The 144,179-nt window shown below is 38.6% G+C and overlaps 1 protein-coding gene across 1 annotated transcript; it reads right to left on the bottom strand.

Annotated features, from left to right (window-relative positions):
• Positions 1–44,501: 44,501 nt before the first annotated feature.
• On the bottom strand, positions 44,502–137,436 carry pnp4b (purine nucleoside phosphorylase 4b). The gene is made up of 6 exons (XM_028817776.2): positions 137,256–137,436; positions 125,660–125,832; positions 106,244–106,347; positions 64,603–64,778; positions 61,809–61,999; positions 44,502–51,382 (listed from the first exon to the last, which is right to left on the bottom strand). Exons 1-6 carry the CDS (start codon positions 137,279–137,281, stop codon positions 51,141–51,143), a joined length of 912 nt encoding a protein of 303 aa, XP_028673609.1. The 5' UTR covers positions 137,282–137,436; the 3' UTR covers positions 44,502–51,140.
• Positions 137,437–144,179: the final 6,743 nt, after the last annotated feature.

The raw sequence follows: 144,179 nt of genomic DNA, 5'->3' as shown, positions 1-144,179 counted from the left end.
GAAACTTTACTGGTGACAATAATAGCAATAACAGTTATGTCTGGTCCAAAACAGAGAATGATCAACAGCTAGCTCTAAAAGTTGAAGACATTTTTGAATGATCCCAACAGTATAATGACATGGTGGAACGGCTGACTCAAAATACCTTGGCTGGCTGCAATACTTGCAGGTCTGATGCCTGGAAAAGGCATAGACTAGGCCATGTCAGCATTGTACTCCACTCACAACAAGTTTCTCGATCTCATTTCCTCCAATCAATGGTTCAAAGCACAGTAAATCAAAAACTGTAAAAGCGAAAGGTTCAAATATTGTTAACAAAGGTGATTATATATATATATATATATATATATATATATATATATATATATATATATATATATATATATATATATATATATATATATATATATATATATATATTGTGATGGACGGCTAGCAGCTCAACCCAGTCGACACATCTAGGACGCTAGATAGCGACTTCCCTGCAGCTTAGAAGTGCCCCGGATTCCCGCAGGGCACCATGGGAGATGGAATTCGGCTTCACAGCTCTGCTGGGTACCATGGGTGCCGCCGTGTGACGCTGCAGGGAGGCGCAGGGATTTTTGTTTCCCATATAGCCTGGAAATACTCGCAAGTCACAGGGACAGAAGAACAGAAGTACTTCCAGGCTGAAGAAAATACAAGTCTCCATATGACCTGGAAGTGCTGATGAATCAAATGGATGGAAGGACAGGAGCACTTCCGGGTCAAAGACTATATAAAGGACAGGTGGAGACCCAGCAAGAAAGCTGGAGTTGGGAGGGAGAATAACAGACCTGCTGGGAGGAGAGGAGGAAATTTATTGTATTGATTTGTGGTGTATTTGGTGGATGTTGTGCTTTGGAGGCACTTTATTTAAGAAGAATATTAAAATCTGCTTAGTGCTTTTAAACTTGTGTCCGGAGCATCTGTCTGTTGGGTTTCACGGGGGAACAGCGCCCTCTATCATCCACAATATATATATATATATATCGCGCTTCGCCTTTAGCGGCTTCACTCCATCGCGGATTTTTATGTAAGCATATTTAAATATATATCGCGGATTTGTCGCTGCTTCGCGGGTGTGTGCAGCTGCTTTGTGAAGCGACATGCTGCACGGAGGTTCGCATACTTAAAAGCTCAAAGGGCACGTATTGATTTTTTTTTATCTGTCCTCTCTTTCTCTCTCTCTCTCTCTCTCTCTCTCCTGCTCCTGACAGAGGGGGTGTGAGCTGCCGCCTTCAACAGCTTTGTACCGGCGGTGCTTCGCATACTTAAAAGCCAAAAAGCCCTATTGATTTTTTTTTTGTCTCTCTCTCTGCTCTCTCTCTCTCCTTTGAAAAGGAAGATATGTGTGCATTCTTTTAATTGTGAGACAGAACTGTCATCTCTGGCTTGTCATGGAGCACAGTTTAAACTTTTGAAAAAGAGACAAATGTTTGTTTGCAGTGTTTGAATAACACTCCTGTCTCTCTACAACCTCCTGTTTTCTGCGCAAATCTGTGACCCAAGCATGACAATATAAAAATAATCATATAAACATATGGTTTCTACTTTGTATAGTGTGGCAGGCGGCCACGGCCATTACCTGGCATGAAGCACCAGCTGGATGGAAGAAGTGGGGGAAAGGGCATCTGCAAGGCACTACCTCCCCCAGGACATTAGAGGGCAGTCCTTCTGGGCGGCATTGGCACCATGGATTCCGTCCCGCAGGGCACAATAGAAGTTGGAGTTTGGCACAGCCCTATTGGTTTCCTTGGGGGCCACCAGGGAGAGCTGCAGAGCCCTGTTTTGGGCTTTCACCACACCTGGGAGTGATTCCAGGTTTGTTTAATGAACCACCTGGAACACTCCCAGGGCCAACATAAAAGGAGCCACCTCACTCCATTCAGAGAGCGAGGGTCATGAGGAGGTGGACAAAGCTTGGCGGGAGAGGAGTGGAGGCAGAAAAGAAGAAACAAAAAGCTATTGGGCTAGACTAGTGGTCCCCAACCTTTTTGACAGCAAGGACCACTTTATTAGATGCAAATTTTTCCACGGACTGGTGGGGCGGGGGTTCAGTTTTATACACAATTTACATAACATTTCTATTATTATTAAAGTTATTAAGCAGTTCGCATACATTTGCAACCCAAGATTTTTCTTCTTTTTTTGCATATAACAAAGACATACGCTTTGCATTTGCCATTCCTACAGATTGCACATCACAAACATTAACACTGTTATCGTTTTTTTCGTGTCTGCCGTTTCTATAGGACGGTGACAATGAGTTAAATTCCAATGGATGTTTTTCAAATGTTGACAAGCAATAAGCAAAAGGTATCACTGAAAACCACAGACAACAAAAACAACGACAAAAAAAAAACATTTCAAGGAAAGTTCGAAGAAAGAGATTTTTTTACAATGTTTCTGTTTGGGGATCGTTGTGCAAACGTGCACATCTGAGCTGTGACCACAGATCTAACTGCTCTGTGGATGATTCGTTCAAGCATTTCAAGGTCACTTCGTTGTAATGAAAGCATCTGCTGAATGTACTTCGTAGTAATGCAATTTCTATAGACTCATGTCATATGGGGAAACTGTCAGGACCGTAACAATACTTTGTTGTAATACTCTCTCACCTCGGTCTCTCTCCTCTCTCTGCGCCGCTGCAAAGCCCCGCCCGCCAAGCGTTCTGATAAGTCTGAGTGAGTCTCCGTTGCCGGCAGTTCTCTCGCGGCCCGGCTGTCAGACGGCTGCAGCCCGGTAGTGGGCCATGGACCGGGGGTTGGGGACCCCTGGGCTAGACTATGTGATTGGGTGTTTTATGTACTGTGCTGTGGTGAGCAGAGAAAGAATGCTTCCTCACATGAATAAAACGTGCTGTGTGGCAACTTCGTGTCTCTGCCTGTCTGCGTCAGATTAGGGCGCTGTACACGCCCCAGTGCTTCACAATAGAAATAACCTGGAAATCTTTTACAGAAAACAGGAAGTTCCACCTCAAAGGATCATCAGCTATCAATCATTGGTCTTCCCCCATTCTATTTCAATGGGTGGTTGCTTTTACACAATAAACAATTCACAATTACGTAAAAGGACGGCAAAAAAAAAGAAACAATTGAACAACCAAACAAATAACAAAAATCATGTAGCATCACCACAATGATACAGTGTTAAGACTGGCTGTTGTTTCCTTAAACCATGTAGTGATGCAGAACATTGGAATGTAAGATGTATTTAAGACATTTTCAACTAGTAAGGTCTGTTGTGTACACTTTTGAAAGCTAAGCTTAATGAATGTTATAATATGGATTAATGCAACAATGCATTTTAGTTGTTTTTTTTAAATACACTTCCCCTTTGGTTTGAGTTTCTTTCCCCATAACTTACACTGGTGAGTAGACATGTCGAAACGCTCACTGGCTTAAAATGAGTGAATGTTCCTGCTTTACTCACTACTGTTCCACAGTGAATAGATTAGATTAGATTAGATAAACTTTAGTAATCCCATGGAGAAATTCAGATGCAATATAATATTTATTTAATATTATAATTAATGAAGATTTGTGGAAACCTCATCAATATATAATTAATGTGCTTCAGGACAGACCACAGCACTTTTCAACCCATGAATGATTTAATATGATTCTGTGTTTATATAAACACAGGAAACCCTGTTGTGTGACTTAATGGCGGGGTCTCTGTCCAAATGAATTGCTCCGCCAAATCCAACAAGAGCCAGTTTATCATCTAAATTACTGTTGGTCAGCTGAGTTAAAGCATGTGATACAGTTCAATTCAATTTAGTTTATTCTTGTATTGTCTCACACTGTTCCAGTGTGGTGCTGAGGTGTTACCTGTTGCACGACTGCAATCAGGTCTCAATCCGGTTGGTTCATCGTGTGGTAGTCGTAGCAATGCACTGTAATCAGCGCATACAACTGATCAGTAAACTGGTCATTTTCAGGACTTTCCACATGCACCAAAGCAAAGATCTTCAAGCCATTGTCTCTCTTCTGCATGCTGACCTTATGGACAGGTGCTGATATAGTCTTTTAAAATGACATTCATCAGAGAGGAGCTAGGGATGTCTCAACCACGGCCCTAACACGATTTAAAAAAGTGAAAGAGCTTTGAAGAGAATAACCAGAAGGTAGGAGAAGCAGAAAGAAAACACAATCCATGAGGCTAGCAATGTGACCGGAAGAGACGGAAAGGCCACACACTTATAGCTGCTGAAATTTGCCAGTTTTGTTTTAATTGATTTGACACAACTTTTTAATTTGCTTCTCTCCTTTTGGCATATTAAGAATGTTAAATCTGTAAAGACTGAATAAAAGTGCATTTGCTGCTGCCCTTGCTTGCCTTATTGCTATATCTTGTCATCTGGGGCAGAGAGAAAGAGACGTCCTCCTCTAATAGGAGGAGTGTAGCACAGTAGCAGTCAGTCCTGGGTGAAGACCCAGCTTGTAAGTGGATTTCAACTGTGGGCTGTGTCTCCTTCCAGACCAAGTGCAAGGATAAGAGAACGAGAGTTGAGGTGGAGAACATATGTGTGGTCTATGTAACAAAGAATCTGGCTTTGGGTATAAAAGTGTTTAATTTCTTCAGATAGGGTCACCCCAAAACCATCCCATGACAAAAAAGTGGTTATCGCCAAAAACAATAAAATAAAACAGATGTATTTTTTAAGGTTCCAAAAATTTTTTTTATGTTTAGGTTGCCATTTTAATTTAAAACTGAAGTTTTAATAATAGCAGCATAGAATCATGTTGATGTTTCCTGGGTAGAAGAAATAGCTCCTAAAATGAAGAGTCATTACTTTATAGGGTGATAGAGAAGACATTAATTTCAGAAAGAGCTACAGACTGTCGGAGTAATGCATAACGCCACTGCCCTCTGAGACTGTTGTCACTGCTGTTATTAAAAAATAACAATGATGTATATATTTGATTAAGTTTGGACTGACAAATGAAAAACTCTCTAAGATCTCTAAGTTTGTACAAGACTCAAGGACAGCTTTGTATAGAAGCCATATAATGTAACTACCAAAAAGATAACAAGGATAATAAATAAGGAGTCTGACTATAGGGGAGCAGAGTCTACATGCTGAATAAAATTGTTAAATAGTTCAGTCAAATCGTAGCAGCATGGGGATGAATGACTAATGTTACTGCCTTTCAGTCTCGCTTACCTGAGTGTGGACCTTGTACATTATACATGTTTATGTGTTTTTTTTCTACAGATTTCAGATGTGTATGTTACAGTAGGATAATTCATGACACTAAACTGATCCCGAGTGATGGGGCCAACTAGTATGCCATGTGATGGACTGGATTTCTAACAATGGGTTGTCCCTGCATTGTATTCCTGTGCTGCCAGTCTGGATCCCTGGGGCCCAGGACTGGAACAACTGGTCAGGAAAACTGGGTCACAACACTCATAAATTTAATTATTAATGTTATATAATACACACAATTTCCAGTAAAAGCAAAAGGCTTTAAAAATGTTTAAAAAACATGTAATGCTAAAAAGATAGGACTATGAAGCACAACTTTGTACTATTTCTACTTAATATTAAAGTGAATTTATTTATTTTCTATCTATTTAGCAACCCAGATCCTTTACATTGTGTATCTCATACAGCCACCATAAACAAACTTGTACAATTTTTGTTAGTGTTTACTTTATTAAGTCAGGACTGTTCACAGGTTTGCACATTCAGCAGTTATTAATGAGTTTAGCATGAAAAATCAAAAAATGTTAGAAATCACACAATGCACACACAAACAAATATCATTACCATCTGAATTACAGCTGACTTTTTGTCTTCTAATAAAATTGACACATATTATACCTGAAAGTCTGCAGAATGACTAGGGATCATTACATGAGATTTTGGACATATTTCTTTCCCTGCTTTTGTTAGATAGTGCTGTAAACTGTGTTTTGAGGTTTTGCAGGTGAAGAAGATAGACATTTCAAGGCAAGTTACGTAGGTATTTCAAGTAAGAAGCAGTAGCGTTATGTTGTGTATTGCTTAGCATATACAAATAAGTTACTTTACTCTGTATAGGTATCAATAATAGCCCTTTAAACCTATAAATGTATTAGTTTTATTTAGTCTCTTTTCCATTTCTAATCTCTTTGGACAGTCTTCTTGGCAATATATGACTTAATAAAATGAAATTTTTAGAAATATTATTGTTCATGTGTTTGTATTTCTGTTCAACTGACCGCAAGCTATCATCCATATTGCAATGTTTGGCTGACCGTGTTAATCAAGATTTGGAAAAGTGTTTGCAGTGTAATTTTTCATGTTTTCAGGACAACTGGTGTGAGCTGTTGCCATAGGCAGAATTCTGTTTTAATGCTTTGTATAATTCATCCATTAAGTTGTTCCCTTTTGAATGCTTTACTGGTCTTAAGCCTTCAAAATTTCAGTTTTGTTTTCAATGTTCTAGTAGTAAGTAACCTGAATTATCATTTGAGAATTATTTGATCTAATATTTGCTCCAATACTGAGTTTTGGGGAAGTTAAAAAAGATTTTCCAATGGAAACTGTATAGCTACAGTAAATCATTATTGTGTTGGACAAAAGGTGTGGTTATCAACTAAGAATCCTCACTTCAAGTTCCCTTCCAAAAATCGTATCTTTGTACATATCTTGAACCCACATATTATAGTAGTGGTGGGATGGTAGGGTGATTTCATGCTATGGTATTTTTTTAAGCAATATTTAGCCTGCATTCTTGTTATGAATTAAATGTTCCTTTGTTTTGTGTCCATACTGAATCAGCAACCCTTCTTTTATGATATCTTTAATGATTTAAAAAACAGTGCTCTAAATTATGGAATCGCCTTTACATGATCATTGCTTTGAAACCATTTTATGGTGTTTTGTCTTTTGAACTCAACAGCTTTTATTGAATTGTTTATATTCCTATTTTGAATCTCTTCTTGAACATTGTATGTCAGTCAATTTAGTGTATGACAGTTGATACAGGCTAAACTTTGCCTCCATCAGCTGTGCCTTTAGTGTTCCATTTTATTTATAACTTTCAGGATAGATTTCCTCAGAATTACTGAACCCCCAGTAGAAACTATCATAAATATCTTTTAATTTTTAGCATGTAGAATCAGGATACCTAGTGATGTTAGTAAACCAGTAGAGCATTGAACATCAAGTAAATGAACAATGATTTAATTTGGGATCTGAAAGAGCAACCTCAATATTGTTTTTTTGGGTTGGATGAGGATGTAACACTTTCAATGAAACTGTTTTATGTTTTGTATGAATTAGACAAGAAGGAATTCACATTTGTTCATGATGAAGTGGAACAGGAAGGATGCAGAACTCATAACATTAAAATGAAAAACAATGCTTACTTTAACCCTTTAACCGCCAACTCCCTAAATATTCCCCACGCCAGGCGAAATCTGAACAATTTTCGTTTTTTTACTTTTTTACATTTTTTTTACATTTTTTACATTTATTCAAGCAGTATTGACCACTAAATGTTGTGCAAGTTGCCAGTGTATACACGAAATCTATAAATGTAACCTGAATTCTCAGCTAAGCAAAACATCTTGATACCAAACCGTGCCCTTTTCAATGGTAGATACTGTCGAAACTGTAAGCGGCCCTTCCACGACAATAAACTTTCATCAACTGCAACTGACGGTCCTGGCATGTAGGGCAACTGAAATGCTTCAAATAAATGATCAATCAAAGGACGTAGCTTGAACAAGTGGTCGCGGTTTGGATCTTTCTTATCTGGATCGTTTCTGTTGTCATTCAAATGAAAGAATTTCAGCAGCAAAGAGAATCGGTTACGTGTCATGACAGCTGCAAAAATAGGTGTTGCATACATAGGATCTGTAGACCAGTACATCTCAATATCTGGTTTTCTGATTATTCCCATCAACATCAAAATCCCAATGAATTTTTTCATTTCGTTTTCATCAGTGTCAAACCAAGCACGAACACGGGAATGTGGAGGTAAATTGGGATTTTTCTCAATAAACTGTGCTGCATACAGATTTGTCTGATGAACAAAATGTCTGATCAAATCAGGTGACACAAACAGCTCATAAAACTGCTCAGCAGTGTAATTGTTTACATCAACAATAAAGCCACACGTTCCCTCAAACGAATGCAGAAAAGGTAGTTCACCACGGGCAGCAGCCCAGCTGAGATGCTGGGGATACACCCACTCAGCACCGTCATCCGATGCGTCTTCATTCACAGTATCATGCAGCGCACGTTGCTGCTCATCACTGTCGCTAAAATCTTCTTCAGAACTGCTACAATCATGATCAGAACTGTCCAAAATCGCCTGCAAAGCCTCACTTGAAGTCAGTTTACGTTTCGCCATATTCACAGCTGTTACATGTGAATCACGTCACATGACCGGCCAAAACAACCACAGACTTGTCAAAATACAACGTAGTAATAATACCCACGCCAAACCGTCAGTTATACTACTTGCCAGGCATTCATATAACCACAGGCAAATGTGCCGGATAATTCCGGCAGTATGGCGTTAGCAATAAAACAACGGTGCCGGATATATCCGGCAGAGGGCGGTTAAGGGGTTAATTGCAGCAACTCAAGGTAAGAAGAAAATCGATAACTTCCAAAATTGCATGATTAAGTTTACATTATTAGGGAGTGTTTTATCATGAAAGTTAATAATAGAAATGCCTAAATTATGTTCAAAAGCTTACTAACACCTCAGAGTACCTACCTCAAGAGTCCCCAACAAAGGCTGCTTACCCCCTGAAGCACTTAACTTCTGAATGCCCTGTCTAACTCTGAAAGGAATTGAAACCTCTTAACACTTGACATCTAAATACCTTAACAAGGGATGTTTCCCCTGCAAGGGCTTAATACCAAAACCTCTGAATACCGTGATGAGGGTTGGCTGCCTTCTCCTGCCTGGGTCACAGAACATGGCCTGCTTCCAGTTTAGTACCCCTGAAAGGATTTACCTGAATGGGCACAGCCAATTATATTACTGAAACCTAATAAGCAGGATACCTCTAAATACCTTAAAGCCAGATGTCTCTCCTTGCAAGAGCTAAACCTGAACAGGATGCCTCCTCATTGTATTACAGAACTAAAAATCTCTTATGACCCGGCTCAGGATCTTACAGAACCCAGATAAATATCTCAGTCCCTCATCCTATAGAACCACAACCTCTCAGTTATTGCTAGTGTCAAAGTAAACACAAAGTACTTTCAATTAGATAATATCAAAATTTATTGACCTTTAAACCTATGTTTATTTGTGGGGAAACCAGAAATATTGAACACTATAGGTTAAAATAGAATATAAAATGCAACCTGAATGATTTAAACCAAAGTCTGCATTGCAAGCTTTGCACCAGATAGTGTGCTGGCTTCTTTGTTGATATTGTAGTCTTTATCCTATTAATACAGCTAAGGAGTTTCTTGAAAGTGCAAAACATTGTTCCGTTTTTTTCCCTCTTAAGCCAGCTGATCCTTGTAGCCATTGGGATACTATTAAAGGTTTCTAGCCTGACAATGATATTAAAAAGTGCTTCCAAATCCTTTCCAATATAGAGTGCCCTGGTGGCTGATTATACAAGAATAGGCAATATTTGCATCAGGTAAAATCGGACAGATGACCATTTCTAAAGCTCTTGTTATTTGTCAGTGAAGCTACTGTTAGCTGAATACAATAACATGTTAACTAGACTAAACACTTATCTCATATCTTCTTACAAACAAAGACAACTGTGGTTAATTTGCTTGAACTTAAAGTTTATACAATTTACTAGTTATAACACTATATTAGTATTTGCTTTTACATGTGCATATATCACAATATCCTTAAGGTATATTTACATACATCTTAATATCCAATTCTTCCTGAAAAACTCATTATTAATTCCTATGAAGTCATTGTCATGCTCACTGACCAAATCTACTGCCTAAAAATGACACTTGCGTGTTGAACCCATTTAAATGCACATAATACAACATAATGTTAGTTTTCTTTACCATTGAGTCACGTTTACACAATCTATTCATTTAAAATCTGCATTTTATCTAAATAATCCTATATCATTCACACAATAAAAGGAGATAAGTGAATATCAAATAAACTAGCTTGTAATGAAAACATTTCTGGCCTTTCTTTGTTTAAATGGAGGAAAGCCAATTTGGATCACTTAATGCTTTCGTCTGAGATGCCCACACTAGATTATAGGAGATTCAGAATGTACCAAAGATCAATGACAGCATTTCCTAAAAATAAAACAAGGTCATAAGCAAAGAGTGAATAACATTTGAGGTATTCAGAACCACAACTATCATAATAACACCCACTACCAGAAGCTGAAATTAAAAAAAAAGATATTATAGAGTTCAGACCTGAAAGGCTCCTCTTCGAATTTTAGAAGGGGAAGAAAATGTTATTTGTTACAATAATCACAGATGAAGTAGAGTGTAGTATCTTGATTGTATTTTCTAAAAATTGTGAAGGCTATAAGATAAAATGCCTTCTACAAGGATATGATGTGTGGAACAGACGTAGTGACTTTATTTATAGCAAACGTTTACAGGGGTACTAGCATGTGAATATGGGTATGACAAGCCACATCTTGGGCTTAATGTTTTTTTTTGGTACAGTTTACATGCAGTATATTAGCTGTTTATTGCCTTAACAGTTTTAATAATACTTAATAGGTGCACTTACTTTTCTTTGCAGATGTAAGCAAAAGCTTCTCCATAGTGGTATGCAGACACTTTGACAGTGGTTGGTCCTGCAACATGCATTTTGCCGGAGGCCTACAACAAATGTATGCCGCTGGACTTGAGACTGTCAGCCCAATGGTAGTCTGAAGTTATGGAGCAGGGAATGTGTAGATTGCCGGCAAAAACATGTAAAGAAAAGGGCCCATGTAAGAGGGCGACTTCATGTACACGTGTACGAGGAAAATTTTTAGTAATTTAGTAGTTCCTATTGGGAGACAGGATATAGTGAAACTTGTGTTATTATGTACAGGATGATTAGAAGACTTCTTTTTTTTTAAACATTTTATTGAATTTATTAAAATCAAATAATATTCCATACAAGCAAGTCAAATTTTACGAAACTAGGTTTGAATCAAATCAACCCCTAACTATAAGAAAGAGAGTAAGGCTAACACAGTAAAATTTTAATAGTAGGAAAATTAAATAAATAAATAGAATTAAAAAAAGGGAAGAGAGTCCGCTTCCTCAATTTAAATGCTTGTTATAAAATGTTATTGATTAGATCCTGACAAATTTTAAAAAAGTTTTGCACAGATCCTCTAAGTGAGAATTTCATTTTTTCCAATTTCAAATAATATATAACATCAGTTACCCACTGACTTAAAAGAGGTGAGTTAGGATTCTTCCAGTTGAGCAAGATAAGTCTACATGCCAATAGTGTAGTAAAGGTGATTACAGTTTCTTTGTCCTTCTCCACTTTAAGCCCATCTGGAAGAACACCAAACACTGCTGTTAGTGGATTAGGAGGGATTGTGACACCAAGGCTGTCTGAAAGGCATTTAAAGATTTTGGATTAAAATGATTTTAATTTGGTGCACACCCAAAACATGTGGCCCAGTGAGGCTAGAACCTGATTGCAATGTTCGCAGGTTGCATTTTGCCCTGGAAACATTTTGGACAATTTTAAATAAGACAGATGGACTCGATAGATAATTTTAAGTTGAATAATTTTATGCTTTGTAAATATTGAGTTCGAGTGAATTCTGTGCATTGCTACCTTCCACTCCTTTTCTGAAATGCTGAGTCAGTCAGTCATCTTCCAACCTGCTATATCCTAACACAAGGTCACGGGTGAGATCCTTTTCTCACTGTACTCTGGAATCTTTGAAAGGGAAGGACTTCAAAATGCTGTCTGAGTTCTCAAGACTGATCAATAAATTTTTTCCGGAATAGAGGTAGGTGGGAGGTGAGGAAAATTGGGCAGGTTCTGTTTAACAAAGCTTCTAATTTGGAGGTAGTGAAAGAAATGTGTTGCTGGAAAGTTAAATTTGGAGTGTAATTGTTCATAGGTTGCAAAGACCTGGGTTGGGTTGTCTATGTGCAGATCTCTAAGTGTTTTAATCGCGAATGTTTTCCAGACATTAAAAACTATAATACATTTGTGAGGGTGGGTAAAAGTGGTTATCATGCAGAGGTGCCACAGATATAAGCTTCTCTGTCTTGAAGTACTTCCTACATTGGTTCCATATTCTGAATGAATGATGCACAATTGGGTTGTTAGTATATTGGTGATAACTTGTATCTGTTGGGGTACATAGCAAGGAATATAAAGAAGTGCTGCAGGATTTTATTTCTACTGCGGACCAAGCCTGTGTATATTCATCTATTTGTGTCTGTGTCCAGGTTTTTATAGGTTGTACTGTATGTTTGCTGCCCAGTAATAAAATTGAAAGTTAGGTAGAGCCATGCCGCCTTCTGTCTTAGGTCTTTGGATACGTAGATGTTTTGAATTCCAAATAAATGAGGTTATGATTGAATCTAACTTCTTAAAAAATGATTTATTGATGTATATTGGAATGCTTTGAAATAGAAAAATAAGCTTAGGAAGGATATTCATTTTGACAATGTTAATTCTTTCAGCTAAAGTGAGATGGAGGGTAAACCAGCTCTGCAAGTCTTGTTTAATTGTTTCCATGCATACAGCAAACATTTGTTGATAAAGAGCTTATGTTTACTTATGATGTTTACCCCTAGGTATTTAAACTGATCTGTGATGATAAAAGGGAAGGTGTCCAGTCTAATATTGTGTGCTGGAGAGTTCACTGGAAAGAGCACACTTTTATTCAGATTAATTCTGAGACCTGAAATCTTTTGAAATTCTGTTAGTGCTGTTAGGCAAATTATTTTATGGGTATGGTATATATAGTACCATGTCATCTGCATATAGTGAAATTGTCTGTTCAAGTCACTTACAGAAGCTAGAGATTGGAAGACTTCTGAAGCATCCACAGAGATTGGTTGGTGAGTCCCCTTCAGAGTATAAGAAGGTTTCACAGATACTAGGGGTCATTCATAACTATAATGCAATTAGTGAGTAGTAAGGGTAATGAAAGATCTGTTGGAGATGACCTCCAATTAATAGAAAGAAGTGGAGTAACAAATGCTGTGTGCTTGGTCTTGTTCTAAAAATGGGATTTTTGAGTTTTCTGTTTTTGATTTATTTGGTGGAAAAAAACCTGGATGAAATTCTTTGAAGGAAGATAACCTTTTGTTTTTGTGCTTTTGTTCTTGATTGTTTTTCTGCAGAGGTCCTGAAAGTGCAGATTTTTTTTTTCTCCACCTGTTTGCATTTAATTATTTTTGGCATGTCACTGCTGAAGTGACTGATTACTGAATTGCATGACACTTATTTTTGATTTTGCATTATATTGTAATAAAGGACAGTTTTGTTTGCATCTTATGAAGTGTCTTTGTGTTTAACTCACTTCCTTTTACTTTCTGTTCAGTTTACAAACTACTAGATGTCCAGAGTTCAAGGTCAAGCTGGTATTCAGAAAACATGGGGCTCACCATGTATCTTTACAAAGCCCTAAATGAAAATACTGAAGGATAGTGAGGACCTTCTATCAAAGCTGTAGGAGTTAACCCATTCATTAAAATGCAGTGTCATTGGGATTCTCTAACTTATTGGGGAGGACAACCTGTATGGGGTCCATATACTTACATTGATGGTTCATTGAGAACTCCAGAAGTTAATTTCTTTGTGTGCTCAGGGTGTAGCTTCTGGTTATGCTCTTTCTTGACCTTACAACCATGGAACTTGGAATCATAGGCACTCATAGGCAAAGACTGTCTGTCAAGAGGGATAAAGGCCAGGGTGTGTGTGGCAGATGAACACTGGATGAGTGTTGTATATACCTGAATGTGAATTAGCCACATATCTACCACGTATCCATGTACATAGTACAAAGAGCTGACTGTGTGCATAGGGATGTTCTGAACGGCATTAGGTTTTAGTTATTTCTAACTTTGTGTTATACTTACAGTTCAGGCAGTTGTGTTGACCTTCACCTAATAAATTTGCTTTGTGTTTTGTGATATTTTGACTTCCCAGGTTTATTTGTGATGGAGCTGACATGTAAGCAGCCCTGCAGTCCACATATTCAAATGTAGTTAACCTTCCTCTTATGTTAGCTTTCTGTTACTATCTCTTATGTTAACGGGTCGGTTTTGACCCGTGTCTTTAATCAGTCATATTAACCTCAAAACAATTATTTATCATCCAATTTTTTTACTTACCTCTTGGTTACTTTGTTACGCTTCCTTGTCCATTAAAAGAATGTTTTTAATATTTTTGCTGTGACCTCATGAGTTTTTACTTTAACAGCATACCTCTCGTTTTCAATTTTAAAAAATGATTAATGAACCTCAAGAGAATTATTTAAATAAATAAAAGGTTGTTATGTTACCTGACTATTACTGAGGGGTATTAGAACACATCTCTTAAATAAATTTGTTATATATATTTTTTATTATAATATTAATTACTATAGTAACATCTATGGTGTTACGGGTCAAATTTGACCCATATATATTTATTTCAAAGAAAAAGGCAAAAAAGTATTTTCAAAAATAACTTTAATATAAATGGAAAGCTAAACAAGTAAATCTCAAAATGTGGATTTGCAAGGTCAAACAAACAACGAACAATCAAGCAAATCAAACCAATAGAAATGAGGCACTAGTTCCAAAAAACGTCTTTGTGTGCAAGAACATGCATGTGCATTTAGATGCGTGTGTGGCAAAAAGTGACACTTACTGTGTTCTTTGCAAATATATTTTCTGCAGTAGAAGCAGAGTACGTTTGTCTTTCTGTCTTTATTGGTAGGGCAGACCTGACACCTCTTTCTTTTAGAATCAGGTGGCCTCAGTGGGGTTGTGGCTGTGGCTGTGTAGGTTGATGTTGAGGCAGAGCTGGCCGAAGAGGATGCTGGCACTGATGCTCTTTGTGTTGCTGATGGTGTGGAAGGAGTGCTACGTGAGCTCTGCAGCTGTCTGACGAAGGCTGCAGCGGCTGGGTCCCGGGGCACCCGTTCCCTTCGCTCAATGTGTGCCTTGACAAGGGAACTTCCTAACTCCTCAAGAAACATTCTCCGCTTGTTTTTTCTGGTTGAGTTCCACCCTAGGTGAATGTGGGTCCACAACACAAATGCATTGTATGCAGACACATCCAGAATGTTATAAAACACAACCATTGGCCATCTCCTGGTCATTCTCTGGCAAGTGTAGGTGGCAGTCAGCTTGTCCAGGTTGTCCACTCCACCTTTGTTTTTATTATAGTCCAAGATAATTATGGGCTTTTTGTCACTTGCTGATGACACAGCTGCGTCTTTGTGAAAAGTGGACATAAGTATCACACTCCGGTGTTTTTTTGGACAATATGAAACAACCGTGGTGGTGTCTGTAAAAGCAAATTTTGAAGAAAGTGGAACCCTGTCCTTCACCTGCAAAATTTCGGCAGGCAGCTCAGGTTTATTTTTTTTTACTGTGCCCACCATGGTAAGTTTCCACCTGAGAAGTTCTTGTCCAAGGTCATAGCTGATAAAGAAATTGTCACATGTGATATTGTGACCCCGCAGTCCAGTAGTCATATCGAGGACTACACGTTTTCCTTGATTTTTCTCAGTAATGCCACTTGCATGTTTGCCTGTGTAAATCTGCAGATTCCATGCATAGCTGGTTTTTGCATCACAGGCTGCCCAAATTTTTATGCCGTATTTCCCTGGCTTACTAGGCATGTACTGCTGGAAAGGGCATTTTCCACGGAAAGGGACAAAACGTTCATCTACTGTTACCTCTGGCCCTGAGTTGAACATCAGTGGAAGGAGCTGCACCCACCTTTCCCAGACATCCCTGATGGGAGCAAGCTTGTCAGATTTTTTCTCTAGTTTCTCTGTTGTCAAATCTAAGAACTCTTGATATCATTCGAAATGACTGAAGTGACATTGTTGCCCGGAAAATATTTCTGCCTGTCGACGCATCCCAGAGACTATCAGTGGCCTCATTGCTGGATTTGTAAACACCAGCAAGAAGAAGAACACCAATATAAGCATCCAGGTATTCCTCATCAATGTCATTCCACATGTTGCCATGAACCTTTTTTCCTTCAAGGTTTGTCATAGCAATCATGACTTTCTTTAGTGACAATGGCATAAACAGATCAAAACATGTCTTGATGTCACTTACTCTCGTCACAGCAAACCTTGTGATTCCAGGGGTCATTTTGATGACATTTGCAGCAGCTGCCCTGCCATGTAAGTCAGGAGGTACTGAGCTCCAACAGATGTTACCACTTTTGGATTTGAACGTTTCAGCAGGAGTGAGTGCAGCTTCAGCATCGGTGACCTCCTCATCAGACTCATCAGATGTGTCTGTGCCTTCTGGTAGATACTCTACAATGTCTTCCTCCTTGGAAACCTGCTCATCTGTATCACTATGCTGCTCTGTGTCCTCTGCCTCATTTTCAGAAAAGATATGATCCAGAGCTTGGCTTACTGTAAATCTTCTTCTTATTTTTGACTGCTGCAAACAGGAGATGTGTACTCTGCAAGTCACCAACGCTAAACTATCCATCCATCCATCCATCCATTTTCCAACCCGCTGAATCCGAACACAGGGGCACGGGGGTCTGCTGGAGCCAATCCCAGCCAATACAGGGCACAAGGCAGGAACCAATCCCGGGCAGGGTGCCAACCCACCGCGGGACACACACAAACACACCCACACACCAAGCACACACTAGGGCCAATTTAGAATCACCAATCCACCTAACCTGCATGTCTTTGGACTGTGGGAGGAAACCGGAGCACCCGGAGGAAACCCACGCAGACACGGGGAGAACATGCAAACTCCACTCAGGGAAGACCCGGGAAGCGAACCCAGGTCCCCAGGTCTCCCAACTGCGAGGCAGCAGCGCTACCCACTGCGCCACCGTGCCGCCACTCTAAACTAAATTTGTCTTATGCAAGCCTTACATGTCTGAACAGGTCTGTCTTTGTTTGTTTGTTTTGTTTGTTCAGGTAAGGAGACACACAGGCAAAGAGAGAAGCCCCTCAAAGTGTGTTTATGATTTTTGTTTTGACCCTAACTATTGTTTTATAACCTTAAATTATAACTGGGTCAAAACTGACCCTACCAACACAAAGGTAATAATTTTCACCAGAGCATTTTATAATTTAGTTCAATTGGTTTTTTTTGTTTTATTTTAATTAAATACAGATTCCTGACAAAGTCAAAAAGCCTTGATGCAATAAACAAAATTAGGTAGTAGTTTTATGCATTTAAAAAGTAAAACGGGTTGGTGCTGACCCTAACACAAGAGGAAGGTTTTAATCAAAGGCCTTCTCTGATGCCAGTTATAGCTGAGCAGGACTAGTGCTGCTGATTTAGGATGATGTTAAAGCAGGGAAGTACCCAACTTAACAACTCAGAAGCATGTCTGTACAGTTTGTTCAACTTCTTTTTTTGACATGGCTTTTAAATGGGGCATTCAGGAGTGTATATGCAAGTATGTAATCTCTGCATGACAATGTTTTGTGGCATCAGGGGCTGCATCAATAATATATAGAAGTCTACCCAACTTGTTTGATGTTTGACAAGCAGACATGAATGCAGTCTGATCTGGATTGATTAATTTATGAATGATATTATATAATCTAAAGGCAAGAGTTTTGGCAAGTTACTTTATGTTGTATCAATATTAAAGTGATTAGTGGCAAGTTAATATTAACGTTAAGGAGCTGGTTAGTGATGGAGGACAGAATCAAAAGGCAGAGGCTCAGACATTTGATTAAAGAATATTACAAAGAATGGTACTCTGTCCTGCCCTTGGACTTTGCCTTTTTTAACACGTAATAAGCCATCTTTAGTTTCCTTTGTGGTTATTCAATTTGTCTAGCAAAGATTTTATGTCTTTTCAGGGAAGCAATGGAATGTTTTGGTGAGCAATTTTTTGGGGGTTATTCATTTTCATTTTCTTTTTATATCTAAAAGAAGTGTAACATATAGTGTGGCCTGCAGGGGGTGCTCCTGACGCCCAAACCCGACACAGACTGACTCAGGACACAAGTGCCACACACACACACTTTTGTTTTATCTTTTTGCCGTGGGAAACGCCTTCCCCCATTTCCCACCCAAACAGTGCAGTTTAAGCACAGCAAACACAGCACCAAACACTTTCTTTTCTTTCTGTTTCCTTATCTTTCCTTCTCCATTCACCTCCACCTCTCCTGGCAAGTTTCATCATCTAACACCCAACTCTGGCTCTTTGAGTAGTGGCAGCTGGCTCCTTTTATAAGGCACCTGGAAGTGCTCCAGGTGTCCAACAGCCTTCTTCTGGCAGCACTTCCAGGTGTGGTGGAAGTACTGGCACACAGGGCTCAACAGTTCCTGTAGCGCCCCCTGGCGGTGCCCACGAAACCCAGCAGGCCTGCTTCCAAGGAGTTTGAGGCACTGCTGCAACCCAGGAGGCATTACCTAGCACTCCAGGGGAAGTAATGCCCTGAATAAGCTCTCTCCCCCGGTGCTCCCACTGTCAAGGCATCCTGACTCGGTAAGGGCTCCGGCCATCAATCATCGATATAGAGAACTGTTAGTTAATTGATTATTTTAGTCAAAGAGGGGACATACCCTAATTGTCTGCTTTCAGTATGTTCAATAAAGAATGAGCCTAATTTTTCATATTCTAAGCAAACCCTGCCTTGGCAACACTGCATTGATGGTATCGATACTTGTAAATTAATATGAAGTGAAATATAATGCTTAAACATTGAATGTAGGTTGATTCAATTGTGTACATGTTTGCTTAGTTAAAAGAAGTTGCCCCGCTGTTGTGGAACACAACAACATATGGATGTTAGTGTTAAGGACTAGTCCACTTTAGCTGTGTTTTGTATAATTATATGGTCACATTACATAACAGCAAGCAAAAAGTAGGAGTAAAGATATGACAGAGAGGATTTTTTTGGTTTGGCTGTGCATGTACACTTTCATGGAGAAGACGGGGGACAATACTGCACTACAATTTCAAATGTACTTCCAACCAAATTGAACAGTGCTTCATTCCTCCTGTGGGACAGTTTACCACCTGAGGTGCAATGTGAGTACAAAACAGCAAAAGAAAGACTGAAAGAGGCTTTTGGACAAAAGCAGTTTCTTTTTTATTTTCAAACAGGTTTTGATAGAAGACTGCATTCAGTAAATGAGAACCAGAGGATATGTGCTACTGAAATATCCAGATTAGTGGTGGGGCATTTCGTGTATTGCAAAGCAGCATTGAATGGAGAAAAAAATTCAGATATTTTCATTTGGGTCTGCATGCTTTGTTGAAAATTAAGTGTCTCAAAATGGGTGCCTCTAATACAGAAGAAGCATTTGTTATTGCAGAATCACTGTGAGCAAGCCAGAGTGACCTGGAACGTGGGCAACCATCCTAGAGATCAATACTGATGGCAAGTTCCAGGATTGGGCAGTCAGGTGAATTCTACTGACATATTTTCTGGGGTAAACAGCACTATTGAAAGACTTACTTTGAAAGTCAGTCAGAGCTGGGTGAGTTGAAACATGACAGGTACACCAATGATATAGAAACCAATGCTGGTGCAAAAGGAAGAAGAGTCCAACATAATCTTCCTTCTGATATTGCCTTACAAAAAAGATGTCAGTGTATCTGTAAGGATAGGGGCTACTATTTTATAGATGTCCAATACAAGGACATTCGTGTCTGAGGACGCTATCCAGACCATCAAATGGAAAGGGAAATGAACAGAGAATCCTTTCCAGTGGGAAGGGGGGTCAGCTCTTCAGGCCTGAGCATTCATGCTTATCTCACTTAGGATTTTGATCTTTTGGGCAATTAATTCCCAAAACAATCTAACCCTGTGAACACAAGATCACAGTGACAGAGCGTTAGGTTTATATAACCAGCGGGACAAAGCCCATTTCCAAGTTTGAGGAAAAATGAGTTGGGATAGTACTAAGGATCGTGTAAAGGCCTGAACACCAGGGTCACCAGTGGAGAAAGTAATGGACACATGTGTGGTTGTGGACTTTCAGGCAACACCAACAGCTTATGTTAGGTCTAGGTAAATCCAAGAACTAGATAAATTGTTTGCAAAGGCATCAAGAAAATTTTAATAATAATAATAATTCTTTACATTTATATAGTGTTTTCTCACTACTCAAAGTACTTTTAATGAGTGGGGAGCCACTTCAACCACCACTAATACGTAGCATCCACCTGGATGATGTGCTGGCAGCCAGTATGCTCACCACACATGAGCTGTTAGGTGGTGAAATGGTGAGAAAGATAGTCAGTTTGAGACAGGGGATGATTAGGGGGCCAGAATGACTAGGCCATGGAGGGCAATTTAGCCTGTACATCGGGATACACCCTACCTTTATGAAGGATGCCCAAGGATCTTTTATGACCACAGAGAATCAGGACCTCGGTTTTACATCTCTTCCAAAGGGCAGCACCATGTTTACAGTTCAATGTCCTCATCACTGCACTGGGACATTGGGATCCACATTCAGACCACAGGGTAAGTGCCCCCTGCTGGCCTCACCAATACCTCTTCCAGCAGCAACCCAAACTTTTCCTTGTTGGTCTCCCATCCAAGTACTAGCAGGCTCGATCATACTTAGCTTCAGGTGGATGACCTCTTCTGAAGTGCATGTGATATCGCTCAGTCCAGGATCAGAGAAACCTGTTTGATTTAAGCAACATATAAATTGTGGGTTTAAAAAATTTTGGGGTTTGGAAGTTTGTATTCTCACAATTGTGGTGCATTTTGATAAGCATGCATTGAAGCAATGTGGTCAAGTCACTGGAGCTGGAAGATGAATTGAACAGGAGTAACTGCCAGCTGGAAAATTGTTGTGTCATTACCAAAGTATATTAGTTCCATCCATCCATCCATCCATTTTCCAACCCGCTGAATCCGAACACAGGGTCACGGGGGTCTGCTGGAGCCAATCCCAGCCAACACAGGGCACAAGGCAGGAACCAATCCCGGGCAGGGTGCCAACCCACCGCAGAAGTATATTAGTTGCTCATACAAAATCATAACTTCTTTTTCTTTAAACTTTAACCTTTGTCGTTGTTTATTTTGGTTTATGAACATGGTTGGTGGATATCAGAAACCTCCCTATTGCATGTGGCAAATCACAGTATGGTTTTGGTTAGCCAGTAATTTGCTCATGCTAGCAAGCTGTGTTCATTGTGTGGCTATGTGGCTGCTTCATCACTTTTGTTTGGAATGTGGTTTATAGCAATTGACCGAAAAAAGCCCACAGGTTCTAGAGAGTACATCATACCAGGGCTAAAATAAATTCAGTGAAAAAAAGTATGTTTATGTTGGTTAGTCTGGAATAGAGTACAAATCCTTTTCTAAGCCTCTAGAGGTTCTTTGAGCCACAATCCAGATAATATAGTCAATATGGAGAAAGTCTGGAAAAACGGTCAATCAATTTTCTCCAGGATCAAGGCATCAAATCTTTCATGAAGCTCCAAAAAAAAAACAACTCTACACTGGATTCATGACTCTACCATCAATAACATTGGCTTTAGGATCCAGGCTGAGTAACTGCCGAGTAAGGCAATCACTTCTTTCACGAATGACATTCAGGAGTTTCATAATTTAGAGTTAAAGTTTTCTATGTGTATCTTTGCAATGACACTTTTTATCTGAGAGCTAGCTGAAGATCGGAGGGCTTCCTTCCATACTCCTGGGGAAAGTGTACAGGTCACTGGCTGGTTTTTCAAACCAGGACTCCTCAGCTGTGTATCAGCAGTGCAAACCTTTGTAATGCCGCACTGCCTAGAATTAAATCAGGATTTTAAAATATGAGCCCATCACTCCAGTTCTTAATTGCCTGTGTTGGTTTTCACAATAATCTTTTTAACTTGCAAAGCTGTCAATAGTTTAGCTGCTTTTATGTTTGTGAACCGCTACATGTTTATTCATCAGTCAACAGTCACATGTACAATGGTTTGATAAATAAAAGTAACATATGGGTAGAGTGTCTAAATTGCAAGAATGTGCATTCCTCAGTAATTACATAGGTGATCATTGGAAATATAGAAGTAGTTCCCTCCCCCAAAAGTTGATTTTTCTCTGTTTAATCTGTAAGATCAATCTAATATTCAAATTAGGTTCACCTTTTCTTTTAAGTTCATGACCAGGTTACACCTCTGTCTCTCCTTTCTGTCATCCTATTGGATGCTCCACTTTGTCATGAATCCTACATTTAACGATTAATTTAGAGCAGCAATTTGAAAGGCATTTTAATCTCTTTAACATGAATTAAATGTAGAGGCAGCACCTTGTGATTCAGCTGTGAACAGCTTTATTCTTGTTGGATAAATTATGAAGGGAGGGAGAAGGGAGGTGATTATGATGGGGTGCAATGCATTTTCACCAGTCACTGCTCCTGCAACACTTCTGTACATTAATCATCTACAGCTAGTTTATTTGCTGCCACCCCTGATTTATTGGAGCCATTAAAAGTGTCTATATTGAAATCCACCACTAAGACTGAGTGGTTGTTTCTTTGTTTGAAGTTTAAGACATTAAATTGAAGGCATGGTGGTGCAGTGGATCCAGTGTCCTTTGTTTTAATCACATACTGGTTACTATGTGTGTGTAGTCTGCCTAATCTCACTGTGTTCACCATGATTCTTCAATGGGTGCTTTTATTCCCCTCCACAATCCCAAAGACATGTGTACTAGGTTAATTGACAATTCTGTATCAATGTGAGTGTGGGTGTGCTACACTCACAGGGTTAGATCCTGCCTTGTAGCCTATACTGCCAGGAAAGGCTGAAAATCCTCATGAATCTGGACTGGATTAAGCAGATTTAGGAATGTTACATTCAATTTCAAATTGACTGCCATATGTACATATGACAATGAGGTTCTTACATGCACACACAAGTGACAGCCTTAGTGTTTGTATCACAAACCTACATTGAATCGTCATGATTTTCAAGGAGTCTACAAAGCGCTTTCATTAGTGTCATTTTGTGGCTCAAGGTGCTAGAAAATCATGACGTCATTCATTCTCGAATAGGATCTCCTACTTTCACTGGGAGTTGATGTAGCGCACTTTAGTGCAGTTCCTAGATTTAAGTCTGAGATGCTTGATAAATACGGACACAGAAAATTGATTAACAAACTGGATTCACTTACATTTTCTGTTTAAAGCTTTAAAAAAACATCCTTACAAAACATACATAGTGTATATTTGGGGTTTGTAAACATTTGTATAAGAAAACCGTAATACAGTATAATGAATCTACTGTCACTGACAATATAAATTCCTTCCTAACAGTCTGTGTAGTAAATAGATACCTCTTGTGTTCCCAATTTCATGTTTTAGAATTCCAAAATGTATTCCAAATTTAACAGTCTCTGTATGCCAGAAAGCTTTAACAGAAGCATCAATAGACAGGCAGCAAGATCAGGAAGTAAACATAAATATAGGGGTTGCCAAGCCCTAAATCTAATTATGTTCACTGATAAAATTACTTCAACATGCTATAATGAAATAGAAATGATGGAAATAAAGGATGTTTTCCTAAATGCAGGCCATTAAGCCAAACAGCTCACAAACAAAATGCAAAATCTCTACTACTGTGGTGGCCCACAAACCAACACACTTACAGATTGGGCAGGGCCAGCAGCTACCAGTGGTCAGTGCGGTGGCCTGGCAGGCATAAGCGATAGCAAATGAGATAGGGTCAGCTATGTGAGTGATAGTATCATTTCCAGTGGAATCCTATCTCTTTCATAAAATGTGAAATTTTATTATCAGGAGGTCAGTCAACCCCGTAGGAAGATTTTACCTGTGATTAAAAGGTGGTCTGGTGGATGCAAATTTAGACACCATGTCAATGAAAAAAGTTTATATATATCAATAGTAAATCAAAATAAGACTAAATTAAAAATCAAAGTAAAACTAAAGTGTTATATACAGTATGTTACAAAAAATTTAAAAACTACCAAAACATACCCAGACATAATGTATATTTCTGCTGTAACAAAAAAGGATGAATGAGTCAAAGTAAAAAAAAATTCACAACACAAAGGTACAAACTAAATTATTTGAAAAAAATGTTCTAATTTGTCATACGTTGGTAATACTGTAACTTGTTTCATAATTTTTACATTTATGCCAAATCTGTTCTGAACAAAAGTGAGTTTACTGTATTAAATTTGAACCCCAGATGTTTTGAGTTGGGCTATTCTTCTAAGTCCATATAAATGGCTTACAGATGTGTGTTATATGCAAACAGGGGTTTATTATTTTGTTGTACATGCAGTGATGCAAGTAACTTAGTTTGTACCTTTAGTTACTCTAAATATGCAAATGCAATTAAGACATTGTGACCAGTTGGGGGCACTAGTGAGCCCCCAAACCCCATACACAAACAACCCAACACAACTCCTGGTTCAAATAAATGATTCTTTAATCCACACAGCTCAAAATAACAATTAATCCAGCCAATACACAAACATTATGTGCCTGCTTTGTTTTATTCTTTCTGTCTCTCTCCTTCTCCTTCTCCTCCAATAAGCTTTGCCTCCCGACTCTGACTGCCTGAGCTATGACAGCAGGCACCTTTAAATGTGGACCCAGGAGCATATCCTTGTGACATGACTTGGCCAGTTGAAAGTACTTCTGGGTTATAAGCACCCTCAATTGTCCCTCAGGGCTGCACTTCTGAACTCCAAATCCCTGCAGCCCTGCAGGTGTCCAAACTGGGACAATGTATGAGGGACACTGCCACCTAGTATAATGCCGGTTCCAGTAGCCTTTGGGGATCCCAGGATGGGAATCATAAGGTGTCCCGGCCAGGCATTGCCCCCATTTATTTCCATCCTTCCGTTATTTCGTCTTAGCTGGGTAAGGAATTCACCTCCATCCTGGGCGGACTGCCCATCCATCCTCTGAGGTTAGGGTTATGGATATCTACAATATCCATAGAGAAACATCGGTGTGTTTCACCAGTACTCCATTGTTCATCTTTTGTCAAAACCAGAATGTTCAGGACATAGTGGCTAATACCTAAAATATCAAGTTCTACAATGAATCAACAATCCAAAGGCACATTTAAAAAAACAGGACATTTTCTACATGTGCAGTGTAACTGCTGTAGTGTGGTCCAAACAGGTAATATGGTGAACACTTGGCAATATTAACTCCTAAACACAAGTCTCAGTGCAACACAAAAGGCATTGTATATTTTTTGTTCTGTCCACTATTTTACATAAGGAAGACTTTTCACAAAGTCAAACACAGATATCTGAATATAAATTGAACATACATGCCCATAACATGAAACACACAACACCATGGCACTTTATGGCAATAAATGATAAATTATCCAATACATTCTATTTTAGAAGTTGTCTATCCACACTGTAGAGGGAGAGTTTTTAGCACTTCATTTGCAATGCAACATCATCTGCATAAATGTAATGAATTCCATTAACGGAAAGAAAAAGAAGGCATGTTATTATTAACTTGGAAGCTAATTGAGATAAGATGACTATAAAGTGCTATAAAAAAATAAAAAAGGACTCTGACTGCACATCCGAAACGTTTCATACTATGTTACGGAAAGTCTATAGCATGAATACACAACTCACAGGCTTCATTTGATGCTTACCACAAATTAAGTATTTAATGCACATAGAAGGCAGTCAACCCCATGTCAATGACTTTAATATTTCAAAGATGATTTTGGTTTTGAAAGGTTAACTGTAAGGTTCTAAACCACTGGGTTAGCTCTAATACGATTTAAAAGGCTAATTAAAACCGCAGTCTAAATTGAAAGCTGGGGGTCAGTAAATTTCTGAAAAAGTCACGAAAGAAATACCACAAAGAAGAAATCTATCTCAAGTCAAAGCAACGCACTGAGCTTTAGGCTGAGGGTTGATGAAAGCTGTAGGTCACTCTAGAGAAGAGTGTCACCAACAATAAGGCTGGCAAGAAAGTCAGGGCGGATATACTAGAAAGTCTTTGTTAAGTCCATTGGAGCACTTTTCCTCATAGAACAAGGGACCATTCTACTTTTGAATTGGACATTTCAACAGGTTGTCGTGCCACAGTTCTTCTGCTTTTACTTCAAAGGCATTATTTGGCAGGCACTTTTATACAAAGCAGCTTGCAAATTTAAGATACTGTGCAATTGTTTGCTTATATTTTTGTTTCATTCAATCACTGGTGGGTTAAGTGACTTGATTTGGGTGATACAACAAGTTAGAAATGGGACAACCTTGGAGTTTAAGGACCAGTGCCTTAGTTACTACAATATGCTGCATCACTTCTATAGTGATGTATTGTTTTTGATATTCACAAGAATTGCTTCATCTTTTCACCTTTCACATTGAGTAGCACCATGGCAAAGTGTTTAATAGTATAAAGAATGAAAATACTGTTTTAGGAGCATTCGACATTTGAACCTGTGCTATGATGGCATCATCCCTTAAGATAACAGTGATGCAGAAGATTTTTCCACCCAGCTAGTTAGGTCCAGTCCACAGCAGAACTACTGTACATGCACAATGGCCACGGTTCAAAAACCCAATTTCGAACACTGTATATCATGCTCAAACTAAGATGCAAAATAATGTTGGAAATCAAATTTAAATCTGGAGATACAGCCTTTGCTTTTGATATCCAGTATGTCCAGAGAGATTTTCGATGTTAAGTGCCTGGCGGAAGCACGAGCGTAGCAGCGAGCGGAAGCACCGAGCAGAAGCACCGAGCAGAAGCACAGAGCAGCGGCGTCTCCCACAGGCACGTAACCCTTCGCAAACACCCGAGCAAGTTCATCGGAAGTAAAGCCGGCAGCTGACTAGAAGAAATAACCGGCAGTGAGAAACTTGAAGCCGACGGTCTCTGAAGCAGAAAGCACTTAAATAAACTACAGAAAACGGAGAAGATGACATCACCACTAAACGTAAGTTCCATCTGCGCTCTGCCCGTTGAGGGCTCGTTTATATGTTGTGTGTCCTGCAGCATGTACAGTTCAGGTTTTCCGGCCGACATTGTAGACAGCTTCACCTGCCAAAAGTGTTTAGTTAATTTAGAGTTGGTCGGGAAAATACGCGAATTGGAGGACCGCGTTAGGAATCTGATAGCGATTAGGCAAACCGAAAATTGGATCGACTCGGTTTGTTTAGACAATTCGGCTACTTCTGATTCGGCTTCAGTCTCTCCTGGCCCCACTGTAGTCAGTGCACGGCCAAAGTCAGCAGCACCAATTCAGCCACAGGGCGAGTGGGTAACAGTAAGACGGGGGTCTAAGAATCCAAAATGTAGTCCCCCGGCACCCAGGTCACCAATTCGGACCCAGAACAGATTCTCAGCACTCCGCAGCGCGCCTGTGGAAACTGAGAATAAGAAAGTGCTCATAATTGGCGATTCCATAGTGCGGAATGTTAGAATTCCAAACTATGTTAAACCAGCAGTTCATGTTAAGTGCCTCGCAGGGGCCAAGATTTCTGGCATAGAGGCCGCATTGGACCGTGTCGCCGACGATGAAGTATCTACCTTATTGCTGCATGTCGGCACTAATGATATTTATTCACAGCAATCTGAGGTATTAAAGAGGAACTTCATCTCTCTTTGCATCAAAGCTAAAAGAAAATGTCGGAATTTAGTTGTATCTGGCCCCTTACCAAGATTATATAGAGGGGATGTGATTTATAGCAGATTGCATTCCCTTCACTGCTGGCTAGAAACCTGGTGTGCAAACAAAAGCATAGCGTTTGTGAACAATTGGGATGATTTTTGGGAAAGGCCTGGATTTTTCAGAAGAGATGGTCTTCATCCTAACTGGAGGGGATCTTATGTATTATCCCAAAATATGGCAGCAAAACTGCCTGGTTGACTGATTAGAGCACCATCCAGGCCGCAGTCATGTGATCTTAAATCACAGGCTGTTGTTTATCCCACCTGTTACTTTCCTGAAGCTGTTACCCATAATCCTTGTCTTGGGGCATCCAGTAAATTTAGTCTTGATACAAACCTTAAATTAATTGATAACCAAAAAATAAGGTGTATAATTAGACCAAGGGATAAAACCAGACCCTCCACCAGGGGCATCTGTAATAGAAATTTACTACAAATTAAAACAAAAAGTATATCACCAATTCAGAAAGAAGCATACAGTTTTAAATGCTGCTTATTGAACATTCGCTCTCTTGGCACTAAAGCTGTTTTGGTAAATGATATTATATTAAGTACAAAATCTGATCTGTGTCTTCTCACTGAAACCTGGCTTAGTAAATGTGACACTGTACCCCTAGCTGAGGCGTCACCAGATGGATACTCGTTCCTTCATAAGTCTAGAGATTCAGGTCGAGGAGGGGGCCTTGGAATAATTCATTGTAACAAAATGCAAATCACTTCTAAAAATTTAGGCAACTTTACATCCTTTGAAGCATTCATTTTAAATATTAAAACAGATTCCAACACAATTATAGTGCTAGTCTATAGACCACCAGGGCCATATTCATTGTTCATGTCTGAATTTAGCAACCTTTTATCTGACTTGGCTATAAATTATGATCACGTAGTACTGATGGGAGATTTTAATGTACACATTGATGTGGAAACTGACACTTTTAGCAAATGTTTTACTTATTTGTTAAATTCAGTAGGATTTTGTCAGAATGTCAGAGGTCCAACTCATAATCATAACCACACATTAGATTTAATTATAACTTACAAAGTTGAAATTCAAAATTTAATTATTACTCCATTAAATGAAGTTATTTCTGATCACTACTTAATTACATTTGATTTGGTCCTGCCCTTGCGAACACACTCCCAGATTAAAACAAAGACAGTGCGGCATCTAGATTGTAATTCTGCTTCAAAATTTATAGATACTTTGAGTAAGTCGAGTGTAATTGTGGAAAACCATTTAGATCAGTTAACATCAAATGTAAACACAGAAAACAATTTAGATGAGCTAACATCACATTATAATGTGACCTTGAGAGATGCTCTGGACACAGTGGCTCCCCTTAAAACAAAAGTGATCAAAGCACATAGAAACTCTCCCTGGTTTAATGAAAACACTCGAGCTCTTAAATTAGAGTGTCGAAAACTGGAACGCAGATGGAGAACAACAAAGCTACAGGTCTTTCAAATTGCATGGACAGAGAGTGTTAATAAATATAAAAAAGCCCTCTTTAAAGCTCGGTCAGAATATTATTCTACATTAATAGATAGCAATAATAAAAATCCTCGGGCACTGTTTAGAACAGTGGCTAAATTAACAAATGGAAATTCAGATCAACAGTGCAAAATACCAACAGACATTAGCAGTACAGACTTTATTAACTTCTTCAATGAGAAAATTAAAAATATAAGATCCCAGATCTCTGCATCACAGTACAAACCAAATACTAGCTTAGCAGACCCTGTCTCACATTGCACTCAGCACTTTAGTAATTTTAATCCTGTAACTGAGCAGGAAGTCTTAAGTTTAATTTCTAAAATGAAGCCCACTACTTGTTCCCTAGATCCAGTGCCAACAAAACTAGTAAAAAGTGCAATGGATGTTCTTGCAGCGCCTATCCTAAACATTATCAATAGTTCATTATTGCATGGCACAGTACCAGATGCACTAAAAGTGTCAGTCATTAAACCATTACTTAAAAAGTCAGACCTTGACCCACACATACTTAATAATTATAGGCCTATTTCAAATTTACCGTTTCTCTCTAAAATACTAGAAAAAGTAGTCGCCAGTCAGCTTCAGACACACCTTATGCATTACAATTTATTTGAGAATTTCCAGTCTGGTTTTCGCACTGGTCATAGTACAGAAACGGCACTAACACGGGTTGTAAATGACATTCTGATATCCTCTGATGAAGGAAACTCATCTGTAATTATGTTGTTGGACTTAAGTGCAGCATTTGACACCATCGACCATTCTATTTTACTACACAGGCTAGAAAATGATGTTGGGCTTACAGGCACCGTGCTCGCTTGGTTTAGTTCTTACTTATCAAATCGATTCCAATATGTACAGAAATGTGCTGACAGTACTCCATCATTATACACAGAAGTTCAATATGGTGTCCCGCAGGGCTCAGTACTGGGACCTTTACTGTTTTCACTGTACATGCTTCCACTGGGATCTATCATTAGGAAACATAATGTTAATTTTCACTCGTATGCAGATGACACCCAGTTATACCTTTCATTTAAATCAAATGAAGTTTCTCCAATGTGGTCTTTAATTAGTTGTGTTAGTGAATTAAAGGAGTGGATGAATAAGAACTACTTGTCTTTAAATACAGATAAAACAGAGATGTTAATTGTTGGAGGGAATGATGCTGATCACAATAATATTTTGTCATCATTTAACTCAATGGGAATCCCAGTCAATTTTACTGAATCAGCCCGCAATCTAGGAGTTATCTTTGACTCTAGCATGTCATTTAAAGCGCATATTACAAAGTTGTCCAAAACATGTTTCTTCCATCTTAAAAATGTTAGGAAATTAAGGCGCTTTTTAAATAAACAGGATTCTGAGAAACTAATTAATGCATTTATCTCTAGTAGGATTGACTACTGCAATGCGGTGTTCACTGGATGTTCAAACTGTTCTTTATACAGCCTCCAGTTAATCCAAAATGCGGCTGCGAGAATTATTACAAGAACAAGAAAATACGAACACATAACTCCAGTTCTTAAATCCTTACACTGGCTCCCGGTTAAGTTCAGGGCAGATTTCAAAATCCTTCTTTTAACATATAAATCATTAAATGGTCGAGGTCCGGCTTACTTGTCTGAACTTATCATGACTTACAAACCAGAGCGCACATTAAGATCTCAAGATGCCGGTCTGCTTATGATTCCAAGGATTAATAAAATAACAGTGGGGGGTCGAGCTTTTAGTTACAGGGCCCCTAAACTGTGGAATGGTCTGCCTGCTACTATAAGAGATGCCCCTTCGGTCTCAGCTTTTAAATCCTGGCTGAAGACTCACTACTTCAGTTTAGCATATCCTGACTAGAGCTGCTGATTAACTGTACAGACTGCATCTCTGTTGTTAGTCATTAGCACTTAAACATAAGTAACATGACAGTTATAATTGTATACTAACCCTCACTTATTCTGTTTTTCTTCTCGGTACTCAAATGTGGCACTTGGTGCCACGGCCCACCTGCCAAGTTGTTTTGCCTGCCTAAGGAAAAGTCATCCCAGATGGAGGATCGCAGGAATCGTGGGAAAGAGGGGTCCTTTCATCGGATTGGCTAGCCCAGCACTGTTTCAGCCGTGGAATGGCCAAACGGGGGAGGCAGCTTGAAGGATAAGGTCTCCAGGACTCTATACAAATCCAAATCTTATTATGGGATATATCATCTACTGTTAAATTCTACTCTGTACTTCTAAAATTTATATATATTTTTTTTTTTTATTTCTTACTATATTGAGAAATTGTTCTGTGTACTGTACTGTATTGTATTGACCCCCTTCTTTTGACACCCACTGCACGCCCAATCTACCTGGAAAGGGGTCTCTCTCTGAACTGCCTTTCCCAAGGTTTCTTCCATTTTTCCCTACTAGGTTTTTTTGGGAGTTTTTCCTTGTCTTCTTAGAGAGTCAAGGCTGGGGGGCTGTCAAGAGGCAGGGCCTGTTAAAGCCCATTGCGGCACTTCCTGTGTGATTTTGGGCTATACAAAAATAAACTGTATTGTATTGTATTGTTGACCCAGGTTCAGCATGTGATAGGCAGCAGCCAGTTACTCACCCCAGTGTACCCTCATAACTCAGCTGTCAGCACCAGGCTCAAGACATGACCCAATCCTTGGTGGCATTCCATTCCATTGCCACAATCTGAAATAGGCAGCACAGATTTGTTTCTTGCTCCCACCAGACATCAAATTATGAAAGCCACCAAATGAAGGATGCTTCGAGCCTGCACTTATTTGAAATTCTCTGATCGATGTTGATTATATCACTAAGGATCATGAAAGTCGACCACTCTGATCATCTTTCAATGCTGAAATGCTTGCTGTATTTTACGCAGAGTCAGGATTCGGAATTCACATATATTAATGGTGCATGTGTGGTAGGCAAAACTTGGTAGATAATAACTTTTTAATGCTTCTGAATGTCAAATGTGTTTTAATGAATTAATAGACTGTTGGAGAACATTCATTTGCTAATTGAGCAAAAGCCTAAATTAATAGTGTCATTATACTGCAGGCTGCTGTTTGTTTCCCAGTCAAGAACACAACATTAATCCAGTTCATTAGGTGAACAATTTAACGTTAAGGCAATTTACCTTGAATAGAAAATGTCAAATTGAATGTAGCTTGGTAAATCTGTATAAAGCATGGCATCAAATATTCTGCATTGATTACTTTTTATTTAATCAAATATCCCAGTCATCAGCTGAGAACATCTCTTAACCATATATGTATACAATATACACACATAGTAAAGAGCACAAAATTAAAATTCAGAAGAGTCGTTGTGTTACAAGGCACTTTATGAAACTTCATAAATTTATCAGTACATAAATGGAACAATAGTTTTACAAATCTTGACATGTAGCAGCTGCGGTGGGCTGGTGCCCTGCCCGGGGTTTGTTTCCTGCCTTGTGCCATGTGTTGGCTGGGATTGGCTTCAGCAGACCCCTGTGACTCTGTAGTTAGGATATAGCGGATTGGATAATGGATGGATGGATGGACATGTAGTAGTTGTCTTGGGGTGGAACCTCGCTAAACCAATCCAACATGATCTCACCTCGAGAAGTGGGTTCTGGTCACTTTGACACAAGCCTATAAAGCCAGAGAGGGACAAAAGCTCAGTGAAGTCTATAAACCCATCCCCACATGACATAGTAGGGGATATTATTGTAGGAATGGGAATTTCTGCAGCTGAAGCCACTGGTATAGCTGGACATCTCAGATAGGGGATTTTACAGGTTCAAGCAATGCCAAAACTAATTTATGCAAAATGGATTTGAAGGAGATACACTTTACCAGTCCCATGAAATTTTGATGTCTGCAGATCCCAAAATTGTTCAAAGAACCTCCGTCTTTCTAAAGGGAAATGGATCCCATACTCACATACAAGAATACAAAATCTTCCATTTTTTAAACAATATTAACAGGAAAACCCAAACAAAGAAAACACTAAGATGGTGATCCTACCAGCTATTATGAGAATAATGCAGCAGGGCTTCCTGGTATCATTTCAAACAGGACAGTGTTCAATCACAAATAATTACTGTCACCATGATCTCTCCTAAGGGCGGCACGGTGGCGCAGTGGGTGGCGCTGCTGCCTCGCAGTTGGGAGATCTGGGGACCCGGGTTCGCTTCCCGGGCCCTCCCTGCGTGGAGTTTGCATGTTCTCCCCGTGTCTGCGTGGGTTTCCTCCGGGCACTCCGGTTTCCTCCCACAGTCCAAAGACATGCTGGTTAGGTGGATTGGCGATTCTAAATTGGCCCTAGTGTGTGCTTGGTGTGTGGGTGTGTTTGTGTGTGTCCTGCGGTGGGTTGGCACCCTGCCCAGGATTGGTTCCTGCCTTGTGCCCTGTGTTGGCTGGGATTGGCTCCAGCAGACCCCCGTGACCCTGTGTTTGGATTCAGCGGGTTGGAAAATGGATGGATGGATGATCTCTCCTGTTTCCTGTATGATGGATCACATTCTAGAATGCCAACTAAAGTCTGCTTCCATGCCCACTGCAGAGGATTGCCTACTTGAAGAAACAGTTGCAGAATGCCTGTTAGAATGTGGTACAAGACACCGCTCAACATCTTTACACACACAGTCCCTTTTATAACCAAAAATGGGGTTTTGCTGAACTCTAACAAACCTCACACTGTACTGTTTTGTGATTTAAATCTCATTGAGTCATAAATCAGCCATGTTGTATGGTGGGTTTATCAAGAACATTAGACTGCAGCTTTCAAGTGCTTTTTATTTGCAGATGTAATCTTGGTTGAAGCTCAGATCAGGTAAGTAGTGTCCACTGAAAGCTATGGCATTGGATTTAAGAAAATGAAGATTATCCATTCATTTAATTTCAGTTCAGTTCATTATCATTAAATACACTTTTAGCTACCTTCTCAGCAGCTTTTACAATTATTACAAATGCAGTATGGAAAAAGACATGCAAATATAAACACAAAATATAATGTTGAACCATAAACAGAGGAACAGCATGGACTATACTATATAAATTTATAAATATTTATACATACTGTTCATATACAAGGTGGCTTTAAATCAAAAAATCCCAACTGTCCTATGTCAGCTGGATTCTTAAAATGATTATTTCATTGGCAATTTTATTCAGATAGAGGATGCTTGAAGAAAGGTACATCATATGTGACAGCACATTCGCTCCAAAACAAATACAATGCCACCACACAAGCTGGGAAGAAAAACAAAAAGGAGAAGGCTTGGTAACGGCAAATTAAAAGCAGTGACAAAATCTTGATCTTAAATTGTTCATTTTTTTCATTAAAAAAAAACAGAGAGAACAGTACAATCACTGGATCTTTAATAGCTATGTCTGAATTAACTATTATGAATTAATTCATGCACAGTAAATACACTGTAACAAGTGATCTTGGATGGAAAGCACTTTGTGAATCACACAAGATATTTATAATCAAGCTGGTCACAAACAAAGGAAAGTAAACAATAAGTGAAACTAATAATAATAATAATACATTTTATTTATATAGCGCCTCTCCCATGCGCAAGGCACTTCACAGAGTTTAAGAAAGAATGGCAGGGTATACAGTATATATCATTATACTAAACCAAATAAATAAATAAAGAAGAGTAAGATAGTAAATACAGGTTACATGAGCATCCTGACATAGAGGTAAACTGAGAGAAGGGTAATAAAGTCAAGTAGAGCTAAAAGCCTTCCTGAACAGATGAGTTTTGAGTTGTTTTTTAAAAGAATTCATGGAGTCAGCTGATCTAATTAATTTCAGTAGGTCATTCCAGAGTCTGGGCGCTATACAGCTGAAGGCCCTGTTACCCATGGAGTGCAGATTATTGTGGGGCACAAGAAGATTACCAGAATCAGAGGACCTTAGTGGGCGGGCAGGCACATAGTGATGGAGAAGGTCACTGATGTAGTTTGGCGCAAAGTCGTTTAAGGCTTTGTAGGTTATTAGTAGGATTTTATATTCAATTCTGGAAGACACAGGGAGCCAGTGAAGGCGGAGCAGGATGGGTGTTATGTGCTCGCTGCTGCTGGTCCGTGTAAGGACTCTTGCAGCCGCATTTTGAATAAGCTGGAGCTGTGATTTAAGATTAGAAGGGGCACCTGCCAGTAGGGAATTACAATAATCGATGCGGGATGTGATAAAAGCATGGACAAGTTTCTCAGCATTAGAAAAGGAGAGGAAGGAGCGAACACGGGATATGTTAAGGTGAAAGTAAGAAAGTTTCTTAATGTGATTTATGTGGGCGGAATAAGAAAGGGAGGAATCAAAAATGACATCAAGATTCTTTACGGTAGAGGCAGGTCTGATGAGATCACCGCCAATGTGGACTGAGAAGGAGCTCATTTTATTAAATTGCACTTTAGTCCCAATTTGTAGGAGTTCAGTTTTGTTGCAATTTAATTTTAAAGAGTTCTGCTCCATCCAGATTTTAATTTCACTAAGGCAGGTTGTGAGCTGAGAAAGCTCTGATGAAGTTCCACTTTTAACATTGAAACAGAGTTGAGTATCATCTGCATAAAAATGATAACCCAGTCCAAAGCTACGAATAATATGGCCAAGGAGAAGCATATAAATACAGAAGAGAAGCGGGCTGAGGACAGAGCCCTGTGGAACTCCTTGTGTGACTGGCGCTGAGCTGGATCTGCTGTTGCCAAGACTAACAAACTCTTGCCTATCAGTCAGATAGGACTTGAACTACTGGAGGGCAGTGCCAGAGATACCCAGCATGTTCTCCATTCTGGACAGTAGGATGTCATGTCTGACAGTGTCAAATGTTGCACTGAGGTCTATCAGAATTAATATACTAGTTTAACTAATTGTTAAAGGAATAACATGGAAAAAGTTGGAAAACAGTATGAAAAAATATTGTAACACCTTGAATTGGTGTTCCTTCAATAAAATAAGCAGCTTCAGTGCCAGCAGCAGAGGATCCTAAAAAAAAGGGCGAGCCTATCATAGCTGCATGGTCACAGTTCTGGTGTGACTAAGCAGCCGCCCTTCTGGTTTCCAACTTGAACAGTTTCAAAATGAGCAACCCAGAAATTAAATGTTTCTCCACAGACATAAAGCGGCTGCAGAGAGACAAGAAAGACTTTTCTAAAACAAGTTTATTATATAGTAAATATTATTCATATAAATTAATAGAGTTTAGAAAGTTTAGTACTTTCCTGCTGCTCGTAGCAGCACAGGCAGACAAACTCATTAGTTTAGGCAGCTTTTTCCTTAAATTATTTATATTGTAATTCATTTTTCTTAGATGTTTTCTTATTTTCTATTAGGGTTTTGTTACATAGAAATTCACTTTCATTCTGTATTTATTAAGAGATTTCATACTTTTTAGTTTCACTTTTTTTGCTACTCAAACATAATAATAATATAATAGACGCAACCGTTTACTTCAAAATTAATGAAAAGAAAATGAGGAAAAACAGAAATACAAATGATTTTATATTATACATATCACTTTTTTTTTAAATACTGCAGCACAATTTTGTTTTCTAAAGAGTGCCACCACTTTGTGCAGCTGTTACTACGACACAACAGTACTTGCTAAGGAACACAGTCTCACAAGTCACACCATGTGGTGTCATTGGCACAGCAAATATATAAATAGGAACAGTATGTCTGGCATCATCCAAGTCTATGGATACACTCTTAAAACATTTTGTTACAAACTTCTGCCTCAGAATTTTTGACTTGGAGTATTGCGTCTTATTTTTTAGCTTTGACACACAAGCATTTGTCCTTTTTGTGTTGACCATAGCCTTCTGGTCCATCCTATCCTTGTTGACTGACAAATCCCACCCTATGGTAATACACCGCTGAAGATTTCTCTGTAGATCAGAACACATCCACAGGCTTTATAAATTAATATTGTCTAATTTTTAACTAACAATCCTTAACCTCATTATTACAGGTAATGAAAAGGTAACATTCGTTATTTCAGTATATATTGATAAACCCCTTTATGCATCAAACCATCTTTCTTTTTCTTTGATGCCATTTAATAAAGTGTTTAATACTATTTTGATCAGCTAAATATAGGAGGTTTTCTGAATATTATTATATTTCCCTTTTGTTTAACTTTTGTGTGTCATTTTAACTTTGTTTGTCCTTTTTGCATTTGTTAGTTTGATTTTTGTGATGGAGTCAATGCTCTAGTCGTTTGGTGAGGCTGTAGCTCATTTCAGTGGCTGTCTTTGTTGTGGCTTGATGTGTGATATTATCACTGTCAGCATATATAACAATTGAGGCATAGCCTCTGGTTATTCTAGCTGTAGGATTTTCAAAACAATTCTTTGCTGTATGTGCTCGAGTTTTCTCTGGTTAGGGATTTTTTTTTTCTTGGTTGGTTTGATTCCTGAATTCTGTTTAGGTTTTGACTTTGATTCTTTCTTTGTCCCACAAAAGTACATAATTTGCTGATCTTGTTAGCTTTAATGGTTTTCCGCTCTTCTTATCCTTGACCCTGAGCTTTTTTTGTCCTCTGTTTAGCTGTTTTAATCACCTGTTCACATTATTGACAATAATACTGGCATAAATTCTGTCTATTTCTAGCAAGAGATGTGGTGAAAACTGGACTACTGAGAAACAGACAAGGAAACAGACCTACAGTAGATTATCTAATAACTTTTAAGATGCTTGTGGCTGGTATTTATTGGTAAGAGTCAGTGTTAGTTTCATTATTCATAAATGGATTTCAGAGGATCAAAAGGGTAAGCTGGTCACCTTGAAATGAGGGGCCCCATGCTTTGAGCTACTTGCAGACAACTACATTTAGTGCAGTAGAACAAAGATTGGCTTCCCAGTTAGCTCTGTTTGACTTTGACAATATTTACAGACCTGGAACAAAGAATAGCAACACAGATGCATTATCTCAACAGTATATACTATATATACAGTGTATATATACTATATACCAGGGGTCCCCAACCCTCGGTCCGCGGCCCACTAGCGAGAGAACTGCCGGCAACGGAGACTCACTCAGTGAAGGGCTACAACAAAATGGGTGCCCCTTCACTGAGGACACTTTTCAAAACGCTCGGTGGGCGGAGCTTTGCAGCGACACAGAGAGAGGAGAGAGACCGAGGTGAGAGAGTATTACAGTGAAGTATTTTGATGGTACCGACAGTTTCCCCATATGACAGGAGTCTATAGAAATCTCGTTACTACTAAGTACATTCAACAGATACTTTCATTACAATGAAGTGACCTTGAAATGCTTGAATGAATCATTCACAGAGCAGTTAGTTCTGTGGCCGCAGCTCAGTTGTGCACATTTGCACAACGATCCTCAAACAGAAACATTGTAAAAAAAAAATGCTCTTTCTTCGAATTTTCCTCGTATGTTTTTTTGCTGCTTTTGTTTTCTGTGGTTTTCAGTGACACCGTCTGCTTATTGCTCGTCAACATTTGAAAAACATTAATTGGAATTTAACTCATTGTCACCCTCCTATAGAAACGGCAGACACGAAAAAACGATAACAGTGTTAATGTTTGTGATGTGTAATCTGTTGGAATGACAAATGCAATGCATTTGTCTTTGTTATATGCAAAAAAAGAAGAAAAAACTCGGGTTGCAAACATATGTGAACTGCTGTATTTGAAGACAGTTTTTATGTGGTTCAGTGATGCTCGTTCAAGAAACATTCCTATTAATGCGGCACTCATTCAAGAAAATGTGAGGTTTCTAAACTCTTTTGGGACCTCTGTCAATGGGACAACACGCCGAAGAGCGTCCTGAAGTGCTATCACCGCGTCTGTGGAAGACTGTTTATCTGTTGCCGGGGCAACAGCAGGCTCACAGCCCTGCTGCGTTTCTCCACCAAAGCAAACAGAAAAGATCTTGATGGGTGATGCAAGGAACATTGTAAATGTAGGGAACATGATTACTTGGCTACTAACCTGGTCACAACCCTGCCTGACTGCTGTGTCTGTGTATAGCAGAGTGGCAGATCCCGCTACAATAAATAACCGTGCTGTTCCTGTTTCAAGCTGAATAAAGCTGGTTTTACTAAAGTATTCAGTCTCGTGTTTTGGGCTGTAGGACAGGGACTTATAGCGCGACCACGATCTTTTAGGATTCGCTTCTGTGGCGCTTCACTGCAGCGCTGTGAGCCTGCTGTTGCCCTGCCCCACCAACGGACAAACAATCTTACACAGACGCGGCAATCGCGCTTCCCTGGAAGAGTTGAAACTGTTGGAGAGCCAATGGGGTCAGGTCTGTTGGGGATTGAAACTGGTGTGGTGCTGAGGCGTTGCCTGCTGCACGGCAGCACTTGGGTCCCAATTTGAAGAGGCCCACACGGGTAGGTGCATGGAACGTCTTGTCTATCTGCCGTTCTTTATTTATTTCTTTAAGTGCCTTGAGCATGGGAAAGGCGCTATATAAATAAAATGTATTATTATTATTATTATCATCTTTCTCTGCTGTCAGAGGAGCTGCGTAAACTCTGCATTTCGGTGGCGGCACTCTCTGAGGTGTGCAGACCGAGGACTGGCCAGATCTCTGTAGGTGGATACACCTTTCATTGGTCTGGTCGGTCGGTCTGATGACTGTCATACTCGGGGAGTAGCTGTTGCTGTAGTGGATTGGCTTCTTCCAATGGTGTCCGATGTCACTCCTTTCAACGAGCGTATTGTGAGGCTCAGATCACAGCACTCCCTGGGTGCCTTGTCTGTTTTCTCAGTGTATGCTCCGACAGCGGTGAGTGATGTCTCGGTGAGGGAGACATTTTGCCCACAAGGTGACACTGTTCTGGTCATGGGTGACTTCAATGCAGCCACAGGCACTGACAGGGCTGGCTATGAGGACTGTCTTGGTCCCCATGGGTGAAAGTAGCTCCATGTTCCTTGACTTTGCAAAAGGTCAGGGCTGCGGATTGCTAGATCCTGGTTCCAGCGCCCAGAACAGCATCGTTGGACTTGGTACTCCAATACTGGTGGTGCAGTTAAGGAGATCAGTCACATCCTTGTGGGCAGACGCTGGAAGCTCTTGCAAAACTGCAGGGTGTACAGAAGTGCCCAGTTTGTGAATTCTGACCACAGACTTGTTGTTGCTACTCTTAGGATCCAGCTTAGATCCAGTAGGTTACCACCTACTAGGAAAATGAGACTGGACTTGGCCAGACTCCAAGACCAGGCTGTTTCTAATGAGTTTGCACACAGTTTGTGTGAGGAACTTGCAGATTTGGGTACGTCTGCCAATCCTAATGTGATGTGGGAGACCTTCCGTGACAAGACCCTGAAGGTTACTGAGGGTTGTGTTGGTGTTACCGGTGCACCCAGAAGGAGGTGTTTCATCTCGCAGGGCACCCTGGATATCATCGAGAGGAGTCGCAGCACACGGCTCAATGGCAACTCTGGTCTGTACCAGGAACTGAGAAGGACGGCTGCGAAGGCTCTGAGGGCAGATAAAGAGGCGTTTGTTAGAGGAATCTGTGAGCAAGTGACACACCATCTGTGGTCTAGCAAACCACGTCCTGCTTACAGAGGAATCGAAGCATCACGATCATTGAGTTGCAGTCAGGGCGGCTGATGGAACGGTCCTTACGGATGACACTGCAGTTGTGACTCGCTAGGCTGGCTACTTTGAGCAGTTGTTCAAAGCTGATCCTCCGGCTAAGACATTGGATATCTCTGGGTTCACTGTTCTTGAGGCTGATCCTCCAATTAGCTGTGAACTGCCCAATCTCACTGAGATTGCACAGATGGTGAACCAGCTGAGGGGGAGAAAGGCTGCAGGGATCTGTGGTATCTGGGGTGAAATTCTCCAGGCTGGTGGTAAGGCTGTCCTCCTGGCATTGAAAGTAATCTTTACTTTCATTTGGGAGACTGGCATCATCCCAACTGACTGGAAAACTAGACTTGTTGTCCCTATCTGGAAATAGAAGGGTGATCGCCTGGATTGCAACAACTACAGGGGGATAGATAACACTGCTCTTGGTGCCGGGTAAGGTCCTTGCTAGGGTTGTCCTCAGTAGGATCCGTGATCACTTGCTCACCTACCAGTGACCAGAACAGTCTGGTTTTACGCCTAAGAAGTCTACCATCGACCACATCCTGGCACTGAGGGTTCTCGTGGAGCACAAACGCAAATATCGGCAGAGTTTCTTTGCAGCCTTTGTCGATTTTCGTAAAGCGTTTGACTCAGTTGAAAGAGCTGCCCTGTGGGACATCCTGAGGGTTCGTGGGATCCCCTCGAGGTTGCTGGATATCATGAGCGACCTGTACACCGGTACTGTGAGTGCTGTGCAGAGTGGAGGCAGAACCTCTGTGTTTTTCCCAGTTGATTCTGGGTTTGTTAGGGGTGTGTTCTTGCTCCTACTCCTTTCAATGCTTGTATGGACTAGGTGTTGGGCAAGGTCATGGGGTCCAGCAGCTGTGGGGCATCTGTTGGTGATTCACAGATCTTGACTTTGCTGACAATGCTGTGATCTTCGCGGAGTCAATGGAGACTTTGATTGGGGCGCTCGAGAGACTGAGGATGCTGAGTGTCTGGGCTTGCGAGTGTCCTAGATAAAAACCAAGATCCAGGCCTTTAATGATCTCTTGGGCACAGCCATCAGCAGTGTGTCTGTCCATGGAGAGAGAGTCAACTTTGTCGAGAGGTTTACTTACCTTGGCAGTAACAGTCATGTCTCTGGTGACTCTTCCTATGAAGTTAGTAGATGGATTGGGAGAGCATGGGATGTCATGAGGTCGCTGGAAAGGGGTGTGTGGTGCTCCCGATATCTGTGCAAAAGGACAAAGGTCCAAGTCTTTGGAGTCCTGGTGCTTCCTGTCTTGCTATACGGTTGCGAGACATGGATGCTATCCAGTGACCTGAGACGAAGACTGGACTCCTTTGGTACTGTGTCTCTCCAGAAAATCCTTGGGTACCGTTGTTTTTACTTTGCATCGAATGAGCGGTTGCTCATGGAGTCCTGAATGAGGCACATTACCTGCATTGTGAGGGAGCGCCAGTTACGGCAGTATGGCAATGTGGCACGTTTCCCTGAGGGTGATCCAGCTCGTGAGATCCTCATTGTTGGGGACCCGTGTGGCTGGACCAGGCCAAGGGGTCACCCATGTAACACCAGGCTGCAGCAGATAGAGGGTCATTTCCACAGGGTGGGACTGGACCGCGTGTCTGCCTGGGGGGTTGCCAACCAGGATCCTGAATTGTTTCGTCGTGTAGTGGGTGCGGCAACGCACTTTTCCAGTGCATGCTCCCCAACTTGACTTGACTTGATATACTAGTCATGAGGCATGAAGGTTTATAGTAGCTCCAGAGGTACAACCCACCTTTGCTCAAACAATTCCAAGTGTTTTTAAAGGTTGCTTTACATAAATTGAATCCTATAAAGATGTGGACTATGCTTTGGTGCAGAGTGTGTCTTTCATCCTGAAATTTTCTCAAGATCATTTAAGTGTGTTACAGTGCTTAAAAATAATACTCAGAGAAATATTGCATTTGGTACAGGCTTGTCAACTGCATGACAACATGGGCAGTATCGAATTAGTGTTTTTGATGTCACCACAGTCTTGCAGAAGTGATGTCAAGATGGCTCAGGTTTCAAATAGCAGAAACCAGACATGCTTAAAAATATCACAATTAATGTCAGGCATAGCCTGGTCCAGGATGGCCTCCTTTGGTAGTGAAAAGTAAGGTATAATTATATTTTTTGTTGTATATGAGGCTGCTAGCAAAAATGATTATATAATAAATCTGATAGGCTAAACATGCACACAATTAAAAAAAGCTGGTATCAGACAAGTAAATGTAAATAAGTAAATGTGGAAGATATACTCAATAAGGTAATCATACGATGTGGAGGGGTAGTGGTATTATTTGATTACCTTTATTAGTGCTCGCTGATCATCTAGCTGAGTTGCGTATGTTTTTAATAAATGTTCACTTAGAGTTTTGTCGCTTGTCTGCTTCATTTGGTTGCTTTTTGATATCAGCCTTTATTTGCATTTGCATTTTTTCTTGTATTTTTTCATCTTCTGTGCCCTACCTTATGCCATTTGTTGAATCATTGAACAAATGTTAAAATACAAAGGAACTTTGTTGTTTGTCCTTTGGATAAGTCATTTCTAACAATTTTTTCACTCCTGTAATTCTGGCCACTTCCTGAGATTTTGAAATTTAAAAGACTTTCTCCCATTTTAGTCTGAATGAGGGTGAAGTCTGGTTAGTTAGTGCAGAAATGTGGAAAAGGCAGGTCTGGTTTTTGTTAGTTTTAAGGTCGGCTTCCCCATTTTTTGTTTTATTTTAATCTCAATATTCCTGTACAAAACACAGTAAGACACGACAGGTGTTCAAAATATAATCTGAAAATACTAGAAAATGAAGGAAAATATTTAGAAGTAGACTAAATCGTTGTCAATGGAAAAAAAGGTCTAAATAACCAGAAAAAGCATTCCAAATAGATAACCAGAGGCAAAACACCAAGAAAGAGTAAATAATGATGCAAAAATCCTGGCACTAACTTGATTTACTATCTCCTTGTGCTACAGAGTGTATTAAGAGAATTCAGTACTTGGAAAACACACTGCTGGGATTCTACCATCTTAAATAAGAGGACTGTGATTAGATAAGACATCATGTGACCCCTGTGTCAACTAACTGGCATTGGACATAGCAACTGAGCAAGGGTGATGGCAACCATATGAAAAAGTAAAAACTAAACGATGGTACCGGAATAAATAAATAATCAAGAAGAAATAAACGTGAAAATATTGTAAATTGACTAAGTGAAGTCAAAAAACAATATACTGTATTGATGAACAGTCTTACAGTGGTATGACATCTAGGATCTTCAAATATGAGATGGTTGATCTCTGGAAACAGAATGGTTTGCTTTAGTGGAGGAGATTAAATACTATTAAGTCACGTTCTTTAATAAGTTCAGCAGGGAAAGTCAGACTGATCTGTGAACTGGAAGAGTGGCTGTGCAAATACATGCTCTTCAAAGAGTTAATAGACTTACTCTCCAAGCCAGTCAGTAAGCTTTCTGATTAAAAGTGTAATTTTTGTTATCCATTGGAGGGATCACGTAACAGAGCTGACCTAAAAACACCTTAAATCCACCCAGGAATCTGAAGAAACTGAAATCTCACCTACCCAGTTCATCTGTTTGTTACCTCAACCATGATCAGAACAAACTGCATACAAGATGCATTACTGGTTCATAATAATTTGCATACACTATCACATGGTACAGTCGATCTTTATTTAATTTCAAAGTGTTTGAATGACACAGTAAAGACAGCATGAATTTCAAAGTGTTTGAATGATACAGTAAAGATAGCATGTAAATATAAGGATTAGGATATTCAAACCAATGTACCTTTTTTTGGCAAAAGCTTTCATGTCAAATATATGCCTGTACCTGTTCACCACCTATGTATCATATTTGTTAATGATGAAATGTTCTACATGTGGATGATTCACAGAGGAAATAAAGAGAAGTAAAAATACCAAAGCTCAGCTAGGCTCATAATTAATAATCCAACTTGCTGAGGCAAAATGTGATTTTGGGAAACTGCATTCCATTTTGGCCACTTTATTGTATTCTGCAGGGGATAAAGAAGAAGAAAATGAAAAAGAAAAGAAACACATTGGTCTAGTCACTCAGCTGAGATCTGCTGCTGCAGTTACAAATTCAAATGATCCATAACATGCAGCATATAGGATGAAGGGAAAGAAGTGAAAAATGCATCTATACTAATAAAAGGCAAAGCCCTCACTGACTGACTCACTCACTCACTGACTCACTCATCACTAATTCTCCAACTTCCCGTGTAGGTAGAAGGCTGAAATTTGGCAGGCTCATTCCTTACAGCTTACTTACAAAAGTTAGGCAGGTTTCATTTTGAAATTCAAAGCGTAATGGTCATAACTGGAACATATTTTTTGTCCATACACTGTAATGGAGGAGGCGGAGTCACGTATCGCGTCATCACACCTCCTACGTAATCACGTGAACTAAAAACAAGGAAGAGATTTACAGCACGAGTCGCACGCGGGAACAAAGGTAAATGACGTTAATTTTTGACTGTCTTTTAATACTGTGTAAGCATACATATTAACACATGTGCAATTAAACGTGTGCATTTACGGGGTGATTTCTCAGGCTTAAAAGCTCACCTTTTATCAAACGCGGGAACAAAGGTAACTGACGTTGTTCACTGTCTTTTAATACTGTGTAACCATACATATTAACACATGTCCAATTAAACGTGTGCATTTACGGGGTGATTTCTCAGGCTTAAAAGCTCGCCTTTTACTAAAAAGGTAAATGCAAAACTATTTTCAATTAGTTTATTGAAACGCTCCCGTTAAGGATTGCAATAACATATTCGCGAGATAAAAGAACGAAGTAGGGGGAAATGGAGGAACAGCCGCAAACAGCGAAGAGCAAAAAATTAATTAAACAATTGAGAACGGAGCGAGTTAAGCATACAAGCATGTTCATAAGGGAAACAAACCACGGTGTAAAACGTAAGTTTAAATAAAGTTTATAGAAACGCTTCCGCTGCGGATTGCAATAACATATTCGCGAGATAAAAGTTTAATGAGAAGACACGAGGTATAAACGAACCACACGCCGTGGCGCAACGTTAGGGGCAACAGTTTCAACCATTCTATGATCTGCTTCTCGCAACTGAAAGACGGCACATGGCGGATGTTAGCCGACTTGCTGACCGCAACGTTAGGGGCTTCAAGTATGGCGCTGACGCCACATCTCAGTGCCAATACTTTGCAGACTGTACTTAAAAGACACGCCCTCCTCACTGGACAGTTAAAAACACCAATCAAACTAACGATGACATCAAGTATTACCCAATCAAAAGTAGGAAAGGAGGCATCTTCATAAAATGCGTGTGGGATGATTTGCATGAGACGCTGCTTTAAAAAAAAAATGATTACAAAAATACGGGATAAATCCCGTCCAGTATTGATTCAAAACGGGACGCGCAATTTCATTGTCAAACGCGGCACGATTCCGTATTTTAAAGGACGGGTGGCAACCCTACAGTGCCAGGTAACCACCCATACAATCAGATTGTGATTCAGACTAGGAATGCAATGAATGTAATTACCCCGATCTACATACAAGGCGAAAGTCTTGCAACATTCAAAGATGATGGTTTGGGATAATTACTACTTATTAAGTACACCATGGAACATAAAAGAGCTTATGAAGCCTTGAACCGAAAAAAGCAACATCTCAGAGATCGTACAAAAAAAAAAGGAGGTAATGTCGTTTTACTCGCTGTAGATTTTAGTGAAACATTACCAGTTATTCCATGAGGGAGACCAGCAGATGAACTCAACGCTTCTTTAAAATCCATGCTTCTCCCACGGTCGGTTATATGTCGCGTGTTCTCGGGTAGGTACACCAAAAAATGTATACATTTAAGCATGTAATGGCCAAAGAAAAAATGAGGTATACCCGAAGGCACTGCAGTAGTACTCAATGTAACTTTACTTCTTAAATGTTAATGTTTTACTGTTTAATAATTTATACGCTTCTTATATATTGTTCAAATTCTTTTATCAAAATACCAGTGACAGCGCAATGCACGATAACATGGAGTGAATACACCATACGCATCTGCCCACGGCCGCCCTGGTGTGCGCACATAGGAGTTGATTCTAAAATAAAATAAACATAAAAAGAGTAATACAATCATCACCCATAAAGCGGATAGCAGACGTGACGTATTATATGTGTACCACATTTCAAGTCAATAGGTGAAACAGTTTGCAAGCTACAGGTGATTTAAATATCCTGGACAGACCAACGAAAAGCCACGGTAGCAAATTATACAAGAAGATTTTACTGTTTAATTATTTATATTTATATGAAATGTGCTTCTTATATATTACTTCATATTCTCATATGATAATGATGTTAATGTTGTTTATATTGATTTCTATGTTATTGTAAGTGCATCTATGTGTGTATATGTATGTATGTATGTATGTATGTGTATATATATATATATATATAAAAAATATATATATAAAAAATATATGTGTATATGTATATATAATATATCTGTATATGTGTGTATATATGTGTGTGTATATGTATATATATATGACAGCAACACTCATAACAATGACAACACAATTACATTGACAATCATGTTACGTTATTTTTAAAATGTTTCCTTTACTTTTTCATAACCTCTTTAACACACTACTTCTCCGCTGCGAAGCGCGGGTATTTTGCTAGTTGGCTTATAAAATTATAATTTGAACCAGACTAAGTGATGATGTCTAGGATGTCAATTTACAGTAAGCTAAGTTGTGTTTATTTGCTACCTGTTTGGTCAGAAGACATGGCTGATATTGAAGACAAGCTCTCAATGTCTAATTAAATAACTGGAAGGACAAGAACAAGGTGATTGGCATCAGTCATCCGTTTACAGATATTTATTTAGAAGGCACTTGTATCCAATTTTTAGTTTTATATAATACATTGTGATTATTTGCATAGTTATAGATTTGGAAAACATGCAAGATATTGTGTAATTTGATTAGGGTACAGCAGTAAGTTAATGGCAAGGTCTGAAATAGCAAACCCTTGATTTTCACTGAAATGACATAATTCTATGCAAGTGACCAACCCACCAGACCCAAATGAACTGACACACATGGCTGGCTCAGAAGAGGAAGGATGTAGATCCGATTTTGCCATCTTCTCATCAGATACTGTGTACAGATGATGGTGTAGGAATTAACCTGATTATGCTGTTACAGCAAAAAAAGATCTAAGTTTGTGTCTTCAGTGAAGTAACATTCCTGCAGCCTATCTTATACAGTATTTAAAAAGTAATTACTATCTTTCTATCAAATAGTCCCTGATGAACTAAAGACATTTCCCTTTCTGATCTGCACTGCACAGTGAGAATCCAGTCTGCAAGGTTAATGGTTGGTCCTTATCTACAGTACATCGACTGTCAATCTGCTCTACTAAAATATCTAATATCCGATTTTGCTCATTACATCATTTCAAGACATTTTCAATTAATTGGTTAATGTTGGTAAATGTAATTTGCCAACATATTAAAAATTTCTTATTGCTTAGATAATACAATAAGGACATAAAGGCAGCAGTATATTCACTAGGAACTGATGGTTATCCAGCTCTGTTTCGTCATGCCAAACTTTGACCATGAATTTTATAGAGCAATTACTGGCCTCAATAGGTTTATTACGCTTTCATTGTTTTTATGGGTGATAGAGAGGGAGAGTCTATCCCTACAGCATGTGTAAAAGGCAGGAATTAGTGGTGAACAAGCACTCACTTACACCAAAATGGCAAGATCAGAAAAAAGCCTGGAGAAATTATTTCTAAATTAACTAAGAATCTGCTTTTTTTTTGTATTTGGAAATCCAGGAAATATACAACATGAAATTGGAATGACTTCAGATTATTGGAGTATACAGGCTTATCCAGTGTAGCACCATCTTTTACTTTGAAGACATGTTTAGTACTTAAGTGAAAGCTTTACATTATTGAAAAATGTATATGACAGAAGAAGTGTCATAAACCCATCATCAACCTTCTTAGTTTCAATTCAGAGTCTGCAGAATTGGGCACCTTTATGGTGGCAGTAACACATCCACCCACACACTGCCAATTTAGAGTTGTCAGATAATTTAGATGTAACATTAATATGTAAGTCTTTGGAATGTGGTTGGCATCCAGAGTATTTGGAAAACCCACACGGGCACAACAACAGTTGTGTGCACTCCACAGTAAGGGGATGGTATTGAAATCAAGAGCTGAGGAGCTAGAAAGCAAAAATGCTAACCACTGTATTATCATGTCAGGCCAAAAATCGTCAAATGTGAAAACAACACAATGAGAAGCTGAAGTTGCACTGTGCTTTTAACATACACAGCTTCATCCTAATGAGGTCTTTTATGTCACATAATAATGCTTCTCTAGCCTATTCAAACTGCTTTAAACATATAGTGGGGAACATCTTCAACCACCACCAATGTGCAGGCAAATTAGATTCAACATGAGTGCCGGTGATTAGAGCTTTCTTCAGTCTGTATTAGTTTTAAAGTTGTGTTAACCCAAATATTTATTTTTCACATAACATTAACCATGGATGGAGGCAAGAAAAAAATACATGGCTTCTGTCAGTGTCAGTGTCCCACGCCTCATTCTAAAATTATAAAATAAAGACATGCATGAGTTCTGTCTGTTGTAGCACAATCAGAATTCTCTCTACCTTTACCTAAAAAAAATCACATGCACTACAAAATTGGAAAGGATAATACTGTTTCAATTATTTTTATTCTATGATTTTTCATTACAAATCTCAGGTCCTCCTTTGACATTGCTCATCTGTTTTGTTTATCATGAGCAGAGTAGCAGCAGATGAATATTGAAGGAGAGGACAGGACATTAGGTGCAAGACCTAAAAGTTACCTCCCAACTCATCCACAGATTATTTAATAGAGGATTGTCCAGGATGTGTATCAGGTAGTGAGAAACTCACAAGATCCCAGTTAGAGTAGGTCTGCTCCAGGGATCTTCTTTAAGTCCTTACCTCTCTGGTGTGGTTATGAATGTGTTGAGACATTGAATAAATGAGCAATCAACCTTTGCTTTTTTGCTGATGTCATTGTGTTGTGTAGCAGCAGAAAAGAGGAAGTGGAGAAGAGGTTGGAAGAATGGAGAGGGGCTTTGGGAGATACAGGGTAGAAGATAAGTAGGAAGAAGACAGAATATATGAGGTTTCATGATCAACAGAACTCAGACCTCAGCTTGCAGCGAGAACTGTTGGAAAGAATGGATAAATGTAAATATCTAGGATCAGTAGTAGCCCAAGATGGAAAATGAGATGCAGAGATAACCCATAGAGTGCAGTGTGGCTGGAACAATTAGAAGAAGGTATCAGGGGTATTGTGTAATCAAGGAATTAAGGCAAAGGTTAAAGGTAAGGTTTTTGAGACAGTGGTAAGACCATCAGTGATGCATTGAGCTGAGACATGAGCAGTAAAGGGAACATAGGAGAAGAAGTTAGATGTGGAAGAAATGAGAATGTTGGGATGGATGTGTAGAGTTACAAAAAAGGACAGAATAGGAAATAGAGATAAAACAAAAATGGGAGAGATATCTAAGAAAGTACAGGAAAGGAGGTCAAAGTTGTATGGACATGAGTTCAGGACAGACATTGAATAAGTTGGCAAAAGAGATGGAATGAGATGGGAAAGGAAATACAGGAGAATAGCAGGCAATGGATGCCAAAGTGGAAGTGGATGGATAAATAAAGTAAAAGAAGATGTGAAAGAAAATGGCTTGCCTGAGGACAAGGCGAAAGACCATGCTGTATGGAGAAGGTTAATCAAGCACATCACCCCCACAAAGAAGTGGGAAAACATGAAGAGGAAGAGAAAGAAAAAGCAGAAGGAGACCAAATAATCAAGCACATCGACCCCACAAAGAAGTGGGAAAACATGAAGAGGAAGAGGAAGAAAAAGCAGAAGGAGACCAAACAGGAGATGTATGTGTAGCATTAAAAAATGTGATCAGTCATTGAATTATCAGCATTTGTATTGTGCAGTTGAGAATGAACATCATAGACACTGACATCATTGGATGTGGCCAGAAAAGCAGAGTACTCACAGAAGAACTATGCACACCCAGTCTTTGTGCCATTGTGCTACTTTGCTGGCTAAAGGTAAAAAAATTAAAATTATTTACATGAAGGGTAATTTTTTTTCTTTTCAAACATACAGTTGCTGTAAATAATAAAATAAGTTTGCTTTAAATGGAAGAGTACAGGGTGCTGCTTGTGAATTTGAAGCCTTGGCCTATTAATTTTGACAATTCATTTGGACAGATTGGTTTAGTTCATTTATGTCATATTTAGCAATCATTGCATAGATTAAACTTTGCACCATTTCAGCTCTCATTTTGCTGATCTGGAGAACCTCTTCATGGTTGACCTTTTCTTCACTGCTGTAGTCCAGTGGCACTTTGTTGGTGATAAGCGAGAGTCCAAATACGCGCAGACCACAGTGCTTTGCCACAGTCACTTCAGGGATAGTGCTCATGCCTTAAAGGGATTAGAACATAGAGAATGTTAATGATAGAGAACAATACGTGTTTACCTGTAAAACACACCACCGCCATGCATAGTTAATATGAGACCCATGTTAAGGAAGACTTTTTGCATACATCAATACTTAATAGAGTAACTCCTGGATACCATTTGCAGAATTAAACTGCTTGTAAAGTAAAAAAACAATTACACTTAAAGAAAGCATCATGCCAATTAAGGTACTTGACCACACAGGAGACACATGTGTAGCATTAAAAATGAATGTAATCGCTCATTAAATTGACAGCATTTATATTGTAAAGGAGTGAAAGAACATCACTCATACCATGATGGCGGCAACTTGATTTTAACATCTTGCTCAGTGCCCACTGAGTCAGCTTTGATCAAGTCTGTCTTGATCAGGATGACTTTTGATTCAAAGAATACATTGAATGCAGGGCTGTTTTAATCCAGGGTCCAGACACAAACTACAGCAAATCATTTCAGGACTATTGCTAATTTTTTTCTTTTAGGGAAAAGAAAAGAGATTGAGACATACATACGCGCACACATCTTACATCTTTCTATAAATCAAACTTCTGATGTGAGTTCAGCAGGAATGGTTGCCTTAGAAGGTTTGTTCAGCACACAAGAACAAAAGCAGCAAGATCAAGTCAAGTCACGTTCAAAGAGTGTTTAAAAGAGCGAATTGCTTGAGGCCTAATGAAATTCACTTTTTCATTCCACTCGGATAACGAGATTTAACCTCAGCAGGGGATATCCAAAGAAAGTAAGCGACTCAGTTTGAGGTTTCTTTATGGTTTAGTTAGGAAATACTTTTTTGAAAGCTTAGGAAGAAAGGTAACTCCTTGGGCAGTGCTGTAGAATGGCCAGTCACACTGTACAGTATCAATATATTTGAGACATTGAGACTTTTTAAAAACAGCTGTATTCAAAGAAATGAGATGATAGTCATTTACCAAGACAGAACGGTATAGTTGATTTTTTGTTTAGAAAAGAAAAAGATGCCAGTAGTTTTTTAACATTACAATATAAGCTGAAACTTCTAGAATCCTATGCAACCCAGCTGCTACTAGATATTAGAACATTAAACCTGTCCATGATATTATATAGACTTCATGACTCAACACAAATGAATATACATTTTAAACAGTGCTTGCAAAATAACACTTAGCAGCTGTGTCTACTTAGAGAGCAAGATTGGCCTTGCATGATCGTCTGTAATGTCTTTGCAGCAATAACACTAGTGGATGTAAAGTGCATTTCTGGGATGACCATACGTTAAAGCTATTAATGTTATACAAGTGTTGCTAAAAATAATGTTGCAACATATTCAATATTTTGATTGGAATTAATAGGTGTAGAAGAAGGCATGCTTGAAATCACAATTACAACTTGTTTGACAATGTAATGGAAAAGAATTAAAGGTGTTGAACCTGCCTGCCTGTTTAACTAGGACATGCTGACATTATTTGTACAGGTAAATTTAAATTAGAAAGTTGGATTGTATATAATATTTTAAGTGTATATTCTGTTCTATGATACCAACTTAAATACCAGAAGTCTTATTTCTTTGAAGCAGGTATCAAGCCAATTCTATTAATATTTGTAACTAATTTGGAACTTTAAATAATACTTGATGGCATGAGGTATTTTACTAGAATGTACCATTTATTTGTATGATGATAGGTGTAAATTAAAACATATTTAAATGTGTTATATAAATGAACCTAAATGGTAAAGGAAGCTATTGTGTTAGATGTTTTTAGTCTGCAATGTTGTATTGAACAAGAGCATATGGGGCTCCACCAGTTAGTGTAAATTAAGGACAGCCATTTTGGAGTTAATTAATAATGATGGGTCAAGACTCATTCTTTATTAAGTATTTTCCACAACAGCAGTTTTCTGGAAGGGATGCAAAAATAAGTCTCGACAGGTATTGTTACCTAATGGAAGCATCTTTAAAAATGACAATCCCTAAGAATTAATTGACAGCAAGGAGAATGACTGAAAACCCCTTTTTATGTTCCCTATTTTGAGACTGTAGGGATCTTTGGAGCTGCTAGGGTAAGCTCCGGAAGAACAGCATAAGGAGTTCATCAGGTCACCCCAAACCCTGCAAGTGGTCTGAACCTTTAAGCCAGAAGTGACACAGGTCCACAAGTTCTACAAGCTTAGAGTCAGGAGTTGGCAACAGTTTGCCTGGCGGGAGGAAGAGTAGCCAATGTGGTTTGAGGACAAAGAAGAGAAGGTGGGAAGGAGTGTTTTAGTGATAATATTTATAATGGAGATTTAACCACCCAGTCCACCAGTATGGAGGACTATTTTGGACAAAATTAAATAAATAAATAAATGCGCAAATAAATTAAACTTCTGTGAAATGTGAGCATAAATAAATAAATGTATCATGAAATGAAGCCTTAATAAATAAATGTGCCATGAAATGAGAGCATAAATAAATAAATGTGTCACGAAATATGTTTTTTGTTGCTTAGTTATTTATTTCATTTTGTCCGTAACATTCCTCCAAACCATCATGAAATAAGACTTGAAATAAAACTGTCACTTTCACTCGTCAAAGTTGAGAGGGTGGGCTCTAACACACCCTCTAGTTATTGATTTGTTGAGTGTTACCTTCAGCCTAGAGTAATCGAACTATGAGCCATATGATTCTCAAGGTACCAAAGCGCATGCTTAAAGTTGTGCTTGTGAGTGTCCATGGCGAATATGACTGCTACAAAAAGTTGCCCAGAGTTGCTACGTGAAGCAGCAGTTTTAATTCAGGAAGCTCTAACCTCTTCATCCCCTCAGGAATCAGCACATGAGGTTTCAGCTGTAAGTGCCCCACTTGATAGCCGAAAACCTACCCCCACTTTGTCGAGTACTCACTCTACTCCTGTTCAAGATATACTACTGTATTTTAGGTGGCTGTGCTAATAGCGCTGTAAATTTGCAATAGTTATTTGTCTGCAAAATACAAACCTGCCTACAAGTAAACAGAAAGACCTGACGGTAGCCACATCACAAACAAAATATCAGTTGCTGAATACTGAAGAGCTATTAAATCTAACAGAAATATTTTGTGAATGTCGCACAATAGTTGAGTTGGAGCCACCATTTTATAAACATACTCGCCTCTTTATATTCACTTTGTTACAATGAGGATAATTGAACAGTGGTTATCTTAAAATGCAGTTTTCACCTACTGTCAAGTGATTTTGGTAGACTGAGAATGCAGAAATTAATTTGATGCAAAGGATGTGAAAGAAACAAAACAGGTTTATGTGCATTTTTAGGATAATAAACTTTAATATGAACAGTTGTTTTTCTTCTCACTTAACGGTATGTTATACACATATATTGTTGCAAGTGTTTGTTTTAGTACATTCAGTAACCCACAGCAGAAAGACTGTGGAAACAATTTTGAGTTAATTTTTCATGCTATTAAATAGCTTTCCGTTACTAATTTCCTATGTTGTTATGCATGTATTTTTCCTTGATTTCTCAATATGTGACTGTATTTCATTTTTTACTTTTTTCTTAATTATTTTTCTATGTTTACCAATATGTTCTATTTTCTTATATCACATTGTTTATATTTTTCATGTAATTGTATTTTTAATTTTTTATTCTATGTAATTGTTAGTCTATTACCTTTGCCTTTTTCTGCTTTTTCTACCACTTTTTATATATAAAAATTTGATTCATTTTCATTTCAGTTTGTATTCTTCATACAATTGGTTTCTGGGGTTTTTTTTGTTGTTGTTTTACCTGTTTTTTCCCCCCTTTTCGTAATTAAACAACACCTTTCTTTGTTTTTCACCACCCCCCCATAATTACTGTTTAAAGTAGGTTTTAAACATTTATTTATACTCTCTCTCTCTCTTTCTCTAAGACCTGTGGTTCCTTGCAGTTTAGTGAGCATATTTTTTATACAGTGTTTCCTGGTATCCTGATTCAGTTTTACCCTTCTGTAGTTATTTGTAGTATGTTGCTACTTCTAGCTTTCCTAAACAATCCTCAAAACATGGTGCCCACATTCCAGAAAGGATGATTCTCCTCTACATTTAACTGGGCTTTCAGTGTTGCAGTGAAAGAAATACAGTGATGAGCACATTTATTGAACACATTCAATTTTATCTTGTTAAAAACTATATTGCTGCATGTCAAAAATTAAATGTGTTGCTTCTTTTAATTAACAGCAGAGGTAGCACGGCTATTTGCCCCGTATGGGGGCTCAAACAACCCAAGGAGGCAATTTAGGTCTACTAGAAGGATGCCTTCTCCAAGCCTAGTACATCACATAATGTACACACATAATTTCTGTTGTCTAAGTGACCAGACTTCTACCAAAATACCAAGTGTGTTTGTCAAAGCGAGCCTTGCTGCCTCTGGACTTGGAGAAAAGAGGATCTCCTTCACAGGTATGTAATATTATTAGACCACAAATAAGTAGCCCAGTTAACATAATGTAAAGTATGGAAGGAGAGAAATAATTTTGGTTTTTCAGAATAATGTCAGCAGTGTGAAAAGATCATAAATGTGAAATTACATGATTAAGTAAAATGTGTGATATTTAATTCAAACTGGAACGTCAGTCTTCTTGCATTCTTCCATTTCTCTGCAACAATTCTCTCTCTGAAATATGTGATATCTTCGGCAGAATCCATTTCATCGGCAGTAGTAAGCATTTTTCTAATTAATTCTTGTGCTATCTCGTTTACTTCCATCTCACACACAGCCATGTTGAATTAGGCATAGCCAATCTACAGAAGTCGATTAACCAATCAATAACTAGAGGGTGTGTTAGAGCCCACCCTCTGAACTTTAACGAGTGAAAGTGACAGTTTTATTTCAAGTCGTATTTCATGATGGTTTGGAGGAATGTTACGGACAAAATTAAATAAATAAATAAGCAACAAAAAACATATTTCGTGACACATTTATTTATTTATGCTCTCATTTCTTGGCAAATTTATTTATTAAGGCTTCATTTCATGATACATTTATTTATTTATGCTCACATTTCACAGAAGTTTAATTTATTTGCGCATTTATTTATTTATTTAATTTTGTCCGAAATAGTCCTCCATACACACCAGGGGCCAGCAAAGAACACTAAAGACGCTATTACCTACTTAAGCATACCAGCTCCATTTACCTGGGCTTTCCTGGTATTTGTGGGTTTGGGAGCAGCTCAAGAGTGTCCTTAAAAGATCACACAGGATATGTCTACAAATTATTATTGGTTAATTATTTTTGGTCTACCTGTTACTGAACTTCCATGGAGCAATTTGTTATCTAGAGCATGATAATACAACACGCACACACACATACACGCACGCACGCACAAACACACACACATATCTCTCTATCATATAAAAAATCTTTCGATGCGACGAGACTTTTTAGGCGACAAGATGTGACTTTTTGGAAAACACGAGACGAGAATATTGCCATGATAATATTTTTATAAGTCACACCCTCCTAGCAACCATTTTCAAACAAGACCTTTGTACTGTCATCTCTCAGTCTTGTGAATGCTTCTGTCAGACACACTTCCTGCGCTCTCAGCTCTTATAAATTTTAATGTTTTCCTCACTTTAAGTTCCCAATTAAAGAAGACATATTACGTCCACATCTTATTGAAGAATTTCATCACGAAGGGTTATCAACAGAAAAAATGAGTACACGGGCAATCCTAGCACCTAGAAACGAGGAAGTCAAACAAATTTACGCCAAAATGGTTAAATGCGTATTAATAGACTATGCTGAAACAGTTGGTGGTGATAATGAAGAAGATGAAAACAACAACTTACAATATCACAAAGAATATCTACAACCGTTAACACCATCCGGTCTTCCACCACACAAATTACTGTAGAAAGAAGGATGTATCCAAGAAAGGTAATGTAGTACATCTCCCGCAGATAACATTAGACACCAAAGGAGATCTTGATATGCCATTCGTATTAAAACGTTAACAGTTTCCCGTTAGAATAGGTTTTGCAAAGACAATTAACAAATATCAGAGCCAAACAATCGAAAAAAGTCATTTAATTTACAGAGAGTAAGAAACAAAATGCAATCATGGGCAGTTATACGTTGCGTAGATGCAAATGTAACACTTCACATGAAAATTAAATTCTGTTTAAAATGTACATCCACAGCCCCAGAAGCAAGCATCAGAACCGCAAAGAGGCTAGCGCGTAGCATTGGCCAGGGGATTGGCGAGTGAAGCTAGCAGGGGGCAAAGCCCCCTAGTCTTATATATATATTAAAAAATATCCATCCATCCATCCATTTTCCAACCCGCTGAATCCGAACACAGGGTCACGGGGGTCTGCTGGAGCTATTAAAAAATATATATATACATATATAATACACACAGGCCTGTCCTGGTAGACATGTTTTGACATTTTACCATGCTGAAGTGCTCACTAGTTGTCACTATTAATCTGTTCTCCTGACCAAAGCCACACTGATACCACTATTTACCTGTAATTCATTTGCTAAAGAGACATACCTTCTACATTGGAAAAATCTGGAAGTATTCTAATCCACCAACAGTTACACAGTGGGAAAAGGATGTATTATTCTACTTAAAAAAAGAAGAAAGATCTCATACAGAAAGATCTGTACTTTCTCCGGTCCTGTTCAGCCCATATACATCGGACTTCCAATATAACACGGAGTCCTGCCACGTGCAAATGTTCACTGACGACACTGCTATCGTGGGCTGCATCAGGAGTGGGCAGGAGGAGGAGTATAGGAACCTCATCAAGGACTTTGTTAAATGGTGCGACTCAAACCACCTACACCTGAACACCAGCAAAACCATGGAGCTGGTGGTGGATTTTAGGAGACCCAGGCCCCTCATGGACCCCGTGATTATCAGAGGTGACTGTGTGCAGAGGGTACAGACCTATAAATACCTGGGAGTGTAGCTGGATGATAAATTGGACTGAACTGCCAATACTGATTCTCTGTGCAAGAGAGGACAGAGCCGGCTATACTTACTTAGAAGACTGCCGTCCTTCAACATCTGCAATAAGATGCTGCAGATGTTCTATCAGACGGTTGTGGCAAGTGCCCTCTTCTACGCAGTGGTGTACTGGGGAGGCAGCATAAAGAAGAAGGACGCCTCATGCCTGGACAAACTGGTGAGGAAGGCAGGCTCTATTGTAGGCATAGAGCTGGACAGTTTGACATCTGTGGCAGAGCGACGGGCGCTCAGCAGGCTCCTATCAATTATGGAGAATCCACTGCATCCACTAAACAGTGTCATCTCCAGACAGAGGAGCAGCTTCAGCGACAGACTGCTGTCACTGTCCAGCTCCACTGACAGAGTGAGGAGATCGTTCCTCCCCCAAACTATGCGACTCTTCAATTCCACCCGGGGGGGGGTAAACGTTAACATTATTCAAAGTTATTGTCTGTTTTTACCTGCATTTTTATTACTCTTTAATTTAATATTATTTATTGTATCAGTATGCTGCTGCTGAAGTATGTGAATTTCCCCTCGGGATTAACAAAGTATCTATCTATCTATCTATCTATCTATCTATCTATCTATCTATCTATCTATCTATCTATCTATCTATCTATCTATCTATCTATCTATCTATCTATCTATCTATCTATCTATCTATCTATCTATCTATCTATCTATCTATCTATCTATGTTATGAGGAACAATCTCAGAGTTCTTTACAAAACTCAGATAATTAAAATTGCCGAGCCATTGCTAACCTGTTAAACATTTCACCTTCAGTGATTGATAACTTCAAATTAAGTATTCCTTCTGTGCTCTCTGTTTTAAATAAAATGTAACACTGTGTACCATTAGGAAATGTAATATACTCCTTGTAATGCAATTTTAAAAATCAATTGGCATGGCAAGCAGTACTGCATGCAGAAGGCTTCTTCTAGTGTCCACAGAATTTCCTTTGATGACTTGTTTCTCTTTACATATCTGCATTTTAACCAGAACTGCTCTTTGACAAAACACTAATGTCCTAGTGGCCTAAACATAAACCACTTTCACAAATGAGAGGATACCTATACTGATCATATGATGACTGAAAGCTGAAGACGGCAGGGAGCAGGGTTTCAATGACTCAAATTAGATAAGTGATCGCATTGCAGGTATGGTGGAATTGCCTTCCACACTTCTAAAATATCATGCGGGTGAGCCACATCATCTCATCTACTTACTTCCTGAGCTTTCACTTTCTTATTAGTTCACCTGTTCAATTTGCAATTTTAAAATGACATTTCTGGCTTTTAAGGCTTTATTTTCTCATGAAGTCACTTGTTCTTATTGCAAGGTTCTCCCTCTTTTATTTTTAAGTTTCCTCCTCATCTCTGTGTGCCATAAATGTTCAAATTTCAGCACACCTGCCAAATTTGCATGTAGTCGGCTTATTGCTTTGTCATTTTCTCCAAAGGATCTGCTTCTATTTAAAAGCTACATTCTGACTATAAACACCTGATACATGCTTGCATGACTGTACATTTGGGAAGTATAATGTACTGAAAACATTTGGGCAACTGATGCTTTGACATGGACCCCAGCACTAAATTATCCAGAACTGTTGGAAAATTGATGGATGGATGTTTCTTTTTCTTTAAAAACCTTTAGCAGCTTAGCCAAAACACTAAAGAGAAGATCTCAAATTGGACGAAAACCATTTAAATGGCAAGTCACCTTGTACTTTTGGAGCTTAAAGTCCTAAATTTCAGTGACACAAACAGGGAATCATGTATTCCTTAGGCAAGTGGTAAATTGCTTGTAAAGAAATGCAAGTAACCTGGAGGAAATGACCAGGGAGCAATCGGGGTTAACAGGATTATAAGCAGGGGTTGAATGCTCTGCAGAGCCTGTCATAAGTCCATTCATTGGCAGTACTCACTGAGTCCAGAGTCATTTTGGACAAAGTCATCTAAAACATTTTAGAGAAACGGAATGATCATGTGATGAGAATGTAATACACACAGAATTTTGAGGTGGATAAGGGAACACAATTGTAGGTCCAGTGAGCAGCACCTCTCACTGTGCTACTTGTCATTTATGATTCTTTAATGTTTAAAATTAAAAATGTATTTTCATAAATAATGAGCTCATTTCCATTTGCTCCAGGTGTAAGTGACATTCAGAGCAATAGAATTGTATTTGCTAGAGTTTACATTTGTATCTTTTAAATGAATACAATATAAAATGAGGAGTGGGAGAGCATGTGAAGCACACGCTGTAGTTCTGGTCTAAATCAATAAAGCTAACATGTACCTGCCCTAGTAAAGCCAAAGTGTCTACAGACGCTGAGACAGTGATGGAAAATTCACAAATGAAGATATGCCAGCTGTAAGTCATTGATCATATCTCTCACCTGCAGTTGCTCTCTCTCTCTCCCCCAGTCTGTTTCACAACAAGAAAATGATTTTCATAGTCACCAATCGGATTTTTGAGACCAGCTCAACATATTGCATATTCAAGGAGAAGATGTGATAATGTGACTATTCTAGAGGAAATCATGAAAGATCTGGAGGGATCCAGAGGAACATCAACTTGGGAGGACTGGTGTATCATTTGACATGCTGTCACTGTGCTTATGTCATCACTTTCATTATTTATGTAAATGCGGTGCTCTCCGTGAATAAACAATGAAGTGGCAAACTCCATGTTAAGTGCCACTTCAAGCAGGACAAAAGATTCTGATGAGTTAAATCACTCATAACTTGTTTCTTAAAATGTAAAGAACTTTATTACATGACTTAAGCCAATAACAAATATAATTATCATGTTAAACTGCTATTCCCAATGTCCATTACAAATGACACTAACTTCTCAACCTTTCTTAATGTAAAGACAGTGCGGAAATAGTATGATCAGAAAACTGTTGCTGGCATATCCTGCTCAACAGTAATAACTTAGCACAACCTCCCTTCACAGAGTTAAAGCCTGTTGTAGGACAGACTAATGGAAAACCTACTACCTATTGCATTTAAAGGAATGATAAATCAACCAAAAATATTTCATATCCCTACTCTTTATTGTTTTCCTAAAATTCATAATATAACTATACATTTACATTAACTACACATACACTATATACAGTTAATTTCATAATATGAACAATTACATATACAATACTTATTTCTCCACAAATAGGTAATATCTTGGACCATGAAAGAATGATTTCACTATAAGGTTTAACAGACTTCAGGTCTGCATATTCCATACCCCACTGCCAACAATTTTTCACAGCAGAACAAAACAAACAATGCAAATGGAGATATTAAACTGTATATATATATAAAATAATAATAAACATTAATTTGTACATTCAGTATGTGACAATAGTAACCCTATACACCTGCAAACCTTTACAAATATTATGTGGCTTGGTTACACACTTACCCACAGAGTCACTTCCCAGAATGTGCAGCATACGGGCTTCAGCGACAGTTTCAAAGTTGGGTCCACTGACCATGCAGTACACTCCCTCGTGCACAAAGTCTGAGTAACCAAGTTCGGCACTGGTGTCAAGAGCTAGTTTGCGCAGTTCTTCACTGTAGGCATCAGACATACAAGGAAAGCGGATTCCAAACCTTTAAAGACATATTAAGCTTCACATTACAAATGGGTACATCATCACTCAGCCAACAGAAGGTCTGATGAGCACATCATACAAGGTGAAGAATGCTGCAGGTAGCCCTGGTGTTGTCCTGAGATTGGATTTTCTCCATTGCCACACACTATGTGCCATTAACTGGCTTTTCCCACCTGCCACTTCCACTTATTGTTGGCCTTTTGTGCCCTTTATTTTATAAAGGACAAAACAACACTACAGGAAGTCTCAAACGCAGCTATTACATTTATTTCAGGACTTTACGTCATGAGTAATGATAAAAACCTCAAATTGCAACACCTTGGAACTGTAAACAAGTTTTTGTCTCGATAATACAAATGGTACATTCATTGCTTCAAGATACAGAAAAGCTAAAGGATTCAACTAACAGAGCCTCAGGAGCAAGTGATGGAGTGAGACGTGGATCACTTATATCTACAGTATATGGTTGTACTTCCTATTGAGATATTGCTTCAGTATTAAGCATAATGTGAAGGGACACCCTTGAACTATTCAGGTCCAGCAGCAAAAAGGCTAGTATTAAATCTCATCCTTTTCTAGCCCTCACTATTTTCTAACTGGGAATTACTGTTCTCCATCATCACAAATAGTCATTTTTGTTTGCACAAATTTAGTTAAGGCTAGCAGAATTGCCTTTTCCCCCAAACTATCTAAAACCTTTACAAGAGCTTTAGAGCCTACCTGGCACTCATTTCTGAGCCTCCTCTACATTGACAAGAATCTGTCACTCTATTCTGAGCATTTCCCTCACCTTTTTGATGAACCACCTCTGAATAGCAGGGACTACACAAACTGACTGAAAACACAAAAAGGTTGGCAGATAAGGTTTTGTACACCAATGTTTATGTATCCAGCTGGGAGCTCCCACTAGAACAAACAATTGATCTCCAACAGGTCACCCCTGACAGAGCTTAGCTATGAGCTTGAATGATGTGTTGATTTAATTTTCATACTAGGTTTCTTCATAATGTCTTAATGCCCTTCTTCCCTTTCTCTTGATTTTGTTGCTCACACTTGTTCCAAATCTGACTTTCCTCTGACTATCACAGTTCCATGATTGCTCTATTATGGTGAACCTTCATTTCCATCTTTTAAAGTCATCGGCAGATACCCATCACACCATTTTTCTTTTCTGTTTTGTTATTAAAACAGTAAAAGAAAATTGTTTGAATGTACAAAAAATACAATGTAGTATAGGTTATGCTTGATTTAATCAATTACATTTAGTAAAACTAGAACTGCTGATTAGCTGTGCATATTGTATCTCTGTTTGTTAGTCATTTGTGCAGAAATATAAGTAATACAGAATTTTTAAACCATTACTAACCCTCCTCTATTCTATTTCTCTTCTCTGTATCTGGATGTGTTACTTGACGCAACACTGCTCTACTGCCAGGCTGCAGTCCTGCATATAGAAAACTCATATTGGATAATGGAGCTTTGGAATCATTGGATAGAGATATTCTCTCATCAGACTGAATGGCCCAGCACAGACTCCACTATAAAGTGTCTGGGAGTGAGGGTAGATGGCTAGTTGGCTGAGGCCTCCAGCACTGTGACTGTGTCTGAGTCTTACAATTTTAATCTCCTTCATTGTCAACTGGCCACAGATCTTCAATTCATTAATGGACAGTGTCACACACATGCAAAGCTGAATGAACCAAGTGAAGGTAATTCTGCGCCAGGCCAGGGGGTGGTGGGGTGCACTAAACCTTTCTCTGTTGTCTCTGCAGACCAAATACAGGAAATTCTTCCTGATTCAACCTCGAAGAGTCTACTCCCGATTCCGTCCCCAAGACTGGTGTCACTGCCATTTCCATCCCCAATACTGACGTCACTTCTGGTTCCGGCCCTCAATGACATTACTTCTGGTTTCCTGCCTTAAATAACAGACCACTTCCTTCTCTGCTCAGTCTTGAACTCCGTTCTATGCACAGCAGTGTGATTATTTATCCCCTTTTACAGCCAGGAACAATATACGGGTGGCCTCTTTTTGTGTGTGTCAAGGCTGGTTATTTCACAACAGATATTGTTGGTTTTCATTTATGTTTAAGCAGTTTCTTCCTTGTTCTCTGTGTGTTTTAACAAGCCTATATTTTTGTGTGCTAGTTCTGTATTTAGTTATTAGTAAATTCTATACTTGCATTTGAAACTGAGAATTGTTCACAGTGTTCTGCACCTTAACTTAGTGAAGAGCACTACAAAAATGAAATAAGTTGTAATTGTAGCTGTAAATAACAATGCTCATTTACTTTTCACAACTGTAGCATTGGAAGACAAACTGTACTTTAAACATTATAGATTTGTTGATTTCAAACTCTGCAAGGTCAGAATGCATTTTCTGTTCCTCAATGTGGCTGCTTTGCACTAGATTTGCAAATTTAAAGGTTTAAACTCTCTGCCCTTTCATATAACCATTGTTTAAAAATGAATGGATAAAAATATAGCATACATAAAACAACCTGTAAATCTTTAATTTCTATGGCTTTATGACACCTTGTAATCTGTACAACTGTTGTTATCAACACTTTTATTTGTATAGGTAATGATGATTGTACACACCTTTCATCATTGGGCCCACATAATGGATGTTGTCCAGCAAAGCCAGGTAGATTAATGTGATCCTTGATAATCATAATGTCTCCTACTTTGAAATCCTGGGAAAGACTTCCTGAAGCATTTGTTACTATTACAGTTTCCACACCTAGCAGTTTAAATATCCGTACTGGGAAGGTTACCTGAAGGAGGAACACAAAATGCTCAATTTTAATTATAAAAGTGGAATTTAAAGAGAAAAAAAATCATTCATCCAGCTATTTTAAACCCATTTATTTCAATACCTGATACTATCCTAGGCTGCTTTGGATATAAGGCAGGATTAATTCCTTTTAAATGTAACAAGGAATGGAAGCAACAATGGCCCACAAAAGCAGTATATTATATATTAAGTATATAGTTGTGCCCATGATGCATACTATATAATAAAATACTACTGTCTGTGTGGGTATATGTGTGCGTCCAGTCACTGAGCAATTTGATTGGTCATTGTGGCTTTGGTCTAATTAGCCAGTTTGGCTTTGGCTGCTAAGGCAAATCCGACAGAGATTGAAAGGGCCAGACAAAAGAGGCTGAGACACAGGAGGACACTGTAGAAAGACCTAGGAGGAATTCTTAGGGTATACTTAAGGCAAAAGATAGCAAATATCAAATATTTTTAAATGTATTCTATTACTCTCATTACTTAATTAATTACTCTCTGATTACATCTTGCCTGAAGAAGGGGCCTGAGTTGCCTCGAAAGTTTGCAATCTTTTTAGTTAGCCAATAAAATGTGTCATGTTGCTTGGCTTTTCTCTACATTCATAATGGCTAACACGGTACAACACCCTAGTATTACTCTCTCATAAAAACAAACTAGAGACTAGGAAGGCATTAGAACTAATTACAGAGATTTCCAGAAAAGATCACAAATATGTTGTATGTCCTAGTGAGGTTCTCTATAAGAAAAGGCTGGCCTGACTGTCTGAATTTAACCTCTTAACAACAAGAGAAACAGCCTCTTATTTTTAAATTGCAGCATCGTCATTATGAACACAGAGAGAACACTAATAAAATTCTAACTCAACAAATCCATAAGCAGGAAGTTCTCAATGCAGTAATAGAAATTCCCAGCGCAACTGGAAATAAAATCAGGGAGCTTAAAGAAATGCTGTAACCGATGCATTTAAGGAGTTCTTTAAGTCTTTATATTCTTGTCAGTGTAAAGAAGATGAGACACAAGGTAAGGAGTTTTTCAAAAAAATACAAATACCACCACTCAATATTCTAAGTGCTAAAGAACTTAAAAACCACTGATACTTTTAAACAAACAGGATGACATAAATTCACTCCAAGGTGAGAAAGCTGCAGGCCCAGATAGCTACACATCTGAATTTTATAAAAACAAAAAAAAAATCAACAAAGTTGGCTCCATTATCATTAACAAAGAAAGCAAAATTCTAACCAAATAATTTCACTAAGCATTAATAACTTTCTCCAAAGAAAAATAACGACTTATTACAATATGAATCATGTAGACCTGCATTCACTCCTCACATTAGCAAAAGTCTTAGCTAGAAGGATTGAGAAAGTCCTTCCCTCAGTAACATTGCAAGACCAAACTGGATTTATTAAAGGCAGAAACTCAGCCACAGACCTTAGGTGCCTGTTTAATGTAAAATTCTCATCCACAAATTCTGATTCACCAGAAACTTTACTGTCTTTGTATGCAGAAAAAGCCTTTGATAGAATTGAATGGGATTATCTGTTTGCTACAATGCATAGATTTGGGTTTGGCCCCAATATATCTGCCTGGAATAAACTACTTTATACTAGTCTCAATCTCATTAATAGCACAAACTCAGATGACTTCAGATTAGAATGAGGTACTCAACAAGATCGCCCACCATTGGCAATTCTTTTTGCATTAGCCATTGAGCCACAGGCTATTCATCTCTGGAAGAAACCAAAAATAAAGAAGAGATTAACACAGAAGGGCTTGAATACAAAATATCACTTCATGCAGACAATATGGTGCTTTACGTACCGGACTCACAATTATCTCTGCCAGTAGTCTGAGACCTGTTAGGGATATTTAACAAGACATCCTGTTTCAGAATTGATCTCAATAAAAGTGTCTTTCCAAGTGAATTCCCTAGCACATCATATTAGATTGGATAGCTACTTGTTCATAATATCAAAACAGTTTAAATATCTGGGCATAACCATTGAAAGTAAATATAATACTGTTTTGGAAGTACTGTGGTTAAAATCAAACAAGATGTTAACAAATGATCCACCCTTCATCTCACCTTAGCAGGGGGAATTAATACAGTCAAAATGAACATCCTTTCTAAACTATTATATCTATCCCAGTTTTTGTCTATATTCATAAACAAATCTTTCTTTAAGAAATCAGACTCAAGTGTAACATCATTCATCTTGAATTCAAAATGACCATGCATTCAAAAGGTGACACTACAAAGATCTAAAGCAGAGTAACATTGCTCTACCTAACTTTCTATCTTACTACTGGGCAGCAAATATACACACATCACCAGAAATTCATGAATTCATACCGGTCTGGTATGGAATGAAAAAGGAATCCTGTTCTAAACCTTTGTGGTATGCTCTGCTTTGTTCTCCAATCAGTACTATTGTCAGTTCACCAGTAATCCAGTCATCCACCAGTTATTTAAAATATGGGAGAAATGGGAACAAATGAAGCACACATTTCAAGGTAGTGACGTTCTAATCTGTTGATTTTATACATGACTAGCAAAATACCCGCTTTGCAACGGAGAAGTAGTGTGTTAAAGAAGTTATGTAAACATATATATACATATAGATATATACATATATATACATATCTACATATACACATATCTACATATACGTATATATACATATATGCATATATATATATACATATCCACATATATATACATAAATATATGCACATATCAACATATATATACACATACATATACACACATACATACATACACACACACATACATATATACATATACACATACATACATACACATACACATACATATATATGTACACACATACATACATACATACACACATATATATATATATAGACATACATATATACATACATACATTCACATATATATATATATATATATATATATATATACATACATATCTATATATATTCAAATCACAGCGCTTCGCAGCGGCGAAGTTCTGCTTTTAAAAAGAAAACCTTTTTAAATTGAGGGAAAATATACCAATAACAATTTGTTAAGGATCTGCCTTTACACAGCCTCTCCACTGTTTTATAAACAAACGCCATATAAGGCCGTCCTTTCTCCTAGCTTAGCGGTTCTGTATTCTTTTATTGTTCGTTTATTACGATTGTTATAGTTATTGTGTAGCTATTTGAGACTTACTGTTCTGTTCAGGTACCCATTTCCTTTATGTAGTCCGCGGATTCTCCGCTATTTTTTGTTCGTTTATAACGATTATAGTTATTTATTGATCCCCTTCTTTAGCTGACTGCCTGGTCATATAAGGCGCTCTGCTGTTTTTTTGTGAAGCAGCCTTAACACAGCTTTTCCGCTGTTTTATAAACGAACGCCATATAAGGTCTTCCTTTTTCCTTGCTTCGCCAAGGAAGCAGCCTTTTTATTTAATCCACGGGTTCTCCGCTGTTTTTTTTTTTGTTTTTTTACGATTGTTATAGTTCTGTTTGTATACCACGTTGTCAATTCAGCACTCTGGTTGTAATATGACCAAGCCGTGCAAGCTTACTGTTAAGAATGCAACGTATAGTTGTACAGGAGAAAAGCAATCTTGCCTCAAATCAATGGCAACCTTTTGTAGGTCTATGAACTTAATTTAAACTTTAGGGTTACACGGTGCTTTGTTTCCGAAGTACCTGCACTCATGAATATGTCTGTATGCGTCAGTCCCTCAAATCCCCGCGCTTCGCACTGGCGAAGTACTGCTTTTAAATTTTTATTAAGAAGAAAAGAAATCCTTTTTAAATTGAGGGAAAATATACCAATAACAATTTGTTAAGGATCTGTTTTTTTGTGAAGCTGCCTTTACACAGCCTCTCCACTGTTTCATAAACGAACGCCATATAAGGCCGTCCTTTCTCCTTGCTTAGCGGTTCTGTATTCTTTTATTGTTCGTTTATTACGATTGTAATAGTTATTGTGTAGCTATTTGAGACTCACTTTTCTGTTCAGGTACCCATTTCCTTTATGTAGTCCTCGGATTCTCCGCTATTTTTTGTTCGTTTATTACGATTATAGTTATTTATTGATTCCCTTCTTTAGCTGACTGCCCGCTCATATAAGGCGCTCTGCTGTTTTCTTGTGAAGCAGCCTTTACACAGCTTTTCCGCTGTTTTATAAACGAACACCATATAAGGTCTTCCTTTTTCATTGCTTCGCCAATGGAAGCAGAACTTTTTATTTAATCCACGGGTTCTCCGCTGTTTTTTTGTTCGTTTATTACAATTGTTATAGTTCTGTTTGTATACCACGTTGTCAGTTCAGCACTCCGGTTGTAATATGACCAAGCCGTGCAAGCTTACTGTTGAGAATGCAACGTATAGTTGTACAGGAGAAAAGCAATCTTGCCTCAAAGTTCAGTCAGTTCACGTGAGCCACTCTCTTGTGTGATGTTGCGATGTCCACGGCTTAATTTAATGCTAGCTAAGACCCGGCACTTAAAAGTTTCTCGCTACAGCAATTTTAACTCCGTTACAAAGTGATCCAAAGTCTCGTTTATACCTCGTGTCTTCTCATTAAACTTGTATGTCGCGAATATGGTATTGCAAACGGTAGCGGGAGAGTTTCTATAAACTTAATTTAAACTTACAGTTTACACCGTGCTTTGTTTCCTCAGTAGCTGCACTTATGAATATGCTTGTATGCGTCACTTGCTCGCTTCTTATTGTTTCGCTGCCTTCTCAATTGTGTAATGAATGTTTTCTTCAGCGCTCTTTGGGGTTCTTCCTTGTTTTGTACGTACTTTGTTCACAGTCAGTTCACGTGATTACGTGGGTGGCGTGATGACGCGATATGCAAGTCCGCCTCCCACGGCCATCGAGCTGCAGTCCATTACAGTATATGGACAAAAAAGAGGTTCCAGTTATGACCGTTATGCTTTGAATTTCGAAATGAAACCTGCCTAACTTTTGTAAGTACGCTGTAAGGAATGAGCCTGCCAAATTTCAGCCTTCCACCTACACGGGAAGTTGGAGAATTAGTGATGAGTCAGTCAGTCAGTGAGTCAGTGAGGGCTTTGCCTTTTATTAGTATAGATAATCACATTTTTTCCACTTTCTCAAACCTACTCAATGTTTAACTTATGGTATACATTATGGATTAAGACACTTAGAGGTCTTTATGTGGACAATGTATTTGCATTTTATAAACGACTGTATAAACCCAAAGTGCACAGTGACAAAGAACTGCACATAACAAGTGTGTAGAGTGAACTAAAACCCCTAGTGTACTTGCAACTACCCACAGAGACTAAAATCAAGTTCAACCCACTTGGTTGAAACTGCTCGTTGTTGCCATTGCTTGACTACATAAGACAACAATAATTGCAGAACATCTGGCTTAACATTTTTAACTGCAAGCTGCAACTTGTAGGTACCGTATGATCTCATCCATGTTCAAATAGTATTAATGGTTTCATGACTCAGTGGAAGGGTATTTATGTTTTTGTTTGCAATAACTTTTAAATAAAAGATGAAACAGACAATAACCTAGTATACAGTGAATGCATAGAAAAGATTTGTGGTTATCGGTTGAACTAGTAATGATAATAAGTTGGTTTTCTACTATTAAATTACTACATATATTTTTATGTGCTGTTAATGATTTGTTCAATGCATTTGATGAATCAGCATATATAATTTGCTTGTTCATATCTGTGCAATTATATCAGTGCAATACTGTATTTCACAACCTGCCTTAGTGAAATTAAAACCTGGATGGAGCAGAACTCTTTAAAATTAAATTGCAATAAAACTGAACTCCTGCAAATTGGGACTAAAATGCAACTTAATAAAATGAGCTCCTTCCCAGTCCATCTTGGCAGTGATCTCATCAGACCTGCCTCTACTGTAAAAAATCTTGGTGTCATTTTTGATTCCTCCCTCACTTATTCCACCCACATAAATCACATTAAGAAACTTTCTTACTTTCACCTCCGTAACATATCCCGTGTTCGCTCCTTCCTCTCCTTCTCTAATGCTGAGAAACTTGTCCATGCTTTTATCACATCCCGCATCGATTATTGTAATTCCCTACTAGCAGGTGCCCCTTCTAATCTTATATCACAGCTCCAGCTTATTCAAAACTCAGCTGCAAGAGTTCTTACTCGAACCAGCAGCAGCGAGCACATCACACCCATCCTGCTCCGTCTTCACTGGCTCCCTGTGTCCTACAGAATCGAATATAAAATCCTACTAATAACCTACAAAGCTTTAAATAACCTCGCACCAAACTACATCAGTGACCTCCTCCATCACTATGTGCCTGCCCGCCCACTAAGGTCCTCTGATTCTGGTAATCTTGTTGTGCCCCTCACTAATCTACACTCCATGGGTGACAGGGCCTTCAGCTGTATAGCGCCCAGACTCTGGAATGACCTACCAAAATTAATCAGGTCAGCTGACTCCATGAATTCCTTTAAAAAACAACTCAAAACTCATCTGTTCAGGAAGGCTTTTAGCTCTACTTGACTTTATTACCTTTCTCTCAGTTTACATCTCTGTCAAGGTGCCAATGTAACCTGTATGTGTGTGCTAGACCATCAATTATGTTGTCTGTTTTTTCAGAATTTACTGTCTTAATCTTCTTTATTTATTTATCTGGTTTACAATGCTATATACTGTATATTCTGCCGTTCTTTATTATATTCTGTAAATGCCTTGAGCATGGGAAAGGTGCTATATAAATAAAATGTATTATTATTATTATTTCTTATTTCAGATTGGCAGTGCCACTGTGGGACAAAGCTTAATTTATTTTTATCAAGATTATAACAGGAAAGCTTCAAAGCTGTAATACTGAAATCAAAGGAACATATAATTGTAATTGTGGATAAGGGTCAATCAAAATATAGAGTGCATCAAATGGAGGTCCAAAACCCAGATGATGAAAGCAAGACAAACAAAAAAGCTGAAGAAGCAAGCAAAAAAATGGAGCATTTTGGTGGTCACAGTGCACTACTCAGGCTCATAGAAAAGCTGCTAAAACATGGACCCAAATACCTGGATCTTCTCAGTAAACATATCTCCCACAAAATGCAGATTCCATTGAGATCATCCCTGTCCACATCATCAAAGTTATTCAAATGAAAAACACAACAGATTTAACGTTCATTGTATTTTGTCTTGAAAGGTATTTTACTAGCAGTGTCACAAAGTAATCTAGGAGCAAGACTAATGTCAACAAGGGATAAAAATAGTATTTTTAAATGACTTGTTTTAAATGCAGGTTACCATAGTCTTATATAAATTTAAATTAGACAATCTATGCACAAAGCATTTATAATATTGACCTTGTACTTCATACATATTTTGATGAACTGATCATTTAGTTATCCTCTCTAAGAACGGCAAGATTACTTTCAATGAAATTTTGGTAAAGAAAATGGAGACCTCCCCTGGAGTGTTTTTTAGGGTTATTTCTTATTCATTTTTTATGTTATTCAAAAGCTTTCAGCAAATGCCAATAAATGTGATAACTATATAAAGTATGACCTTTTATGGTACAATAATGTCCAGTAAATCATCCATCCATCCATCCATTTTCCAACCCGCTGAATCCGAACACAGGGTCACGGGGGTCTGCTGGAGCCAATCCCAGCCAACACAGGGCACAAGGCAGGAACCAATCCTGGGCAGGGTGCCAACCCACTGCAGGACACACACAAACACACCCACACACCAAGCACACACTAGGGCCAATTTAGAATCGCCAATCCACCTAACCAGCATGTCTTTGGACTGTGGGAGGAAACCCCAGTAAATCATATTTAATTAAAAATTAAAAACACTGAAGGTACTGTATATTTCCATTGTATATCTAGTATATTTCTATGTACATACATACATCTGTTTATCCAGCTCCTAGCGTGCTTAATCAAGTTCATATTTGCACAGAGGTGGAGCTGATTCTGGCAAAACTGAACACAAAGCAGGAAATAAACCATGACAAGGACCAGCACAAATACAACCACACAATATAATAAAAAACATTAAGTGTTTACGCTGAAGATTGTAAAGACATTTAGAAACAAGAGAAGCATACTCTGTCATTAGCTCATAGCAAAGTTACCCACTACCTTATGTAGATAATATTTGAAAGCAGCCACCATCTCTCCTTCAAGTAAATGAATTAGTAGACTGATAATCATAAATTCCGATGGCACTTTGTGAGAAGAAGTGCATCCTGGGTTAATTTTGTAATGTATTTGTTCTTAATTTTCAAAGCCATCCTTGAGTTGTGAACAGTACATAATCCAAAACCCACTCTCTTGTTTTTGTAAAAATGTTGAACAAAACACCCTTCAGATAAGAAGGTAATCGAGCTCAGGTTGAATCAACTATTGAATTTAATATTTTTGGCAACAAAGGTTTAAATTAATATGTGAAATACACAGTAGTTCCACTAGGGGTATCCATTAGTGTCCAAGTGTTTACTGAACACTGAAATCTCATGCTTGTACTACAATAAATTTGCTATGGAGAATGCTATCAATTAGGATATACAATCATAAAAAATTTTGTCAAATATAAAAAAAAAAATAAAGTGTGCAGAAAGGGAAGGGTTATGAATACTTTCTGAATTCACTGTAACTGCTGCTGTTAAATCATTCTGCTGGCGTCAGGTTAGGTTTAGAGCTAATTGTAAATATGCACACTTGAGCTTTGTTTTCTTCTGTTACAATGTACCAATTTGAAAATCACGCTCAATAAGCTTTAGCATTGTGGGGAAACAGTTTTTTTCACGTCCACATACTGAAGAATGGCGAAAATGTGCATACACAACATAGTGACCAGAAAAGATTTCAGACTCAGCATCTTAAAGCTGTCAGGAGAAATAACCATATACTGAGCCACACTGTCTATATACACAGATCATCCACAACATTAAAACCACCTGCCTAATATTGTGTAGGTTCCCCTCATGCCGCCAAATTGACTATGACCAGTCGAGGCATGGGACTCCAGAATACCTCTGAAGTTGTGCTGTGGGATCTGGCACCAAGACATTAGCAGCAGATCCTCTAAATCCTAAAAGTTGCAAGGTTGGTCCTCCAAGAATCAGACTTTTTTCTCCAGCACATGCCACTGATGGTCAATTGGATTGAGATCTGGAGAATTTAGAGGCCAAGTCAACACCTTGAACTCTTTGTCATGTTCTTCAAACCATTCCTGAACAATGTTTGTATTGTGACAGTGCACATTTTCCTGCTGAAACAGGCACTAACATCAGAGAATACTATTGCCAAAAAGGGGTGTACATCATTTGAAACAATCTTCATGTAGGGAATATGCATGAAAATAACATCCACATGGATGCCAAATCCCAAGGTTAGCCAGCAGAACATTGCCCAGATCATCACAATACCTCCACTGGATTGACTTCTTTCCATAGTGCATCTTGCTGCCATCTCTTCCCCAAATAAACAATGCACACGCACCTGGACATCCACATGATTTTAAAGAAAATGTGCTTCATCAGTCCAGGCCATCTTCTTCCATTGCTTCATGGTCCAGTTCTGACACTCACATGCCCATTGTAGGATCTTTCGGCGATGGATGGGGTCAACAGGGGCACTCTGAATGGTCTGTGACTATGCAATCCCATAAGCTGTGATGTACTACAGTATGAGTTCTGACACCTCTTCCTCAAGTCCAGCATAACGGTTTTCAGCACTTTGTGCTACAGTAGGTCTTTTGTGGGGTTGGACCAGAAAGCTAGCATTTGCTCCCCATGCACAGCAATGTGTCTTGGGCACCAAGACACTATCACCGGTTCACTGGTTGTCCTTCCCTGGATCACTTTTGGTCTTACTAACCACTGCATGATTTTTTTCAGGAACACCCCACAAGAGTTGCCGTTTTGGAGATACTCTGACCCAATCGTTTAGGTGTCACAATTTGGCCCTTGTCAGATCCTTAAGCTTGTCCATTTTTCCTGCTTTACAACACATTACCTTCAAGAATTGACTGTTCACTTACTGCCTAATATATCCCACCCACCCCTTGACGATAGTAACGAGATAACCAATGTTATTCACTTCACTTGTCAGCAGTTTTATTGCTGTGGTGGATCGGTGTACTGTATATATTGGAATATGCATAAAATAGTGTTTATGTGTTTTACTAATTGTTGTTTAAATTTTTTTTTTATTTGACATATTTTGATAAACCCCTGAGACAAAAATGTTTTTTTGCATGATCTTTGGGGATCGGAGTGCTGAGTCAGCCATTGTACAGCACCCCTGGAGCAATTTTCAGGTTAAGAGCCTTACTGAAGGGTCCAAAGGAGTAGGATCCCTTCTTGCAGTAACGGGATTTGGACTGGGATCCTTCCAAATAATAGCGCAGATCATTAGTCACAAAGCCACCATTCTGCCGCTAGTGTTTTAATTTAACATGTAGATATTTGTATACTGTACATGTATGGCTCCTTGAGCTTGTCACAGTTATCAATATATTCTTAATATTTTCACAATCTGTGAAAATTCTAACAGAGGTAAGTAATTTATTGTATTGAAAATAAAAATACATTAGCTATATAAGTTTTGAAAAGAAAAGATCTTTAGGTGAATATATGCTGAAATCTATCTTTATTTTATAGAGTGCCTTTAAACTATGATTAAGTGCATAATGTTGTTCAGAAAATAAAAAAGAATTAAAAATTTACAGCATCAATATCATTCAGATGCACTAACATGAGCATAGTAAAATTTACAATGGAGAGTTCAAACAATCCATTTTAGAATTATTTGTATTTTGAAAGGCTATATAGCGTGTTGCAAATTATTATGGTAGGTTTACATTAAGAGCTAAATTTACTTGGGAAATATCTGAGAACTTCATGAAACCTCAGTATTTGTACAGAGCAGTGCCTTCTGTTGTGTGGGAAATTATCTGAATTTAAGAGAAGACACCAATTTAGTTTGGAAATGCCACAGAAATCATTTTGACCTTATGTCTTGCACTATTGAAGCTTTACACAGATACCTGACAAATTATTTTAAAGCCATCTTTGCTATTACTTTTTGTTCCTTCAGATAAAATAAAATAACTAAGAGTTGTCCAGGTATTATCTAGTGTACTCAGGGGGCTTGAAACTTTAATTCATGTCAAAAGGACAGAGGATCTATCCCAGTGTCATTAAAATTGGAAATGTGAGAGGCAAATGATGAGTTCACCAGCCCTCTTCCAATTCCTCTGTGTATCTGCATTATTTTTAAATGAGTGAATGTGTGACCTCCAGAAAACCAGAAGCCAGTGAAAGTCTATACAGTATGTCTGGTAATTATTTATAATTTCCTCATTTATATGCCTGCATTGCAAAGGCCCAGTAAAATTTTTCACTTAATATAATCTCACTGTAGTACCACAATGCCTCTCTCATCCTCTCCAAAGCTAAATGATGAGGATCCATGAGAGACATAACAAATGCACAAAAATGTATTTCAGTGAAGGAGGAATGATGGCAAAGAACACCTGACAATCCTGCTGAGGTTTCTGTTTATGTATTTATTTTTGTCTTCCCATAGTCTTTTTGTCAATACAGCATTTTTCTCACCGATAATCTATTCATGCCAGTTGTCGCATATAGCCAGGGTCCTTGCTTGGCCGGAACACATTTATGGTGGAAGGACTGGGGGAGAGAGTTTGGTTAAGGCATTATCTATAAGAGAAAGCCTCCATGGGTTGCTAGGGTTCCATTCACACAGGGCATGCTGGGAGTTGGAGCTCGCTGCAGCCAGGTTTGGTTCTGTGAATGCTGCCAGGAGGAAATGGCAGAGGCTTTTATGGCAGGAATGCCGCCAAACCTGGAAGGAGATCACGGGACACCTGGAGCACTTCCGGGTTCTCTATAACAGGAGCGAGCTACCACTAATCCAGGAGTCAGAGTCAGAAGGGAGGAGACAAAGCTTGCCTGAGGAGGAGTTGAGGCAAAGTGGAACAAGAGACAGAAAGAAAGAAAAGGGAAAGAATTCAAAAGTACTGTCGTTATTAGTGCTTTGCACTGTGCTGTATGTGGAGAGCAAGAGAGAAGTGCTTCCCCACTTATAAGAAACGTGTGGTATGCTGAAACTTGTGTCTTGGTGTCTGTCTGTGTTGGGTTTGGGTGGCTGGTGCACCCCCTGCAAGCCATAATATCTTTTAAGCAGCAAAACACAGACCCCTCTAATTAAGATTCCCAAAATCCTCAAAATAAAAGTTGTGGCAAATTCCTGAAAATATTCCTTTAAAACATGTAATAGTGTTAGAAATGAAGCATTACAGCTTTTTTTTTATAATGTATTTTAGTCAACTGCTCTTTGAAGTCTCTGTGAGTGGTTATCTGCTTGTGTAGCAGCAGCCCTTCCGGTGGAGTTATAGGAAGTTATAGGAAACAAATAAACTGGAGATGTTGGTTCTTGGTGGACAGCAGCCTTCCGCCTTCTGTGCTCAAAACTAGCTAGAGCTGCGGCACTGGTCTATGGCAGAATTGTACATTGATGCATGGCTGCAATTACCACAATCTGCATATTGAAACAGCCATTTTAGCTTTGCACATACTAAGTGTGTATGTCTCGTGAAGGGAAAGGTGATTGTTCTGGATGATGATGGTCAGAATTACAAAATTTCACAACTGCATATCCTAATTGATAGCATTCTCCATAGCACATTTATTGTATTTTTCTATAGTAAAAAAAAAGTAAGATTTCAGTGTTCACTAAACACTGAGACAATAATGGAATCCCCAGATTCTACTGGCAGTCTACAGATGCTTATCATTCAATCTAATGGAGCATATAGGGATCACCCATTAAAATTCGGATAAACTTCCCAGATACAGGTATGCAAAGCTTGTTGAGACTTACCCAAGAAAACTTGAAGCTGTAATTGCTGCTAAAGGGGGCTCTAAAAAGTACTAAATTAAAGCATAAATGAATGAGAGATTTCAGTTTTTGGATTTGCAAACCTTTCTGAAAACTTGTTTTCACTTTGCCATTAAGGGTTATTGAATGTAGATTCATGGCCAAACATGGCAAATGTATCCATTTAAAAATAAATCTATAACACAATAAAGTGTGAAGAAAATAAAGGGGTCTGGATACTTCTCTAAATTCACTCTATATTGTTACATTCCCATCTTTTATGTTATAATCACAAAATAAACTGCAGCCAAACTCTGCCTTCGAAAGGCTCATAGAATCAGCAGACAGCACCTTGTACCAATTTTATTTCACCATAGATTTATAAAGCAAGAGTGAAACTGAAAAGAAATAAATAACAAAAAATACCAGTCTGTGATAAAGAACATAAATGTGTTTCTTATTTATATTTATTGTCCAATTCATTTAAATAAACACTTACAGGCTTTGCTTTGATGGGATTAACAAACACAAACTCTGCTTGTGAAGAACATTGCCTACCCATTAACTTCCTGTAATTCTGCTTGCACAGCCTTGCAACTATACATACAGTACATATTTTATATATCTTGGGTGGATTAGAGAAAATTCACCCATGATATATTACCTACCTAGATAGATAGATAGATAGATAGATAGATAGATAGATAGATAGATAGATAGATAGATAGATAGATAGATAGATAGATAGATAGATAGATAGATAGATAGATAGATAGATAGATAGATAGATAGATAGTGTGAAATAACGAGTCTCAACACACTAAAGATGGTTTGGGGCAGCCACCCGTATATTGTTCCTAGCTGCAAAAGGATTTTAAGTTCACAACTGATATTGCTTGTCTGAGTTCCCAACATGAACTGAACTTGGTTGGGCAATATGGAGAATTTATAGTCTCTGGAACCGGAAGTGCCATCAATCTGGGAGTCATGTCCGTAATACAGCCTCAACCTGCAGTAGCTGTTCCTTCCATGTGCTGGAATAGATGACAATGTCATCCAGGTAGCCAGCACTGTACGAATTATGGGGTCAGAGCACTTTGTCCACCAGACGTTGGAAGATAGCGGGTGCCCCATGTAATCCGAATGGAAGTACACAATACTGCCAATGTCCCCTAGGAGTGCTAAACGCAGTCTTTTCCTTTGCGGAATCCGTTAAGGGAACCTGCCAGTACCCCTTGGTCATATCAAGAGTAGTCAAAAATTTGGCATGTCCTAGCCACTCGAGAAGGTCGTCCACTTGCAGTATTGGATAGGCATCGAATTGGGAGACTTGGTTAAGCCGACGGAAGTCATTGCAAAACCTCCAACTTCCGTCTGTTTTTTTTAATCAATATGATGGGACTGGACCAGGGACTAAAACTTTCCTCTATCACACCTAGGTCCAGCATTCATTTGATCTCTAACTCCACTTCTGCCTTTTTTGCTTTGGGAATCCTATATGGGTGTTCTCCGACTATAACCCCTGGTTTAGTCACTATGTCATGCGCAACCAGGGAGGTTCGCCCAGGATTTTCGTTCACTACCTCTGGGACAGACAGGATCACTGTTTCTAGCTCCCGTCGTTGTTAGCGAGTCAAATTATCACTGAAGTTAAGGTGTAATTTATGAGTGAAGAGGGAGCAGGGCTGTCCGGAGGAGGGATCGGGATCCCTTTCCTTCCACGGTTTCAGCAAGTTGACATGATAAATCCACTCTTTAGGTTGACAATTAGGTTGGATAACTAAATAATCGACCAAACCCTTCCTCTCCTTAACTTCATATGGGCCTTGCCAATGAGCCAGTAATTTGGAATGCGAGGTAGGAACTAATACCATGACTCGATCCCCCGGGCGTAACTGCTGCTTGCGCTTTGTCCATGTGAGAATGTAAGATACGTCTAATTTTTGCAAATCTATCGTGTAATTGCGCAATATATTCAAGTATATTTATATTTATTCAAGTATATTTACAGAGGGAAGGGCCTCCTCTTCCCAGCCTTCTTCTTTTTTTTTTTTTTTTTATATTTTTATTTTATTAATTTTCATTGTAATCATTCCATACAAACAGATCAATTTATAACACAACAAAATTGAAGAGAAATCAAACCCCACCCCTGAGAAGGAGAGCTTAGCTAAAGGAAAATTGCTTAAGGCTTTTTAACAAGGCAACATTAAACAAAGGAAAGGGAGAAGCCTTCTTTTAATATATCCAATAAACCCTGGGGTTGTCGTCCATACAATAATTCAAAGAGTGAGAACCCCGTGGAGGTTTAGGGGACTTCCCGATATGCAAAAAGGATGAGGGGGAGGAGCTGATCCCAGTTCCTCCTGTCCTCATTGACTACCTTGCGTAACATCTGCTTGAGAGATTGGTTAAACCTCTCAACTAGACCATCTGTTTGAGGATGATATACAGAGGTCTTTAAGTGTTTTATTTTCATTAACTTAGCAGTTTCCCTGAACGTTTCCGAGGTAAATGGAGTCCCTTGATCCATCAGGATTTCTTTAGGGATTCCAACTCGTGCAAATACTCCTACCAACTCCCATGCAATATTTTTGGAAGTGGCTGAGCGTAATGGAACAGCTTCAGGATATCGGGTGGCATAATCTACCAGGACCATTATATATTTATGTCCTCTGGCTGAAGGCTGTATGGGTCCCACCAGATCAACCCTGATACGTTCAAAACGGACATCAATTAGGGGTAAAGGGATTAAAGGAGCACGGTCCCTTCTAGGAATCTGCCGTAATTGACATTCCAGACAGGATATGCAAAAGCGGCAGATCTGGCCAAAAAAATCGGAGCTTGATTCGCTCTAAAGTTTTCTCGGGACCCAGATGGACTCCCAGGAGGTGGGTATGAGCTAGTTCACAGACTTGTCGCCGGTAAGTCCGTGGAACTAAGAGCAGTGACCTCATCCTTCCTTCGTGATCTGCCACCCGATATAAAAGGTCATTATTTAATACAAAGTGGGGACCTTGTGGCATGGGATGTGTGGTGCGCTGGCCATCTACTAAGACCACTGCATTTTCTCGCAAATTTAAGGGAGTCATCATTCCATTGCTCCCTTTTAAATGAAGCCGGTGTCTGCCTAAACTGAAACTGCAGACGACTGAGGGGATCAGATTCGACCTCAAGGAGCGTGGTTTCCAACCGAGCCGGCACAGCGCTTGGTGATGTCGTTTCGCTCTGCGACGGTCCGGCTGTTTCCACGTCATTCTCTAAGGCCGTATTCTGTCCCCCTACCAGCTGTGTACACGGTGTGGAGGTAGCTGAGGACGCAGAAGGGGCGTCCATAACAAGACCGAGTGCTTTAGTAGGGATAGCGAGTGTTATGCCGCAGTTTATATCTGACCAATCTCTACCCAGTATCAAGGGGAATGGAGGATTGTCGTGCACCGCCACCATCATTTTCTTTATAACGCCGTTTTGGCAGATGTAACAGCGGGCGGACTCGTATGACCAGACGTCCCCATGAATACAGGTTAGATGGGTCTTTATTTTTAATCTTTCTTGCGGCAATACTAAATGGCGAGCAACAATGGTAATGTTACTGCCAGAGTCAAATAAAGAAGGTACTTTAAAGCCATTGACTAGCGCTTCTCCCGTATGAGAAAAGGCCAGAGGATTAGTAGGAGCACCCTCTGTGTTTCTCCGCAGACCCTCGTGTCACCTCGTGAAGCCTTCCACCGTGTATCAGAGTTTTCCAAAGCATGCTCCGCAATGTTAAGAGTAAGACCCTAAGTTAGTGGCACAACTCCCTCTGGGTTCACAGGGATTCCGTTCTGGGTCTCCCAAGTAGGTTTCCTTCCGCAAGGTATTAATGATCCCCACAAGGGTGACCATGTTGTTATATGACTGTCCCCAGGTCAGCTGGGCTAGCTTAGCAGGTAGGCCCTTTATTATTATGGCACAAGCCACCTTTTCCACAATTAGTTGGGCATTTTTATTATATGGCCGTAGCCAACACCCGACTTTCTGCCATAGAGGTATGGCCTGTTCTCGGAGGGATTCGTCTGGGTTGTATTCCCAAGTCATTATTTCCTTCACCTGCCGACCTAGGGCATCCCCACCTTTCTCAAAGAATTTTTTCTTTGTGGGATCTTTGGGTTGGACCCCGTCCTCGAGAGCCCATAATAGGTCCCTACTGTGTTCCTTTCAGAATCTGGCCCTCGTCTGTAGGTCTTCTGCCTACGCTCCCAGGTCCTCTTTAAGGAGAACTGGGTCGGAACATACTCCAGATCCCCCCGACACACACCATCAGACCCAAGCTCGGCAACACAACAACGGTACTTTCCTACCTGATAGGTCTTGAGTGGTTCAGCACGTTGGTGTGTTGAGACATAAGGTTGGTTTGGCTTCCGATTCCACCAGGAGGCCATCCTGCCGACTACGCCACTGTGAAATAACGAGTCTCAACACACTAAAGAAGGTTTGGGGCAGTCACCCGTATATTGTTCCTAGCTACGCAAAAGGATTTTAAGTTCACAATTGATGTTGCTTGTTTGAGTTCCCAACATGAACTGAACTTGGTTTGACAATATAGAGAATTTATAGTCTGTAACCCGGAAGTGACGTCAGTCTGGGAGCCGGAACCGGAAGTGACATCAGTCTGGGAGCCAGAACCAGAAGTGACGTTGACTCAGGCAGGTTTTCCCGTATTTGATTTGCAGAATTAACAGAAACAAGTTTAGAGCACCCCGCCACCCCCTGGCCTGGCGGGTAATCACCTCCACTTGGTCAATTCAGCTCACTCCTAGTCGCACATGTGTGACAATAGATAGATAGATAGATAGATAGATAGATAGATAGATAGATAGATAGATAGATAGATAGATAGATAGATAGATAGATAGATAGATAGATAGATAGATAGATAGATAGATAGATAGATAGATAGATAGATAGATAGATAGATAGATAGATAGATAGATACTTTATTTATCCTGAGGGAAATTCAAGTACCATTAGCCAATAATTAATTACACTGAGTTAAATACAAACATTTAAGTACACTTACAACACAAATAACAAATACTGTACAAATAATGCAATCACAATACACTTGATGCTACATACAATAACACCAGTGCAGTGAGAATTGTGCAAATAATACTACTATCAAAGTGACAGGTAGTACAATATATCAAAGTCAAAGTGACAGATACTAAAATGACTTAATGTCAAAGTAAAATAAAATAAAGTGACATGGCTTATGCTGATAAGGTAATATTAAACAAAAAAAGGGTTATACAGTAATGACCAAGTAGTGAGATATCGGATGTATGTAGTGCATAGCTAATACATCTAATATAGCTTATGTTCAGAGAAGGAGTATCAGGCCCAGAACTCATTCATTCCCTTGCCCCTGTTGTAGAGCGTTGAAGAGTCTAATGGCTGTGGGGACAAAAGATCCCTTGTATCTGTCCGTATTGCAGTTCACCACCTTTGCTTAATTATGGTGGTGTATAGAGGGTGATGCTCATTGTCCGTAACAGATAGCAGCCTGGATAGTGTCCTCCACTCGGACATTGTCACCAGAGAGTCCATTTCCATTACAACCACAGATTCTGCTCCTCTAATCAGCTTGTGAATACACTTAGCATCCCTCTTCTTCAAGCTACTCCAGCACCACACCACACTGTAGAAGAGAGTACTGATAACCACAGACTGATAGAACATCTGCAGGAGTTTCTTGCATATGTTAAAGGAACTCAGCCTCCTCAGAACACAGAGCCGCCTTTGAAGTCTCTGACCAGTCCAGCCTGTCATCCCACTGCACTCTAAGCTATTTATAGGTCTTGACTCACTCCACAACTGCCTCTTCAATGGAGACAGGTCTCAGTTGAGGTCTGGACCTGCGGTAGTCCACGACCACCTCCTTGTTTTTGGAAGTATGTATATATATGAGAGAGCATGTGGCAAACATTATGGCCTTGTTTTTCTTGTCCTGTAAAGCATAAACTTGTTAGTTCAGTCTCCATCACTCTCTCACTGTGTGACCTTGAGCACCTTGTGCACCACATGTCCATCCAAAGCCACTTAACCTAAGAAAAGGGTATCAGTTGAATTGGAAACATTCAAAAATAAAGCTGACAAAGACCCTCATTTTAAACAATCTATTTAAAAATAATACAAGCAGGAGAAAATAAAGCAAATTATATGGCCAGGTATATGATGAGAAGGAATGTAAGAAAACTGGATATATATAAAAAATGCAACAAAAAGACAATAGGTGTCGAAGGACACAAAATATATAAAACATAAAAATGTCTAAAAAATGTCCCTTGAGGGGAGAAGAAAAAGAAATCTGAGGAATGGTATTATGAACACAAGTGAGAAACTGTTTAAAATAAGGCAGCAAGAAGCCCTTGCTGTCCAAGAGGTAACTGCAAACAAAATATGACAATAGAACAAATAATGTGGGAATGCAAAGCTGCCCAAAAAATGTGGAAAAAATTAAAAAACAATCTTTGACAAATATTGAGTAAGTAAATAGTTATGTTCAAAGGTGATAAACAGACTACTCTCAAAAGGAAACAAATAAAATATTATAAAGAAGCCATTGGGAGTGGATATTACAAAAACTATTGTCAGCAGAAAGTGTTTTTCTAATGATGGAAGGTAATCTATTTTTTGAAAGAAAGGTGAAAAAGGTCAAAGAAAATAAAAAACAGAAATAAGTAACTATCCTACAAGGACTGATTTCAAAAATACAGAAACAAATTTAGGAAAAAGCCAGTCTAAGACAGAGCACACACACACACACACCTCCTTGCTACACTGGAGCCACAAATTAGCTTAACATTCAAATCTTTGGGGTCTCAAAAAAAAAACAAAAGGGAATGGGAGTACGTCACAGACACGGAGAGTACAAGCAAACTGTGCTCTGCGGCGGAACTCAAGCCCAGTTGTCTAGAATTGTGAAGTAGCAGTAATATATCCTGATCTTGCAAAATGTCTTTGTTAAAATGTCAAAAAACAGAAGTAATATAAAGAGAACTAAAATCAGCCATTACACAGAACGAAACAAGACCAGCCTTAAAGAGTTTTCAATGCTTAATGCTCAAATGGCTGACTGCTGATAAAATAACAAAAAACTTACAAAATTCGGTAAAGGCAATGTGCATCACAATTTCCATTTCTTTGTTTCCATTTAGCCACTGATATGTAAAATTTACATATTAATCTGGTACTTGATCACATTTAATTACTCTGAATCAATGTTTCTTTTAATGTTGACAACTGACTAAAAACCTTTAAATCTAGCTAATATTAATTTCCTGCTAAAGAGCAAGATAAAATAAGCTAAGTGACATTATTGTAAGTCACAGCATTCCATTTTTTCACCAGTGTGAATCGGAATGAAATCATATTTCATCTCCAAAAAAAGCTTTGAGTGAAGTGTTAACAGATAAGAGCTCATTCTTTCCTGGATTTCTTATTCATTCTCCCTAAAATTATACATAAGGCTTAGTAGGGCTGTTAACTGAAATATAAAGAATAAATATGTTTCATTGTAGCAGGTTCAAGTAGTTTTAAAAGAGTCACTTCGTTTTTAGTGCTGCTGGTTAGCAGCTTCAGAATCAAGGGCTCAAACCCTGGTCTCAAATACTGTACTGCCTGTATGGGTCATTCCAAAATTTCTAGTTATCCTCCGTCATTCAAAGATGTGAATATTTGTTTGATTGGCGACACTGAATGAGGCTGAGTGTGCCAAGTCCAGGGATGATTATTGCTTGGGACCCAGTGTTTCTGGTATACATTCTTGACCCTGGTGACTATTAACTGGATTAAGGATGGATGGATACTTTTTTAAAATGTTTGGTGCACAGATAATCCCATATTTATCAAATTTTAATAAATGACAAATTAGAGGAACAAATGCAAATATAAATCAGAGGAATTAAATTTAACTATGAACTCATCAAAAACTATATTTTTACCCTTTTTTCAACTTTTTAGCTGTAAAGAGTTTAAGGGAGGCATACTTGTCTTGTGATAAAAGACTAAAAAACCAACATGTGACAATATAAACAATACCAGGGCTGGCACATTAATTAATGTGAGTGTGAAGCCAGTAACAGTCAGCAATAGAAAAGCAGAGCTCAATGATCACCACACTTTTCATAATGCTGCCTGAGGCAAGGTACATTTCTGCTGCTAATTCGTCGAAACCCCCATATATCCTTACTAGGCATCAGATGACACTTTTAATTTACATACAGTACTTATTGTTGTACAGACTTTGTGAACCAATGCATTCTTTAAACATCAGACAATAAAAACATACATATATACAGTATATACAGTGCATCTGGAAAGTATTCACAGCGCATAATTTTTTCCACATTTTGTTATGTTACAGCCTTATTCCAAAATGGATTAAATTCATTTTTTTCCTCAGAATTCTACACACAACACCCTATAATGACAACATGAAAAAAGATTACTTGAGGTTTTTGCAAATTTATTAAAAATAAAAAAACTGAGAAATCCCATGTCCAGAAGTATTCACAGCCTTTGCTCAATACTTTGTTGATGCACCTTTGGCAGCAATTACAGCCTCAAGTCTTTTTGAATATGATGCCACAAGCTTGGCACACCTATCCTTGGCCAGTTTCGCCCATTCCTCTTTGCAGCACCTCTCAAGCTCCATCAGGCTGGATGGGAAGCGTCAATGCACAGCCATTTTAAGATCTCTCCAGAGATGTTCAATTGGATTCAAGTCTGGGCTCTGGCTGGGCCACTCAAGGACATTCACAGAGTTGTCGTGAAGCCACTCCTTTGATATCTTGGCTGTGTGCCTAGGGTCGTTGTCCTGCTGAAAGATGAACCGTCGTCCCAGTCTGAGGTCAAGAGCGCTCTGGAGCAGATTTTCATCTAGGATGTCTCTGTACATTGCTGCAGTCATCTTTCCCTTTATCCTGACTAGTCTCCCAGTTCCTGCCACTGAAAAACATCCCCACAGCATGATGCTGCTACCACCATGCTTCACTGTAGGGATGGTGCCAGGTTTTCCTCCAAACGTGATGCCTGGCATTCACACCAAAGAGTTCAATCTTTGTCTCATCATACCAGAGAATTTTCTTTCTCATGGTCAGAGTCCTTCAGGTGCCTTTTGGCAAACTCCAGGCGGGCTGCCATGTGCCTTTTACTAAAGAGTGGCTTCCGTCTGGCCACTCTACCATACAGGCCTGATTGGTGGATTGCTGCAGAGATGGTTGTCCTTCTGGAAGGCTCTCCTCTCTCCACAGAGGACCTCTGGAGCTCTGACAGAGTGACCATCGGGTTCTTGGTCACCTCCCTGACTAAGGCCCTTCTCCTCCGATCGCTCAGTTTAGATGGCTGGCCAGCTCTAGGAAGAGTCCTGGTGGTTTCGAACTTCTTCCACTTATGGATGATGGAGGCCACTGTGCTCATTGGGACCTTCAAAGCAGCAGAAATTTTTCTGTAACTTTCCCCAGATTTGTGCCTCGAGACAATCCTGTCTTGAAGGTCTACAGACAATTTGTTTGACTTCATGCTTGGTTTGTGCTCTTACATGAACTGTCAACTGTGGGACCTTATATAGACAGGTGTGTGCCTTTCCAAAGCATGTCCAATCAACTGAATTTACCACAGGTGGACTCCAATTAAGCTGCAGAAACATCTCAAGGATGATCAGGGGAAACAGGATGCACCTGAGCTCAATTTTGAGCGTCATGGCAAAGGCTGTGAATACTTATGTACAAGTGCTTTCTCAATTTTTTTATTTTTAATAAATTTGCAAAAACCTTAAGTAAACTTTTTTCACGTTGTCATTATGGGGTGTTGTGTGTAGAATTCTGAGGAAAAAAATGAATTTAATCCATTTTGGAATAAGGCTGTAACATAACAAAATGTGGAAAAAGTGATGCACTGTGAATACTTTCCAGATGCACTGTATATTAGGAAAGAACTCTAAAACAATAAAAATGATAAGCTTTAAAGCAATAAAGCTAGTAGTATTAAAAACAATATATAATGCAAAATTGAATGAGTAACGACATGGCTGTATCGCTCCTTCTGAATGCCCCTCTAAACACCCTGGCAGTTTCAAAATCTGTCAGGCAAGCTAAAAGACACCTGTCCTTTTCAACAAAACATGCATGGTGCCAACTTGAGACACACATTGTGAATGACACCTTAAACAGATTCCAGAAATTAACAACATTTTACAAAATGACATAGCATATACATATACAGTAGTGCCCCTCATGGGTCTCATTTATAAAGCTTGCATATGTACAAAAAGAAGCTTGAATAGTTATCACAACTTTCCATGTAAACGCTGGGAATTATTAAAGACAACCTAATTGGAGATCATGTGCATATTTATAGCAGCTCTGGCCCATGTGTTCACAAAATTTTGCAGAAACTGGGAAATGACGATGCCCTTAATCATTTAGGGACGGGCAACCAAACCAGCTAAATGATAAATCACACTCATAATAATTTGTCATCAAGCTGTTATTATAATGTGCATTGATATGACAACCATATCAGAAACGACGTATATGATTGTACAGACTGTATTTTAGTTGTCTGCTACATGACAAAGCCACTCTTATCAAAGTGCTGCCTGAGGTGATTGCCTCTGCCTCAATCCACGTGTCTGTCAAGCCGGCACCATGCGTTGAGAGTGCAGCCTTAACATGTTAAATGACCCCGTGGAGCTGGACCTGCTGTAGAAAAAAGAAAGAATACAATAATAGAGAGTCCGGAAATAAAAGAATAGAAAGTCAGGAGAGTTCTGAATTTGAAGCTTGGGCTAACTTTACAGTAATCGTACCAAAAGAGCAGCAAGATTCAAGAGAAGGAAAACTTGAGGAGTGAACAGGGAACATTAAAGAAAGGAACAAAAGAAACTGCAACACAGCTCACCAAAAGGCTGAAACTTGAGGACGTGCCCAGTACATAAAGTATGTGAAAAAGTACCTGGAGGTTTAGAAGAGCAAAGAGAATAAAGGGTATCATTAGATTGACCAATACAAAAATGTTTACAGATGATGAAATACATGAAATGCTGTCTTTTCTGGTTCTTCTGTGGAGGCGATCTGTGCCAACACCACCTGATTAAGGCACCATGCAGCCCCCTGAGATGATGGAAAGAAGGCGGGTGTCTCATCTGTCCATGAGACCAACTTCATCAAATCCTATCATGTGAAGCATGAAAACTAACAGGTCTGATTTCAGAACATTTATGTTAGGAAGAAACACCCACTGGGGCTGAGCAGTCTTTTGGCTGTGGAACCCCTGCAGATTTTTTTTTTTTTCTTCAGCCTAACTGAAGTTTTTTCTGTTTGTTTTTTTTTTCTGTCCTCCCGTCCATTTGACATGACCTTGTTTTATTGTTACTTACTCTTTAATATGAGTGCCTTATCTCAATTGTTTTTCTTTTCCTGTAACTTGTTGCTACATTGTTGTATGAAAATGTGGTATATAAATAAATATTCTGCGGTGGGCTGGCACCCTGCCCGGGGTTTGTTTCCTGCCTTCCTGCGTCCTGTGTTGGCTGGAATTGGCTCCAGCAGACCCCCGTGACCCTGTGTTCGGATTCAGCGGGTTGGAAAATGGATGGATGGAGACCCCCATGACCCTGTAGTTAGGATATAGCAGGTTGGATAATGGATGGATGGATAAATAAATGTTGCTGTTGTTTGCTTTAAGTATTAGGGCAAGCTTAGTTATTTATAAATGCTTTGTAATTCATTTTGCATAAAGCCTAGAATAAAACAGATGCATCATAGCTTATGGGGAGGCTTTATATTGGTGGATGCAGTTTTCATTCATAACATATAATTCTTACTCCTGCTTAATCCAGCCCATGGTTGCTGGTGGACCAGAGCCTACACTAAGAGTATTAGGCATAAGAAAGGAACAAACCCTGTACAGGATCCACACAAGGTCCATTCAAACTGAATAGGTGCTTCTAGCCTGCATGTCTTTGCAAGTGTGGAAGGAAAGACTATACAAACACAGGGAGAATAAGCAAGTTCCAGCAGACAATGACTGAGCATGGAATTTGAACCCGGGATGCTAGATCTGTTAGAAAGAAGCATTCACTGCTGCACCACTCAGGTATTATAAGGGACATTCAAAAACTTTCTGCACTTTTTTTAAACAGTACTTATTAAAAATTTCAAAAACAAATTACAGTGGAACCTCGGTTCACGACCATAATTCGTTCCAAAACTCTGGTTGTAAACCGAGTTGGTCGTGAACCGAAGCAATTTCTCCCATAGGATTGTATGTAAATACAATTAATCCGTTCCAGACCGTACGAACTGTATGTAAATATATATATTTTTTAGTTTTTAAGCACAAATATAGTTAATTATACCATAGAATGCACAGCGTAATGGTAAACTAAATGTAAAAACATTGAATAACACTGAAAAAACCTTGAACAACAGAGAAAACTAACACTGCAATAGTTCGCGCTATAGTGCTAGGAACCGCTCGCTAAAAACACTTTTTTTAATGAGTTTTAAGCACAGGGGAAAAAATGAACATTTGAAAAATCTGTAATTTAATAAACCACCAAGAAAAGTAACATTGCAACAATGCAGGCTACGAACCGATCACTGTAAATAGAACTGAAAACAAAAACAAGCCTTCTCTACCTTATGCGTCCCTCGCTCGCTCTCTCTCGCTCTCTCCCCCGCCTGTGTGTGTGTGCGTGCGTCTCTCTTTTGCGAGCCTGGAGCGCCTGTGTGTGTCTCTCTAGCGCTTGTGTTTGCATGCCTCTCTCTCCCCCGCCTGTGTATGTGTGCGTCTCTCTTTTGCAAGCCTGGAGCGCCTGTGTGTGTTGTCACGCTTGGGTCACAGATTTGCACAGAGACACAGGAGGCTGTAGAAAAAAAGGAACTTTATTCAAAGCACTGCAAACAAACATTTGTCTCTTTTCAACAGTTTAAACGTGCTCCATGACAAGTCAGAGATGACAGCTCCGCCAGGAGCAGAGATTGTCTGACAGAGAAAGAAGGAGTAGCAAGCAACCAATTTAACAAACTGAAAGAAGCCCGTGCAGGCTTTTTAAGAAGGCGGAGCACCGCGCAAGAGGCATATTACGCGACAGAGCCGGCCAGAAGGGAAAGGAGGAATGTGAAGGTAGTCTGTCCATGTTTCTTAGGGGTTTTCCCAGGGGCGTCTGTATTCTCTGGGGGTGCGATCAGCTTCGCAGCTCACAGTGTGTCTCTCTAGAGCGCTCCAGTGTGTGTGTGTGCGCGCGCACACCTCTCTCGCGCGTGCTCCTGTGTGTGTGCACAGCTCTCTGTCTCATGCTGCCTGTGTGTGTGCCTCTGTCTCTCGCGCTGCCTGTGTGTGTGTGTGTGTCGCGCTCTCTCGCTCTCTCTCTTGCTCGCTGCACAGGAAATGCACAGGGAGAGACTGAACATGAACAAACCGAAAGGGAACCTGGCTTGTTCGTATACCGAGTGTGTGGTTGTGAACCGAGGCAAAAGTTTGGCGAACTTTTTGGTCGTAAACCGAGTTGTACGTGTACCGAGACGTTCGTGAACCGAGGTTCCATTTTATTTTATTTTATTTATAATGTACATCACTTTTCTACATAGTCACCTTTGTTTGCAATGCAATTTTCCCAGTGTTGTACCAATATTTTCAGGGTGTTGAATATAAATCCAGAATGCTAACTCCATTAAGCAGCAGAATGAACCACTGTGCCACCCAGTTACTGTTATGTTCAATTAAAATATTCTTATTTGGTGCATTTCCCATTATGAAGCTCCGAAGAATTGTTTAAATTTGCAAATCCAATAAATTAAAAACAAAACATGAAACATGATGTAATGCAATGTATCCATTCTGGTATCTAACTATCTATTAACTAAGACATGAAAGTATTTATATATATATAAATATATATTTTTGTTATCAATTTACATTTACATTTATTTCCTTTTGCAGATGCTTTTATCCAAAGTGACTTACAACAGATCCAATTTATCCAATATTGTTAATGCTCCTATTAATGGAAATGTAATTAAACAGTAATGGTACAAGGTTCAGAAAATAGATGGTAGTGCAAAGTAAACTGAGATAAGGTTAGCAAAAGCAAGCAACAGATGAAGGGAAAACAAACTCCATTTTATACATATCTGAGTGATAATGAATCTCCAGGGACCCTGAGTCTTTAGGAAAAGGCAAAGCCAAACCACTCTGACCAACTGGCCACTCAGCCACTCCTCATGTGTTCTCCAATATGCTACAGAGCAGTTTATTATATGTAATTATACAACAGTCTGACTCTGGGTCTGTCACTAGTTTAGTAACAGCTGGTGACAATAACCACCACGACTAATAAAAAAGCAAACTAAGTCATTCTTGAAGCTGACACAGCAGTAGCAGCAAAGGTGGATTGAGCTAAAATAATCTTTAGCTTTGGGGAATGCTTTCTTGCTTAGAATGTTTTGATAGATTTGTGGGCTCTATAGCTCTGCCTTCTACATTATTTTTATTTATTTTTGGAATTTTAAGTTATCCTGCTACTTAAGGATTGGCCTTAACCCATTTAATAAAATAAGGGAGTATTCTAAACCACATAGAGTTTTATGCTTTAAAAAAATAAACTCTGATGTAAACCCAACTGGAAATTAGTGTCATGGTGTAAACACTGGAGTTGTACCTCCTAATTCTAACTAACATTATTTAGAAATAAACAATAATATGAAAGTATGGAATATGACATAATAATTCAATAACTTTGTTTGGTGGGAAGGGGAGTGCCTCTTGGTTTTGGTTGTTGTGAACTTGTTAGAACTTCTATATAAATCATGTAAAACCAGAAGATTTGCCAGCACTCTAATGATGAATCATTCTAACACTGCAATAGTGATGACTTCAACCGAGGAACAATGGCAAACTTCCATCATCATGTGTCATGTTCCATTTGTGAACAGAACAACCTGGGCCTGTTTTTTTAAATGTTAAATGCCTTTAAATGTAAACCTGTGACATAACTGTGCTGATCTGACCACAATCTGATCCATCATTCTCTCAAATACAATCCTGTTATTAGACCATAGCAGCTCACTTATCATCATCCAAGTCAAAAGCTCTTGTATGTGTTTCGGGGGATATTGTTTGTGATAATACTTATATTTTACTTGAGCGTCTGTTAAATTTTTATTTATCCTTGGGGACAAATAAAGTATTACATATCTATCTATTGTCAAACGCTTGAGGGCGCTGTTACCCCGTGAAACCCAACAGACAGACGTAGACACCGAGTAAGAGCAATAAGAAGATCTTTTTTAATTCTTCTTTTCCTTTGCAATGCCTCCAAAGCACCCCAGCCAAAAAAAAAACAGGCAATACAATAATTCTCTCCTCCACCTCCCTGCAAGCTCTTACACACTCCTCCCGACTCCGGCTCGCTTTCTGGGTCTCCACCAGTACTTTATATAGTCCTTGACCCAGAAGTGCTTCTGTTACTCCACTCACATGACTTGCTTGCACTTCAGGGTCAGATGGAGACTTGGATTTTATTTCAGCCCAGAAGTACTTCAGGATTCCCGTCCTCGTGACCTGGCAGTACTTCCGGGCCATAGATACGGCACAAGTCCTTCTGTTCCTTTAATTCTGTATCATTCTTACATTAAGCCCAGATAAAGTTGATATATTTGTTCATTGTATGAACCTTCTTATTTCAATACAAATCAAAGGTGGGTTGTAATCTATCCTGGAAGCACTGGGTATTAGGCAGAAAACAAACAGGAAGGGGTTGCTAATTTGTTGCTTTCTCAAGGATATAAAGATTTTATTTATAATGCCCATTTACAATGCAAGAGTCTCTGGGCCTTTACATCATAAAAACACATTAAACACAAAACTATTAAAAGACAAAAATCAACGTAAAATAAAATTGCATAAAGCAGAACATGATATAAATTGCACAAAAATTAATGTACAAAATTAGCTAAGAGGAATTAAAAACATGTCATGTCTAAAGACTGCAACCGCTTAATGCTAATAAGGAGTGAATTTTAAAGTTTAGGAGCAAATAAACTGAATGGTCGAACCCCAAAGTTTCCGTACCTGAATTTTGTGCTCACAAGAAGATGTTAGACACAAAACAGTTTATCAAAATGGATAAAAAAAAGAGATTGATGCTGTAGGATATTGAGAGTTAAAGTTAAAAATGAATATGTTTTTCATTTGGAAGCTAACGTAAATGATATAAAACCGTGTTCATACTGGATCACAGCTTACACCTGAGATTTTTCAGGTAAGGAAAGAAAAGGTTTTAAAATAATGCAGTTTTTTCAGGTGAAAAAGACAGATTGGTGGCAAGGTAGCCATACTCAGTAATCATGGCACTGGACAGTGGTGTGACATGTTGCATGTTCATTAGGATATGCTGTAAGAATTTCAGTGTACTCAATTTGTAAGAGTTGGCTCCTCAACTGGCTACACTTCGTTGTGTTCATGGCAGGGGATGTTAGTTCAGATGGTGGGCCAACATCAATCACTATTTTGTTCCCTCCCACTCAAACTGATCTAAAATCTATATTTAAATATATATAAAAGACATAAACACCAAGAATGTAAAATAACAAATTGGTTGTTATTCTGAAACTGATCCCAATTTACTGTAAACAGTTAAAGTAAAGCACGCCCCATAATGTCCTGTGTACATCCAAACAGGTAAAGATTGCCCTTTTGTCAAACACACTCACACAATCTTCATGATGATACAGCATACTCCTAATTTTTCCACATTCTTTGACATAAAATACATTTAACACGCACATTCCACACCCTACTGCTGGCAAAGACTTGTAACAAAAAGTTTGTCTTAATATATACAATATAAGTTTGATGGCAAAAGCATTTTTTTGTTCCGGTTGTTGAACTGCACTTAAAGTTAATGAGGCAATCACTCATGTGTCTCGAAATAGAGAACAAATGGATAATCTCACCCAGGTTTCAACATAAGTTTGCTGTCAGCAAAACACCAGAGTTAAATCGCCACAGGTGTCTCTCGTGTAAAGAAAAATGACCACTTTCCTTCAAAGATAATTATTACCTCGATTGGGTCTCTTCCCACCTTTGTAATATCTTTTGGGTGGCGATCATCCAGTTTTATTTGTCCATCAGCTGAGAAATGCTGAATTATTCTTTCTCTCTCCTGCATACCCTTCTACTGTCTTGTTTTTAAACTTGCCTCCAGTCATTGATATGTTCCTCTTTTATCCACTTCATTTTACATAACTGTGGCAATGTTGTCCAGACTCTGATTCAGACGGGGAATGACTACTGCTTGGAAGGTGTGTCATCCTTACTGCCACGAAATTGAGCTGAACAGGAGATATTTCACAGAGACAGTAAATGCGACAACACACGGACCAGACTAATGGACAGTATGTTACAGCTTTGGAACATCATTATAACTTGATATGACAATGATGATGCTATAAACCTATAAACCTGGTATATGTCAAAAGGCAAGTGGCTGAATTCTTTACCATTTGCAGATTATGTATAGATCATTTTGGCAGACTGGTCTATAAAGTACTATAATATTCCAAGTTAGAAAAGATAAATGCTCCTTCATACATATACAGTACCCGCACCAGGCAAGTTCAGAGTCACAAAACAACTGACAACTGTGCTTGTCCAAAAGATGTGAGTACCTATAGGAAACCATGAAGGACCATAATTAGTATGCACAGTTTGCTTTCAGCTGTCTTTTAAAACAGTTTGAGCGCCCTTACTTTTACCATACCTTTACTGTATTGTTCTGTACACCAGTGGTTCTTAAGTTCAGACTTGGAAGCCTAATGTGGGTACAGGTTCTCATCCCAGCCACCATTTGCCTTTATTGGGGCTTCTATTTTAATTAAGTAAACTGTTATTTCCTAGTTTCTGTGTTTTGGTGCCAATCTGGTTATTACAAAACTGGATTTGCTAACTTTTTATTGGTAAGCATTTGTGTATGTTAACATGGGGTTAAATGACTGATTGTTTTCTTGATTTGTGGGACTGTCATCATCATCATCATCGTCAATTTTCATTTCACTTTTCCAGGAGTTCTTGTTATTAAGTCAGCATTTATTAATTGGCATGCTAGTGTGTCTGACACTGAAGTAGCTGCAGCCTTTCAGTGTTTAGTATCATTTATCCTTGTGTCTGCTCCGCTTATCGTTAATTACAATTATTAGGGTAAAATCAATGGAGCAAATTCTGAAGAAAAAAAAATGACAAAACAGAGTTAAGCATTTAAAGCAATGCAAATTTGCACACATTTCACAGAAATGCAAATTTCATACAACAGCACTTTTCTAATTGTACAATAAGAATAAAAATGAAGCCTACTAAAATAAGAATGAGATCAATCACAGGTAAAATGACTCACTGTTTGTGAAACTGGTCAGAAGAAAAACCCTCAGGCACAGCAGGCCCAAAGGACTGAACTTCAGAACTGCTGCTAAGTATGTTATTGTGAAATGCATCCTAATATTCATGAATTCAATGTTAACTATACAGTAAATTGTTGAATACAAAGATATCTCTCTGTTATAATAAAAAAATTCCTGGGACAAGACATGACTTTTTCAGTGAGATACTTTCACATCCTGCGAGACAAGACTTTGTGCCAAGAGATTTAACCACGCCCAGGGCTGGAAATAAAAGACAAAGAGTAGATGACAACGTAGAACGTCATAAAGACTTCAAAAATGTGCAGAGCAGGTTTGACATAATGAAAGTACTAAAATTTGAAAGTCTCAAAAAATAATAGTAAAGATCGCATCAGCGCAAACAAACAGAAATTATTACTTGGTGAGATAACGGAACAGCGAAAAGAGAATGAATATATTGTTTGGATTTAAACTTTAATTTGGAGACTTGTAGATCGTCTAATTCATGTTGCCATCAGCGAAATGTAGTGTTTCTTCCCAATGAAGAGGCGTATGCACGAGAATTAAAAGATTTGTAGTTTGGTGAAAGTGAAATCCACATAGATGGCAGAGTGGCAGAGATGTGAAGTGGCTGGCACTTAGCGCAGGCCTGTGGGGGGATTGGTAAGCGAAGCGAGCTGGGGGCAATGCCCCCTAGTCTTTTATAAAATGAATGTATCATTCATTACATATAACACTAATCTGTGATCAACTTAAATCATTATATCATGATGTCATTTTAGATTTTTCCACTTATGCTCCAAGCCCAGTTCTTCATCTTTCAGCTTAAGATGGTAAAGCTCAGGTGGATACACCATGAGAATATCAAAAGCAGATCAGCTAAATAAGCTAACTGTTAACCAGGTTTAAGTGTCTGAAACCATTTGCACTGCTCAGACATGGCTTTATGTTAAATAAGACATTCACATTATTGAGAAAAAAACTGAAAGAAAGGAGAGCACCACCAGTCTCTGTGCCACTCTGCTCTCCTCTTCATGGCTTTTTTTACAGTGAGAACACCTGCTTCTCTTTGTGTTATGTATTGGGTCTGGAAGACAACCGATTCTGGACAGTGACAGACTCCAGAAGCCCTGCCTCTACAATGCTGCATCAGATTGGTTTACTTATCAGATTAGCGAAGAGATTAAATAAGTCAGTAAGTTATATGACCTTATAGCTTCAATCAAATCATTTATTCAAATGGCGGAAAAAGCGAGGTCATCTTGAGGCTAACAGAGGCTAAAGTAGTAAACTTTTACAATTAACCCAGCAATAAATCCAAGTTAGATAACAAGATTAAAAAGACTAAATTCAAAACAGAGCAGCTTTGACTGCCTAACTGCTACTCATAACACTAAGTAAGTGGTCTGGTATTCGAGTGCACATCTTTGCATCCTGCTAGAACTAGCCAGAAGCACCAGATGCTTACTTTAAAAGTAGAATACAAATCCACTAACTGCAGTAGAGGACTGTGGGTGCCAGAGCCTATTATGACAACACCAAGAGTAAAGCAGGAGCCCAACCCAGATGTGGCACTGCCATCTTAGAGTGCCCTGTTAACTCTGATTCATGTGTGTTTGGGACATCATTAGAGGGGACGCAGAGAGGTAGCAGACTCCACAAGGATAGTGACCAGGGTTGAACTATGAAGCTGTAAGGCTGCTGCATTAAGCCTTGTGCCACCATGCTACTATTAAAGTGCAGCCTCCTGGACATTTTGCTGTTTGTTTTTTATATGTTTCCATTTAATACTAAAAACACTAATCCAAAGTGCTTTTGATTGACATAAATACAAAGAAAGTGAGCCCAACATTACAATGAAACTGAAGATGAATCAAGAAAGCCAGGAAGCCATCTGAAGTCTGTTATTGCTACTGATCTTGACCTTCTTCAGTTTACATATCGAGCAAATAGATCTGTGGACGATGCCATTAACACGGCTCTCTACTTTGTGCTCGAGTATCTGGACTCTAAAAAAACTTATGCCAGAAAACTGTTTGTTGACTTCAGTTCAGTTTTTAACACCATTGTCCCTGAAATGTTGCTAACTAAACTTCTACAGACTATACTGAATCCTTCCATCTGCAAATGGATTTACACTTTTCTGTTAAACTGGAAACAATATGTTTGTGTGGGCTACTACCTCTCAGACTATCTCCATATTAGGACAGGTGCCACTCAAGACTGTGTACTTTCCCCCCTACTTTATTCCTTGTACACCCAATGACTGTATGTCCACTGATCCTTCAGTTAAATTCGCTGATAATGCCACCATTATTTGTCTAATTACTAATGGCAACAAAACAGCTTATAGAAAAGAGATGTCTTGTCTTACAACCTAGTGCTCAATACCACCAAGACAGTGGAAACGGTCACTGACTTTTTGCAAACAGCAGTTACAACCTCTCCCACTAGAAATTAATGATTCTGTAGTCAATATGGTGGAATCCTTCACATTTTTGGGCACAACTATCACAAACTATCTCAGCTGGGATATTAACACCACCTACATCACTAAGAAGGCACAGTAGCAATTGTACTTCTTATGTCAACTAAATGAACATAAAATGAAATATTTCACAGCCAATCCTAGTTCAGTTTTGCAAAGCCATAATTGAAAGTGTAATCACATTTTCCATTGTTTTTTGGTTTGGTTCAGCAACAGCACACACCAAAAATAATTTACAGTGTGTTGTGATGTCTGCTGAAAAAATAGTTGGCTATGCTCTTCCACCTGTGGTAGACCTGTGTACATCTCATGTCACTAGCCATATCATAAGGATCACCATGGACTCACCTCACCCACCCAGCTCATCACTTATTCCATAAACTCCTTTTTGGTAGATGCTTCAGGTCAATTAAAAATAAAACTAACAGACACCTCAATTGTTACTTTCCCAGAGCCATAGCCCTCTGAAACAAGTAACTTAGCTGGTCTTCTTTGCATATTCATGCGCTCTGTCATATACTGTATGAAGGTGTGTGTGTGTGTGCGGTAAATGTAAACGTATGTGTGTGTGCGCATGTGCATACACATTACACACTCACACTTTACTTTCACATCCTTATTTGCACATCTCCTTTATAAGTGTACTATTCTGCAACTTTGTATGAAGTTATGCTATTTATGTTATTTGTAAGTGATGTTGTGTTCTGTTGTAAGCAGCTCCAAATCTACCAAGTCAAATTTCTGTACATTAAGTACTGGTGAATAAAAGTGATTCTGATATTTCTTCCTTATGTACCACAGGGCACAAAAAGTCATAAGAAGAAGAATGTTACAAACAGTGCTCTACTTTCAAACTTGCCGTTATTTATAATTCAGTCTCTAACTTTGACATGCAAAGTTAGAGACATGCAGAGTCTGCAGTGGTAGTACATATTTAGAGAATTCTCAGAGACTGCAATCATGTTTGATGTGCTAGCCTGTTATGATGCAGTGATGGCAGTGTTCTGCAGATAACTGTGATCCTAGTGATTCAGATAACTAAAGATTTTCTTCAGCTCAGCCAAATAGGTAGTCTGAGTGATTGATCCACAGGGCCGAGAGGGAATGACACATGATAGACACTAAATGCATTACCAGATTTGAGTGCATTTAAAACTGAAACCAGCAAGCACTTCTTTACACAAATAGTTGTGAGAGTCTGGAACAAACTACCGAGACATGTAGTTGAAGCGGAAACCTTGACAACCCTTTAACAAGACTCTGGGTAATATATTGGGACAGCTTAGCTATTAGCTGAACAAACGGGCTTGATGGATTGAATGGTCTCCTCTCTTTTGTCAAATTTCTAATGTTCTTATTAAACCACTTTCAATTTGGTACATCCAAACATTTCCTGAAAAAAAGTTAAAGGATGGGCTTGTTATTTTTCAAGTCAAAGTTATTTCTTTACAATCAGGGTACATATTAGTTTTCCACATGAAACTGCGTTCAAAAGTGAAAAATATTTTATAAATCTGAAAAAATACATAGGGTTTTATAATGAAAAAGAAGGGTAAAAGAGTCACAATTTGAAGAAAAGCCTTAAAACATAATGAATATGTCAACTTTGAAGAAGCAAAGATTTTAAATTCAGGAAAACACGCTTTCCATTTTTCAGAGACATGCTTGTGACAATCTACAAATCTGTAAATGATATGGTTTACCACCAATTCCTAATACTATTTTACCAAAGGAAGGTGTGGCAGATGGCTAGGAACCCTACCCAGCCGGGAGCCTGGAAGGACCGGGAGAGGGACAACACCTCTCCTGGAACCTGAGAGGGCAGCCGCCTTGGTCTGCATCAGGGGTACGGGATCGGAGTTTGGAAGTTCAGCCCTGTTAGTGCCCATAGCCACTGCCAAGGGGCATTCGGAGGATTATACAGCCCTGGACTGCAGCACTTCTGCCACAATGAGAAGTGCTGCTGGAAGATCATTGTGACGCACCTGGAGCACAACCGGGGTGTTATAAAAGGGCCGTCTCACTCCATTAGGAGAGCTGGAGTTGGGTGGAAGAGGACAGAGCTTGTGAATGAGGAGTGGAAGTGGCAGAAGAAAAGAGATAGAAGAGAGAAAGAGAAGGGACTGAGAGCTTTATTGGTGGTGATTTATGCACTGTGTTCATTGTGTTGTGCAAAGAAGGAATTAAATGTGTGTGTTTTGGGACATTTGGCATTCGTGGATGGATTATTTTTTATTATCTTAATAATAAATGTCTACGCATGGAAGTGTGTGTGTCTATCTGTCTGGCCCGGAAGTGAGTGGTGAAGTCTGGGTAAGGGCTCCACCTCCAAGGATACACAAGAATGGCTAGCACGTTGGCAAAACAAAACCTCCGAAGAAAGAGTCACTCGCTTAGCCACTAAAACACAAGCGAAGCGAGCCTTTCGGCAAAACAAAACCTCCTAGGACAGAGATGCCCAGAGTAGTTCCTTTCAATTACCTGACATCTCTACATTTCAATTTTTTTTCTGATGATTTCAATAGTTTCTAGGACCCTGTGCCTTTTACAGCACAGGCTTACACAGCTAGTTATTAATATTATTGTGTCTATAGCAGAAACAAAATAGATTCATGGATGGAAGATATTGAGGACAGCCATTATGATGATGATAAGAGACATTAAATGGCTACTCATTCAAGTAAGAGGTCTAGAGCAGATCCCTGGCCTCATCCAAAAATAATCAACATGGTCTCCCCAGCTAGTTACACTCTGCTACCACATGTCAGCAAAAGAGGGCACACTCCTTTCCATGCTGGAAATTAAATTAGTATCTTTTTAAGTTACATAAGATATACAAACATTCATGTAAATCAGGCCAGCAGTGTCTATGCTTTTCTTTACTCTGACAGTAAGCATGTAGCAGGGCTACAATGGGGGGTTTATTTGTTTGTACGTATGTCCTGTTGAGTGATTGTTAAATGTGAATAACAAAACTGGTTGCGCCAATTCCTGTTTGTAAATTAGATAGATAGATAGATAGATAGATAGATAGATAGATAGATAGATAGATAGATAGATAGATAGATAGATAGATAGATAGATAGATAGATAGATAGATAGATAGATAGATAGATAGATAGATAGATAGATAGATAGATAGATACTATCTATCTATCTAATTTACAAACAGGAATTGGCGCAACCAGTTTTGTTATTCACATAGGGTCAGTGCCTTTAAACAGCTTTGCACTGATGCGGAGGGGCTTGTGTGGTTTGTAGTTTTTGGTTTGTATGCACTGTACCAATAAAACCAGAAGAGAAGGATGTGGTGGGACTTTTTGATTGTGCCATTTTCCAAACAACTTCATCATCAGCAGCTCGTAAACCTTTCATTAACTGGGGATTGTGGGAAGAAGGATGGTGCTCAGGCACCAGATTTAAGGACAGCAGTGGATTCTTTTTGCTCCCAATCCAGTCCACCGATGCTCTTTGAGAAGAAGTGCTCCTCCAAAGACTATTTTTCTGGACTCTGGTGGTAGGTCCGCATTTCACTATCCAAGTTCCGGGAAGCTGTTTATTAAATGGGAGCGTTCCACACTTCTTTCCATCCTTTAACCATAGTTTGCGCTTCCATTACCTACATTAAGGACTTTTTCCAGAAGTTTAAATATCATCGTGTGGGGGTTTGCTCGAGGTGTTGCTTTAGTGCTTTTGTCACTATTTTGCTTTACTGTTTTTGTAAGTAGTAATTCTAGTAAATAAGGAATATTTATGTGTTGGGTGTGTTTCATCTGTATGGGCATTTTCCTGGGGTTTTGGGTGGGAGGGTGGAAACACAGTAGGGCTTAGGTGTTGGCCTGATTCTATCCGTCCCTCATTTTAAAAACGTAGTGGCTTCTTTGCTACGTAAATCTGGTGGCTACCTCTGCACTTGCTAGAAGTTGGGGGGTGGACTACAAGCAATCACTTCAGAAGCTTATAAACTATTGTAGCAGTAGATGCGTGTTTCCACCTCTTGAACCCTCAGGTACCACTCCAACCACCAGGTAAAAGTACAATTCTCTTTTATTGTACAATGATCACATGCACTAAGCACCCTCCACTCCACACTACTCATATAAACAATACACTCACAATAATACTCTTTCCTCCTCACCCAGACACTTCGCCACCCTACCTCCCAGCTCAGCTCAGTGTCTGGGCTTTCCCAGAGTCCTTTTATACACCCTGACCCGGAGGTGTTCCTGCCCAACAGTCCACAAGTCCTTATTCCTTCCGGGTCAGAGTAGAAGTCCTTTTCTTCAACCTGGAAGCACGTCATCTCTCCTGCTCACGTGACCAGGACGTACTTCCAGGTTATAGGGCACATATGAGTCCACAGGCTTCCCGACAGCGACTCCCAGTGGTCCCCAAGGTATCCAGCAGGGCTGTATATAAAAACTACATAGTCCATGAGGCCCTGCTGGAATTCGGGGCACGTCCATGCTGTTGGGAGAGCTCCTCCTGGCAGCCTGGGGGTGAGGGCCGGAATAGGAAGCCGGCAATCCACCACACTGTGTTTTATACTTGTTAGGCCAACATTCACAAATCATGGGTTACACTTATTTAGAAGTAAAATATCCTTTAAATTCCAACATATACTACACAACTGACAAACTCATGCCATTCTATGAACCTCTTGCTTAACTAAATGTGTCGTTTTTGGTTATCTTTCTGCAGTAAATAAAATCCCATCCATCTGTCCTTCCATTTTGTTATACCTGATTTTTCCTTCTCATGGTATGCCAAAGCTTTTCTTAAAGGTAATGATCACCCCAGCGACTGCAATATTGGAGTGAACACCAGACCCAACCCCAGTCAAGAGCAATTTTGAGACACTCTGCCTTGAAAATATGTGAGAAACCTGGAGTCCAAAAAAAAAGACCTTTATGCACATATAGGAGACTTACAAAAAGTACATACATGCCAAAACAATCAGGTACAACCCAATAGGTGACAGGCAGCAATAGTGTCTGCTGTGCCGCCCTGCTAATAAAGAAAACAGCTTTCACCTTTACCTGGGCTGAACTTTAAGCTAAGCAGTCTCTTTGATGCTTTCATTCTAAGTAAGTCGACTGAAAATATGAAGTTATCAGATAAGCTTGCAGCACTCACATTGTCAAGTGTATTGTCAGAGCGAAAGGCAAAGATAAGATCAGAAAGAATCAAGTAGAGAGACTGATATAAAAAATGATCTCAAGATAAGCTAGTGCAAAAGGCTAGAAGGTGTTCTTAGACTACAAAATGAATAGAATTTATTCAGCTAAACAAAATGCAATACAAACAGAAAATCGCCAATGGCAATAACACTTCTCTGATATTTTTTGCTTTTTTTTTCTGTGGTCTGTAAAGATTGCAAAAATGAGTTAGTGCAACATGGCTAACTCTATTAGGGCTAATTTCTTCATTCACCTTTTCCAATTGCCATGAGGACATAGAAACAGGTGGACCGTGTGGACCAATGTATTCAACAGTGCAGTCATACGGAGAATTCTCCTGTATGTTCTGGAAGTTCACACTTCTTAGCCTTCGGGTGATCCATAGATCTTTAGGGCCATGACAGATTAATGACTTTGCAGAAAGGAAAATTTGTAAATGACAAAATTGAACAGCAAATCCAGAAGAAGATGTGAGTTTTAGAAACAGCTTGACAGGCTTTACTGATTTTTGTGTGCTTGCTTTTCATACAAGGTACTGTATTTTGATCTTCATTGGAATGCAAAAGAAGCTCAATGAATTTAATTTAGAACTTTAATAGTATCACCATATATAGAGTAGAAATATGGATGAAATATGTTTATTTAGTAAAAAAAAATGTCAAATTATATTGTGAGGGAACCCTGGCTGGCTGGAAGTTACTGGAGCCACACACACCACTAATGGCACAGGGCAGCGTTAAGTCTCTCAGACTATCTTCAGGCGAACAGCAAAGAGCAAGCCATTCTAGCAGTAGAAGAGATCTTGCCAATGCTACTGTGGACACACAGGGTCCACTAGAGGGTGGGACACTCCGTATATGTATGCCCTGTACCATCCTGAGAGACCTTTGCCACTGGCTCCCTCCTGCCAGCCAGACACCTCAGTAGATTAAACAAAGACACAATGAATTTATGTTAGATGTGTTTCATTTTTACAGTGCAGTATCCAAGTCTTAAATTAACTGCAGCTATTTGTAATATAATCATAAATATTAGGAAGGTATAGGGCATTTTTATTTATGAACAGACTGACAAGTTAGGTCTAAATTTATTACAGGATACTGGAGAAATACAGGATCACTGATACTGAGTTCAGCTGCATAAACTCATAATGCATGTATTAGTCTTTCTGCAAAGCTAAATATTTTTTGCAAAGAAATCTTAAAATGTTCTTTGTACCACTGATGCAAAATTCTCTTCTTCAATTACTACAGAATACTCCACTTTTCCTGTGGCCTGGTGTTAAGTAGTAAATCCACCCAGCTGTCTGAGGGCGGGCGGCACGGTGGCGCAGTGGGTAGCGCTGCTGCCTCGCAGTTGGGAGATCTGGGGACCTGGGTTCGATTCCCGGGTCCTCCCTGCGTGGAGTTTGCATGTTCTCCCCGTGTCTGTGTGGGTTTCCTCCGGGCGCTCCGGTTTCCTCCCACAGTCCAAAGACATGCAGGTTAGGTGGATTGGCGATTCTAAATTGGCCCTAGTGTGTGCTTGGTGTGTGGGTGTGTTTGTGTGTGTCCTGCGGTGGGTTGGCACCCTGCCCAGGGTTGTTTCCTGCCTTGTGCCCTGTGTTGGCTGGGATTGGCTCCAGCAGACCCCTGTGACCCTGTGTTCGGATTCAGCGGGTTGGAAAATGGATGGATGGATGGCTGAGGGCTTAAACCTGCACATCCTAAGTGGTGTGTGTTTTTGTGCCTTTCTCTTCTATCCTCATGGCTGTTACAGTACAATTCAAGTATTAAGTATACTAATATTCATCCATACATCAGTTTTCTGAATTAAATTCTACTAATTCAAATTTTCTAGGGGCCAGTAGCATCAAGCACTAGGTAACAGCCAGTCTAGTATAGGGCACCAGTCTACACACACACACATGTGTGTGATGCCAGTCAAACTAACCTGTGTGCCTTTGAGATGTGGGGGGAGAAGTGGGGTACCCTGAAAAGAAACTACAAGGGAAACATGAACTTCACATAGACAGTGACTCACCAAGTGAGACAATATTAACCACTCATCCACCATGCCACCGCAAATGCAATATGCAACCCATATATAACCTTTGTAAAAATATTTATCTTTGTAAAATCACTTCATTTAAGGCTGTGTTTTTAATTTAGTTATACAACATCATTAATTATTCTTAAAATGACACATGCACTGATTCAGTATGAAGAATATACAATTCCCTTTAAGTAGACATTAGGGAGTTACTAGTTCAGTTCCATGGATACTTACAAAATGATGGATATTTATTAGCACAAAAAAATTTTCTTTACATATTGTAAATTTAAAAAATTTCTATATTTAAGGTTACTAAACTATGCATGTTTTCATCCCCACAGGTAATACTTTAAAGCCAACTAATGAACTTTAGTCTAGTGTTTTATACAGTCTCCAGTTACCTTACACATTGAATATCCCTCATATAGGTGAAATCTGCCTTGCATGAAGACACATGGCTTTTCCTTCAGATCTCCAAAGACAAGACACCCTTCATGACCAGCCACTGTTTATGAAAAAGAATACATACACTCCAAATTATTAAAATTTAAAATATATAACCTGCAGCTTTCTTATTTTTAAACTAAAGTATTTAGTAGTAGAGTAGTACTGTCATACTGTAAATACGGAATACAGCCAAATTTGTACAACCAACTTACACAAGAATGTACAGTATAAAGCACAACTGTCAAAACAGCCTTCATACATATAACTCAAGATGATGACCTGCTGAAGATTCCAAGCATTACACTCCTTAGCATTAGAAAAACAAGTCAATATTGTTGATTTTTCTTCAGCAATAAAAAATGTTATTACTTAAACAGAAACATGTAATTTCCAAAACATCAACATAAATACAGCAGGAAAGGCATGTCTAATGTCCACTGCTGTGCTGATGCAGATTTAATACAAGTCCTTTGTGTGATATGTTTTGAAACAGTCACCAACACTCAGCCCGATGTTGCACTCAGGACAGTAAACGAGTGTTTCTTTGATCATTTTTCTTATAATATTTTTATTTTGCATGTTCAAGAGAAGGAAGAATGTCAGCCCTCAATGCAACCCTTGTATTATTGTAGGTTACCATAGCTTAGTGACTTCCAGGTTTCTCCAGACTCAATCATTGACAGTTGCTGCATTGTGAACAATGATTAGAGGGCTAACATCTTTCCTGTCATTCTTCTTGATTGCAATCATTTTGCCTTTTCACCATGTAAATACTGCACCCTGCTGTGGTGTCACGTGACTGAAGTCATCCAGAATGTCACAGTGGTTTGGTCACACAGTACAGTATGCAATCAGTTTTACTATGCATGTCAACATCTGATAACCACATTGTCACCATTATCGCTTGATTCAACTAACGGTTCAGTTTCAGTTTGTTCTAAAACTGATTTTAATAACCTCTCATTTACATGCCAGTGTGTTTTGGTTAAAGGCTCCACCCCACTAATGAATACTGATGAGTTACCTTAGAGTGAAAAAATACACAGAAATATGTATGAGTTTTAGAAAAATTATATTATTTCATCTACTAGATGGGAGCAGAATACTATTCTGAGTGTTATTTGGGATTAAAAATAATAATTAAATGTCACCCTGAGACTGACTTGTGGTTAATCGTAACTACACAGAATTCTGAGCCAGAGTCACTCTCGGGGTTAATGCCAAAGAGGTTAATAACATAACAGTGGGAGATCGAGCTTTTGAACAGAGAGCCCCAACGTTGTGGAATGATCTGCCTGCTCATAAAAGAGATGTCCCATCAGTCTCAGCTTTAAATCGAGGCTAAAGACTCACTATGTTAATCTAGCATACGCTGACTAGAGGTGCTGATTCACTGTGCATATTACATCTCTGTTTGTCATTTATATAAAAACATGAACCGCTACTAAGCTTCCTCTATTCGATTTCTCTTCTCAGGCTACTATTGTAGCACATTTAACTGCCAAGCTGTTTACCTGTCCATGAATAAGACACCAGAGATACTGGGAGCACTGGAATCAAAAGTATAGAAGCATTCTGTTAATATATCAGATGGCCCAGTATTGACTCTACTGTAGAATGCCTTGGAGGGGATGAGTGGCCAGTTTGCCTAGGTCTCCTGGACTGTGACTGCATCAGGCCTTAATATCTTACAACAATAGCACGAGTCTTTATATCTGTCTATAACAGAAACTCAGCTGCATGATATTGTAAAATGGCATTAAAAGGCATGTTCAATGTATGTTAGTGGATTTTTTAAAAGACAAAATAAATCATATTAGAAATAATATAGTACATCCTGCAAAGTTAATCCTGTTGAACCTCAACAAGCCATTTTAAGCGAGTTTAATTTTTTCACTGAAATAGATCCACCCAAACTACATAGAATAATTTCTCAGCTGATACCTTCTACCTGCATCCTTGACCCAGTACCAACAGGCTTTTTCAATGAAGTCTCTGATGTGCTAAATGATAGTATGCTAGACATAGTGAACTCATCATTAGATCTGGTGGTCTTCCCTGACTGCCTAAAGATAGCAGCTCTTATACCCCTGCTCAAGAAAAATAATCTCGACTTCTCTGTCTTTCACAACTTTAGACCAATTTCTACCCTGCCTTTCCTAAGTAAAATTCTAGAAAAGGCAGTTTTAAGTAGCTAAATGCTTATTTGTTTAAACATTCTATTATTGACAAGTTTCAGTCAGGTTTTGGAACAAATCATAGTACACAAATTGCTCTGGTTAAAGTAGTTATGCGGGTAATGCAGCCAGAGATCATATATCTGTTCTTGTTCTCTTAGACTTACTGTAAGTGCAGCCTTTGGACACCATAGACCACAGTATTCTTATAAATCTTCTTAGGTTCATTGGTCATTGGTGATTTTAACCAGGGCTGTCTCTGTACTGTTAAATGGACGAAAGCCAGACTGAAATTATTCAAACAAATGATTGTCAGTAAGGTAAGAGTGAACCTGCTCAGCAACAGCTTTTTGAAGTGTTTTTGAAAGGAAAGGTTAATTTGAGATTAGACGATAATTATTTAGGTTGTAGGGATCCACACCAGGAGCCTCATGTATAAACGGTGCATACGCACAAAAGTGTTGCGTACTCCCATTTCCACACTCATATCACGATGTATAAAACCTAAACTTGGCATAAAGTTACGCACATTTTCACGCCAGCTTTTGTTCCAGTATGGTTTCCCTTTCTTTTTTAGATCCACATCCCTGATGTGGCTTTATCAAATAAACTGAAATTAACCGCATATTATTTATTAGTTTAAGGCATCTGATTGTAATTAACCTGTAACAATATAATGGTCCATGGAATGGGCAAACTATTCCAAATACCATAGCTGCTTTAGCATTGTTATGTGAATTTATGTGAATTTCCCATTGGGATTAATAAAGTATCTATCTATCTATCTATCTATCTATCTATCTATCTATCTATCTATCTATCTATCTATCTATCTATCTATCTATCTATCTATCTATCTATCTATCTATCTATCTATCTATCTATCTATCTATCTATCTATCTATCTATCTATCTATCTATCTATCTATCTATCTATTGTTACTCTCACTGCACCTTTTTCTTCTTCTTTCAGCTGTTCCCATTAGGGGTTGCCACGGTGGATCATCTTTTTCCATATTACTCTCACTGCACCACTCGGAGTATTTATATCACTGTATCTGAGTGTGGAATTACAGCTCTACAGCAGCTGATCGGAAAGAGAATTATTGGTATACAGCATCAAGCACATGCTGCCTCAGCCATGCTGTCTATTTGAACTGCTCTCATATGGCAAACGCTTCAGAGTCTTTCCTGTACTAACCTTGCGGTTCAGAAACAGTTTCATCCCAAGAACTATAAACGCAATCAATCAGTCCATCAAGTGCACCTTGTAGAACTGTTTGTACTTCTAAGTACAATTACCTCACTGTACACTTGTGATACAGTTATAATATTGCACAACCTGAGCCATTTTATAAAGTGCATATTTACATATGATGATGATATTATTTTTAAGATGAAATGCAGCAAAATATGTTTATTACATTATACAGATAAAATGTTAGCCTCATTTAAATAATCTATATTGTTAATAATTAAACATGTGAGGACACGGTGTCACAGTGCTAGCTAGTTCAGGGATTGTTCCTGCCTTGCGCTGTATTCTTGCTGGGGCTGGCGCGACACTGGAAGGATAGATGGATAGAATTATCAAACATGTACTACGAAGATATTTCAATGTTCCTTAAAAGTTTTGAAGAATCTGAGTTCTAAGCTTACAAATGGCTTAAAATCTATTACAGAGCTGATTGTGTGGCAATTGGTTACTTGGAGAAAGAAAAGGAAGTACAGGAATTGGAGGTTAGTTCATTTGAAAGAGACAGTACTGCTGCAATAAATTATTTTACCGAAGGTCACGCATGGCACAGCAAGTATCTTGCGAGAGGCAGAAACAATCTCTTGACAGGGCGCCAACTCGTCACTATCACTGCGCCACCATGTTCCCATGTTTAATAACATGCTTTAACTCCTGTCATCATGAAAATGATATCAAGTATACATCTCAGTATTTTAATTATTCAGAGAGCTGTAATATCACAAATGTAATGGATTCTGTGTCCTGTCAGAGGAAGAGAAAGCCCGTTTAAGAAGCACGTAGTGATTCACACACAAAGAGCACATAGAAGAATACATACAAAACAAAGCATTTAATGTGCTACTTTAGTTACGATGGTATCTGAAAAACTAGTAAATTAAACAATTTAATGATGAAGTTTATGATGTTCTACTTTAATGACAAAATAAACTACGTGATTAAAGTGGAAATTTCGAGATTAAAGTTGACATTTCAAGCTTTTTTTCCCACTGTGTCCCTATTTTTTTTTTCTTTTCTCTGTACCCTAATAAGCTTTCACATGACACTCAGACAGTGGGCTACGACTCGACTTTGATATCTGACAACTTCTTTTTTATTTCGGGCACTGTGCGACTTTGTGAACTTGAGCTTTCGAGTTTCTCCGACACTCTATGTCACTCGATCAACTTCCTTTTGTTGTTTATACCACTGTTTAAACCAACAAATAGTACGTGTTTCCTTTCCTCCGCTTGGTATTTGTTGAAATTCTTCTGTTTTCCCCTGTGCTTTTACCATTGCCTTTTCACAGAACACAGAGCTTAAGGGCTATTGATATTGATTTGCATATTCAAAGAGGTGAATTCTGGGAGGAGCTGGGGTAAGGCAGCAGGCGCATGCACGTGCGTTACTTTTCATGCTGACCGGGATTTATGGAGCAGAAGAACGTGGAAGTTGGCGTTCAACACAGATTTATGCATCTGGATTTTTTTATGTGTACGAACATTTCTGCTTTTGTCCGTATGCCATGTTTTGGTGTGAATTCTACGCACAGCGTTATGCATGAGGCCCCAGATTTCTTGAGAATTGGAGTTATTACAGCCATTTTAAAAAATAAAGTAACAAGACCAGATATAACAGAAGAATTTTTGATGTTAGCTAGAAAGGAAAGAGAAGACACATAGAATTTAACCAAATAAGTAGGAATTGGATCCAGCTTGCAGATAGAGGGCTTGGAGTTTCTAATAATCCTCTTTAATAAAACTCCTGTGTGCGTCCATGTGTCCGTGTGCGTGTGTGTCTTCTGGTGAAGTGCGCACGCGCGGGGCACTCTTTACTAAAGGACATCATTGCTGGGGAGAGTGCTGATTGGGTAGTCGTGGCCGCGCACATAAAATCCATTGCTGGGGAGACGCCACACATAAAATAATCAGCTGCACGCCAGCACAGATTAAAATACTTGCTGGGGAACTGCACAGTACTTGCTGGAGAGATGCCACAGGCACGATTATCAGCTGCATGCCACACATTACATCAGTTGCTGGGGAGACTCTGCTGATTGCCCACTGTTGTGACAGAAAATCAGACGCATATTACGGACAAGGCAGAAGTACAGGGAAGGGCGGAATGAGTGGCAGAGTCACCGGCCTGTAGCAGATGCTTCAAAGGCCGCCTGACGCGTCACACAAGACAGAGAGAGTGGGACCTATAAAATATCATGCAGCCGATCCAATGGGATTTCGGTAAATGAGGTAAGACCTAAAACATAAGGCACGAAAAATCCAATCGGGTACTGAGACACGGAGACCAGCTTCCCCAAAGAGGTGGGATTAGTGTTTGTTGTTGTGCAAGTGTTCACTCTGAGAATGTCAGATTTGCGATTAAGAAGCTTGGCCCGGTAAAGTGTCAGTCGTTGAAAGGGTTTTCCTAAATATACGAATTTTCATGATATTACAATAGGATGACTTTTAAAAATAGATTTATTTTCACGCACATAAAATCCGTTGCTGGGGAGACGCCACACATACAATAATCAGCTGCACGCCAGCACAGATTAAAATACTTGCTGGGGAACTGCACAGTACTTGCTGGAGAGACGCCACAGGTACGATAATCAGCTGCACGCCACACATTACATCACTTGCTGGGGAGACTCTGCTGATTGCCCACTGTTGTGACAGAAAATTAAACGCATATTACGGACATCAAAGCCAGTATTACTGTCAGAGAAAATTATAGGCATTTTACGGAAATACAAACCAGTATTATTGCGAGAAAAAATGAAAGGCACACAATACAGTGATGCATATTACAGCCACATACACGCCAGTATTACTGTAAAGAGAAAATATTACGGACGTACAAGCCTATATTACTGTGACTATCTACTAACAACATGCCACCCAAAAAAAGGACACGTCAAGTAGGACAAAAGACACAGACAATCAAATCCTATATAAGCAACATCTCCTGGAAGAACGGTCAGCTCAGCAAGTAAACATCAACAAAAGAAAGGCTGAAAGACAAAGAAAAATATGAGCAAATAGATCGATTTAAGAAAAAGAAAATGAGCATCAGAAAAACAGTAAAAGAGAAAGACTCGGAAGAGCAAATAGATCTATAGAAGAACAGGAAAATGAGCGTAAAAAAATTCTCAAAGAGATAGACAAAGACGAGCAAATAGATCTATTGAAGAAGAGGAAAATGAGCATCAGAAAAATGCCAAAACACACAGACCTAAGAGAGCAAGTCTTACTGTGGAAGAACGAAAATCACTGCATCAGCAACAAGCTAAAATAAAGAGAGGCAGGATAAGAGATCTTCAAACAGACACAGCACATCAATCCATAGCCACAGAGGAGAGGATAAATGTAATATTAATTATACTTACTGTATTGTCTATACGTTTCTATTTTATTTTTATTATTATATTACTTTAGGCTTCTTGCAAAAATATTTTTGACAAAAAACAATTAAGACAAGAAACAGAATGAGGTCAAGGTTCCTTGCCATTTAATATAGACTGTTCCTACTAATGTTTATGCACTACTGTTCTAGCTCCCGTTATTGTAATGGGCTTAATGACTAGTACCAAATATTTCCTCCACAGTTAAAACTGGTAAGAAAAGAAGAAGGGGGATCATAAAATACTCCATGTACGGAATTTCCAAAACTAGTCAACTGCTGGTGGATATTACCAATTTTCGTATTAAAAAAGGTAATAAAAGAGTTACATGGGCGGCACGGTGGCGCAGTGGGTAGCGCTGCTGCCTCGCAGTTGGGAGACCTGGGGACCCGGGTTCACTCCCTGCGTGGAGTTTGCATGTTCTCCCCGTGTCTGCGTGGGTTTCCTCCGGGCGCTCCGGTTTCCTCCCACAGTCCAAAGACATGCAGGTTAGGTGGATTGGCGATTCTAAATTGGCCCTAGTGTGTGCTTGGTGTGTGGGTGTGTTTGTGTGTGTCCTGCGGTGGGTTGGCACCCTGCCTGGGATTGGTTCCTGCCTTGTGCCCTGTGTTGGCTGGGATTGGCTCCAGCAGACCCCCGTGACCCTGTGTTCGGATTCAGCGGGTTGGAAAATGGATGGGTGGATGGACCTCCAGTGGCCAGCCTCAGCCTACACAAGAACAAAAGAGATTTTAGCCTCAAAAATAAAAGTAATCTTAAATGCGTCATAATCAGGCTAAAAACCCCACAAGGAGAAAGATGACCATTAACTTTCGCTTGTGCACAAAAAAAGCAACAGAGGACTTTTACAAAAAGAAACTTTATTACAAAATATCAAAAAAAAAATACAAGTCAAAGTTCCTCTAAGCAAGAAAGAGACACAAAACGAGTTGTCATAAAAGCAATCCTAAGCAAACAAGTCCTAGTACAAAAGCCAAAAGACAAGTCCAATAACTGAGCAGAAAAAGAATGACAAAAATAACAGAAAAGAAAAACAATGCTAACAACAAGACCACCGCAACTACAACACCCGACTGCTGGCTCTCACTTCTGTTTGGAATAAATAGCCAGAAGGAGGTCCCAGCAGCTGTGACATCATGGTTGCCACACCCAAAAAACACAGGAAATGGAGACACATTTAAGGCGAAAGAACACAAACAACAAACAATAAAAGTGAAACTAACAGAAATAAAATAAAAAGATGACAAATAATAACACAAAATTAACAAAAACAACAATGAAGCATAAACTACACATACTGTACATTCAAAATGATACATAACAGATGTGCTATGTTGAATTTGCAAGAGCTTACTTTACACAACTGACCCAGTGCAGCTGGTACTAGTACCTGCCTACTTCAAGTTCTAAAAACAAAGAAATTAGTTAAAAGTGTTCAAAAATTTGTGCAAAAGTACATTTCATAAAAAAGCAGTTAACAGGTAGTAGAGTTTTAAGAAAAAGTCTCATTTATAGTGGGGAATTAGTGGGGATTAATATTTATATTGTGACTAAGTGACCACACTCCAATGGCAACACATGCTGAGAACATGAACATTTAAAAAAAGTATAAGAAATGAAAAAAATGACACAAAAAAATCACAAAAACAGCGCAAAATGTATTCAACCAGCTGACACATACGCGGCATCCTGAAGTATCCCTTATTCCCTAATTCTGGAGCCTCGCTTTAATTAATACATGTCTGTTATTTTTCTGAATATGCTGCTTTTCTCCTCTTTTTGTTAATCACATCAGTATAAGAGACATTTAGGTATTGACCTGTGCCAACCAATATAAAAGCCCTAATCTCCTTATTTCATTTCAAATTGGGCATCACAGATAATAAAAGAAAAAGTAAATTATTCTGGTTTCATAACCCAATAAAATATCTATTTAGTCTTGCATTTTAAATATTAGCAGATATGTCTGAAAGAGTTGGTTGCCACAAAACAAGAAATTTAATCCACTCCAAACACAAGTGTACACATTTTCCAGTATTTTGAAGATATTTTTTGTGTGAAAATATTTCAGTGCATTTGATTATAAAGTCTATGTTAAGACAAAATAATAATGAAGTCAACCAGCATTCAGCATTTGGCAGGAGCTTGATGGGATATAACGTGTTTACAGAGTAAATATTAAATATTTACCACTAAAGTAAGATTTATTACCTCATCGGAACACTGTTAGCATACTATTGTACAGTGGATTTGGACACATGTGTGAAGGTTGGTTTGACTGAATGTGTACTGCATCAGTAACTTGGTTTTATTGTTGACTACTAAGGTGAGAGCTGCAGCTAACTCAGTTAAGAAATTCTCTAGCACTAAAATACATTGGAAGACTCAAAGAGTATCTGAAGTAAAGAAAAAAATGCCTATGAGCTGAGTGCAAATGGAGGAAAACTAAACCATGAAATATTGAAGGTACATATAACCGAATATAACAAAGCAGTCCTCCTTGAGAGGCAGCCCCATTTCTCTAAACTTGATAAATAATAATGCTGGAAATCCAAGAGCTTTATTCTCAACCATTGATTGTCTTCTAAACCCAACTCATTTAATGGAATGTCTTCTAAAAAATTCTAGCGAAACTTGGGTGGCTTTTGCAGCATTTTTTAAACACAAAATAAAATGAATTAGATGTAATATATGACATTCTTCTAAAGTTACTGGTAATTCTGTTCAACCTCAACATGCTGTTTTTAGTGAATTAAATTTGTTTACTCAAACAGGTCTACCTGAACTCTGTAGAATAATTTCTCAACTTAAACTCTCTACTTGTGACCTTTAATTACTTCTAAAAAAATTCAACATAGAAGATAAACAGGAAAGGTACATTCCTTAATACGGTCCATTTGATAATATAATATTTTAGTAAAAGATGTACACATTTTGCACATTTTGAGCATATGAATGGATAACAGACATGCCAAACACGTTAGGTTAGAATTTTTTTTCTTTTTGCTTTGCACCCTCCCCACCGTAACCTATCTTCTATCAGGGAGGAGCGAAAGTTTTATAATCATCAAATATTTCAATCTCCGGTTTTTGACAGATCTTGACGTTTTAGGGTCCCCTGATACTGAAAACATTAATATCACAATGATGGGTGTGTGCCTGTCTGTATGTGTGTGTGTCTGTTTGTGTGTCACAGTTTCTTGAAGATGGTCTAGAACTAAAACGGCTGGATGGAAAAATATGAAACTCGAAACTTAAGCCTGTTATGAGAAGACGATGTGCTAATTAGTTTTTGAGCCAAATCGTGTAAGAGAAAGAAGCACTCTAGAGGAGCTCACAAATACCGTAATTCTGCAATTAATTATTAATTTCTTCTAGTGAGTTGCTATTGTAATGACCTATCTTATAATCAGAAACATCAGCATCAGAGCAGCATGTAATTACTGAAATGTTATAGAATAGTTCGGGTAACTTGGTTCCTAGGGTGCAAAGCCTATTGACACTCACATCCACATTTTTTTCTATCAGTGTTTTTCACATCATTTGACGTTGGAAGGAAAGGGTCTCTATTACGTTCCATTACATCATAAACTCGTTTCTGCATGAAAACATGTGAATAGTTTTTTCTCGGCATCCACTTAATACTACATAAAAATATCATTTTTAAGTGGAATATTCCTTAAGTAGATATACCATAAATTTTAAGTATGGTACTACAATGTAGTGAAGATTTTTTTACCATTTAAATCTGATATGAACCTGAGAAACTGGGGATGGCCAAAGAATGATTGTCTTTCTTTAGAGTTTCAGGACTTATGCTGTTTTAAAATCCTGATATTTTTATCTTGTATGGAAGTTTCTGGATTAAAATAAAATATGTTCATGCCTTTTAATTTGCTCTAAATGAATCTTTAATTAGTATGACATTGAACAGGCGGAGTGGTGGCTCTGAGGCTAAGGATCTGCGCTGGTATCCCGAAGGTTGCCGGTTCGAATCCCCGTCACTGCCAAAAAGGCCACTGCTCTGCTGGGCCCTTGAGCAAGGCCCTTAACCTGTAATTGCTCCAGGGGCGCTGTACAATGGCTGACCCTGCGCTCTGACCCCAAGGGGTATGCGAAAACTACCAAATTCCTAATACAAGAAATTGTATAAGGCGAAATAAAGAACAAAAACAAAACAAAAAAGTTCTGCCTTACTGCAAATGTTCTGAATGTCATGATGACCCACTCATCACAGTGACACAATGTTAGACGGTTCACCCATAATGATTAAACAAAAAGGTCACGTGTATAGGTCAGCTTCATTGCTGCCACAACAGCATGTGAGTTTATCACACACATTAAATATAACATTAGAGATTTTTCCACAATTAATAAAAATGCATTATATACAACCTTAGAAAAAACAGCTTAATGGCTCTATCTTTTTCTACTTTGTCATGTAAAAATAACTAAGACAATGCACTCAGCACCACATCAGTTTTGTGATACTTCAGATTTCACCACAACCTTTCTAGGTTTAAATGATTTAAAGCTGACATTTTTAAACACACAAGGAAGTTAATAGTGTGGCCTGCAGACAAAGGTGTCACTCCATAGCACTGACTCACTATGAACGTGTTCCTTAATGTGATTTTGATCTGGACACGGAAAGACAAATAATTGTTTAATACTGTACATTACCCATAAGTATTCAGACTCTTGTAAATTTTCATATTTTATTGTTCTACAACACTGAATCACAGTGGAATTAATTTTTCTTTTTTAACAGTGATTACCAGAAAAAGACTATTCAATTTCAAAGTGAAAACAGACCTCTGCAATGTGATCTAAATTAATTATGAGATGCAAAACACAAAATAAAAGATCACTTAAGTATTCACAAACCTTTATTCTGACACCCAGAAATCATCAATGGTGCAGCCAGCTAGTTTTGGAAGTTGAATAATTAGTTAAATGGAGGTCTCACCTGTCTGTAGTTAAAGGGGTTTCGAATGATTATAGTTTGTTGTGAGTTAGTATGGTGGCCTTACCTACACAATGAGGACAGGAGAACTCTCCAAGCAGTTCAGTGAAAAGGTGATTGAAAAGCACAAGTCAGAGGATAGAGAAGGGAAAATAAACAAGTCACTGAATGTCCCTTGGAGTAAAGTTAAATCAATCATTAAGAAAAGAAAGAGTATGTCACAGCTGTAAATGTGTTTAGAGCAGTGAGTGAGCATGCAAGTAGACAACTAGTGGGGGATGTCACCGAGAGACCTATAAGAACTCTGAAGGAGTTACAAGCTGAAGTGGGAAAGCCTGGAAAGACTTGTGCATACAACAACTGATGCCTGGGTGCTTTACCAGACACAGTTTTATGAGAGAGTGGTCAAGAGAAAGCCACTGTTAAGAAAAACATGTGACATCGTGCCGAGTTTTCCTGAAGATATATGGAAAAATTCTGAAGTCAGCTATAAGGAGGTTCTATGGTGTGATGAGACCAAAGATGAGCATTTTGGCCATCAGACTAAACACCAACTTTGGCACAAAACAAACACTGCTTATAATCAAAAATGCATCATCCCCATCATGAAGCATGGTGGTACTAGCTGTGGGGATGCTTTTCTGCAAACTCTAGGCTGCCAAGGCTGTCAAAGGTGCACCAACTAAATACTGAATTGAAGAGGGTAAATACTAGTTATTTTGTTTTATACTTACAAAAACACAAAATAATTTTGTTTCCTCAATGTGAAAAAACCTAATTAAATCCACTATGTTTCAACATTGCATAATGATAAAATGTGTGGCTTGCAGAAGGCACTCCAGCCACCCCAACCTGACACAGACAGACAGAGACACAAGTTTTGCCACACAGCACATGTTTATTATACGTGGGGAAGCGCTTTTTTCTCTCTCCCAGCACAGTACAGTGCACAACACAATAACTACCCAGTCCTTTCTTTTTTTTTTCTTCCTTTTTCTCCTCTCTTCTCGTCACCTCCACTTCTCCTCCAGCAAGCTTTGTCCACCTCCTCCTGACTCTGGCTACTGGATTAGTGGCAGCTGCCTCCTTTTGTAGGGTACCCAGAAGTGCTTCAGGTGTCCGGTGATCTTCTTCCAGCAGCACTATCGGGTGTGGTGGAAGTGCTGCACCAAAGGGCTCAGCCATTGCAGCAACACCCTTTGGCAGCACCAATGGAACCCAACAGGGCTGCTCCAAATTCCAATTCCCAAGGTGCCTTGCCTTGTATCGCTCTGGTGGAGGTAATATACTTTCTCCCCAGGTCCTTCCACTATAGGGGCGTCCTGGCCAAGTAAAGACCGCGGCTGTCCTCCAAAAATGTAACACCTTTCAAGGGGGCTAATACTCTTTTTGGAAGTGGACCATTAAAGCATCTTGCAATGATTTCTACAAAAGAAAATTAAATTTATTTCAATTTGTTATTAAAATTTTCATATTATACCACATTACTTAACTTTTACTTGAGTATGTTTTTGAATAGTTGGCAGATGGGTTTATCCAAGGCAACATAGAAAATAAACAAACATTACAATTGTTTAATATTGAGCCTTTTTTTTTGCTATTTGGTACACTGTATTAATCCCTGAGGGGAAATTGTCTTTTCACATGACCTTTGGAGATCAGAGCGCAGGGTCAGCCATTGTACAGTACACCTGAAGCAATTTTCAGGTGAAGAGCTTTTCTCAAGGGCCCAAATGGAGTAGGATCCTTTCTGGCAGTAATGGGATTCCTGCCAACAACCTCCCACCTATAAGCACAGATCCTTAGCCTCAGAGTCACCACTTCACCTTTTGATGTGGGTTAAACAACACTCACCAGATCATGACATAAGAAAGATCCAGCAGTCTCCTGGTGTAAAGTACAAAGCACAATGAATGACAAATGCAAATATATCTAAAGTTACTGTTTGTATAGACTGGATTCAAATTTAACTCAGACTGATGTGTGTATTTTGAAATCCAATGCTGACCTCAGTTTTTGAGCCACTGTTATTAAAGTTTTTTCAATTCAGTTATTTATAAAACTACTGTATCTTATCATTATCTGTTAATATATACTGGTACATTTACTGTTGTCTGGGCTTTGAAACATCCTAAAAAGAGTCAAAATTGGTTTAGGTTATATAGTTTTTCCTAGTCTTTCACACTTGTGTTTCCACTGGACCTGGACTTGTAAACAGTTAAATGATTACTGTAGTAAATCAGATCCGCAGCTCAGAAAAGGTGGCCGATTTTTAAATAAATAATCGTGCCCTGAATGTGCAGGCTCCAATCAGATGAGGGTGTGCAAGAGTGCGTTTCGCTCCAAGGTTAATTGGGGAACTGTATGACTATGCTACATACACATGTGGAGGTGGGCAGATCAATCAGGCATCTAAATGATGCCACAGAGAAAGCGGCCTCTCGCACCCATACCCAATTAGGCAGTAGAGAATAAAGGAGCTTGCACGGGACAAAGGAGGAAGATCAAGAAAAATACAACTTGGAAGAAAGGAGGTTAAAGGAGAAGAGAGGGAGAGAGAGAAAGAGAGAGAGAGAGATGGTGAATGAGCAAATGAGTGAGCAGAAAGGAGGCAAGCAACCATGAGGAGAGCCCCTCAGGGGAAGGGTAGCCAATACTCAGTGTCAATAGTAGAGGATCACTCCAGCTGAGTGATTCAGGAAGCTGGAGTGATCAGTTGGTGCAGGCGACTCTCTGAGGTTCTGATGTTGAGTCTTGCAGCTGGAGCCATGGACATTAAGGACCCATTCCTATGTCTGGTGGAGGAGCTCTGCTCTTCAGCCATAGAGCAGCAGGGACCCAGACCCACTGTTTAAGAGGGATGGCTGTGCCCATCAGTTTTCCTCCTGTAAGGTCCAGTAAGGATAAGGGGAGGAGACACTAAAATAAAGGGACGCACCAGGATTTTTAAAATAACAGTTTCTTTGTCTGTGAGATTTTAACCTTGTTTTAAGGAATATTTATTGGATTGATTTTTAACCTCCACAAATGCACTTGGTTTTTATGGATTATTTATTTATTACAGTTTGATTGCACCGCACCTGTGTACTCTATTTGTTGTTGACTGGTTTTAATAAAAGCATATAATCACTACCCCTTGCTTTGTGTTTGAGTATTCTTATCTGCTTGCTCATTCCTCGGGTACGTTATCGGTGGTAGGGGGTTCAAGAGGATCCACGTAAAGGACCTGGTAGCATCGGACCTGCACCTTCACACTACGTCATGTATGTTTTTGGCACGGTACCCTTAATCCTCCAAAGTGTAAGTATGCTTTTCATTTGAAGACCTGACTTCTAACCAAATCCCCATTCTTTTACTATTTATCTGGGTATCTGATGTGACATTACTGTATATGAAAGATGTGATGTTCAGCTGGTTTCTGGAGTTTTTTCACTACCTACTAAAAAAGTGTAATTTTTTTTTCTGGGGATTTTTCTGGTGCACAGCAGATAGTAACAAGTGAGCACCAGATAGTTTCAATAGCACAGTAAATGAAAAGGGACTCCATACCTATAACATCATTTCTGATGCATATTAGTTTTGTTTTATAGTTGCACTTAGGAAAAATGGAAATTGGAGACTTTATAGAAGTATACTTTCAGCTTGGTCTTAAACACAAAGACATAGCACTTGTTTTTGCAGTTCATCGTGGATACATTATCACTGAAAGGCATTTAAAACATATACTGAAGTCTAAAGGTCGATTTCATTGTAAGGTCTATGGCAACACTGAGGAAATTATTGTGTTTATACAGTAACAATTGCAAAGCTCAGGTTAGCTTCATGGCTACCGATGGATGCACACAAAATGTCAAAAAAATGGTTTGCATGTGAAGAAGGAAGATTTTCATCTGATATTTCAAAGGTTTCTGCACTGTGATACAAATATAAGAAGCGCCACAGACAGCTGCTTGGACAGATGCAGCACTGCCAATTTATTCCAGCAGAATAAAAGGTTTTATCTTGTCCTTGCGACCACTTGTGCACCCGAGTTGAACACTACATGCCGAGGGGTACTACAGTCACTTGTGCAAGTTACTGTAACTTGCTGGAGACCAATGTGAAGCCTGCTATTCAATCCAAGGGGCAGGGACTGCTGCCTCAAGGAGTCCTTTTTCTGCAAGACAATACATGCCCACACATTGCTAAGAACACCAAGGCTTGTCTGGATTCTGCTGGAATCCAGGAACTTCAAGGCAGGTAGTGCAAGTGCATTGAGAAGGGTGGAAACTACCTTGAGAAATCGCTTTATCAGTTTTGTTAAGGTCCGCTCCATTTTCTAATAAATCCCATTTTCTAACTTTAGCTTGACTTCCCTTCCTACTTTTATCCAGAAAATATCCGTCAAAAATGCCATTGTCCTTCAAATCAGCGAACAAGGACATGAAGAAATCCGTTGACTCCCTCCTTAGAAGTCCCCACCAACTTTCTTTTCATTGATTGGCAGTCCTGGCTCTGTCCAAGTAGCTGTCTATGGCGTAGAGTACATTTGTATCACAGAGGAGAGACCTTATAAAATCTCTAATGTAAACATTTTCAGTACCCAGATCTCCTCTGGCTATTTTAGGACAACCTTTAAGTCTTTCTACAGTATCCATAAAGTAGCCTCCCACAACTTTTGGATTATTGCTTGTAGTAAATGCATTTAACCAAATAATATTACTGTAAAACCCATCAATGCAACCATTTATACAAATACCACATGGGCTAAGTTTGTCATAAGAATCAAAATGCCACATATAGTTTGGTCCTCTTGCAAAATAGTTACACCAATGGAGTCTTCTGGCTTTTCTAAGACAAACTCCTCTTGGATCTAGTGCCTTCAATGTCAGACGAAAATCTTCCTTCTTCACATGCAAACCATTTTTTTGATATTTTGTGTGCATCCATCAATAGCCATGAAGCTGACCTGAGCTTTGCAATTGTTGCTGTATAAACACAATAATTTCCCCAATGTTGCTATAGACCTTACGGCGAAATAGACCTTTAGACTTCAATATACGTTTTAAATGCCTTTCAATGATAATGTATCCATGACAGACTGCAAGAACAAGCGCTATGTCTTTGTGTTTAAGACCAAGCTGAAAGTATACTTCTGTAAAGTCTCCAATTTCCATTTTTCCTAAGTGCAACTATAAAACAGAACTAATATGCATCAGACATCCTGTATAGGTATGGAGCCCCTTTTCAGTTACTGTGCGGTTAAAAGTATCTGGTGCTCACTTGTTACAATCACTCCAATTCTAGAATTGTTATTATAATTATGCCCATTTAGGTCAGTTCCTCTGTATTTTGGGCATTATTATGTTATTGGCATGAGGATCTGGGCATCATGGTTTCATTGCAAGGAAACATATGGGCACAGAAAGTGGTATGACTATAAACTGGAAGACTTAATGCCATGTTTTTTCTCTTCAAAAGCATCTTATAGTGCCACTCAACAGTTCAAATAACCTGGCAGGTTACTAATGAAACCAATGAGTGCAAAAGAGAAACTGAAAAAGAACAAAGATGACAACAGACTGAATTGACCTGACCCCCAGATCCACTGCAAACTGCAAGATTAGCAAGTTAAAGTAGTAGCAGTAGTAGTAGTAATTGCTGATTTTTAACAATAACAACAATTTCAAAGAGGTTTACTTACTTTTTCCCATATATATTGTTTTACCTTTCATGTTGAAATTAATTACACAATACTCACTTTTACAGGATATTTACAGAGGCACAATCTTCATTTTCAATCATTTTATTCAACAAAAATATCAACATGTGTAATGGTCTGCTGGGGAGGAAGTAAGTACACCCTTCTTCTCAGAAGCTGTTTTTGCCCAAAAGTGACTTCACAGAGGCATTTTGCATAACTGCCCTCCAGTCTCTGACACTGACACAGTAAAATGTTTGAAAAACGTCTCAATGACATTGCAAGATATCGCAAGATCCCCAGACCTCCCCCAACATTTAATGGGATTCAAATCAGGGCTTTGATTAGGCCAGTCCGTAACCCTCCAAGTCTTCTTTCTGAGCCATTCGTTGCTGGATTTGTTAGTGTGCTTTGCATCGTTATCTTATTAAAGGTCCATTTCAACTTTGAGACAGATAATCTTACATTCTCCCCAACCACACTTTGATTTGATGCAGCATTCATTATTGACTCGATGACAGCAAGCTGCCCAGGCCCTGAGGCAGCAAAGAAACCCCAACCACATTTCCATCACCATGCTTCACATTGTGCTCCTGAAATGATGTCTTCGCTTTACACCAAATTGTTTACTATTACTGTGTTACTGTGGCCATACAACTCTGTCTTTGACTAATCGGTCCAGAGCACATTGATCCAAAAGGCCTGGTGTTTGCCTGTTTGTTCAATGGCAAACTGTAGTCTTACTTTAATGTTCTTTTTACAGTAAATATCAAATTTGTGCAATTTCTTTCTGTTCATAGATGAATGCACTTTGAAACCAACTTTTGCATTAGTTACCTGCAGATCCCAAAATGAAATTCTGGGGTCCTTAAAGACTTCTTTTAGCTTTAAATGGTCCGCTTGAGTTGAATTTGCAGGGCCGGCCAGTCCTGGACAAATTAGCAGTCATTTTAAATACCACAACATTTGTGGATAATTTTAATGGAATGATTGATTTCAAATTACTTGGTGATTTTTTAAAATCCCATACCAGACTTATTGGCATCCACTGCCTCCTTTCGGAATGCCTTTGAGAACTCTTTTGATCCTGCCATGATGACACCACACATGTCAATAACAAAGAGAAGGCCAGACCCTAGATAGCTGTGGTTTAAATAAAACAGGCTCCATCTGTATACTCCTTAATGAGGTTATTGGAACCCAATCTGGAACACCGGATTCTAATTTTTAAAGTGGTGACAAATGTAGAGGTGTACTTATTATTTCACATACAAAATCTGCATTTTTGTTAATTTAGATTATATGAATGAATACACCATGTTATTTTTGAGTCATTTGTTCAATTATATCACCTTTATCTTTTGGCACTGTTTTCATGAAGATCTAATATTTGCCTGTTCAGACATGTTGAAAAAGTCAACAATTATTATGGGGTGTACTTTGTAAATATCTGCTTGATTTAAGATCCCAGCTAAAACTTTGCAGTCCAAGTATCTTAGCTTAAAATTCGTATTTATAGGAGATGCTAGAAAGGAGTTATAAATTCCAGGAGTATCTGAGTTTAGAGTCAGAATGTAACTGGAAGGTTTATTTACTGCATATGTCGTTCATGAAACAGGGAAGGCAGATACATAATCAGGTTAAAAAGATAAATGAAGCATTGAAGGAGTTAAACTGTACCTAAAATGACTTTAATGTTATATCACCTACAGCAAGATGCATTTCTGTTACCCTCACCCTGCCCTCTGCTTACTACAAGTAGAAGCATTTTTTTATATTGAAAGCAGTAAGTTTAATCATCATTTTGTTTTCATCACTACTAACTTACGATCTTATCTTCACTCACATTCTGAATGTTCACCACATGAGTGTCCTGTTCACTTACAGAGCAAAGTATTATGGGGACCTACCCGTGCTTGCAGGAAAGTTGGGTATATCTTCGTAACGGAAAGATTGCTTTCTTGATGCTGAGTCCACAAGCAGACCTAAGCCAGATCCACAAATGATGCCAATTTTAGGTCGGTGTCTGGTTCGGCTAAGAAGCCACTCAGCTGTGTTTCGACAGTCATCAAAGGAGCAGCAGCTGTTAGTGAAAATAAATAACACTGTTTGTGTTAAAGTACATATACAATATCACATTTTCAGGGAAAAATAGCTATATATATATATATACACACATACACACATATATATAAATATATTTTATACGTACTGTGAGCCACTAGGGGGCATCAGAGAGCACCAAATCCCGGACACAACTTCACAGACAGCTGTCCCTTTCAAATAAAGCTGGTTTATTTGTACAAATACCTTCCACACAGGTCCAAAAGCATAATCAACACAATTCTCTTCAACTTCTCCTCTCTCTCTCTCTTTCTCTTCTACTCCTCAACACCACCCAGGTGAACTTTGTCCACTCTCACCCGACTCTGACTCGCCTGGATGAGGACGGCAAGTCCTTTTATATTAGCTAATCCAGAAGTGCTTCTGCTGTTCCACCCACATGGTCTGCAAGCACTTTCAGGTTAGGTGGAAAACCCATGAAAGGCATACGGCCCTTCCGTTTTCACAGCACCCCCTGGAGGCACCCACGGTACCCAACAGGTCTGAGACAAAGAACTCCAAGTCCCATAGTGCACTGTGGGAACCATGGGCACCGCTGAAATTCAGGGAAGCTATCATCTAATGTTCTGGGGGAGGAAATGTAATGAATCCATTGTTCTCCCCAGTTCTTCCATTATACAGGCCTCCCAGCTTGGTATTGTTCCCGGATATAACCCAATCAGGATGCCCTTGTATTCCTCCTGGCATTGACATCTTCTGCTTCTATTCTGGGTAAGGAAGTGTTTTCTTTGCCCTTTTTCGCGGAGTTGCATAGGTCTGGCCTCCTGTCCGGTTAAGGTAACACCCTCTTTCCCGGCCAGGACGCTCGCCTCTGCATATCATCTTTCACAATATATATACATACTATATATTCTACTTGTGTTACCCGGCTTCACTTGGAAAATTTCCTAAGACAATGTTGATACACCTCTCCCTGTAGTTTAAAATTTGGCACGAAATTGTCTTTGAATATTTTTTTTGCATCAAATTATATAATTTGAAATGCACTTTTATATTTTTTATACAGCATTCATAAAATGTTCTGAGTCTGTGGGTAAATCAAATATACATTGAGTATCCCTAAATGGAAATGCCTGGGACCAGAAGTATTTCAGAATACAGGTATTTTTGGATTTTGGAATATTTGCATTTACATAATGATCATGTGTGGAAACACGTGATCAAGGTGGGAAATGCAGCCAAACCAGCTAAATGATGAGCTGCATTTAGTTTTTGTATGGTGTGGAGGTACATACATAAAACATAGCACATTTTTACCAAAATAAAAAAATTGGCAACATAAAAAAGCAATTTGCAGTACAATCTATTTTTTCTAACACAATTGAAGCAATTGCCTGCAATCATTTTTCAGTAAGGACATCTAGTGATCTTGGAATTTCAGATTAGGGATACTCAACCTGTAGTAAACCTTTAATAGGCTGTTGAGAAAAGCCAAGCAAAATGACACCTTTTATAGGCTGTTGTAAGTTTTCAAAAGGTTATAGTTTGATTTCTCAACTTTTACAATATATTCCATGTGGTTCATCAGTTAATTTCAATGAACAACAATATAGACATTTAAAATTCATGGACCCTTCAAGAATTTCCTTATTAGATTCATAATGTGTGAATTATAATTAAACTCATCATTGCAATTTCTGAGTGAAGGTGAATATCTTTTTTGATTTGCATGTCAAATAGACACTTCTCTGTCTATATTAATATGTTCTGAGGTATAATTAGTAACAGTAGCCCTGTAAATCTTAATATATAACTCACCTGCCTCCTCACTCACTCACTCACGTCCGTCCGAAGCCGAATGCACAGTCACCTTCTGCACACATCCGAAGCCGAATGCGCAGTCGCCTTCTGCGCAGCTGCCCAAAAAACCTTACGAGACCGACATCCAACCTCAACATCACAGCAGTCGGCAGGATTTACAGCGCAAAAATTCAAAGAGAAAGGCAAATTCAATTTTGACTACAGCTCCAGGCCTAATTACGCATTCTGATTCAATTACGCATTCATTCAATACACCTATATCAGGTTTGTGGTGCTTACACTTATTACTATTCCATATTGTACTGGAACATTCATCATTCAATATTATACTATAGGCCTGGAAAATTCATCAACTAACAGTGCAAGCCTGTACAGTAATGAGTAAAGCGGACTACAATCATTACAAAACAACTTCTTTGTTACTTATCATTTGTTCTTCATACACTGCTGACACAAACTCGTGCCCATTTAATCTTACGTTGTCGAAACGGGCTCTTTGTCTAGTTCCTGGATATTTATGTGTTCATTTAACAATGTTGTACACTTCTGGATTAGTTTGTATGTATGTAACAACTGCAAGTCTGTTCAGTTTTGGATTTTTTGTGCATATTTAGCAACTGTAAGTCTGTTGTCATGCGCGGGTGCATAGAAAACAGTTTGAGGGCTTTGGTGATGAAAATTACCGTGGACCAAGGGTTGGCGCTTGGTCTAATTGCTTCTCTTCACCTTCCCCTGCATAATGGAATTTTGACAGCCACTACCACCTGGACCCACCTTTTCCTGCCACATGACCACTTAACCAAGAAACCATGTTCCAGTTCACTACACAAACTTGTGTCAGAGAAGCCGTTGCAATTTGTTGCATGCTTTTTGGTATTTTCCTTTTTCAATTATATTGTGTCACCACGGTGGTAACCCAAATATTTATCTTTGTCAGTCTAATCTTTTACACTGTTAATTTAGGATTTTTTTCATATATATGCAGCAACTGCAAGTCTGTTTACTTTTGAAATTTTTAAAGTATAGTTAGCAACTGCAATACTGGTCCTCTCAGAATTTTTAGTGCAAATTCAGACAAAGATATTTCAGTTGATTTTGTCTGATATTGTCTGTATATATATGGTGGTTGCATTTTCTTGTTTTGCTAGTATTGTTATGAGATAACTCAGTTACATTAGATAAGAATGAGAATGTATTTGACTGCAATGTTTGGTGTAACCAATTTTGAGTTTTGTTATAAGATCAATAGTAGTAACAGATTTGTAAAAAGAAAATTGACCTCTGCATAAAGCTCCTCTGAAGCAGAATCTTTTAACTGGCTGACCATTTACCCCAAATATAGCAAATAATACACCACTTCTGTAAACTTCAAATACATTTCTAATAATTTCTGTTACTGTTAACAATTCAAAAGTTGTAGTATAGTTTGAGGGACTTTGCATGTCATTCATATACATTATACATCATTGTGATTGTCACCATTTGGGTTATATGAGAAAACTTTGTAACGGACCCATTGTCTTACCACAAATTGGACAATTTGATGCCACATTTTCAAACCAAATATATACGTACATCCATCCATCCATTTTCCAACCTGCTGAATCCGAACACAGGGTCACGGGGGTCTGCTGGAGCCAATCCCAGCCAACACAGGGCACAAGGCAGGAACCAATCCTGGGCAGGGTGCCAACCCACCGCAGGACACACACAAACACACCAAGCACACACTAGGGCCAATTTAGAATCGCCAGTCCACCTAACCTGCATGTCTTTGGACTGTGGGAGGAAACCGGAATGCCCAGAGGAAACCCACACAGACACGGGGAGAACATGCAAACTCCACGCAGGGAAGACCCGGGAAGCGAATCCGGGTCTAGTAACTGCGAGGCAGCAGCGCTACCACTGCGCCACCGTGCCGCCCACATCCATACATTATTCACACAATTAGAGACAGTAAAATAAACAATTGGAGTTTTCCATTTTGCAAGTATATTCTACTAATTTAATTTACACCAATTTATTCAAGGAGAAGCACATCAATGTGTTCAGGCATCTCTGTATATTTCATTACATTGTGATTGTGGCAGATACTGGATTTGCAGACTCACAAAGGAGAAAATCAAATCAGACAAAAAGTCACTATGGTGAAACTCACAGTTACTGACAGAAGCAAAGCAGAGCAAATATACACATGCGGTCAATGAAAAATTAAATCAACATTAAATACAAAGACTTTAATGAAAGTCTCCTGTACAAAAACTTCTGAATTGCAGGTAAATTGGAATCCAAAAAGCACCCAAGGAATTCTGTTTCACTATGTGAGACCACAGGCAAAATAGCTAAAAAAAAGACTGAATGATGGATCGTAAACTCCAGACACCACTTTAATGAACTCCAGACATGTTTGAGTATTCTTATTACAAATTTCACTTTGTTCAGTTATTCTCAAATTCTTCAAAAAAACATTAAAGTAGCAGATCAAATGTCTGTAGAATACATGTAAAGATAAAAAAGGCCAGACATATGAGGCTCAAAATTAAAATGAATAAAAAACAGAGCAGGATTTTAGAAGACAAGATCATTTATGTAAAATTTTAAAAAGTGAAAGTAAAAGAAAGGTGGGATTCAGTGCAGAGGAAGATGAAAAACAGCTTGTTGGAATTCACAGGAATTCTCTATGGAAAATTAAATGTTCCACGTTTGTAAACCTATTGCCCTTTTATCCTCTGGGAAGAACATTAGGATTAAGAATACCAGATGTCTCAGACTCCATTTTCTTATCTTCTCAATGTAGAACCAGAAAATGGTTGTTCAAGACATGCTCCAGAAGAGTCACCAGAAATCCAAGGAATTTAACCCATTCTAGGAAGGGTTTTGCTTCTTTTAACAGGGCTGTCAAAGGTGGCACAGTTTGTTAGCATGTCCCAAGCTGACATATTTACTCTACCTGATATACTGCTCTAAATACAAAACCTTTTCTATACAATATATAGCAAATCGAGCTGGCCTACTTATACTGTATAAAGTAAGTTGTAGGATATTGTGTTAATATGTTAAAAACATTCTTTGTTAATTATTACATACATATTTACAAAGGTTTTTCAGTATTCACCTGTGGAGCCATTTGCATTCCATGACATCTTTCTTTGTCAATTGACTTCTTGATTCAATTTAATTTCACATATTTTTAAAATTTTATACCTTACATTTCATTGTTTAAGATATTAGGTAGGCAGTGTGATGTAGTGGTTAAGGCTTTAAATTTCAAACAAATAAGTTGTAGGCTCAGATTGTACTACTGGCCCTGTGTGCTCATGAGAAATTTACTTCACCTGCATTTTCTCCAACTAGAAAAAGAATAAAAGAAATGTAACCAATTGTATTTCTCAGGTGTTGTAAGTCTCCTTGGATAAAGGCATCTGCCAAATAATAAATAATAATATTGTGACAATACATTGAATTGAAATGGATGTAAAGCCATTTGTCAAAGGGATTCTGAAGCAGAACATAAAGGACATCGCACAGTGACAGCTAATATACAAGTGTTTTTATATGACCTACCCCAAACAATACAATAAATTTAGATTGACTAATGAATAGGCAGAAATACCACTGTGTCAATAGAATATTTGGATTGTATCTTTTAAAGCAAAACACTCTCTAGATGACCTTGTATTTTTGCTAAACGATTAGCAAAGATGAATAGGTAAGCTGAGCTTTGCCTGCTAATGTATGAAATGCAGAGATGAGTTATGGTTCATGAGATCCAAAAACTGGACTAAGAAGCATTTGTCCTGTTGCTTCTCTGAAGACTCTATGTTAATCATCCGTCTTTTTAGAAAACCTGTTTTGGTTAAACTGGAGGAAAGCAGGGCAGAAAAGAGATAGTGCAGTAAGTCTTGTTGTCTCAGTGTTCCAGGACACAAGGCTCCAGAACAGAACTGTTGATGGTCTGAGCTGTGTGCATATTCAACTTGTGACTGCATGGGTTTAACTTCTGGTACTCTAAGCGTGTGTGTGTGTGTGTGACTGCAAGAACTGAGACAGACTTTGGAACTTTTCACGACCAATAGTATATATGAAAATAAAAAAAGAAAAATTTACAAATGTACTACTGAGTGGCCTTGTTTTTGATAAAAACAGTGGGGGAACAGCACTTGTGTTATGAATTGTTAAATTTGTGAACATCATCATTTTCTTACTTTTGTTATCTAGTATTGTATATTCTTTTAAATGCAACATTGTTTTGTCCTGTTTTTTCTTTGTTATGGCCGTATTGTTTTTGACAACAGCTTGGTGCCTAACCATGTGACCAGGTTTGTACTGCATGTGATGTCATGGTGCTGACTGTATTTCAGATGGCAGTGCACAAGAGAATACTCTTTGCATAGTTACGGAAATGATTTCATGTCAGTGTTTTTAAGGGTGTTTGCAAAGCACCTGCTATGATAGCCATGTTTGTCTGTCTGTCCGTATGACACAACCTGCCTCCTAATTGAGCAATGTTGTTGAAATCTGGCATGCTTATTCTTCAAGGAAATTTGTCAGGACAGTGCAGTTTTCCTTGAGGTATGTCAACTACACCATGCTGGATATATTTTTGAAATTTCAAAATCTCCCTTTGAAAAGCATTTGAAAATGTGTGCAGTAATCTACAGTATTTAAAACAAAGAAATATATTATGCAACTTCAACTACAGTTAGTCTACTTTATTAATTTTACCTTGAGAGTGGTTACTTCAACCTGAATACTTTTTAGAAATGTTTTTCTTGTACTTGTTTGACAGCTGCCCCTGACAGCAGAACCACAAAATACTTGCAGCCATGTGCACTGAAGAAAGTACAACTCACTACATGGCCTTGGATGGTGCGGGGTCAAATGGCTATTACTATATAAGAAAGGTATGATGTTAGATGGATGTGTATTTATTTATACAATTCACTGATAATGATATTAGTTGATAATTCGATATGGTAGTCATGATATTGTTTATTTATTCATCACTGTATCATCCCTTAATGTACCAGAATGCAGGGGTAGGTCTCATTTTATGCTGACAGTCTGACGCTACCCCACACTTGTCTCTGCAGCTACACAGCATCTTGAGTAACCCTCAATCACAGCACCTCACTTTTCCCACTTCTTGAAATCAAAATGTTCATGTCTGTAAACGTAAAATAAAAGCAACATAGCTTGTGTAGAAATGTATGAAAGATGGCTCGGTGACACATAATACTACAGTGACTAAACATATGCTCAGTTTTTCTGACAAACTAAAAATAAGAGTATAATGATACACTTTTTCTCCAACACCATAATTTATCGGCAAAGTTTCACAACGATTCTGTATCTACCATGCCAACAGTTTTATCGTGAGGTTTCAGCACAGATTTTAAATATCAGTGAGGTACCAATCCTTAGCTGTCCTGTTTACCACTGGGAGGTTATCCACTTGCTCACTTGTGAAGACCTCAGAAAAATTTAAGTTTAGGGCATCTGGTATATCATTGTCTGTATCTTTTAATTCCTCTTTACTGTTTCTGATGCACTTCACCTCCACGTTGACTGTTCTTTTACTACTAAAATACTGAAAGAATCTCTTAGGGTCTTCTTTCACCTTATTTGCTATATTCCTCTCCATCTTTCTTTTAGACTCCCTGATATCCTTCTTAATGGTTGCCCTCATGTTCTCATATGGTCTAAGATTCACTTTGCAGTCATTAGCCTTATATGCTTTATAAAGCAGTTTTTTCCTTTGCAACTTCTTGTTTAAATCTTTATTAATCCATGGTGGAGTTTTTAAAAATTTCCTATTAATTCCAAATTTAGGTATGTATCTGTCCTGAATTACATGTATATCATTTTTAAACCTGTCTCACTGCTCCTCGACTGTCTCCACACTTAAAAGGTTATCCCAGTCTATCCTCCTTAGACTTTGTTGCATCTGGTCAAAACTTGCCCTACCAAAGTTCAACTTAACAATTTTAGTCTTTGCATCTGCATTCTTACAAAATACTGAGAATTGTATTATATTATGGTCACTTGACCCTAGTGGTTCAATCACCTCTACACCCTCAATTATATCTTATTACAAATTACTAAATCCAGACTGGCATCACCCCTTGTTGGTGCTTTAACAAACTTTGTTAAAAAACAGTCACTGATTACTTTTAAAAATTCCTGGGGCCTTATGTATAAATGGTGTGTAAGCACAAAAATGTTGTGTACGCCCGTTTCCACGCTCAGATCGTGATGTTTAAAAACTAAACTTAGTGTAAAGTCGCACACATTTTCATGCCAGCTCAATCCCTTGCATACGCAAGTTCTCCACCCTGTTTTGCAAACTGGTGGCACCCAGCATCAAAGCAGTGCTACTGTTCCTGTATGGTTTCCCTTTATTTTTTAGATTCTTGTCCCTGACGCAGCTTTATCAAATACCCTGAAATTAACTGCATATCATTTTTTAGTTTAAGGCATCTGATTGTAATCAACCTGTAACCATATAATGGTGCACCAAATGGCCAAACTATTCCAAATACCATAGCCACTTTAGTGTTGTTACAAAAAGTGCACCACTTGGAGTATTTTAACCCAGTGTATCTGAGTGTGGAATCACAGTTGTACAGCAGCTGAGCGGAAAGCTCTATGGCATCTGGTGTCAAGAGTTGGGAGAAATATCAGGATACAGCTTCTGGCACACACTGCCTCAGCCATGCGCACAATCTATTTGAACCTCTCCCATTCAGCAAAAGCTTCAGAACATTTCCTGTTCGGACCTCGCTGTTCAGAAACAGTTTTATCCCAAGAGCTATAAACACACTCAATCAGTCAAACAGTAGAACTGTTTCTACTTATAAGTATAATTGTCTCACTGTAAACTTGCATTACAGTTGTAATATTGCACAACCTGAGCTACTTATGCTTTCATATTATATATTTTCACTGTTTTTATCCTATTATTATTATTGTTGTTGCTGTTATTTTGCCATTTTATAGAAAAATAAGTTTATGGAGGATTTGCATATTGAATCTCATTGTATCATACAATAACAGTACAGGAATTCAATTCAATTGAGAGCGTGTATTTACAGATGATGATGACTGGATTCTAAATTGATTTAGTTTTCCAGGCACTACCTTCTAGGAGCTCTTGATATCATTTTTAAGATGAAATGCAGTAAAGTATATATTACATTATACAGTTAAATTTTTAACTTCATTTACATAATGTATAGTGTTAATGATTAAATATGCAAGGACTCAGTGGGCAAGGGGTATTGATGAGCTGGCACTCCAAGTACTACAAAGATATTTCAATGTTCCTTAAAAGTTTTGAAGAATCGGAGTTCTAAGCGTACAGATGGCTTGACATTTATTAAAGAGCTGATTGTGTAGCGATTGGTTATTTGGAGAAAGAAAAGGAAGGACAGGAATCGGGGGTTAGTACATTTGAAAGAGACAGTACTGCTGCAATAAATTATTATATTGAGGGTCACTCACGGCGCAGCAAGCATCTTGTGGGAGGCAGGAACGATCTCTGGAAGGGGCGCCAGCTCGTCACTACCACTGTGCCAACGTGCCTCAATGTTTTATACATGCTTTAATTTCTATCATCATGAAAATGATATCAGGTATACATCTCAGTATTTAAGATGTTCAGAGAGCTGTAACATCATGAATGTAATGTATTCTGTGTCCTGTCGGCGTAAGAGAAAGCTTGTTTAAGAAACACGTAGGGGTTCACACACATAAGAGTACATAGAATAACACATAGAATACAAAGCATTGTGAATGATTAAGGTCTCCGTGACCCCTTGAACCCTTGGATCAGACGTCAAACACCAGATAAAAGTCCAATTATTATTTATTATATAATAATAATGTGCACCAAGCACCCTCCTCTCCACAATACTCAATAACAAAACAATAATAATCAATAATCAATCCTCCACACTCCCAGACACTTTGCCACCCTTCCTCCCAGCTCAGCTCAAATGTCTGGGCTTACCCAGAGTCCTTTTATAGCCCCTGACCCGGAAGTGGCTCCTGGCCAAACCCCCAAGTCCTTATCCCTTCCGGGTCAGGGTAAACAGTCCTTTTCATCCCAGGAGCACGCTGCTTCCTCCAGTCACGTGACTGTGACGCACTCCTGGGTTATAGGGCATGCAAGAGCCCACTAGCCCCCTTACAGCGACTCCTGGCGGCCCCCAAGGTATCCAGCAGGGCTGTGTCACAACACTACAAAGTCCATGAGGCCCTGCTGGAACTCGGGGCACAAATATGCTGTCCGGAGGGCTCCTCCTAGCGGCCTGGGGGTGGCGACCGGAGTCCATAGCCGGTCGTCCATCACAGCATTTAACTTGCTACTTTAGTTACGATGGGATTTGAGAAACTATTAAATGATTTTAAGATGAAGTTTATGACATTCTACTTTAATGAAAAAATAAACTGTGTGATTGATGTGGAAATTTTGACCTTTTTTCATTCTCTGTACCCTAATAGGCTTCCATGACATTGAGACGGTGGGCTACGACTAATCTTTTCACTGAGACTTTGATATATGACCACTTCTTATTTATTTAGGGCACTGTGTGACTTTCTGAACTTGAACTTTCGAGTTTCATAGTGACAGATAGTCATCTAGCTATGGCTATTGCAGTAGGTGCATGGAAAGCATTTGCACAGACATGCAAGTTTGGAAATTTGAAACAGTTCTGAATCACAGTTAGAGTTGTTTCATTTATCACTCCCTTGCAATCGTATTCATTTAATATGATATGTTCAAAGTGTCAAGAGTCAATAATTGCAATTAGGTTTGGCATGCTCTCCAACAAGAAATCATGCAATGTATCCCCAGCCTTAGATATACATATGTATTCATGGATAGACAAATTCTCAAACCCGCTTAGTGCTCTTCAGGGTCACAGGTGATGGAGCTTGCCCTGGAAGCACTGGAACTGCCTGTCGTTTACAGGATCCTTTCAAGCAGACATTTTCATACACTCAGGGCCAATTAAGAATTGTAAATTAATGCACACAGCTTTGGAGAATGTACAAACTCAACACAGAAAATGAACAACCACATGATTTGAACCCAGAAGACACACTTAGACATAATTATCAAATTAATATATTGGACTCTTAGGTTAAGGTCAATACATATTAAATTTAGTAATATCAATATAAGACAGATTGAACAGCTAAATACAGTACAGTGGCTTAATATATCTTATCACAAATTATTGCATCAAGAAAATTCATTTTGTGCAAGGAGAAAATGAAAAACTATACTAAAACCATATTTATACATGACTTCATCATAATAAAAAAGATGAATACTAATTTAAAGCTAGAGAATCAAATAATAAAACAACTTTAATATTTACAGATATGAATCAGCTTTTCATTTTCAGAGCCCACATTTCTGGCAAATATGATATGCTGAGGAATGTAAGCAATTATATCATTTTTGCAAATCATAACAGAGTCTCATCAGCATTTTATGTCAATTTATATTTGCCTAGCTTTTTAAATAATTAAAAACTTGATGAAAAGCTGCCTTACAAATGAACACATTTTTTGTACATTTAAGAAATTTCATTTCAAAAGGTAATTTACCATTGGTTTCCTTTAATGTGCATCATGTAGTCCAATCTCTAGATTTAGGTTATTGAAAAAATGTAAATACTCTAGATAATATCTCCAGAAATATATCTGCCTTGTTAGGTTAGTAAACTGTAATCCTTGTTTTGCAAATCAAATTGAGTAGGCAAACTGAATACAATACTGATAGACCAATATTTTTCCCAAAAAAAAAATGAGTTTGTGTTTGTATAAAAGTGTACTTTGTACTTGCTACTGTCGTTATCTAAAAAATGCATGTAAAACTACCAAGATAAATATTAGTTAGTCAAGAAAAGCTGAAAAAGTCCACCTGTGTCAATACACATGTTGTTAATAAAACAGAGAAGGACAAATCATTTTGGAAGCTCACATTCCTAAATTCTAGGGATGGTATGAATTCATCAGAGCAATCCTGAAAGCAGTTATGTGTAATTTATTAATGATAATCACAGTCATATTTTGCACTTTTTTTAATGTGATTGTTTAGCCTTGTTGCTTGTGAAGAAACCAATGAGGTTTCACAACCGTTTTAAAAATGTATGTTCTGTATATAGTCATGTCTTTATAATGTTTTATTATTTATGACAAGTTAAAATTACAATAATAATAATAACCATAAAGTCATTCTGAACCCACTATTTCCAGATGCTGCAGACAGCTGGAGCTTACCCCACCACCACTGGCACAAGTCAGGAATTTGCCTTAGATGTGTTGCTGACCCTTTACTAGACACACTCACACATACACACAACAGGTCAGTTTATAGTCATCAGTCACTTTGTTGTGCACATCTTTGGGATGTGGGAGGAAACTCAAGTTCCTGTAGAATAGTCTCCATTCTAAGGCACCCTTTTCTGTCCAACAAAGATCCATCTTCCCTCTTACCTCTGCCAAAATGGCATTGCCCTCTGATAAAACATTCCTACACCCTGCAGACAACCTCAATCCTCCCTCTTGTGCATTTCAGGCAGGAAGGAGAAATTGATATTTTGTGGGATGTTGGGAAGATTAAGATGAACGTTTTCTTCTAGAACATGTAAACATTTTTTCTGTGTAATAAAATGCTACAGTCTGTGTGTCCAGTCCATCAGAGCAATCTGATTGGACAGTTTGGCATTGGTGATGTGACAGAAGTGCAAGTGTGAGACACACAAGGAAGTAAAACATCATGGGAAACATACGGAGAGTCATATTCAAAGATGGTAAGTATAAAAGCGAGAAAGCCATCTCAAAAATAATAACAGAGTCTGAGAAACAAACTTTACGAGAATACACTCGAGAGTGGGAGTGCCAGTGAAGAAATATTCACACATATGCAAATACAGTGTAAAGTAGCTGAAAGTGCACAAAGGGCAAGAGATAGCAAGTATTTTTAAATTATTCTATTACCTGTCTTCAGGTAGCGTGGCTAGTAAGTGATAAACCATTATGCGTATTTGCATATTTTTCCATTAGAGAAAATTTTCAGTGTGATTTCTGGCATACAAAATCAGGTTACAAATGTCAGCATGATCAGACATTTTGTAACCCCTTAGCCCATCTGTATATGTATTACTAAGCTACATGTGTTTTTAATAACATTTTACATTATCATGTAGTTAAAAACTGTCAAATAGACTTCCATAGACAGCTATTGTTAGTTAGTTAGTGGTGAATACAGTTAGTTGAGGAGGGTGGTGAATTGTAGTTTATATTTCTTAAACATAAATGTTTTAAAAGAACTACTTAATTAATATTTAAAATCTATGTTAAACTTTCCAGCTAAATTATATTATTATATATTTATTATATTAATATAATTAAAATATTAATCTTATTATTATTATATATTAATATTATTGGGTCCAATACATCCTGATTAAAAATGGGTCATGTCTGCTCCCTGCAGATAAGTTTTAGTGTCAGAGAATTATTATGTCATTATAATTAGCATATGATACAGCCATTAAGTTGTTATTAGTGAACCGTAAATACTGCATATACATTTATTTACTCTAAGCTTAAAGAGTTATGTTTCTATGCTATTCTGTCCTTTCCTCTTACAATCATTTCTACAAAAGTTACTTTTTTTCACTTTTATGGCTAAATGATGCAGCAGCAGAATTGAGCTGGAGTCACAGAGGTTCACTCATGCTGTTGTTGTGGCTTGTAAGCCAGCATCATTTACTGGTAGTTTCTGCATGCATGACTAACTTGGACTGGGGATCTGTTTGTCATCAATCATTGCTATCAAATGAGTAAAAGATAAAAACATGCAAAATCTACAAGTTAAAACTGCCTCTCCCAGGGTAAATTTAAAAAATGTTCTAATGCTTTTCAATGGGAGTTTTTGAAATGTCAAAACTGTACAATGTGCTCTGTTTAACATATCTCCACAACTAAAAATTCATGATAAATTTTCTTGAAGAATGTGGTTACTGTGCCAAATTTTAACAAAAGGTTACACTGTGAGCTGAGTTGTTTTGTACAGACAGACAGACATCCATGACAAAGACAGTACTGCCTCTTCTATGTTATATGTGTCTTTGTCTTGTGTTCCATCTATAAATTGACATATAAATAGTTATCATACTTCTATAATCCTTGTGTTTATCAATAAATTCTTTTTTAAATAAGAATGCATCTCTTAGATAGATAGATAGATAGATAGATAGATAGATAGATAGATAGATAGATAGATAGATAGATAGATAGATAGATAGATAGATAGATAGATAGATAGATAGATAGATAGATAGATAGATAGATAGATAGATAGATTTTTATTTGATACAAGTCTAAAGTAAGAAAAAAAAGTGGGAGCCGCACTGAAATGTCTAATTAATTATTTACATTGTCAACATCAATCGATACACTCTTTATTTCTGCCCCATCTCCTGCATGTTTTATGTAATAAATCCACCTTTTTTGGTTCATCTGGCCTCCCTGACATTATGCTGCATTTTGACAGTTGTTACAATGGCACCCCTGCAAGTTGCAGCATATAAAGAAGTATGTACTATAATATTGTTCCGCTTCCAGAAATTAAATGCAAATAATTGTGAACGTTAGCCTTCCTTCCAGATATTCATTAATTTTTTGTGATGCTGTCTTTGTCATTCCTGGACATCTAAACCAACTAGGCATGTCTACCTTCAAAAAAAAGTCCTTGGGAAGCTGACCAGGAAATTAGTTTTTCCCTTTTAAGACCTATTTCTTCCTTTTTGTACAGCTTTTTTTGCTTCACTCATCAAAATAAGCATTATCTTTTAGAGGCATGTAAATAAAAACTATATTGATCATAATTTAAATCAAAACTGTAAAGTTTCTAATTCAGGATATACAGTAAATGTTAAAGCTAAAATGGATTTTTTAAATTTTATTTTTCTTTTTATCATCTGAATCGTTATAACTCTCCAAGAACAATCTTTTCAAACCAATTTATATTCTATTAATTTCTGTAGTAATAAAATCACATAATATATATGTAGAAATATATTTTTAAAATGTGTTTTTATCAGTGGTTCTTATTATATTCCATTTCCCAGATTCAATTTGGAACTTGTAAAAAACAACAGAAAGAATGAAAAAAAAATCTCTTTCTAAATAATGCTGCTTTGTAATTCAATGTTACATTTTACTGAGACAAACTGTGGTATTCTCTCTCTCTCCATATATTTAAAATGACCAAAATAATGAACACATTGCCAGATTCAGACACAAAAGGAAAAGTAGTACAGCAGATGGCCCCTGACAAGACAGTCAAATGCTTCTAATGATGCACCAGGGCTGAGATATCCAGAAAGGTTAACTTGTTCAAAGTTTTTTATTGAAAACTTATAATAATCACTAATAATTCATGATTAATTTGCCTAGCCATTTTTGGTTACGGTGGGTTGGCACCCTGCCCGGGTTTGGTTTCCTGCCTTGTGCCCTGTGTTGGCTGGGATTGGCTCCAGCAGACCCCCGTGACCCTGTGTTCGGATTCAGCGGGTTGGAAAATGGATGGATGGATGGATTTTTGGTTACATTTTATTAACTTAAAAAAAAAATGGAGAATTGGTCAAAGATCAAAGAAAATTGCAAGGTTATGTATGAACATTATATACAGCACAGTCTGCGGTGGTCTGGCGCCCTGCCCGGGGTTTGTTTCCTGCCTTGTGCCCTGTGTTGGCTGGGATTGGCTCCAGCAGACCCCAATGGCCCTGTAGTTAGGATATAGCGGGTTGGATAATGGATGGATTATATACAGTATACAGTATATATATATATATATATATATATATATATATGTGTGTGTGTACTGTGTATATACTGTATATTTATGAAGGGGTACCCAAAAATTCCTGAAATGGTTAAAAATCAAATTTATTGTCAATCTTACAGCAAGTCACGTTTAGTCACCTTCAAATTACTCTCATTGATATGTAATTCACTTGTCCCAGCGCTTCTCATACTCCTGTTAATATTTCCTTTATTCATATTTTGTTAGAGCTTCCCGTAATTTTTACTGGATTTCTTCCATGGTAGCAAATCTTCTTCCCAGCCTCAATTTTTATTTCAGGAACAAATAGAAGTCACAGGGAATGAGATATGCTAAATGCAGGGGCTGGAAAGAGAGAACCACATTTTTTTGGTCAAAGACTCTTTGACTGACAATGTTGTGTGTGCAGATGCACTGTCATGGTGCAAAATACAGTTTCACTGCTACAAATTTTTTTTCCTGATGCTTTCTTGTTGACGCCTCAGTGGTGTAATGTCATTGATTAACAGTCTGTTCGTGGGGAACAAACTGTTTATAAACAAGTCTGTCAACATCAAAAAAAGAAATCATCATTGTCTCTTGAAAATCTGCCAGAGTGGCTTGGAGAAATAAAACCCACCAAAGTCATGTGCATGATTGTAGAGTAAACATCAGAAAAACACACTCGACCAGCTCGGAGTGATGCCACTTGGCAGACTGATTAGCTAGATTATAGGCATATGATACCTAGCATCATATTCAACATTCACACCATACTAGCATATTTGTTACCCAACTTTGAAATATTGTAAGACAATGGGCCCCAGTTATAGTGCTGTCAGTTACTTGGGTTTATCAGAATTACTATGTTACTAAGTACTTTTCTGTATACAATGTATATTTTTTACAGCAAGGGCTAATATTATTAGCCTGAAGTTAATTATAGACATTCAAACCCTGAGGTTGTGGGTTCAGATCCTGCTGCTGACACTGTGTGACCATGAACAAGTCACTTCACCTGCCTTTGCTATAACTGGAATAAGCAAAAGAAATGTAACCAATTGTATGTCAAATGTTGTTAGTTACCTTGGATAGAGAAGTCAGCCAAATAAGAAGTAATAATAATAATAATAGTAATAATATTAAGTTACTGGAAGTTAGCATAATGTTAATAAAGTAAAGTTTTAAGTAAATGGGAAATAGTTTATTTGTTAATGCGTGAGTAAATGGAAGAAACATTCAAAATATATATATATACTAGTCATTTAGCCCGTAACAATAACGGGCGCTAGAACAGTAGTGCATAAACATTAGTAGGAAGTCTATATTAAATGGCAATGGACTTTGACCTCATTCTTTTTGTTGGTCGTATTTTTCTTTCTTTCAGCCTTTCTTTTGTTGATGTTTACTTGCTGAGCTGACCGTTCTTCGTGGGCTGCCGCCGTGTATTGTGTATCTTTAATTTTCTGTGACAGTAATACTGTCTTGTACGTCCACTGGCTTGAACATCCGTAATATACCTTTAATTTTCTCTGGCGGTAATACAGGCGTGCGCATTGGTAATATGCCTTTAATCTCCTCTGACAGTGATACTGGCTTGTATGTGGCTGTAATATGCGTCACTGTATTGTGTACCTTTAATTTCCTCTCACAGTAATACCGGTTTGTATTTCCGTAAAAAATGGCTGTAACTTTCTCTGACAGTAATATCGCGCATCACACCGTGCCCCGCGCTGCGCGCTTCACCTGAAGCCCCGCGCATGCACACTTCACCAGAAGACACACACACACGGACACCTGGACGCACACAGGGATTTTATTAAAGAGGATATTGTGAGGGATGGCCGGCCATATATTCCGGCCAACACCTCCAAGCTGCCAGATGGAGCCCTCCCGGCAGCATGGAAGTTCCCCGAATTCCAGCAGGGACTCATGGACCTTGTGGTTGTTACAACCAGCCCTGCTGGATAACATGGGGACCACCAGGAGACGCTGTAGGGAGGCTCAGGGAATACTATGTGCCCTATAACCCGGAAGTGCGTCCTGGTCACATGGACAAAAGGAACAATGTGCTTCCGGGATGAAGAAAGAATGATTTTTATCCGATCCGGAAGTGCTAAGAAATCACATGGACAGGGGTTCGGGATCACTTCCGGGTCATGGACTATAAAAGACTAGGAGAAACCCCAGACAAGTGAGCTGAGCTGGGTGGAAGGGTGGCAACGCGTCTGGGAGTGGAGGATTGTATTGATTAGTGATTTGTTATTATTTATAAGTATAGTGGAGTGGAGGGTGCTTTGTGCACATTATTGTCCTAGTAAATATTATATTTGGACTTTTATCTGGTGTCTGGCGTGGTGTCCGAGGGTTCAAGGCGCCACCAGGGGGTGCTGCAGCAGGAGCTGCTGGCCCCTTTTGGGCATTGGTTTTGTCCCACCCGGAAGTGCAGCCGGATGTCGGCAATCAAGCACCTGGAGCACTTCCAGGTACCCAATAAAGGGAGCCAGCGACCACTACTCAGCGGCCAGAATCGGGGGGAAGAGGATGAGGTTGCCAGGGAGGAGTGGTGGAGGAAGAGAAAGCGATTTGCTTGTACTACTTTGAGTGCTGTGCTTGGGACTGTGTTGTGGCTGGGGGTATTACGGGGAAGATGTGCCCTCCAGCTGAAGAAAATAAATATTTGTTTTATTTTACCC

This window comes from Erpetoichthys calabaricus, chromosome 13 (genome assembly GCF_900747795.2).
Source record: "Erpetoichthys calabaricus chromosome 13, fErpCal1.3, whole genome shotgun sequence".
Lineage (NCBI taxonomy): Eukaryota > Metazoa > Chordata > Cladistia > Polypteriformes > Polypteridae > Erpetoichthys > Erpetoichthys calabaricus.
The sequence above is the reverse complement of the archived record's forward strand: the minus strand, read 5'-3'. Positions and strand labels throughout refer to the sequence as shown.

What these genes read in the sequence shown, in the direction of transcription:
- pnp4b (XM_028817776.2), bottom strand. Translation starts at nt 137,281, where the DNA reads ATGATGCACATTAAAGGAAACCAATG. An exon ending in CAACTTTCCTGCAAGCACGG is followed by an intron (nt 106,348 to 125,659) that starts GTAGGTCCCCAT and finishes TTTCATAAACAG; the next exon opens with TGGCTGGTCATGAAGGGTGT. An exon ending in TGTGGGCCCAATGATGAAAG is followed by an intron (nt 62,000 to 64,602) that starts GTGTGTACAATC and finishes ATGTCTTTAAAG; the next exon opens with GTTTGGAATCCGCTTTCCTT.